At 50.2% G+C, this 141564-nt stretch overlaps 3 protein-coding genes and 2 pseudogenes across 10 annotated transcripts in view; 1 reads left to right on the top strand and 4 right to left on the bottom strand.

The window, feature by feature from the left end:
• BMPR1A (bone morphogenetic protein receptor type 1A) overlaps positions 1 to 8681 on the bottom strand; it is a 140349-nt gene extending 131668 nt beyond the window's left edge. For 2 of the 3 annotated variants that reach the window (XM_059397956.1, XM_059397954.1), the window contains exon 1: positions 8592 to 8646. The gene's annotated coding sequence lies outside the window, so the exon portion shown is untranslated. Of the gene's footprint in view, positions 1 to 8591 lie in introns of all 3 variants that reach the window. The other variant, XM_059397955.1, reaches the window with a different exon arrangement.
• Positions 8682 to 25113: 16432 nt separating this feature from the next.
• On the bottom strand, positions 25114 to 85383 carry LDB3 (LIM domain binding 3). 6 transcript variants are annotated; one of them, XM_059397952.1, is made up of 14 exons: positions 85291 to 85383; positions 76221 to 76372; positions 75620 to 75695; positions 70185 to 70207; positions 68875 to 69078; positions 63988 to 64157; positions 63520 to 63556; positions 50891 to 51073; positions 47614 to 47756; positions 41057 to 41456; positions 39731 to 39911; positions 39014 to 39134; positions 33688 to 33803; positions 25114 to 27882 (listed from the first exon to the last, which is right to left on the bottom strand). In XM_059397952.1, the coding sequence occupies exons 1-14, from the start codon at positions 85381 to 85383 to the stop codon at positions 27793 to 27795; spliced, it is 1989 nt and encodes a 662-aa protein (XP_059253935.1). In that variant the 3' UTR covers positions 25114 to 27792. The 6 variants fall into 6 exon arrangements, with proteins under 6 accessions (XP_059253935.1, XP_059253934.1, XP_059253931.1 ...); XM_059397951.1 differs by lacking the exons at positions 50891 to 51073; positions 70185 to 70207 and adding an exon at positions 73951 to 74315; XM_059397948.1 differs by lacking the exons at positions 68875 to 69078; positions 70185 to 70207 and adding an exon at positions 73951 to 74315.
• A 2566-nt stretch (positions 85384 to 87949) lies between these two features.
• Positions 87950 to 98914, bottom strand: OPN4 (opsin 4). The gene is made up of 10 exons (XM_059395865.1): positions 98786 to 98914; positions 97220 to 97365; positions 95620 to 95753; positions 95089 to 95292; positions 94404 to 94575; positions 93789 to 93953; positions 92726 to 92833; positions 91630 to 91810; positions 90338 to 90482; positions 87950 to 88364 (listed from the first exon to the last, which is right to left on the bottom strand). The coding sequence occupies exons 1-9, from the start codon at positions 98912 to 98914 to the stop codon at positions 90342 to 90344; spliced, it is 1380 nt and encodes a 459-aa protein (XP_059251848.1). The 3' UTR covers positions 87950 to 88364; positions 90338 to 90341.
• Positions 98915 to 119141: 20227 nt separating this feature from the next.
• On the bottom strand, positions 119142 to 120143 carry LOC132016442 (regucalcin-like; annotated as a pseudogene).
• A 5566-nt stretch (positions 120144 to 125709) lies between these two features.
• Positions 125710 to 130690, top strand: LOC132016441 (heat shock protein beta-1-like; annotated as a pseudogene).
• Positions 130691 to 141564: the final 10874 nt, after the last annotated feature.

Here is a 141564-nt window from a genome sequence, read left to right as displayed (position 1 = left end):
CAAGAAACTGCTCTGCATTAAAGCTGGGGAATTCTTTCTTTCTTTCTTTCTTTCTTTTTTTAAAGTAGAAAATGATCTTAAGGTTCACCAAGTACCCTTCACTTTTTAAGATAAAGAAAAGGAGATCCAGATAAGTTTAGCATAGTATCCAAGACTGCACAGCTAACTTAGTGGTAGAACCAGTACTAGATGTTAATTTATAAAAACTCAGAAGCCAAAACTTAAGTGTTCTGCTTCTTCATAATTTTTCATATTTCCCAGATTATCCACATTAGCTGCATTTCTTTTTTTTTTTTTTTTTTTTTAAGATTTTATTTTATTTGGGGCACCTGGGTGGCTCAGTGGGTTAAAGCCTCTGCCTTCAGCTCAGGTCTTGATCCCAGGGTCCTGGGATCAAGCCCCACATCAGGCTCTCTGCTTGGCGGGGAGCCTGCTTCCTCCTCCCTCTCTCTCTCTGCCTGCCTCTCTGCCTACTTGTGATCTCTGCCTATCAAATAAATAAATAAAATATTTAAAAAAAAGATTTTATTTTATTTTATTTCATTATTTGAGAGAGAGAGAGAGAGAGAGCCGGAGCAGGGAGGGGGAGTAGCAAAGGGAGAGAGAGAAAGACACCCTGCTGAGCAGGGAGCTGGATGCAGAGCTTGATCCCCAGGACCCTGAGATCATGACAGGAGCCAAAGGCAGCCACTTAACCGACTGAGCCACCCCTATGCACTCCGATGCATGTCTTTTATAACTTTTAAAAGTCAAAAAAAAGTTTGCTTTAGGGCGCCTGGGTGGCTCAGTGGGTTAAGCCACTGCCTTTGGCTCAGGTCATGATCTCAGGGTCCTGGGATCGAGTCCCGCATTGGGCTCTCTGCTCAGCAGGGAGCCTGCTTCCTCCTCTCTCTCTCTGCCTACTTGTAATCTCTCTCTGTCAAATAAATAAATAAAATCTTAAAAAAAAAAAAAGTTTGCTTTAAAAACTACTGAATATTTTCAGAAACATTCTCTTTTTGCTTCCTGGTTTACAGTCTTACTCTCAAGGCTACTTTCTCAGGAAAGCCTTCCAAAGCACCTATACTCTAAACAGACAAGTTTCTTTATTACACACTCTCATAAGCTCCCTGTACTTCCCCTGTATGGATATATATTTTTTAAAGATTTTATTTATTTATTTGACAGAGAGAGAGCACAAGTAGGCAGAGCGGCAGGCAGAAGGAGGGGGGATGCAGGCTCTCCACTGAGCAGGGAGCCCGGTGCGGCGCTCAATCCCAGGACCCTGAGCCAAAGGCAGGTGCTTAACTGACTGAGCCACCCAGGTGCCCCCTGAGTCTTAATATAACTACAATTAGACAATTATTTGTGAAATGATTTAATAACTATCTTCTCTACCTAGGTCTTACACTGGTATTTCTCAGGGCTGTTCTAGGCTCTTTGCTGTGTACAGCAGAATAATATAACCATGTAATTATACACAGAATTGCTATTATGTGTGTATTTTTCTTCAGATACTCAAAAAATGACTTAACAAACAGTGAAGAGCCAAAAGATAGTGGATTTACACTGTTCACCTGCCTAGAGCCATCCTTTCTTTGGGGGAAACAACCACTTTTCCCTTCTCTCCTGGTTCTAGGAAGGCATTCAGTGCTGGTGTTTAACTGGCTCTCTGACTGCTCCGGGACAGTAAGCTAGCCCTGGCCAATGATGGCACCCCAGACTCCACGTAGTCCCATGAGACAGAATAGATGACAGAATAGATGCACCTGGGAAAGAGATACCCTTCTTACATCTTGACTCCGCAGCAGTAAGAGCCATATAAGCCTGGAGTTGCCAGTGGCTATCCTCTGCCAGTTGAAAGTCCTGCCTGAAAATCAAACCCAGAGAGTGGAGAGTAGATAAAACAGACCCCCTAATTACATCATCTGAACACTGAGATCCGAATTTCTAGTCTTTTTAAAAACTTGAAGTATGGGGGGAGGTGACAAGCCTTTTTCCTCTTTAAGCTAATTTGTGTTGAGTGTGTCATTTGGAAGCAGAAATCACTTGAGAAAGCCACCCAATTCTCATTAACAGAATATACAACCTACATGGCAATTGCTCCCAAATATCTACCCGCAGTTCAAACTTCTCTCAAACTCCAGCCCCATACATGTAACTGCCAAGTGGAAATCTCTACTTGGTTGTTAAAACCCCATATTATCAAAACTAAACTATTTTCCTTCACAAACCAGCTCTCATTTTTTCATCTCTACCCTATCATGTTTCCAAACCAGAAATATGCAAGTCATTCTTGCCAATCCCATTCCTTCTCTCACCCATAGCTAATTACCAAGTTCCGTCCATTCTAGACCCTAATTATCTGCCACCTTCCTAATCTGGGCCAAGATGGAACAGGTTTCAGTGTCCCTCTAAGTTTCAGTGTCCTCAGTCTTCCTCTCTTCAAAATGATTCTCCACTATATACCTAATCTCCTTAAACTGCACATCTGATTATTTTATCCCTACACTTGATATACCCCATCCTCTTTCTTAAATCAGTAGCCAATTGTATACAACTAGAGTAATAGCCAAGCTCCACTGTTCACACCTAATTAGTAGTACAAACAAATATATACACCCTAAAGAAAACAAAATTCATCCGGGCGCCTAGTTGATACAGTCGGTTGAGCAACTCTTTTTTTTTTTTTTTTTTAAGATTTTTATTTATTTATTTGACAGGCAGAGATCACAAGTAGGCAGAGAGGCAGGCAGAGAGAGAGGAAGGGAGCAGTCTCCCTTGCTGAGCAGAGAGCCTGATATGGGGCTCCATCCCAGGACCCGAGCCGAAGGCAGAGGCTTAACCCACTGAGCCACCCAGGCACCCAATGAGCAACTCTTGATTTGGGCTCAGGTCCTGGTCTCAGGGCTATGCTAATGACCGGTGTCAGACTCTGTGCTCGGCAGAAAGTCTGAGTTTCTCTCTCCTTCTGCCCCTTTCTCCACTGTGTTCTCTCATGCTCTCTCTAATAAATAAATCTTTAAAAAAAAAAAAAAAGTTAATCAGGACCATAAAAGTATAAAAATGGAATGACACCAGAGTAGCTCAAATTCACCTGTTTTTAATAAAAGATACCAAAAAATAATTTCCTTACCTAGTTGATGTCTATATGAACTTGGGTTTGGGGACCCACTGGGCCCTCCACACTCTGATCTACTAAAGCCCTGCTCTAACCTAGTGCTGTCTTCCAAAACCACTACTAGGGATCTCTAGGCACATCATTTTATTTCTATTTTTAAAGAACTAATAGCCTTTAAAATATTAGCTACAAAAACTGATATACAACTATGATTTAGAAAAATATCCAAACATTTACAATGATTTTTGTATTTACTTTTTAAAAAACTAAGTATATGATGATTGTTAATGATGACACATAAGTACTGGGTATTCTCTTTAAAACAGTCCATAAAATTGGCTATCACAACTCTCCCACAATTCCGCCTTTATATTATCTGCACGATTTTGTGAAAATTAAGCTCTCAGAAAGCTGAGGGTCAACTGCCTCAACAATCAGACTGGCATAACTAGTTGTAGGAGACCCCATCCAAAAATAAATATTTCTCTATACTGCCTAAAATGCTTTACTTGTTAAAAAAAAGTTTAACAAAACAAAAACAAAAACTTTTCATAGTAACAACAGAACTACAAGTCACTACCACATAAGTGTGGTTTAAATTCTTCCCTACATCTATACTAAAGGAATGGGAGCTCTGCTTAAATGAGGAAAAACCCTTTTTGTCAGTCCTAAGGCACACATATTTTTCATATTTTAGCATCTCTGAAAATAGGGTCCATCTTACAATTGATGGCTTCTTGAAATTAACTAGAAGCAGATTTTCTTTATGAGTGGCCCATAAAAGTATGGTGCATCTTGTAACTTCAATACAACTCAGCATTTAATCTTATAAGTGTTAAAAAGTTAGACTGACCTGGTCGGTTTGGACCTTGAAATATTTAAAAGCATTCTAAAAACATAAACACTAATAAAAAGTGGAAGAGGGAAGGACTTCCTAGTTCAAAATATAGCCTGAGGGGAAACCCATTTTCCTTTCTCTTTATGGCTCTCTGTTCCCCAAATCTGAAAACTGGATCGGTACTACTATAACTGATGTCCAGCCACTACTAGGCTAGACACCAGCCTTTCTCCATTTATTCATTTTAAAATGCAACAAAGTCAGTTACAGACCCAGGTGGCAGGTTAGTAGTAGAACTAATATTTGTATAATAGCTATATAAAACCAAATAACTCACAGAACTGCATTATCAACATGTGCATATCACTATATATAAATGATACTTCAATAAAGTTGATTTTTTTGAAGATTTTATTTCTAAGTAATCACTACAACCAAGATGGGCTCAAACTCACCACCCAGAGATCAAGAGTTCCATGCTCCACCAACTGAGCCAGCCAGGCACCACAATAAAGCTGATTTTTTTCAAAAGACAAATTAGTAAGTGCAGTAAGAAAATACTAGATAAAAATTGTCCTTAACCAAAAAACCCTTCCTTCCAAAGGAATCCCTTCAAAAGGGATTTCATTCAGAAGAAAATGGGAACAACTTCAGAAAGGGGGAAAAGCACATGTGCAGAAAGCAAAAATAGTAGGAGACAAGAATAAAGGAAATCTGAGATAAATTCCCTGGAAAGAACTTCATTTAATAAAAGACACTGGAAACTTCTAAGTAGAGAAGTGACAAACTGGGCTTCAATATTAACTTAAGCAGAATGGCATAAAAGAACCCAGATAAACCTGACAGTGAAGGCGAAAAGATTTTAACACTGGCCCAGGTGCAATGAGAACCTGATTCAGTTAGCAAAAAAAAAAAAATCAATGAATCAGTCAATCAACAAATATACAAATACATATACAATATATACTGTTGCATATAAATTTATATCAAATCAAAGAAATTTAAAGAAAAAGAACTGTGTGGAAACAAAGTAACAGCAAATTTGAAAACTCAATAAATAAATCTCTGGAAAAAATATTAAACACTAAAACTCACACAAGAAATAGAAAACCTACGCAGACCAACAGTTCTTAAGTAACTGAAATAGTATTCAAAGTCCTCTACAGAGAAGGAAGAAACAAACAAACAAAGCCTGAATGTTGTTATAGGTGAGACCTGCCTAACTCTCAAGATAATTCCAGTCTTTATAAAATGCTTCTAAGGGGTGCCTGTCAGTTCAGCACCTGATTCTTGGTTTCAGCTCAGGTCATGATCTCCGGGTTGTGGGATCAAGCCCTATGTCTGTCTGCTCAGCATGGAGTGAGCTTGATATTATCCCCCTCTCCTTGGCCCCCCCCCCACACTTCAGTGCCTGTCTCTCTCTCTGAAATAATTATCTTTAAAAAATACATAAAAATACATAAGATGCTCTTGAAATGAGAAAAAGGAAAGCTGCCCAATTCATTTTATGAGTCTATAACCTTCATACCGACATGTATCAAGACTTGTACCCACATCACCAGGAATAAAGTGGAACAATACGGTGACAGTAGAAGCAATAGATGTAGACTGCAGGTAAGATGTGACGGAATGGAGAAAGGTCTCGGTTTGGTATGACATCAACAGAAATAAGGAACACCAGGGAAACAAGTTTGGTAAGGAAGAGTTCAGTCTGAACCAGAACAACCAGGTAGAGGTATGTATAAAGCAACCGGGAAAAACAAGGATCTGCGCGCAGAGAAATAGAGAATGAGATCTGAGAATGATTTAGACAGAAGGGCCTGAACAATAAAAATGTCAAGGGACTAGTGACATAGAAAAGTGAAACCTGCAGAACACATACTAAGCAGGAAGAATGGAAAGGGGCATAGGGGGGAACAAAGTCAGTATATCACAGAAGCCCTTTGTCCTACTCCTACTCATCCTTCAGAATGGTTCCAAAGTGATGTTTTAAGGCCTTCCCAGATTGTCCCAGCACCACCAGCACCAGGACGGGTCCCCATTTTAAGCTCTTCTAATACTGTGCACTTTAATTATAATCAGTTACATGGGACGCCTGGGTGGCTCAGTTAGTTGAGCGGCTGCCTTCGGCTCAGGTCATGATCCCAGCGTCCTGGGATCCAGTCCCACATCGGGCTCCTTGCTCGGCAGGGAGCCTGCTTCTCCCTCTGCCTCTAGCCTGCCACTCTGTCTGCCTGTGCTTGCGCTCTGTATCTCTCTCTCTCTCTAACAAATAAATAAAAATCTTTAAAATAAAAAAATTAAAAAATAATAATTATAATCAGTTACAGTTAACTACAGAATTCCTTCTTCAATCTCTGTCTCCTCCACTAGACCTTAAGCTCGACAAGAGCAAGTACAATGTCTGCTGTTGCATCCAACTGCCTTGCAGGGTGTGTCAGAATATGACTAAGTATCTGTTGAATAAAATGGATATATGAAAAAAAAAAAAAAAGCCAAGGAAAGGCATTTCAAGAATGAAAAGACGATGTTAAATATCACAAAAAGCTCAAGGAGATTATTTAGAAAAGGGGCTTAAATGTGTTATTTAGGTTATAGGTAGCCCTTGTGAAGGTGAACTGCAGATAACAAGGGGTTAAGAAGTGAAAAATTAAATTAAATTAAAATAAAATAGAAGTGAATGGATGGCCAGGAAGTAAATGCAGAAAAAGTAAACTGCTGTTGGCAATCTTCAGAGATGAGATTATGAAGGACTGATTTTTAATTTTGCTTCAATTTTGCAATATTTTACAATTTTTCTTTAATGAACATCTAGTACGTTTACAATGAGACTTTTTTAAATGTTAATATGATTTTAAAAGGAAGAACAGCAACATGACAGCTTGAGGGAGTAGCATGCTCAAGGAAAGGTTTTTGTAAACTGAAAAAATCTTAAACACATTTATACTCTCAAGAACCCTAAAAGAGAGTAAAGCCCTACTCCATTAAGCAGGAAAGAGCAGAAAAATGAAACAAGGTGTTAACTAAGAGGAAGGACAAAAAACATTCCACGGAGATGGAAAGAAAACAGATGACAGAAGTAACCCAATACATTCTGGAAGGAGCTTCCACTGAATGCCTCAAGCTTTTCAGTAAAGGGGGTGGAGAAGTGACAAAACATTTTAAGTGAGTTCCACGAACACTGTGCAGAGGGGGAACACCCAAAAACACGAGTGGAATACTGGTTCTATGAAAGGGTATTCCAAATTTCCACCACTCTTTTGTAAACTCAACCCCTTTCTAGCTCAGAACTGCCCATATTTTTGCTTTAAGTTCAAATATTTAAATAATACTCGTTCACAGACTTTTTATTTCAACTGAAAACAGTGATAAGCATTAAGTTACTTTCTACTGCAATTCAGAGTTGAACTCTCGTGAGTGACAATAGAAGAGTTGTTTTCAACTCAAGTAACAAAACAGCGATCATTTCAAGTACGAGTAACTGCAAAGTGCTCTAAACATAAAACTGTTTACAAAAAGAGGTTTTGTTGTTGCTTTCAAACTCATCCTAAATCTCGCTCTGACAGTTCCTGAACAGCAGAGAAAACCCTGGGTTCAAATCCCAGCTCACCCAGCCAAGCTACTGAACCTCTTTGTGTCTCGGTTTCCTCGCCTAAAAAATGAACACAATAACTAGGGTTATCACAAGGATTAAATGACGTCACACAGGTGAATGCGCCAAATTCGCACTGTGTACTCAAAAGAGTTTGGTAACCACTTATTTGAAAGAGAAAAACTGCAGCCCCCCGACCAAGTAAAACATCCGAGAGCATGGACGAGTATACAAGTCACAGTCACAAAACGCCAGACCCTTAACACATCGCACATTATTTTTCTTTCCTGACGCAAGCTATTTTTTTTCCTGCCAAAGCTTTCCACTAGGAGTCTGGAAAGACCCGGGGGCGGGGAGGAGGGTGGCGGGGGGTAGGTTACACTCAATCCGGCAGAAAGTTTTCACAAACTGAAGTGCAGAATCACAACAGACATGGCAGCGGAGGCCGCGCAGGCAACAGGTGAACCTCGGAGAAACCGGGCACCTTCCCGCGGGCAAGTGTTGGGGGGGGCCTCGCAGCACCCCTGGCTCTACCACCCCACAGAACATTTTTCCCCCCTCCTTCGCCGAAGCGGAGAGAGACAAATCGCGACTACCAGCCTCGCAGCTCCAGGGCGAGAGAGGTGAGCGCCTTTCCCATTTAAGGATTCAAGAAGCGTCCTCGGAGGCGGCTTTCGCCCACACCGCCTCCCCAAACTCTCCCTGAAACCCGGGGGTGGGGAACAAAAGAGGGGCCGGGCAGTGGGGCCGCCGCGGGGAGCTGCGAGGAGCAGACGTCGGGCGTCCGGGGGGCCGGGGTCTCCGGCGGGGCCGGGCCCGGGCCCGGGCCCGGGATGGGGCTGCCAGGCGGTGGGGCCCAGCGGCCCGCGGCCTGACCCAGCCGGGACGGCACGGACCCCGCGAGGCGGTCGGGCCGGGCTGCACCCCGCTCGGGCCTCCCGCGCGCGCCCGGCTACCCCGAAACTTCGCCCCGCGTCCGCGCCCGCGCCGGCCTCCCCGCCTTCGCCGCCGCCGCCGGCCTCTCCCGGCGCGCACACGCACTCACAGACTAGCCAACTCACCCGGCCCCCGGGGAACTCATCGTCCAGCCCTCGGCGCGGAGCGGGGTGGGCGCGGCGAGCCGCCGGGGCGCGGCGGGGGCCCGGCTCGGCCTCCGCCCTCGGCGTGCAGCGGCCCCGGCCCGGTCGCCCCTCGCGCGGCCGTGCGATCCTCGTCTCGCGCGGACGGACGCGCCGAAGTCCGAGCCTTCCTGCTCGCTCTCCCCGCCCTCCTCCCTCCTCCTCCGTCGAGCGCCAGCAGGCGGATTCCAATCTCCGCAGCCGCAGCCGCCGCCGCCGCCGCCGCCGCCGACACTCGCACGGGGTGGAGGGTGGGGGGGCCGGCGCGGGCGCGGGGGCCGGGGGGAGGGGCGGGCCTCCGCCGGACTCGGAGCCGCGCGCGCGCACTGGGAAGGCACCCGCCCCGCCCCGGACGCGAAAGGAGCCGAGCGCGCGGCGGAAGCGCCCGAAGGGTCCGCGAGGCCCGGCGCCCCCTTGCCGGCTGCGGGCCCTTGTCCCCGGCAGCGGGGCGCCGGGCTGCCGTTGGGGGGGCTTTCTCCTCCGCGCTTCCGCACCGGCCCCTCCCCACCGAGCAGCCCTCCCGCCGCCGCGGCGGGGCCGGCTCGTCTCCGGGAGCCGCGTCCTACAGACGCCGCGCGCGAGACGCACACGACGGAGCGCCGTGGAGGGACGCGGGCACCGCCGGCGCGGGCTGCGCGCGGGCCGGGACCTCTGGGACGGGCCGGCCTCCCGGATCCCTTCGCGTGGACCCCTTCTCTGACACACTCTTGTGCTCCACGTGAGCGCCAGCACTCACACACCATGGCGAGGACTTGCCAGGTCGTGGTAGTGGTCGTGGTGACAAAGAAAGGAGAGTGTGGCCACACTACATCCATTATCCCCACCGCGCCCCGGTTCCTGGGCTGGGCTCTCTGCCAGTGTGCCGAAGCCTAGGTAGGCCGGCGCAGGTGGGCGGGCTCCGAGGCAGCTGCGGGGAGACTAGGCATCTCCGCTCCCCCACCCCATCCCTCCCTCCCCCGCAGCTGGGAGGCCCGGCCGCCCAGGGCCCTGTGACCTGCGAGCCCGTGAACTCCTAAGGCAGAAGAGCGGCGGCGTTAACCCGGGCCAGCTGAAGTCAGCGGACTATAAATATTGCTCCCGCCTCTACCTTGGCTCACTCTTAGGACCTCGTGTGCCCTCCGGAGTCTCATTCCCTCCCTTTGGAAAATGCAATTAATTGTCACTACTTCTCTTCTAGCATTTCTCTCTTTCTTCGGGGAAAATGCTGTTAAACGTATTCAGTATCCTGTATCCGAAGAAAAGAATATAGGCCCCCTTTTAACAACCAAGGGTAACCTTAATCTCTTTGCTCAGTGTTGCAACAGTTATGTATCGTGTTAAATTAAGTCTCTACAAAAGATAACTCTTTTTAAGTCCTTTTATAAAATCACTTTTTCAGCTAGGTAAGAAGAAAAAGGGAAGAAAAAGAATGTGCCAAGCACTGGAATTTGTTTTTATACGCATTCTCCCTAAAGAGATGTTTAGATTCCAGAGAATTCCCTTTTAATCTTGTTTAAATGTCTAAATTCTTTTACAATCTTGTTTAAAGATTTTTTTTTCTTTTTTCCTTTTACAAACCACGTTTGCCCTTTATGCCTCAGATACCTTCTGTAATTCTAAGGTTTTGTTATTGGGTTTTTTTTCAACTCCGGCAATTCTCATTTTTTTTTTAATGAACTCTTGAGCTGTCTCAGGTTTGAGAGTCAAGAGTTGTAGTATCTTGCTGTGCAGGGAAAATGTATGATAATATGAGTTTTCTTGCATCAACCATGAATTTCCTTTCATCAACTAAAACTCGTCACTTTTTCAAGTTTTCTACATTTCTGCTTTATTTTTAGGGGAAAGGGTGAAGCTTTTACTGAAGGAGAGTCAGACACATTGGCCAAAGAACTCAGTGATGTATGCTGAGCAATGTGTCATGGCAGATAAAATCATGACAAGTGTGTTAAAATACCGTCTGAAGCTTGCTTCAATTTTTAGGCATGTGAGTCAGTCCATGAAATAGACAAGAATTTCAGTTTAAAACTTTAGTACATCAAATTTCTGAAACTAGCAAATCAGTGTTGCCTGGGTTTTGTTATATGCCACTGTAGAAATGATAGCAAAATAGAGGCATCCCATTATGGTATCTTTGCATCTCTATGGAAGGATCTTCTTTTCAAGTCTTTGGGTTACTTGACATTCTTTTGTTCTCTTTAGATAAAGCACAGGTACTGACCAAGCTTAAAACCTTCCCATTTTCACCGCAGGCACCCTACCTACCTACCACTGAGTAGGGCATGGTGTTCTCTCTGGTTACTGGCATGTGTATGCATGCCAGCTTGTTTCTCCAGTTTGCCCACTAAATGAACAGAGCAGCCAGGAAGCCCAAGGAGACATCTGGACACGTATTGTCTGGCCCCCAAACTCCAGCAACACCTCAAGGTCCAATTTTTTTTTTTTTTTTTAAGATTTTATTCATTTGACAGAGATCACAAGTAGGCAAAGAGGCAGGCAGAGAGAGAGAGGGGAGGAAACAGGCTCAATCCCAGGACCCTGGGATCATGACCTGAGCTGAAGGCAGAAGCTTTAACCCACTGAGCCACACAGGTGCCCCTCAACATCCAATTTTAACATTCTCTAATGTGATGGCTTTCCTTTAAGAACGTTAATAGAATGGCTGGAAGCGACCTTTTCTTCCTCTGCACAGTTTGAGGTGTAGGCCCCAAGAGTGGCAGTTGCATACTCAAATCACATAGCCTTAGTTTGGAATGTAAAATTACCCTTCTACAGTTCGCAGATCCTCAGACACCTTCCCTGATTGCCTGCCTTACATTAGCACCCACAGCCAATTTTGTTCTCTTTATACCACTTTTTACTAATTGAAATTACCTTGTTTGTTTAGTTATTGGTTTATGGTCTGAGTTTCTCTGCCCTCCACCCCCCGAATGTAAACTCCATGAGAGCAAATACCTTGTCCCTCTTATTCTCCGCTCTCTCCTCAGAGCCTAGCTCCTGGAACACAGCAAGTGTTCATACCTGTTAAACACATGAGTGATATAAGAATAGAATTTCCTCTAAGCATTTCTGAACCTTGTCATCAAGACCTAGCTTTTGAGGGTGGCATGGACTATGTTGGAAACAATAAGGGTGGATGAGGGTAACTGGGTTCTGCCATTTTCAGGGAAGGCAGTAGTTTTGATTGATTCAAGTTAATCCATCCAAAGTCATTTCTTGTAAAGATTTTGTGAAGCAAAGGCAGCCCTCAGGCTCTGGATATGGAGGTAAGTTAGAGCCCAGTAAGGAGGAACTACTGAAGGAATGTCCTTGGCAGGGTGATACTTTAGGTTAGCTTAAAACCCAGTGTTAAATGGACAAAAGCATTGTAAAAGGTAGAGGAAATACTACATTTCTCAGTATGGCCACTAATACATTATTCTACTGGTTAATAATACCCTGTTATGGTTTAGAAGGAACAAACCAAAACAAATTGTGTTTAAGAAAAAATCAGTGCATAAAATAAAGTTCAAAAAATCTGCATTTGTTCTTTTCTTTGTAATGGATTTCTTTCCTTTTTATTTTTCCTTCTGTTTTTACTTCTCAGTTACTTGCTCCTTTTCCCATTTCCATTTCTCTTTGCTTCAGAGCACTTGTTTACTATAATTCAAAGATGGTTTACTGAAGCTCTTGCTGCGAAGTAGCCACTGCGTGGTCCTCCCTAGCCCACAGTCACTGGAGTCCTCTCCCTGCTATCTGTATACCCCTTAAAACTGAACCTAATCCTTTCTTGGCCTTGTGGCAGGAAGAGTCTCAGAGCTCCTGTCCCAAGCCAGAACCCAGCCTCCTGCTACGTTTGCTACTTAACGTGGGGAGCCTCAACCTTGGCTCCTTTCTTTGAACTGACTCACAGCCTCTTTCTTATGCTTGAAGCCCTGGCCTATTAACCTGTGTGGAACCTGATTTTTCCCTGCCTGTTCTCCGGACTCTGCTCTCTAGAGTCAGCCCCAGCCCTGCAGTACACTCTGCTGTGCACTCTTACCCTTGGTAGCAACACTTATCAACCTCCAGCTCTTCGTTTCTAGATTCTCTGCCTGTATTCTATCCATCTGTCAGGCCTCCTTTCCCCATAACCTCAAGTTGGGCATCCTGATGCCTGCTGCTCTCCTGGACTACCACCTGTTGTTTACTCACAGCTCTGTGACTATCAGGTACTGCCTAGAGGGCTAGAATTCCTCCCACCGAACACCTGGAGCTAGGGCCTCCCCACCCCAGCCCACAGTAAACCCTTTCCTTCTCCATTCTTAGCAGTCCCCCACCCTGCCTTTCCCTTTCCTGAGGGCAGTGGGTTTATGGCTTAGAATACTTTATTTGTTAATCAGATAAAAACAAAACAACTAAATATTTTTTATGTGTGCATATATATGTGTGTGTATGTATAGCTTTTATCAAGTTAATGAATAATCAAAGTATAACAGATGTGTGTGTGTGTGTGTGTGTGTGTGTATCTTCGTAAATGTAAAAACCCACACCTGATTCTTCTTACTACTCCTCAACGTTGGTTCTACTCAAGAATTCCTTTGGGACGAGTGGCCCAGAAATGCCCGCATCTGGAGCTGAGTATGATGACCTTGTGAATGACTAGACAAAGGAAGACGAGGTGTTGGGAATGAGGATTCAGACAGATAACTGGGGAAGTACAGTCCTGGATCAGGAATGCTGAGTCATACTGTACCTACTGGTTGTGGTCTACTCAGTAATCCAGATGTCTTCCAAGATGTGGTGTGGTGCCACCAATGTGACCAGGCATACTAGTTTATACACCACACATGTTGGTGCCTATCCACGCCCTGGGGGACAGAAACTATCTTATTTTCACTCCACTATATCCCTAGGATTTAGCATACTGCCTGGCACACCAGTAGGTGGTTAGTTAATACTTATTGAATGAATGAATGAGTGAATGAATGAATGAACGAACCAACTAGGCATTTTATTGGACTCCTATCCCTAAATAAATGAAGGAATGGATGGATGAACTAGGGATTTTCTTGGACTCCTCTCAAACTTAAAATCTAGTAAAAAAATAATTCCTTCATTTGATATTTGCTTCTGAGTCAGGATTTATTGCCCTTTAAAGAGTTGATATTTCAGTTTGTTCTCTATGGATAGTTTGCCCTCAGTCGTTTATTTTGATCAACAAAGACAGGGTTATATCCTTGACTTTAAATTTTAACAACTATTTTTCAATAAATAAAACTTGAGTTCTAGAGTTCTATATGCTCTTTAAAACAACTTCCACACTTCTTTCATGCAGAAGCAGAATCATATAGATAGTCAACCAGGAACCAATACCTGTCAGTGTTTCTATAAAAATGTAGATTATTTTACATTTAGTTTGCTATGCACCTTAACACCTGTCTTCTTCACTGTCTACCAGAATTAGTTACTAAGTATCCTCCTAATGGTCATTCCCTCTTTAACTGATCTTGCTCAGTTTTTCCAGATTTCTCTTTTTTTTACATTTTTTTAAAAGATTTTATTTGTTTATTTGAGAGAGAGAATGTGTGTGTGTGCACAAGCAGGAGGAGAGGAGCAGAGGGAGAGGGAGAAGCAGGCTCCCCATCAAGCAGGGAGGCTGACTCAGGGCCTAATCCCAAAACCCTGAGACCATGACCCAGGCCAAAGGCAGATGCTTAACTGACTGAGCCACACAGGCACCCAGGCACCTTCCACCTGGCCCTATTGAATAACAGAAAAGTACGACTCGAGCTGCAGGCTGGGAGCCTTATCCCTGGCTTGCTTCAAGAATTTGCTTTTTAGGGTGCCTGGGTGGCTTAGTCATTAACCGTCTGCCTTCAGCTCAGGTCATGATCCCAGTGTCTCCCTCTCCAGCAGCCCTCTGCTTGTGTTCCCTCTCTTGTTGTTTCTTTCTGTTGAATAAATAAATAAATAAGAATCCACTGTTTTATTGTTTAACATTATGTATTTTATATAATGTTCATTATAATATTATATATTTCATATCATGTTACTGTAACATATATATGTAACATTTTATTGTATAACATTATGTACTTTATACCTTTCAGGGCATTTGAGGGAAATGAAAGCAGCAGGATGAGTATTTGTCAGAATTAAGTCAGTTAGAATCCCATGTAAGATGTATAATTAATCAAAACTTTTATTTATTTGATCAAGGTAGATGTTCTTTTGAATAACAAAAGTCTTTCATTGTTATACTTTCAAAATTCAAAGACAATAAAACGTCCAATAATGCGCTTTTAAGAACTGATGAAATACAGTGTATTTTAATGCTTCTAAAAGGCAAAACAACACAACCCAGGCCAGTAGTTTGAAATGTTGAGTTTCTAGGTTTTTGACATCTAATCGTATTTTTTGTTATGCACAATCCTCGAATAGCCACACTATGAATGTTAACCACAAAAGCAGAAACAGTACAGTTCAACTTCATATAAACATGGAAAACAAACAAAAGTGAATAACTTAAGATTCAGTCACAAAGTTTAGAAGAAACACTAGCATGAAGTCACATGCGTGGATTATATTACAGATAAAAAATTAACTTTTGACAGTTGCTTATACTGAAAACATGCCATGACCAGAAGAATTGCAACGTGGTTTTTACCCAGGTTTTTGTCTTTGGAAAGTCAAACTAAACAATCAGAAAAACCTCAGCCGTGCAGTAGAATGACTTTACATCTATCCCGGAAGCTGAACAATAGTGCTTGTTGCTTATGGGGCCATCAGGAAAAGCCAGCTGTGGATTTCTTTCTAGTACAATTAATTGCTTCCGCTGTATATAAAATTGAAAGAATTGGGTGCTTTAGTGCGGAAAAAGGATATCCTGCTACACTGCTCCTATTTCCTCACAAAGGCTATTAGCGAGCCTTTTGCCATTAATTCACATGCATTGGATTATCCTGTGATGAAAGACCGAAAGGCTTTTCATTTTTATAGTCTCTTATCTCCTATTTATTTGGCACCTCTCTGGAGATACCTGCTCTTCTCCCAAGACTGGTTAATTGCTAGGATGTCAGAAGGTAGCTAATGACTGACTTCCTTTTCAGAGACTAATTGTGAGCCCGTCTCCATATTTTTTTCTTGGAGTGGCCTTTCTCATTGCTGAGAAGGTATTCGGAGCTACGTCATTGTTTGAAATGGCAGATACAGCACTCTAAAGCCGAGTTTCAATCCCTGCCCACTGTACACTCTGAGACCAGCAAGTAACCCCTTTATAAATCATCTGTGTGGACTTGAACCGCCCCATAAATAGTCACTTGCTGGTGTGACTACGTAAGTTTTAAATTAGTTAAAAGTAAATAAGGGGCGCCTGGGTGGCTCAGTGGGTTAAGCCTCTGCCTTCGGCTCAGGTCATGATCCCAGGGTCCTGGGATCGAGAGCCATTGGGCTCTCTGCTTCCCTTCCTCTCTCTCTGCCTGCCTCTCTGCCTACTTGTGATCTCTCTCTCTGTCAAATAAATAAATAAAATCTTAAAAAAAATAAATAAATAAAACTCAATTTCTCAATCTAGGCACACTAGTGCTCAATAGCCGCATCTCGGAAGAGTGTGGATATAGAACAGTTCCATCATCACAGAAAGTTCTGTTGGACAGTGATGGTAGAGACCATGACCTGCTCAGCTCAGGCCTTGTAACAGTATCTGAGCCCATCTCCTAAATTGATTCTTTCCCCGTTTCTGTTCTCACCATTCAAAACAAATGGTAGAAAGACTACTTTCAGGGATCATTTCTTACTCTGTTTTTGTTCTTTTTTTTTTTTTTTTTTTTACAGATCTTATTTATTTACTTGAGAGAGAGAGCCTGAGAGGGGAGAGAGTCAGAGGGAGTGGCCGACTCCCCGCCAAGCAGGGAGCCCGATGTGGGACTCGATCTGGGGACTCCAGGATCACCAACCGTGCGGAAGGCAGTCTCCCAACCAATTGAGCCACCCACGTGCCCCCCCCCCCCCGGGATCATTTCTATGGTTTGCTACTAGGGAAGTTTTTGTGAATTTGCAAAGCACCAGAAATAGAGAACTGCTGTTCAATAGGAATAAAATTATGGTTATATAAGAGGGACTCTTGCCACATTACAATAAATAAACTTAAAGATTTTTAAATAGTATAAAATAAAATGTAGAAAATAGGCCAAAATACTAATTGTGATTGTCTCCAGATAGTAGGACTAGGATTACTTTTTTCTTCTTCCTATTTATACGTGTTTTTTGGATTTTATTAAATACATATTGCTTTCTTAGTTAAAAAAAAAAAATTTAAGGTACATAAACCCATTCATTTCTTTTATCACCAATTTCAGACTAAGGAAATTTTATCCAGTCTATGTGTCTAAGAGAGAAGTAGTCATTCTGAGCAACTGTTTCTTAAAATATGACCCTCAGCCACCAGCTTTTAGTTCATGGATAGATTGGTATTCTCTTCGATCCTAGCCTGAAAAGCAGAGAACCTGTGTATGGAGAGTCCTAGAGCCCTGTTAAATAGAATCACAGGACATCTCTCTGGAGGAGATGGCTCTGCATCACCAGCACTCTCCTCCCCAATTTGTTGACTGCTTTGCATTTGTAGACGCCGGTGCAGAGACTGGGGATCAAGACCTCACAGGTTCAGGAGGCTCATGAGGCTGGAGAAGGCTCTGGTTTAACCACTGAGAAGAGAAGCATAAAAAGAAGTCCTCATTTCCTAAAAGTTCAGGCATGACCATACAGGTTTAATTAGGAACAGCCAGCTGTTTACAGCAAATTATAAACTGTGTAAAGCAGACCTCAGTGGACACGCCCAAGGATGTTCCATGAACCCTTCCTTCCCCAAGTCCGGATTCAGCAGATCTGGCTTGGCGAGGTAGGGTGCTGCAATGCCAGTCAGAGGAGTAGCCCAGAAGTCCTCTTCCAGAACTTTCTATGACCAAAGGAGATGGCCAAATCGCTTATGGAAAACGTCTTTTTCTTTCCTTTTGTCTTTAAAACTTGAAGTCAATCCACTGTTCTCTTTTTTTTTTTTAGTTTTTTTTTTTTTTAAAGATTTTATTTATTTATTTGACAGAGAGAAATCACAAGTAGATGGAGAGGCAGGCAGAGAGAGAGAGAGGGAAGCAGGCTCCCTGCTGAGCAGAGAGCCCGATGCGGGACTCGATCCCAGGACCCTGAGATCATGACCTGAGCTGAAGGCAGTGGCTTAACCCACTGAGCCACCCAGGCGCCCCAATCCACTGTTCTCTTGACTGCCTCTGCACCCACCCGGTAGACAGACACTTCAGAACAGGCTAAACAATACGATGCGGTGGGAAGAACATCAACTTTGGAGTAAAAATTCTGGCTGAACTTCCTAATTTTTGACCTTGTGTGGACTTTGTCAACCTCTCTAAATCCCAATCTCTTCATCTATAAAATGGGGATAAATAAATAAATAAAATCTAGTGAGACAAATGTGAAAGTTAAATGAGAATATATGGGAAACAGTTGGCATAGAGTCGATGCTCAATTAATTCTCGTTACCTTTCCTTTTCCTTCTAGAAAGTGATTGGTCCATCAGTGTTTATGTTGAGGGGGAAAGAAAACAAACTATAAAACTCCTAATGAGCCTTACTTCAAATACAGCCCAGTGCCATTCAGTAATTAGTATGTAAGTTCTGGTTCAGCTTGGGCTGGGCTCCAGTTCTTCGTTCCAGCCTTAACTCAGGAATTTCCTTCTCTAGAAACCCTTTGCTGCCCATTCCCAGGCTGAGTTAGTGCCTGATTAGTCCCGTGGCACCTCAAGCTTATTTCTGAAAATCTGGATCCCAAACTCAATCAGTTTCTTATGTAATCGATGCCTACTTTTCTTCAGGGCCTCCTGAACCTACCGTCACCGAAAAGTCGCAAGTATGGAAGGAGACTCTGTAGGGGTCTCCGTGGCGATGACCACAGCAGAACAGAATTGTCCTCACTATTGGCCTTCTGTCTTGGACCGCAGGCACACCCTGGATGCCTTGCACCCATTCTGCAAATGCAAGGAGCCTCTGTCATTCAAAGCGCTTCATCAGAAATAAAAGATAAGACCTTTGTCCACGGGTTCTCCCTTGAATCTGAAAATTATTTTGAAATCGTCTATTTATACCTACTTTTATGCATCAATGAGACCTTGAGTCAGGCTTAGATAAGGGGACACCTGATTTGCAAATGGAAATGCAGCCCCAAGAATTTACTTAGCGAAATCTTTTGGTTTTTAAAATAAGATTTGTATGTGAGAAAAGGAACTCAGCTCCCAGCTAAGCTGCATCAACATGGCATCCTTTTGCCGTTTCAGTTCTAAATTTCATCAGTATCCTGCCTCGCTATAGATGGAGGGAAATGATAATCCAAGGCGTGTGCTGCTGTGGAAAAGTATTCAGAGTTTTCACAGTTTGACTAACCCATAAATGCACTCCAAATAGCCATTGTTTATAGCTGTTTCTTGTGTAAACAGGTGAGAAAGAAATAATTGAAATAAGCAGTCAATTATTAAGTAATGGGGAAATGCAAGAGTGTGGTGGAAGGACCAAGGACGGAATGCTGGCTCCCAGGATGGCTGAGAAGAGAAGGTAAGTCCGTGACAGGTTAAGAGGCTATAGAAATCCACATTGCTAGTGCGTGGGGTCCTGTATGCAGTTAGTGTGGGCACTACTGAGTGGTCATGGGAAGCCATTTACAAATGTTAAGCAAGACCATTAACTGATGGCCAGATTTATTTTTGAAGAGATATCACCACCTGCTGTGTGGGCGGTGGGTTAGCGGTAGATGGGCAGCCAAAAGGAGACAAGGTCCGGAAGCTGGGGAGATACCTAGAAAGATGTTTGGAGGCAGGAAGGGTTCTGAGGAGGAGCGAAAGGAACAGTTCCCAGACAGATCAGGAAATAAATATGGCGGCCTGTGTTAACTCTTGTCAGAAGGAGCAGTGGTAGGAGAAGACAGACACATAGGATGACTCCCAGATTTCCAGTTTCAATGACCGGGTGGGACCTGCCATGCCCTGAATGAAACGATACGAGAGGAGAAGCAGGTTGGGGGTAGAGCAGTAAACTCAGTCAGCATCAGGTCCAGAATTCCTACACAGAAGAGGTGCAAAGCAGCAGGACTATGGGACTGGTGACGAAACTATGTTAACAAAAATCGGCACTCTTTCTGTTCGGATGGGGTGGCATGGGTAAGACGAGTGGCAAATGGTGGGGGCTTCAGCTCCTCCCACCATCCTGAATCCAGCATGGGCATTGTATTGGTTGCAAGAGACAGAAACCCAATGGAAGCAAGCTCAAGGATCAAGGGGAAATTTATTACATCAAGAAAGAGATAGGTATGGCGCCTCAGGAATGACTAGATCCAGGAGCCTTCATGTTGGCAGAACACTTCCTCCTCCTCATTTCTAATCTTTGCTTCTCAGTATCTGTTGGCTTCTCTCTCTCCTATAGCAGACAGACTTCTCTGCACAGGAGGGAACACAGGGCTTTTGGACTAGCATTCTTCCAGCTTGGCCACCAGTAAGAGAAAAAACTATCCATTTCCAAGCTCCAGGTTTAACAAAATCTCAGGGAAATGTTCTAACTGTTCTGGTTCGGTTACAAACCCACTTCCTGAACCAACCACTGTACCTCAAGGTACTAAGAGAAAAGATGGGAAGAACCCAGCCATGGCCATTCCTCCAGCCTATGAAATAGGCTGACTTGGAGATGGCTGTAGGATATCCAGGAGAGACAGTAAAGAAAATCTGGATATGTGAGCCTGAGGATCTCAGGAGAGCTGTACATGGAAGACATAGATGTCGAATAATTCAGCAAAGTAGTTGACAGCCTTGACAAAATTCATGGCAGAATTTATGCCACAAGCTCAATAAACACATTAACTTGGGATCATTATTACTTAGATTACCCTTATTATGTATTCTGTAGAGCTTTATTTATTTAAGTTAATCTTTTTTGTTTTTTCGAAATTTTTATTTATTTATTTCACAGATAGAGATCACAAGTAGGCAGACAGGCAGGCAGAGAGGAGGAAGCAGGCTCCCTGCTGCGCAGAGAGCGCAATGTGGGGCTCGATCCCAGGACCCTGAGATCATGACCCGAGCCGAAGGCAGAGGCTTTAACCCACTGAGCCACCCAGGCGCCCCTTAAGTTAATCTATTTTTATTTTATTTTTTTAAAGAGTATTTATTTATTTATTTGTCAGTGATAGAGGGAAAGAGAGCGAGCAAGCACAGGCAGACAGAGAGGCAGGCAGAGGCAGAGGGAGAAGCAGGCTCCCTGCCGAGCAAGGGACTCGATCCCAGGATGCTGGGATCATGACCTGAGCCGAAGGCAGCCGCTTAACCAACTGAGCCACCCAGGCGTCTCAAGTTAATCTATTTTTAAAAAATAATCTCTACACCCATTTTGGGGCTCTAACCCATGACCCCGAGGTCAAGAGTCACATGCTCTTCAAACTGAGCCAGCCAGGTGCCCCTATAGAGGTTTAAGTAGGATCAAACAGTAAAGTTCATAGTTAAAACATAAATTGTTTTTAAAAAAAAGAAAATCTTAGAACAGTATATATAGTATGATTCCAACTAAGTAAAACCTAATGTGTGTGTGCAGTTTGTGTGGGTGCGTATACAAGCATGGGTCTGTTTCCCAGATTTCAGAAAACAATGTGATCTATAGCTACACAGATCTGTTTCCCCAACATTAGACAACTGTATGAAACTAGTTTTGCCATATTCATCCAAAACTGCTTGATGAACAGTTTCAATGTTTTTTTCAGGTGAGAGAGCACACTTGAGCAGGGGGAGGAGGGCAGGGCAGAGAAAGAGGAGACAGAAAATCTTGAGCAGGCTCCACACCCAGCATGGAGCCCCAAACGGGGCTTTATCCCACGACCCTGAGCCGAAATCAAGAGTCTGCCACTTAACAGAGCCACCTAGGCACCCCAGGGAAAGTAAAATTTATTCTTTTATCAAAAATGGAAATTCTTGGGATCCTGCGGTGGCTCAGGCAGCTAAGCATCTGCCTTCGGCTCAGATCATGATTCCAGGGTCCTCAGATTGAGTCCTTGCTCGGCAGGGAGCCTGCTTCTCCCTCTGCCCCTCCCCGCTGCTTGTGCTTGCACGCTCTCTCTCTCTCTCTCTCAAATAAATAAATAAAATATATTTTTTAAAAAAAGTGGAGTTCTTGGATTCAAATATTTATCTCCTTTCAACTGGCAGGAATTTGACAGCATTATGTGGCATGTCTTACTGAGACCTACAATGTCCTCTGTGCTCCTCGCCTCCTCTCTTCCCTGTGCCAAAATCCTTCCCTTAAAGCCTCCACATGTATTTTTCCCTCCTTCTGAAACACTCTATCTCCAACTTTGGTATGGTTGGTTTCTTCTCATCATTCAGACCTCCCTCAGCCCGAATATTATCTCCAAGAAGGTCTTCCCTGACTACCCAGCCAAAAGTAGCTTACTTTGCCCCCAACACCACGCTCTTGTTTTATTTTCCTGTAGCACTCACTGCCTCAAATTATACTGATGATGTATACCAGCTTCTTGCTTGTCTTGTCCCTGAAAGTGAAAGCAGGAAACCTTGTCTGGATTGTACACCCTTCATCCGTACACCAGAGCCCAGCCACTTACTGAATATTTGTTGAATGAAAAGATATATTGCTGGAATATTTTTCAGCACTATAAAGGAATGAGGCGTCAAGCCATAAAAAGACCTAGAGGAAACTTAAATGCATATTATTACTAAGTGAACGAAGCCAACAGCCTACAAAGGCTACATACTGTGTGATTCCAACTCTATGACAGTCCGGAAAAGGCAAAACTATGGAGACAGTAAACAGATCAGTGGTTGTCAGGGGCTAGGGGAGAGGAAGAGGTGAGTAGGTACAGCACAGAAGGCTCTTTTTTTTTTTTTTTTTAAAGATTTTATTTATTTATTTGACAGAGAGAGATCACAAGTAGGCAGAGAGGCAGAGAGAGAGGTGGTGCTGAGCAGAGAGCCTGATGTGGGGCTTGGTCCCAGGACCCTGAGATCATGACCTGAGCCGAAGGCAGAGGCTTAACCCACTGAGTCACCCAGGCACCCCAACACAGAATGCTTTTACTGCAACTCTGTATGACGTTGGGATGTCATCATACATTTGCTCAAACCCAAGGCATATGAGTGTGTCAAACCCACTAAGAGTGAACCCTAATGTAACCTGTGGACTTTGGGTGATAATGACACCTCAGTAGGGGTTCAGCAATTGTAATGAACGTCCCACTCTGGTGGGGGTTGCTGATAATGGGGGAGGCTATGTGTGAGTTGGAGCAAGGAGAATCTGGGCCACCTGTGTACCTTCTGCTCAATTTTGCTGTGAACCTAAAACTGCTCTGAAAATTAAATCTGTTAAAAAACAACAGCAACATACATTGCCCAAGTTGTTGATTTGATTGAAGTGTGTGAGTGGAACATGGAGAAAAATTCTTAACTTGGTCAGGATTGTCCTGGGAAAGCTAGAACCTGGAAAGCCTAAACCCAAACTTTAAGAGGTGTTTCAAAATTGGAATTCCATATTCTGTGCTAAGTTAAATGAAGCAAGTTTCTTTACTGGGGACCGGGCACTAGTGCAACTCACGTATGTATACCGTGACTCTCTCGAATGAACAGTGTATGCAGCCCTTTCCTCTGATTTGATCCAGAACCTGTTCTTTGTGCCACATCTCTGTCATGCAGAAGTCTGAGTCCGGATGAATGCCAGTGGTTAGCCTGGAGAGTGGCTTCCAATAGTCAGCTGTTTCGCCTCAGGACTAGTCCAACATAAGTTAGTTATTATCTTGTTTTGCAGATTCCAAACCCCTAGAATCTAAGTTCCGTGAGAAGAGCGGTTTTTGTTTGTTTTATTTACTATTATTTTCCCAGTGTCCAGACCAGCACCTGAATAGAGCAGGTGCTCAATAAATATCAGTTGAAAGAATGAATGAATGAACAAATGAATAAACAAATTTGCTTCTGTGAAAAGGGCAGAAATTCTAGCACAAGGTAATTCTACCAAATTTTCATCCAGGTGGTTCATATTTCCCAGCTCCTTGTGTAATATTTATTCTTGCTTCAAGTTTTCCCAAAGCATTTTTTTCTGAATGGACACATTGAAGGAGTTAAGAAAATCAAGGAATGTGGTACAAAAACAATGAATACTGTTACGCTGAAAAGAAATTTTAAAAAAAGAAAAGAAAAGAAAATCAAGGAAGAGTGAGGACCTTGGGCTCAGTTCTCACCTACTCCATTGGTGATAATGGTCACTAACATTTGTGTTGTAATTTCTAACAAAAGCTATTGCATTTAGCTCTCAAAACACCTGGGAGGCAGGTGTCAGTACCTTCACTCTCAGAAGGGAGGAGAGTTGGTCTGCCAATATCACCCTATTGATATTAGATCACCTTGATCTAAGCCCTGGTCTTAACATGTCAAAGTCCATGTTCAGTGCATGGTCCCCAGCTGCTTCCCCAGAAGACCGAATGTACTGGGAAGCTAATTCCCCTTTCTCGGTTTCCACATCTGGAAAGTGCCCAGGGGATTTCTTAGATTCCGTCCAACTTTACATTCTATGACTCTATGAGACTCCTTTTTTTTCTTTTTCTCCATCTAAATTGCTACAGCTTTGAAAAGTGCTAAAATAATATCTTATTCCTTCTTGCAATCGTATAGCTCTTTGAAAATCTGATTGAGGTACTAAAAAAATCAAATAAATTATAAACATTTTCTCTTTCTTTTCAAGTAATGCTTGGAAACAGAATACCTTAACAAAGAGGGAATCGAGGCGCCTGGATGGCTCAGTGGGTTAAAGCCTCTGCCTTCGGCTCAGGTCATGATCCCAGGGTCCTGGGATCGAGCCCCACATCGGGCTCTCTGCTTGGTGGGGAGCCTGCTTCCTCCTCTCTCTCTGCCTGCCTCTCTGCCTACTTGTGATCTCTGTCTGTCAAATAAATAAATAAAATCTTTAAAAACAAAACAAAACAAAAAAAACAAAGAAGGAATTGGTTTCGTTAAGCATAGTATCCTCAGAAGGGTCTTCCTTATTAAAAAAGAAAAAAAGTGCCATGAGAGGGTTTTTCTGTGGGCTTATTTCAAAACAAAAGACATGGAAGAAAATATACCAACTTTTCTGGAAATGGAGCCATTTAGAACAGAATAAAAATAAATAAATCCGAAATATTTAATCACCTAGTAGCTAAATAAATAAACTTTTCCAAAAAGAAAAGGCAAAGCCTGGTCTTCACTTTATTATTTACCTGATCAATTCCCTTTGTATGCAAAACATTTGTATTATTCACATATCCTTGTCTGTTTAAACGAAGCAATTAAACTGCTGTTGAACCACACACCCAACAGAGCAAGTGAGTTATTTGTGCTTCTTCTCCGTAGGACATTTTGTTTTGCCTTAAACTTTTTTTTTCATCTGTATGGAAATGATCTAGTTTTGGTGTCATGTGAAAAAACTTTACACAGAAATATCTGTATTTGCTCATCCTTTTTTAGGTTTTATTGTGCTAAAAAGTAGAATTCACACAAGCAAAAACAAAACAAAACAAAACAAAAAAAAAACCCCAAACCAAACAAACATGCAAAATATTTTTGTGCACACCTCTATCACACTACTTTCCACTTTTGAAATCTTGAAGGAAAAAAAAAAAATCCCAAAGCAAAAGTACCTGAGTTGAAAAGCTAACATTATAAAAGCTAGATTCCTAACACAAACACTGCAGACATAAATCACTCCATTGCAAAATTTATAAGTGTTTATAAGTGTTAAATAAGCATCAAAAATGAAGACACCAGAACTGTAGATCCAAAGTGTACTCCCCACCAGGAACTATTAGAAATTGTTTGGTGTCCTAGGACAGCCCTGATGTTAACTTGAAATAGATACAACCTTATCCTCAAAGCTACGCCAAACTTGCAAACACCGAGGGAACCCCATATTCAAAACTATCCTCTTCTCCTACTGCCTTTAAAATGATTTTTGTGTATGTGTTTCGGTAAATTAAAGAGTCTCTCAGAAGCGACACTCGCTCTCTCTGAGATGTAGAAAAACCGATTCAGTAAATGACCATGATGAAGTCCTTCTTTGAGATGTTTCACTTTTCCTTTTAATGATCATGTACTTTTTTAATGATCGCACAGGCATGTGTGCGTCCATTTGCGCCTAACCCCTTTTAAAAGATATTTTTGGAAACTTAACCCTTGGGAACTGTTTTTCCTTTCCTCTAGACCAATCCCTGAAAACGTGTTTTTGTTTTCATTTTTGCTTTAAGAGAAAGCAAGAGCTTTTCTGTACAAGCAACAACCTCCTTATCCCTGTATATTTGAATTTTCCAAAAATAACAGAATGTTCCAAGGTACTTGTTTGCAACTCCTGAAAAATCTCGTTACTCCCAGCAGATTCTACTATCTGGTACTTTAGATTCACTTTCTTACTGCACAACAGGTAAAGAAAGGCCCGGTGGTAGGAGCACAATTATGTACGAGACACAGCTTCACCCTTGGAAAAAAAACAGGGGCCTCCTGCTAGGGACACATCCTGCTGCTTCTTTCTCCTTCAAGGAGAAGGAACACACTCAGGGAGAAAGACAGTCCCCTGGAAGCCTCAGTTCTCAGAAGAAAAAAAAATGTTCTAATGCATTCTCATAAAACATGCAAAGAGAAAAATCCAAAACAGGAGTGAGGAGAGAGTAGCAGTGAGTTGGAAGAGTACCTAACTATTGTGTTCAAGTGAGAAACACCCCCTCAGACTGCCTGCTTCCATGCCTTGTTCCATGAGCGTAATGACAGTGCTTCCTAAAGGGAAAGAGAATGTACCATTTCCAGGCTCAGAAACCAAGCTTCTCTCTTTGTCACCTAACAGCTTTAAAATGCTTTCTTAACTCAAACTATCACTAATGTTTAAAGAAGTTTGAAGACCCAAGACTATTTCAATAAGTACTTAAACAAGTTCTAGATCAACTCAGCTTATCCATTGTCAAACTATAGGCCCGAATGGCAAATGAGTACCGTATCAGTCCCTCTTCTCCTCCCAACAGTCAACACCCCGGCACGTAATCAGTGCACTGCGTTGAAAGGAACCCTTGAGAAGCCTGGTGCAGGTCTGCCAACACTGGTGTTCTTACTGAGGCTGACAGAAAGTAACACTCCTCTCCCCATGCAGAGTTCGGGCATATTCCCAGCCTAGTCTGCCATCCTGTTTCAGACACCACCTCTCTCTTCTTGTCCACAGGTCATCACGCCTGTTGGGGGAAGGGGTGCTGAGGAAGACTTCATAAGTGAGCCGTCTCAGGATTGGGAGAGAAAAACATGCATAAGCCTGGACATTCACGCTCACGAACTTCATAAAGCAAAACAAAGGCTAGACACAACCCAGAGTCGCTTTAAAATCTCCTCTCACACACAGCAAAGCAAAACTGGAAAAACCCAATTCCACTTTCCCATCACAATTCAAAAAGGAGCTCAATCTTCTGGGGACATAGGATGTCTTAGACGTGAGCCAGAGCCCTTCCTAAAGCCCTGTCAACCGCCCCGCGGCTCCCAGAAGGCACCTCCTAGACGCCTGGACTCCCTCAGAACGCTCAACTCTGTTCCAGGTCTGAAGTCTGATGCGCAGAGGTGGCTCCGTGACGCTAGTAACGGAATAACACTTCCTTTTTTGGCGAGGAAAGCCCAATCGGTCTCAGCTAACAAGCCCTCAGCTATGGCTCTAAAAATACCCCACAACGAGTACTGTTTGGCACTTGGGTCTGCTTGCCAGACAAGCTCTAGAGAACTCCACAGCACACTCCAGAGTCTCCAACAGCGCCCTGAGCTCTGTCCCTGCTCTGGTGACCTCAGGGAAGGGTGTCGCTTCGAGAACATGACTTTTTTTTGTTTTTCACTTTGGAGTTCTTGGAATTCTGTTCTGAACATTTGAATTACCACTCCAGCCTTGGATTAATTACTAGCTTGGTGAGGAATCTTCATTTGGTTTCTAGTCTGAACTATGCAAATACACGATCTGTGTGCAGAAGGAAGGACTAAAATTATACTTCAAAAGGGCTCAGTAGCTTCCTGTCTTCCTCCTTTCCCCCAAAAGAAACATCAGCCTCCTTGAATCCTTTGTTGCCAGCGGCAGGAGCGGCTCCCGGCCTGTCCGCATCAGACGCTCCGGGCTCCCTACACGTTGATGGCGTGTGCGTGCTTCTTACACAGGGGTCTGTCCTTCTTGGAGTAGAAAGGCTGCCCCTCCAGATTCACGTGGCAGACCTGAGACAGAGGAAATGGACAGGCATGAGGCGGGGCCTAGCTTTCCCCACCACAAATGCTTAATGATGTAAGCAGAGTGGACAGTCGAACTACATAACATTTAAGACTCCCAAAGAGGAACACAGAACTAAACTCAAATGAAACAAAATGGACCACACAAAAAAATACACAAGATGAAGATGATCGATGGATGCTATCCAAAGTTTACAAGAAAACAGTACAAAACCATGAGTCAATATCCACGGGCGTGATTAACATCCAAGAAAATACCATTAGGAAACTAACAAAACATATCAGAAAAGATTATCCTCACTAATATTTAAAGGAAAAATAAATTAAAGCCTCCATGAGAGACCCCTAGGTATCTATTAGTCTAACAAAATAAATAAAACAAACAAACAAAAAACCCCTTCAATCACATGTTACCTTTAATCTTAGAAGACTAGCTAAAAAACAAAAAGAAAAAAAAAGTACCAATCAACACTCAACAATGCCTACTCATGCACTGCTAAGGACACAGCTTGGTGAATCAGCTCAGCCTTCTGTAGGGGGTTTGACAATACCAGAGAGGAACGGTAAAGATGTGCCTGCCCAGTACCACCCGGGAGGGGTTCATCCTGCAGAAACTATTGCACGGAACAATGTGTGCTCAGGCCAAAACTAAAAATCACCAAAATGCCTCTCAATAGGGAGATGACTAAGTAGATTCCTACAGTACATTCTCCAATGGAATGCCACCATGAAAACGATCAATCCAATATGGAAAAGCATTGCAGGGAGACATTATATGAAAGAAAAAGAGGCAAATTGATATGTCCCCATGATGACAACATGTGAGTGCACTTTGAAGATGGAGACATCACAGAGAGAAGAAAGCTCAGTCATGTATGTTGAGGCTACTGTGGGTGAAAAGGAGGCCAGACACTCTATATACGTGATCTCATTTAATCCCCACAAAAAGTTATAGGAAAGTATGACTTGTCCCCATTTCATAAGGGAAAACTGCAGTTCATAGAGCTAAGTGTGTTGCTTAAGTCAGAGACCCAGCAAGTTGTAGAGCTGGGACTTGGTGTCCAGGTCTGCAAGACTCCAGCTCTAGCTCATCTTCCACTCACCCCACTGCAGAGAGGGGCTATGCTTACTTAAAATTGTTCTGGGCTTACAGGACTTGTATTGAGGTATCCTCTAAGTTTATTGGACTACCAGTATGTAGGCTGGCCCTGGGTGGGCAGTAGGCCAAGGTGTCAGAGTTAGCTGGGAAGTCAGTTTGGCTGGGATGGGCCCCAGGGTCATAGACAGCACTGAACAGAGGAAGTAGGCACCACACCCAGGACATGGACATCAGAAGACGTGCAAGTAGGGGTGCCTGGATGGCTCAGTCGGTGAAGCATCCAACTCTTGATTTCATGTCATGTCATGATATCAGGGCCATGAGATCAAGCCCCATGTTGAACTCCACACTGGGTGTGGAGCCTCCTTAAGATTCTCCCTCCCTCTCTCTTTCTCTTTCTCTCCCTCTGCCTGTCCCCCTACTAAAAGAGAAGAAGGAGGAGGAGAAGGGCAGCAGGTAGAGTTCCCATATACAGAAGGCATGAAGATAGAGAAATCATCCTCTTGAGATGAGCTAGCTCAGTGAGCATGCGACCACTCGAAGACAGTTGGAAAGAAAAGCGGCATCACAGTGGTCCCTCGTGGGCCGGTTCAGAATGTAATACTCGGGATTACACAGGGCTGACAATGGGCCCTGGGAAACAATGGTGTAAAAAAGTGACCAGAAACATCCCAGGTGGAGGCAGTGACATTGAGTGAAACCAGGCTCTTGGGGTGGCCTCAAGCTGCTGGTGAAGATGTGGAGACAAGCCTAAGATCCAACAGTGAGGATGGGTTTCATGGAGATAGAAAGGCAGCTCTGGAGTGAGTTGTCAAGGAGCTGCTTGTCAACGTCTGGGGCTCTGCCTAGTCTGGGACAGTGCTGGTTACTTGTGAGAACTGTGGGATAAGTTGGAGAGTGTATTGGGAGACTAAAGGCCCAGAAGTAAGCAAGGGCCAGATCCGCAGGGGTGGCTAATTGATAAGATGGAGCTGAGGGCAGAAAACATCACAGAAAGGTTGTGTTCAGTGTCCTGGGCTAGGAGACTCTAAGTGGGATACATGGTGGCTTCCTGGTAGAGGTCTCCCGACTACTCAGGCACAACAGGGATGGTTCAAGCTCCAGGCTCCGTGGTCAAGTGTCATCAGGGCCCGGGTGGGTAGGAATCATGGATGGTGCTGGGAGACAAGGACATCCGCCAGCTGAAGGAGCCACTAGGACTGCCACCTTCCCCTCCTGATACCCACACCAGTGGGGAAGGGTTGGAGACCCACCAAGACTTAAAGGAAAAGAGGGGCCACTCTATCCACTACCTACTAAAGATAGGCCCCACATCTTTTCCATTGGAACTCAAGTGCCAAAGCCAGATAGGAGCTTAACCCCTCACCCCAACCCACACAGCCCTTCTCAATCATCATTTTATTATTATTATTTATTTTTATTTTTATTTTTTTTTAGAAAGAGAGAACAAGTAGCGAGGGGCAGAGGGAGAGGAAAAGGTAATCTTAAGCAGACTCCATGCTCAGCACAGACCCCGATGTGGGGCTCCATCTCAAGACCCTGAGATGACCCAAGCTGAAATCAAGAGTCAGACACTTAACTGACTGAGCCACCTAGGGGCCCCATCTCAGCCATCAATTTATGTGCTTGGGACTTTAGAGAGGCTATCTTGTTCTATTCTTTAATCGCTTATAAATTTCAACTTTGTTTCCTTTCAAGATTCCAAACTCCTTGAAGGTAGCGATTTGTTCTGGCACACTTTTTTTTTTTTTTTAAGATTATTTATTTGTTTATCTGACAGAGAGAGATCACAAGAAAGCAGAGAAGCAGGCAGAGAGAGGGGGAAGCAGGGTCCCCACTGAGCAGAGAGCCCGATGTGGGGCTCGATCCCAGGATCCTGAGATCATGACCTGAGCCGAAGGCAGAGGTTTAACTCACTGAGCCACCAGGCACCCCATGGGATACTCTTCTGTCCTCCAAACTCAAGCAATATTTGGTAAGCTGAATTTGCCTAAAGTTATGTGTTCTCCTGAGATCTAACTGACGGGAAAACAGCTAATCAGCTGGGAGAGCTAGTTCTGATTTTCCTTTCTTACTAGATTTTTTTTTATTATAAGAAAATATACGCATCAAAGATGATTTAGAAATATAAAGTGATGATGGGACGCCTGAGTGGCTCAGTCAGTTAAGCATCCCAGGGTCCTAGGATCGAGTCCCGCATCTGACTCCTTGTTCAGCAGGAGTCTGTTTCTCCCTCTACCTGCTGCCCTCCCTACTTACGCTCTTTCTCTGACAAATAAATATAATATTAAAAAAATAAAATAAAAAGTGATGGAAAAGGACTCCCCTCCCCCCCAACCATCAGTTTTCCAATCAGAATATTGCTTTCCAAAAATTAAAACCAAAACCATGTTCCACTTCACCATATATTAACATGGCAGTGAGTGCCACACAGGGCCACTTTGGAGGAAGACATAATGATTCACCATGCCGATTCTCCAAAGGACAGGACTTGACTGGTTTTTCTGCATAGACCCTTTTGCAGTGCTATGGGTCTCTCGCACCTTGCCAGAACTTATTTATAATCTTGGCCTGAACAACCCTACGCTTTATTGCTTCTTCTGCTCTCTCTCTCTGGGATTTGTGCCACTGTGACTTTCAGCCAAACTCAGTGAGCTCAAGGGAGCAGACCCATGCTCACCTTTTCTGTGGTACCCTCTCCATGTGACACACACCTCTCATCAGCCCGCCCTTAGAGCACAGGCCTTCTGTGCCACTGTCTGCCCTGGACCTTCTCCAAGTCTCTTGGATCCTTCTAGAAGTCGGGCAACCAGACTTACAGGCAGTGTCTTAGGATCAGACAAGCCACGGCTTGAATGCAGGGGTCAGAGGGCCCTATGTGCCTTGCTGAGCCATGGCTCTGTGGGAGACAACCGGAAAGCCAGTATATTCACATCGTTGTCCCTTTTCAGAGGGAAGGACCTGGTGTACTCAAAGGACCCTAAAAGGCAATTAGAAAATCTATTCCAAAAGCTAGAAAATTGGAGTGTTTAGATTGAATTGTGTTATTTCCTCCCCCAAATTTATATGCTGGAAGATACTCCCTGTACCTTCAATCTACTTGGCACAGGGACACACCAATGACCTTCTTTGAAAGCAGGATCTTTGTGGATATAATTAAGGTGTAAGTTAAGATGAGGTCATTAATCCAATAGGACCAGTGTTCTTATAAGAAAAGGAGAAGCTGGGTGCCTGGGTGCCTCAGTTGGTTAAGCGAATGCCTTCAGCTCAGGTCATGATCCTGGAGTCTTGGGCTTGAGTCCCGCACCAGGCCTCCCCACTCAGCGGGTAGCCTGTTTCTCCCTCTCTTCCCTGCTCCTGCTTTCTCTCACTATCCCTGTCTCACTCCCTCCAATAAATAAATAAAAACCTTAAAAAAAAAAAAAAAGGAGAAGCACATAGAGACAGACACACACAGAAAAGGGTGCCATGCAAAAACACAGACACACATAGGGCAGGCTGCCAGGGGACCATGGAGTCCGAGACTGAAGTTCTGCAGCTATGATTCAAGAAACACCAAGGATTCCTGGCAATCGCCCAAAGCTCAGGGAGAATGCATGGCCCTGCTGTGGACGTCTAGTCTCCAGAGCTATGAGACAGTCCATTTCAGTTGTTGAAGCCTCTGGGTTTTGGTCCATTGTTACAGCAGACCTGGCAAACTCACACTCAGAGTCAACACAGTGCACTCCACGCACTGTGGAGTGTGGGAGTGGTGTAGACACTGATATGTGTTGCTGTAAACTTTATGATGAGGGTTTCCTCTATTATAAGCCTATCAAAATGGTTCAAGTGGAAACTGCATGGATATTTGACACATGGCCACACTTTACCTTGAGCAGCACTTGTAAAACAAAACAAAACAAAACAAAACAAAACAAAACAAAAGTGGTAGCAGCACATTAATTTTCCCAAATAAAGTTCAGTCAATTGCAGACTCACATCACAGGCCTTTCTCAGGGATGAATATTTCCTAGATGTAAGGCAGAGTCTTAATGTCAGTGAACTCATTGCTGTGTCCCCTCCCCAACCCGAAGCCCTCATAAGGAAAATGCCAATTTCATGGGAAAAACGACTTGGCTGTTTGGAAGAAATAATTGGCACATGGTTAACAGTTATGTAGGGCTTATCTCTGGCAACTATGTATCAAGAACAAGACTATTTAGAAAATAAAATGATAGCCCCCATTCCTAAAGAGTCTATCAAAAGAAGAAGCCCTATCTCAGTCTTTCATAGAATGAGTCAAAAAGCTCCAACCTAGTGTTTTTTGGTGCAAATTTTGGGGAAAATCCTTGGAACACTTCATCACATTTAAAACAACTTATAATCAGAAGAAACCCCCTTGCTTTATTATTCACTGCTCCCAATGATGGAGAGCATTGCTAGTGAGGCAAGCTGCTGGTATGACAGATCCTGGGAGAGTACTCTTTTCCTTAGTGAAATGGAGAGTAACAAAAGCCCACTGGTTTAGAAGTAATTATTAGTAATAAACTTGGCTTGACTGTGACATATCCAGATACCATGGTACTTCTAAAAATGATCAGAATATCAGAGCACCAGAGTGGAAAGGGATGTAGACAGTTGATCACCTGGCCCCGCTGGGTCCCTCTTGCCCCTTCTCAGAAAGTCAGAACCCCCAGCCCCAGCTAATCACATACTGCGCAGATGAAGCAGGTGTCATGCCAGGTGTGTCCCAGGGCTTCAATAAACTTGTCACCGGCTTCCACAGGGAAATCACAGCCATGACACTTGGTGCTGAACAGATTGACGTAGTCTGAAATGAAAGGCAGAGTGAGGACCAGGCATCCAGGCAGGCTGGGAGAAGCATCCTGGACACACCAACCTGATGCCCTAACAATGACATCACACCACAAATCACTGAGCGGGGGCAGTGGGTATGATCTAACTGGTTTACTTGTTGTCTTGCAGACAAAATGCTCAGCTATATGATTGTGGTTTCTTTTCTTTTCAATCATTTGCACAGGTGGTCTATGGATTCAGGCTTAGTTATCACTCTGTGCTGGTTTGATTTGCAAACACTCTCCATACCTGTCGTTAACTTTCTACAGGGTGATTTTCTCCTCTGCCTTTACAGCCCAAACAGACCAATCCCAAAAAGAAGAAAAAAATCATATTTCCAAATAGCTTGAAAGGAGAGCTCTTAACATTTTTAGGAGTTATATAGTATGTTATTTACCTGGCAATTCTTCTCTCATTGGGCATTTGTGTTGATAACAATTTTTACCACTGGAAATAATATCTGAGCTACTATGTTAAGACGTGTCCCCTTCCCTACCTCACCAAAGAGATAATAATACCATGTATTGCTTGTATAATGCTTTACAGTTCACCAAGCATTCTCGTATAGATGGTATTCTTTACTAGAATCTCAATGTCATGGTCTGTGGATTTGTATATACTAGTTTTCTTGCCACCCTCAACACAGTGCCTGGCGCACGAGTTAGTACCCAACACATACATGTGGGATGAATAAGGGAATGGATGAACCAGTGAATCAACAAATCAATGAATGAACTCAATCTTCAAAAAACCCCTCCAAGATTGAACTAATTATTTTTCTGTTTTATGTGTGTTTTATTTTGTGGATAAGGAAACTGAGGCTCGCCAGAGTCATACAGCTGAGACACACAGCTGAGCAGGCTGGGTCCCAGCTCCACCAACTGTCTCATCTGGGCCCCGGGGGCAAGCAGGTCTACTGTCCTCAGTGGAGAATTCTTCCAGATTCTTTGAGGGATGTTTGATGTCTCCTATGAAGCCTTCATTCCCCTACAAGTGTACTTGTCTCTCCACAGCTCTGCCACAGTTGGCTTCTCCTTGCAACTTCCATGTTTCTGCTTGTGGACAGCATGGCTGCTCGCCGTCTTAGACCACATGCTGAGAGGCAGTGTGCCATGGAGGGTTATGTACTTGGGTTCTGAAGAACAAAAGCACTGAGCTCAAGTTCAAGCTCTGTTTGGGAATTGCTCCTCCTTGGGGCAAGTCACCTAACTTCTCAGTGTCTCCATTTTCTCCTCTATAGAAAGGAAGTAACTACAGGACCTAAGTCGTGGGGTTGTTTTACCGATTCAGTAAGATAACGTATGTGAATGTACTTGGCACAAAAACTCAAAAATCTTGGCTCTTACTTGTATGTCTTTATAAATGACGGAAGGAGAGAAGGAAACGTGAGTCCAGTGCCTACTCGGCACCAGTCCAATCCTAGTGCTTTTCTAAGTTTCCTGTGTAATCTTCACAGCAGCTTTGTAAAGAAATATTATTCCCACTTTAAAGATGAGGAAACTGGCTGTCAAGTTTCTGTCACCTGGCAGGAAGGAACCCTCCTCATGGACTCCAAAGTTCATCCTCTTTCCATGACTTCACGTGGTCTCATTATCTCTTTGCCATTGAGCTTTGATAAGTTATATCTCTTGGATATATTTTCCAATATACGGTTTCCCCTTTTGTGTTGAATTATGGTTTGTCATGCAAATGCTGTGTGTCATGGTCTGTGAAGCCCATCTCTGACAGACCCCTTAATTTCTCACCAGAACTAAAAACATCATTCTGGTTCCTCTACAAGGTTAGAGCAGGTTTATGGTTCACTCCATGCTCTGTAGGAACTCGTGTGGGTGAGAAACAGGGCCATAGGCTACCCCATCTCCGTGGGAGGGCAAGCCCTGAACCCCACTTCTGACTTCTCTCTCCTTATACCTTATAGTTTCCGCATGCCCTGTACTCTCTCACCTGCCTCATGCCTGTGTGTGAACCAGGTCCTGGGCTTGGAAAACCCTCCCCACTTTGTCTACCTGTGATCCTATGGGCCAGGACTTCCTTCTGGGAAGTCCTCTTCCTCCACCCTAACCAAGAGAGATGAGATGGCCTTCCTGGGAGCTTCTCTTGGGCTTCCCTGCCTTCTCACTCCATTCATTCATTCATTTAGTCAATATCTCTTCACTGTCCATTTATGTGTTGGCATATCCTAGGATGATGTGTCCCCTTGAGGTTTTTGAGGGCAGAGACCCACTCCTAATGCTCAGTGTCTTTCAGAGGAATTGGCACAGATTTGATGGATAAACGATGAACGGGAAAACAAAGGAATGGTTAAGAAAACCTTACTAAATACTGATTCCTTCTTTCACTGTGCAGCCTAATATTAAACTCTTACAATAGAATGTCTAGTCTTTTTTTTTTTTTTTTTTAAGATTTTATTTATTTTTTTGACAGAGAGAGACACAGTGAAGAGAGGGAAAACAGCAGGGGGAGTGGAAGAGGGAGAACAGGCTTCCCTGCGGAGCAGGGAACCTGATGCAGGGTTCAATCCCGGGACCCTGGGATCATGATTTGAGCTGAAGGCAGACGCTTAACAAGTGAGCCACCCAGGTACCCTTAGAATGTCTAGTCTTGCCTGCTGATTGTTTTTTCTGTTATATACTTGATTCTGTATGATCTGGGGAACTGCCACCTTGTTTTAAAATTTGGTAGCACTGGTCTTGACCCTAATACATTTTTTAAAAAGTTCACATATTTCTGGGACGCCTGAGTGGCTCAGTTGGTTAAGCAGCTGCTTTCGGCTCAGGTCATGATCCCAGGGTCCTGGGATCGAGTCCCACATCGGGCTCCTTGCTTGGCAGGAAGCCTGTTTCTCCCTCTGCCTCTGCCTGCCTCTTTGTCTGCCTGTGCTCGCTTGCTCTCTCTCTGTCTCCTACAAATAAATAAATACAATCTTTAATAAAAAAAAAATTCACATATTTCATCAGTTATCAAAAAAAAATGAGAATATAATTGCAATTAAGTTTGTGCATGGGCCTTTCCCACCATGAATATAATCTAGTTCTTCATGTATTTATTTCTTACTTTATTTCTTCTATTAGGTCTTTATAATTTTCTTTGACTAACTCTCTTAGGCCCCAAGTTGAATTTGTACCCTGTATTTAATGGATTTTATTGCTGTTGTAAAAGGGTTTCTATCCAACAAATCACAGTTGCTTTCTGTTGAAAAAGGGCTTAGTGCTTTCGGAGAGCAGTGGGTCTTCAAACATTAGAATCATCTTGAGGGTTCCCCCAAGATGTGTTCCCTCAAAACACAGACTGCTGGGCCCCATCCCCTCAGAGTTTCTGATTCGGTGCATCTGGGGTGGGGCCCAGAGACCTGTGTTTCTGTGATCCTGATATTGCTGGCCTTAGGATCATGCCTCAATTCTCAAACTTAACTGAATATAGAATCATACGGGTGGGGGTAGGGTGGTGAAATTCTGCATCTGAACATCTGGGAACTGATCTTCTCTATCTTTAAAGTTTCCCAGGTGATCCTCAGATGATCAGCCTGACATGGGGCTCCATCTCATGACCCTGAGATCATGACCTGAGCTGACACCAAGAATCAGATGCCAATTTGACTGAGCCACTCAGTTGCCCCAGTAATAGCAATTTGTATTGGCACGAACACACATCTATCAATTATCCGCTAATTATCTAACAATTATCATTATACACTCACAAGAAAGGAAAAGAGATGCTTATCTTCTCCCTTTTACACATATGGAAACTGAGGCACGGAGTGACCAAGTAACTAAGTCATTCAATTAATAAGAGCTGGGAAGAGATCTCACCCATATATAAGAAATTTTTCTTTCATAATTTATTGTCAGCGAGAATAGTTTTAGTTAGCTTTGCTTTTCCCCTGGAGGAACTGGAATGTTTTCTCCTTTCTGACTTTAAAGTACACTAACTTACTGTGTTTATCTTTTGCCCTCAGACTTGCTGCCCATTCACTGTTGTTCTGTTATTCTTCATAATCAACATGCTTGCTTTTCCTTCTTCTATTTGGTGCTAGTTCTATGACCTTAACCTTCTTATCTATGGTAACTTTGTTGGACCCTGCCTCAAATCCTTTTCTGAAAAAGGCAGTCTATGGGAGCCCTTGGGTGGCTCAGTCAGTTGAGCATCTGACTCTCCATTTTTTTTTTTTTAAGATTTTATTTATTTATTTAACAGAGAGGGGGAGCAGTAGAGAAGCAGGCTCCCTGCTGAGCAGGAAGCCAATATTGGGCTCCATCCCAGGACCCTGGGATCATGACCTGAGCCAAAAGCAGACACTTAATCATCTGAGCCACCCAGGCACCCCTGACTCTTGATTTTGGCTCAGGTCATGATCTCAGAATCATGAGATCAAGCCCCACGTCTGGATCCCCCAAGGAGTCTGCTTGTTCCTCTCTCTCTCCCCCTCCTCCTCTACCCCTCCCCCTACTCATGCATGTATTCTCTCTCTCCAAAATAAATAAATCAATCTTTAAAGAAAAAGAGAGGTAGTCTATGAATAAATGAGTGAGGAAGTGGCTAACTAGCTAGGATACCTGATTCTCTAATAGAGTGCTTTGTCTTCAAAATTTATAATTTACTCCAAGTTCGAAGATAAAATGTAGCATTTTAAGGAACAAAGAAACTCTGAATTCAGACGGGGCGGGTGGGATGCCGGTGGTCACAGGATACTGAAGGAACATCAGAGGAGTAGGGAAAGGGACTTTCACATGTTTGATTCTTTACACACTTTCTCTGGTTAAACACCTGCTCGTGAGGCCGGTGTTCATATGTCCCTTTGTATAGATGAGGGAAGTGAGCTCAGACAAGTTTAAACACTCACTCAGGGTTACAAAGCCAGCCCGAGGTGGAGCCTGAAATAGAACCGAAGACAAAGTCCAAAGCCAAAGCCTTTTCAGACTCCAGATCAAACTCATCTGAAAGGTTTCCCAAGTGGTTACAAGATGCCAACCTGTGATCCACATATTTGGTGCAGGGAAGGGAACAGAGATCGAATGTATAAAAAACTTTTTAAAAGGCTATCGACCCAGCCCCCACCCAGGAAAGTATGACTCTGTCATTTGGAGACTCCTGATGGTTCCATGTGAATGGACACAGGCAGGAGTTTCCTGTACCTGCCCCTTTCTCCCAGACCGTGGGGCCCCCTCCATAGCATAGTGGTCTTACCTTTCTCGCAGTAGGGCTCCCCGTCTTCCATGTGGAAGAGGCTGTTCCCGAAGGGTTTTTTGCAAGCTGCGCAGACGAAACAGGTGGTGTGCCATGTCTGTTTCAGCGCATGCATCACTTCCTAGGAGAAAGAGCCTCCGCTCGGGTCACAAAGGTTCAGGACAAAGAGGAAGTTGGGCCCTCTCTTCCTCACTGGGCCCTGGCTACTGCTGGAGCACCCCAACAGGGAGCAGGGCAGAAGAGCTCAGGGGGTGGGCCTTGGACATACTGAGGAAAGGCCCAGGGAGGGAGGCAGAGGAGTTCGCACTCAGGTAGCACCTGCTGGGTGCCATGTTCTGTGTCAAAATCATCAGAGAGGTGGTTATATTGTCTGTGATTCTGAACCCTCCTATCAAAGCTGCTGATTACGTCACTTTACCAAAGGAACATGGAGGGGTCAAGGCCACATGTGGGTGCATGGCAAGGTCAGTCTATGAAGTGATAACTTGCTTTGCAGAAGCTCCACCAACACTTCAGGCTGTGTGGCCCAGGCAAGTTATCATCTCTCTCTCCAAGTTCATTTGCTCCCTGGTTCACTGGTGGCAAACCAAGTCCCTTATAGGATAGATGGTTGTTCTCTCTCTGTTAGCAGCCACTTCTTGGCTCCATAATGGGACCCCACAATCTTGGAGAGGGAGAGAGATTGGTTGGGGAAGAGACAAAAGTCAGAGGACTTACCCCCATGATTTTGGTGTTGCACTTGGCACAGATTGGCGCAAAGAACTGTTCGTAACAGCGCTCGCAGTACACGTTGTTCTGTTCCTCTACGAAGCACACGTCCGCCAGGGAGGTCTTGCAGTAGGCACAGTTGAACTCTTCTGGATGCCAGGAACGGCCCATGGCTACCAGAAAGGGGCCCCTGGGGAAGCAGAGAATGGCATCTTAAGGCGGGCCCAAAAGCTCAAGGCCCACTGTTTCAGAACCCCCAATACTTGTATAACCCTTCTAAGGAACTCATGTGAAATTCAGCTAAACTCTACACAAAAAGATATTCATTGTTGCATCAATAACACTAAAGAAAAACAGGGAAGCAACTCAAATATCTACCAGCAGGGGACGAGGAAAGCGTATTATAGCTATCGAGTCAGTTGTACAAGAAAAGCCAAGACGACCATGCCAATGGCTGACGTTTACTGAGTGTTTACTCTGTGCCTGGCACTATTTAAGAAGAAATGCATGTGTTCACTTGTTTAGTGCTTATAACAATCCTAAGAAGTAGGATTATGGTGCCCACTTTCAGATTAGGGAACTGAGGCACAGAGAGGTAAGTGGTTCAAGGCCATAGTGCTAGTACAGCTACGGTAGCGCAGATCCAGGTTGGCAGTCAGAGCACTGGGACTATGAGGAAATGTTGTACATCTTAATTTTTACTTTTCTGAACTCTCTAATTATTCTCTAATGAGCATGTGTTGCTTTGTTTTTAAGTAAAAGTATATTTATTGCATGTATACGCCCTCCTCCCCAACACACATATCCTGTAAACATACTATGTCCAAACGAGTGTCACCTAGGTCCATGAAATGACTTGTTTTCCTTTTAGGGTGGCAGATGTCCACCAAAGCCCTGAGCAGCACTGGCCTGACTGTGAAAAGACCCAGAAGGAAGCCTAAACGAAAGCTGGGTCAAAACTAGCCCTGTCAGCCAGCTTGCAACACGCCCAATAAACCCAACAACAAGACCTGTGATTCCCAGAACCCGGCCTTAGCCCAAGGGGGAGGTCCTGGCACCAGGCACTGTGCTGGGAGCTTCATCCACTTACCTCATGGAATTCTCCTGCCTCCTGAGGGAAGTGGCTGTCTCATAGGTATGGAAGCCAAAGCTCAAAGAGGGTCAGACTAGGTGGCAAGCCAGAGGAGCCTGAGGCTGCCTAGTAGAAAGCCTTCTCCCTATCCCTGCCCTCCCTCTCACCCCCTGCCCCACCACAGAGTTCAGATGGTGCACAAGCACCCACCACCCCCGCCCAGGCTCCCAGAGCGCTGACTCCATGGCACAGCGGGACCATACCTGATGACGTTATTACAGTGGCCACAGAGTGGAGTCCGGCTGCTGGCTGGGAAGCGCTCAGCCCGCTGAACGATGCCCCTGGCCAGGGGAGACACTTGGGGCCCCACAGGGGTGTAGGCAGGGGTCCCTCGGGGCAGGGTTTGCTTGCTGATGGAGGTGGTACTCTTGCCAGGGGCAAACTTCTGAGAGAAGCTGTCGTCTGACACCCATGGGGGGCGGCTGGCAGACTCCACAGGGCCCCCGCTGTAGGCCGCTGCTGAGGGGGCAGGGTTATAGCTTGGGGCTGGTGAGGGGGTGTAGCTTGGAGCCGGGGAAGGGGAGTAGGTGGGGGCAGGCGAGGGGGTGTAGGGAGCTGGGCTATAATTGCCCCCCGGGGATGGGCTGTACGTGGACACCGGCACTGCAAAGCCAAAAACAGCCAAAGAAAAATATATCAGGGATTCATTTCCCCAATTTCCCCCATGCCCAGCCAGAAAACTGTAAAAGGTGACTTTAATATTAGAGCAGTACAGTTCCAATTTTGATGGAAGACATGTTCCTGAACTTTTTGATGCCCCAGATTTGAGTTTGCAGCAGGGAGCTAAGGGAGATAGAACAGAGCCCACGGGAGCCTGGACAGGGCTGGGAAAGGGACAGAGCTATAAATATCTGCAGCTGTGTGGGGTGGGGCCTAGCCAGGCCTGGGCTTCCAGAAGCCTGCAAAAGACAGGGAATGGGGGTGGCGGGCGTGCCAGGCAAGCCTCATATCTGGGTCCCCTGGGCCGGGAAGGGGGTGGGAGTGGGTCAAACTTGGCCTTGACTGGAAGATGCTTTCAGCTGCACTCTGACCAGGGATTTGACATCCACAATGCCTCTCTCACATGTGTTTGCTGAACTTGGCCCTAGTCCAGGCTTGGGGACAAAGTAGATGATGGGGCAACTGGGTTCTCAGGTTCAGGTTTCACTTTTAGCTACAATCATTTTCTTGAAAAACACTGTAGCTTCATTTGCATTGGGGGAAATTTCCCCTTGGTTTGATTGGGGTGGGGGTCTTGAGGGAGCCATTCAGAGGGAACCTGGGCAGAGATATTGGGGAGACACAGCCTAGGTCTCGCTGCTCCCTCATTCTGTGGCTGGCTCTGGAAGGCCCATGCTCCTCTACACCACTTTGGGGGAAACACAGTATGTCTGAGAGCATGTGAAATTACCACGAAAGAATGCAGGAGAATATACCGCCTCACTTCCAGAACCCCTTCCTCCAGCTCTCCCAGAGCTAATACCCTTTTCCAGAGACAACACAAAGGAGCACGGCAGCTGCTCACCCAAAGCCTTCTGAGGCCTGGACTCTCAAAACCCAGGTTTCCAAGTTCTGCGGCCCTCCCGCTGGGGATCCTGCACACACATTCCAGTCGGCTTCCTCTTCTAGGCAGGGAGGCTCCAGAAGCCTCACCTCAGCTCACAGTCTGTGCCTCTGGAAAGAGGCCTCATTCCTCCCATCCTCGGAAGCAAGTTGGGGCAGCCTCCCTCCATTCCTGAGCCTGCTTAGGTGGGTGGACTATGTTGAGGGGTGCGGACACAGTCCCCCTCATCTTTCAGCCGAGAAAGGAAGGTCTTCCTCAGGGCTAAAGTTCCCCACCTGGCCTTTGGTCTCTCCCACATGGTTCTCCGGGCCCACCTTGGGTGGCCTGTGGCATGCTGTTCCAATTCTATTGTGCTACTCCCAGATGACTGGCCCCTCAGTGCTGGGTAACACAGGAACCCCAATGCTGGGCGGGAGGGAGCAGGCCTGTGTTATTGAAAGGGGAGGGGGTAAAATCCTCCACAGCCCTACTTTGGAACCATGTTGGGAGGGATGCTGGCTCCTAAAAGTAAAACCCTCTCCAGAAGGAATCAATCTTCTCACTTACTAAGGGAGTAGACTTGGCACATAACAAGTCATCTGGTTTAGTCCTCTTTAGGGTTGAGGTCACTGAGGCTCAGACAGAGCCAGTAAGTGGCAGAGTGAGTGTCCAAAACTGTTCCATTACCCCAAGCTACCTCTGTAAAGAATACAAATCTAATTCCAGAAAATCTTGGTGCACCATGTCATTGAGGAGTAACTATCAACTTGGAGGAGGTCCCATGCTCTGGCATGTAGCACAGCCATCAAGAGCCCTAGATTCAAGTCCCAGCACTACTACATCCTGGCTGTGTGTCCTTGGACAAGTTCCTTACCATCTCTGGGCCTGAATGTCCTTTTTTAAAAACAGCATTAATAATTCTTAGTGCCTCACAGGGTGGTTATGAGGTTTCAAGGGGACAAGAAAAATAAAGTGTTCAGCCTAGTGCCTGGCACAGTGCATACATTATTTCATGTTAGTGAGGGTGGTGACTTCTGGGTCTCAGGGTCTGGGTGAACTGTCAGCTCAGCTTACTGCCTGATGGTCACCTGAGGGAACCCGTCCAGGGAAACTGTGGGATGTTGAGGGTGGGGAAGGGAGATGTGATGCCCTGAAGTCAGATAACCTGGGACTGAGTCTGTCACCAGTGGTAGGAAGTATGATGCCCCTGTCTGCTTCAAAGGGAGTGGTGGGGACCTCCTGGGGAGACATGATGCATGCACTGTGCAAACTTGTGAAGCCCAGATTCTGCGTGTTGCCCCCCTTCCTAACAACCTTGCATAGCAGCCAAGTGCCCAGAGCAGAGTGCCTCAAAGTGCTAGGGCAGGGGTGATGAGGGGAACGCCACCAGGGAGGGGTGTGGGGAGAGGTCATCTAGCAGATCTTCAGAGCAGCTTCATCCCTCTCTATTATATATAATGGGGTTCTAAGCAAGATTTTGTCCCCTGCTTTTTTTTCTTTCTAAAGTGGGGGAATCTCTGCAGAAAGGGATTAAGAATGCAGCCGTAATCCTGTGCCAGTGCACAGCCCTAGGAGGCAGTAAGCACTTGAAATGTGGCTAATCCAAATTGAGAAGTGCTATAAATGTAAAATACACACCCGATTTCAGGGCTTAGCACAAGAAAAGAATATAAATATCTCATTAATCATTATTTTATGTTTGACATATATTGAAATGATGTTTTGAATATACTGATAAATAAAATATGGTAACGTGATTTTCACCTGCTTCCTTTTCCTTTAAAAATGTGGCTAACTAGAAAATTTATTTTTATTGGACGGTGCTGCCCTCACCAGCACAGTGGCTACCTGGTACTGATGGCTTCCCCAGGCCAGCTCTTTATGTGTAGTACTGCATGTAAATCTCACTGCAAGCCAGAGAGGCAGAGAATATTTTCTAGCCCATTTTACAGGTGGAGAACTGAAGCTTGGTGAGTCTAAGTGACTACTGGAAAGTTAGGGAGCTGGGGCAGCAGGACTCAACTCCAGATCCCCTGCTTAACCACTCCCTAGGCAACCAAACGGGCGTTAGCACGCCCCTTCCAACTCAGGCCCTTGCCCACTTTTCGTGCTCCCCTCCAGCAACACAAACCCCATTCCCTCTGCCTGGCAGATGTTCTCTTCCCTCCTCCGGAAGGCCTTCCAGACTCCCTGATCCAGCCCCGTCTTCTAAGCCCTTGGGAAAGGCTCAGCAGGTCAGAGGCCTGCCAGAATCTGGACCCGGGTGGGCTGCCCTAGGGACTTTCGGTTTCCCGAGGCGCAGGCCGGCAGCTCCCCACTTCCACACCGCGTCCCCCAACTCTAGCGGGGTGAGAATGGGAGTGCGAGGAGCGGCGGCCTCCCTGTCCCCTTCCCTCTGCGCCCTTCCTCCTGGCTCTGGCCGCGCCACCCCAGACGTGCCAAAAGGGAGACCTGATATCCCATCTCCGAGCCCGGGGCTGTTGCTATTTCTGCTTGACGGAATTAAGCCCGTCTAAATTAGAAGGTGATATTTCATCTCTAATTGGCAAGTTCAAAAGGCCCCTATCGCACTTGGCGGCCTCGGGAATGTGTAATTAAACAAGGTGATTTCTGACTCATTCCAGGTCGGGCCTGGCTCCCCGCGAGCGCCGGCCCCCGCCCGCCCCGCGGGCCGACGTGGCCTCCCCCGGCCCGCTCCGGGCCCCTCCGCCCACGGCGAGGCCTCCCCGGCCGCCTCCCGGGCCCCAGGTGCCCCGGGGAGCGGCCGCCCAGCCCCGGCGCCACCGATGGCAGCCGGGCTGCGAACGTCACCCTCGGCGCAGAGGAGTCCCGCGGGGGAGCTGCGGCCCGGCCTGGGTCCGCGGAGGACGGGAGCGGCTCGGGCCAGCGTTCCCTGCTTCTCCCCGGGCCGCCTGCCAGCCGCCCGGCCTCCCCGGGAGAGGGGCGGAGGCCGGTCGCCTCCTTCCCCGCGGGCAGGCATGAGTTAACGTCTGCACCGCCTGGGAACGCTGAGCGGGGAGGCCGCCGCCCGGGGCTCCGGCACGTCTCGCCCGCCTGGGCCCCAGCCCGGGACGGAGCGGAGGGGCGCCGGGCTGGGGGCCAGGCGGCGGGCGCCCCCGGAGCCGTGCTGCCCCCTGGCGGACCTGCGGGGGAGAGCCGGCGCCCGGAGCCGGGGCGCCGAAGCCCGGGTCCGCCCCGGAAGGTGCCGGGGAGGACCCGCCTGGGAAGGGAGCCCGGGCCGGGACGGAAATGCGCTCCTGGCGCGGCGACAGAGCCTCGCCTCAGCCGGCTGCGGCTCCCCCAAACTCCTTTCCACCCTGCCCGCCGTGGTCCCGGTCTCCGCAGGGCAGCCGCGTCCTCCAGCTCCCCCGGAGAGCTTCGCCATGGCAGCCAGCTCCGAATTGCTCCCTAATCCTGTGGATTCTAACCTCAGAACTTTGTGTCCCTGCGTCTGAAAGGACAGGGAAGGGCGCTTCCTGTGTGCCAAGTACTCGGCTGGGTGCTTCATTTCGTCCCCAGAATACGAGGTCTACACAGCTGCGTGCCCATGTTTCAGAGCGGGGAACGCAGGCCGCGAAGACGAAGGGCTGTGCCTTGGAGGAGGCAGAGCGGACCCCCGCACCGGGACCCGCCTGATGCTGAAGCGGCTTGCCCACACTCAACCCCGCCGGCGGAGCGAGCTTTACAGGAGGAGGGCTGATGACGGCTCCTGGCTCCTCGGCCCTGCACCTCAAGCCTAGCCAGGCCCTTCCTGCTCAGTCCCTGTCTGACCTCCCCCTAACCGCCCATGCAGGATCCTCTCTGCCGACTCTCCTTTTCCTAACAGGATTTGCTCCCCAGTAGGGACTCGACCTCATGACTTCTTGACCAACTCTGCCTCTCCTGGGTGATATAGAGAAGCCCCCTCCCATCCCCTCAGAGTTAGCTACCCGATTCTTTCCCAAGCATGTCCTTAACTTCCTCACCCCATCACGGTTCCCATGTGTGAAAAAGGTGTGGGTGTAATAACTTGGGAGGGGGAGGGGAACAGTTTGGATATTATTACAAGTGGAAAATGTCATTATTGCTAGAATTTTTATGGCCACCATGGCTGTGAAGAGAAAATGTTGAAAGTATAATGCTTTAAATGAAAAGTGTGTGCCCACCTCAAATCCTATCTCAGCCATCCACGGAACTGGCATGGGCCCCCCATGAGAACCATTGTGACCCATGATCCCTGGGTTCAGTCACCAGAGTGCACAGTTCACTGCCTCTCTCCATGCCATTCCTTACCCCTGGCTTGAGTTCCTTGCCAGCATTTATTCATTCATTTATTCATTCATCTACTACCTTCGCTGAGCTTCTCCTCGGTGCCAGGCCTGAGTCAGGCGCTGGGGAGACAGTGAAGAAAATCTCCACAGCCCTGCCCTCCCGGAGTTCAGAGTCAGAATCCAGAGGGAAGGAGGGGATGGTGATGTCAGCCCTGGACGGCTGTAGATGCCCAAAGCCCTGCTGTGGACATATCCACTAGACCAGGGCACACAAGACCTTCCACAACCCGGGGAGATGGCAGCTAAAGAGCCCTTAGCTTCACTGAGCAGAGGGGCTTCACTGAGGCAGGGGGCAGGTAGGCAGGGGACAGTGAGGTGAAAAACTGAGAATTGCCCCCAGGCTCTGGGGAGCAGGCCAAACTTTACCAAGGGAAGAGGAGACATGGCGCTGAGTCCTCATCACTGTGAAAGGGCAGGGACCAGAGGGATGGAACAGATAGCCGAGAGCTCTGCGGCCTGCTGACCCTGTGCCAGCCATTCTGTTGCTGATCACGGGTGCTCTCTGGGCCTCCACTATCCTGCCTCAGCTGAGGAAACCAAAGACCAGACAGGATGAGCAGCTCGCCCCGGGTCACAGCATGGTTCAGTAGGTCTGTCCAGAGCCCACAGCATTTTCATGACACCTGCCCGTCTTCCAGCTTGAATCAGACCCACACTCCTGGAGAAACAAGCTCTCTTCCTTCACCTTGAGCCTGGAAATCCCCAGCCAGGACCAGGATCTTCCTGAGAGCTGGGTGGCTCCATCCCTGGCTGGCACCGCATACTTGTCTGCCCAGAGCCGGAGGCAGGCTTCTTTGGATGCTGCCCCACATGTGGAAGAAGGAGGGCTGAGCCTCCTTGGCAGGGCCTCACTGGCCACCAACCTTTTGGGGATGTGGCCTAGAAACCACATCCGGCCTGAGAGCCTCCCCTCCATTCTGCCTCTCACCTGGCTGGTAGACAGAAGGCCGGATGCTGGCGGTGGTGACAACCCGGGGCTTGGGCGCAGGGGCAGCTGAGGCCTCATTGTATGTATGAGTGGCAGGTGCTGGAGAGGTCGCCTTGGCGGGACTGTAGGCAGAGGCCTGGGGCCTGGAACCAAGGGAGGGGGGAGGAGTTAGTAGCCAGAAGCACAGCCCTACCCAGGCCCTGGGGCCTGCAGTCCTGGCAGGCTGTCTCCCCCAGCTTCAGGAGCTTCTGTGAGGAGGAAACCTGACAGAAGTCATCCCAGAGTTGCCAGAGGCTGTAAAGGAAAGACCAGAGCAGTCTTCGCAGGGAAGAAGCGGCTCCATGGGGGCTGAGTGTTTGTGAGCCTGGTGAGAGCAATACAGCCCATTGCTAGTGCTATCACCTTAGGAGAGAGGGAGGAAAATCACCGGCTTGCCAGAGAGACACGGAGAAAACCTTCACTCCCTGGGGAGAGACTTCCAGGGTGGGGCCAGGGCTGGAGGGGGCAGTAGCAGGAGAGAGGAGACAGATGAGGTGGTCAGAGCTACCCCTCTCCCTCAACCTTCTGACCTTCTGGGGCACAGCCTCAAACCACTGGCCGCCTCCCCATTCCCCTTCCCGCATTGCTGGAGGGAACTGCCAAGTCTCAGGTTTCTGAGTGCTCCAGGGAGGGCTCAAGGGGAGCCAGGAGACACAACCCCCGAAAAAACCACACACACACAGGCATCTCTTTACAGAATTCCTGTTGCCCTCTTCCCACTGAGTTAGCTGCCAAGGGGCCTAGAGCAGCCTTTTCCCACTTGTGACCCAGGAACCATGGGACCTCAGTGAAGGGGGGAAAGTGCCCCAGTTCGTTGCCCTCAGGAAATGCTGTCCTTGGCCTCTCCCCTTGAAGAGCTAAAAGTTCCAAGAACTGGAGTTAAGCAGCATGTTCAACTTTGTCTCATCCAGTGTTTCCCAGTTTCATTTGTCAGTGAACAACCTGCCCCCCCACTTTTTTTTTTTTTTCCATTTAAAACTCAAGAATACCTTACTGAACACATCCTTTGTTTCTCTCTACATCTTTCAGATACCACTGGGGGCCACGTGTCCCCAGGGCAAATGGGTCATTGATGGGGATGTTAGAGAAGTGAACCCTTGCTAATATGTCCCTGTCCCCCAGCCCCTGGTTTCCTGCCTTCCTTCCAATGCTCCCGATGGGCCCAGGTGCTGGGCAGAGTCAAAGGATAAGAAAGTATATTCTCCAGGGCTCTGAGCTAAGGACCCACCCCTGAGCTCCTGAGTGGATCCAGAAGCATGTATGGTGCTGCCCAGAGGGTATGGAGGTAGAATGAGCCTCAGACAGCCAGTGTCCTGGATGTGGGAGGTGTGCAGACTTACCGTGCCAAGTTACCATGTTGCTGACTGGGTGAGGCCATTGTCTTCCCTCCCGGGGCCTGCCTGCCCTGCTCTGATACACCACAGTGTAGTAGGAGCCTCAAAGGAAGAGGAGGAGGCAGTATCCCAGGGGTGCCCAGCTTCTAGTGCAGTGGAAGGCCTAGGGTCAGTGGGGCTTAACCAGGCTCTCCCAGCAGTGGAGGAAGCTTTCCCAGCATCCCAGAGCTAAAGGTCCTGTGTCAGGGATTGGTACTAGGGGAGGAAGCAGAGGCTTAAACCATCGAGCAAGGATTCTAAGGCCATGCCAAGAAAGGCTGGGGTGTCCATTCGCCTCCCACGGGCTCCCTCTAGCTCCATCTACCCTTGGGCAAGAAGGGGAGGTGTTTGGGCCCAGAGTGTGGTTCCTTAGTCCTTTCTGCTCTGGCCTGATGCTGGGAGCCCTCCAGTTGTCTCTCTGACCTCTACCTAGGCCTCATCTCCCTTTGCAAGGCAAAGGAAGGAAGGGTTTATCCTGTGGAGGGAGCCCTGAGGACCCCAGGACACAGATGACACAGAGGCCTGAAGCACAGTGCTGGAGCTCACCCTTGACCAGGGCCCCAGCGTCTGGAGCTCCTCCATCCAGCCAGGGAGGCATCTCCCCACTTAACAACAGAGACATTTCTTACCCTCTTCAAAGTGTCTTCTGTGTGTCCTTACCTGAAGAGATTTTGTGTGCAGAGGGGAAGCAACTTGCTAAGTGACCCCAGGAAGCTGGAATAAAACAACCCCTGGAGGCCCAGAGTGGGCTCACCCTTGAGACGAGCTGGGCTGAGCAAAGGCTGGGCCTGGCACCACCTAGGTCCTTGTGAAGCCGGGAAGGCGGCAGCACACAGGTCTGCAAGCCACTCTGCCCACCCTTCATCCTGCCTCAAGCCAGGGACCTATGAATCCTGACCCAGAGAGGCATGACCTTTCCAGCAAAACCCTGGGAGGGGAACATGGAAAGCTGGGAAAGCTGGCTCTGACCCCAGACACCAACTTGACAGCTTCCTCTGCCCCAGCAAGAGTTGGGCCTGTCCAGCCGTTACACAGCCTGGCCATGCTAGAATGACTCATCTGGCCTACCCCCTCCACCTTCCTGCAATCCCCTGTACCCTTCACAAACTGCAACCCCCATTGCCCCCATCCCCACCCCAATCTTTGTTGGGTATCCAGGAGGTCAGATTGAAATGATACTTGAGAGCATTTTATGTGCTGGGTGATTTACGCACACTTTTCTCTGTCCCAACCCTCAAAAAAGACATTGTATTAAGTATCTTAGCAGGTGAGGAACTAAGCTGCAGAGAAATGAAGTCACTTTCTGCAGTGGTGGAGCAGAGACTTAAGTCCCATGACATAGGCTGCCTCTGGAGGTAGCATGCTTTCTATCAAGAGATAAAGAAAGAGGGCAAGTTAGTTGCTAAATATCTGCCCAGACCTGGCATGCCCAGGTCAACACTGCCTCTGCTCCAGAGAGCCTTCCTTGACTTCCCCAGACCACAGGGACAATTTCTATTCTCCCCCTTATCCCAGTTCCAGGCCTCTGTTATCTGCGTGTGCGTGTGTGTGTGTGTGTGTGTGGGTGGGTGGGTGTGAGAGAGAGAGACTTTATCACTGTCTCAGAACACGTGCTGGCGGTCAAGGCAGCATGTCCCTGTCTCTGTCCTGACCCGCATAGTGTGCTCTCCTGCAGGGACCCAGGGTCTGCCCTTCACGCTCAGCACCGGGCAGTGCTAGGTTTGGCTTTCCAAGGACCCAGAGTCCTAACCACCTTGGACGAGCTTTTCCAAGGGCTGGACACAGTTGTCAACAGGTAGACCCAGGTTGAGCCTTTCCTGACTCCCTCACCTGAGGTCACGGCTGGCACGTGGGGGGCCAGTTACCTTGGACTGTCCGCAGGGCTTGAGGCAGGGGCTGCAGCAGAGGCGGTGGCAGCATGGGCAGTGGCTGCACTCAGGGGTGGCGAGGCGGCCCCGGGAGGGGCAGCAGCAGGCGGCTGGGCGGAAGCGGGCAGCAGCGGGGTGGCGGCCTGGCTGGTACACACTGGAGCATGCGCAATAGGGGTGCTGACGAGGCGGGACCAAGAAAGACAACAGGTCAAGAGGGTCCCGTATACACTGGAGCATGCGTAATAGGCATGCTGATGAGGCAGGACTGAGAAAGACAACAGGTCACGGGGTCCTGATGTATGGGGATGGTGCTGGCAGCAGAGACAGGCTGGGCGGAAGGCACCATCCATACTGCAAACAGGGTAGAATCACCCAGAAGGCGTGTTTCCAGGCTCAGGGAAGGAGCCTCCCAGGACCCAAGAGGGAAGGGCTCAGAGTACTTGAAGGTCCATAGTCACATCAAAAGTATTCTCAAGCCTGGCTAGTTTCCACACAACCCCCTGCTCCCAATTTCTGTGTACTTCCTATCTTGTCTTTCTCCATATATAAAACAAAAACACAGTGTGGTGGGAAAGTAGATTGAATTACCAACCAAGTTTCCTCACCCATCCTGTTTTCCTTCCCATTTTGCCCTTCCCCATTTAGTCAGAGGCATGCATTGTGTCTGAGAAGAGATGGGACATGGCACAAAGCAGAGGTAAGACATGTGCAGGCCCAGGGCTTCGACTGTGGAGTTGTGAGAGGCTGGGCATCAGGCTGCAGATGACTCAGGCCCCTGAATGCATTTGGAAGATGGACGAAAGCTACCATGTCAGGCAGGTCCAGGGCATCAGAACAAGAAAGGGGACAATGTGGCAAAGGGGATTCAAGGAGAGAGGGAGCCATGTCCCTGTTCTGGATAAACCCTGGGGATGTAGCAGGACCCCATGGTGAAGAGGCAGGCAGACCCAAGACAGCCCAAAGATCCCCAGGCCAGCGGGTGACCTAGCACCCGGAGAGGGTTTCCCCCACACCCCCTGAGAGTCATGGACATGGTCCTGAGTGCCCGTGCAGCTGAGAGGCACTGGGAACTAGAGAGGGGCTGCTCTGCGGTGTCACCAGCACAAGACCACGTGGGCTGGGAATATCCCAGCAGATGTCATCCCAGGCAGACCACCACCAAAGACCAAGGACCCACATGCCCCACCCCACTCTGTAAGCACCTTTTCCCCCAGCCCATTCAGACAAAAGAAAAGCATCAGAGCCTCGGGTGATGGGATTTGATTTCTGCCATCTCTGTGAAGCAGGGCAGAGAATAAAAATTAAATTATAGGAAAGCAAAGACATGCACATTCTTTGCTCCTTGGGGTCTTTGGACGAAGATTTGCACGCAAAACAACGGCAGCAAGATATGCAGCTCCTGCCCATGGAAATGACCTCCCCCATGTTCTGCAATTCATTCGCTGAACTCGTACCACCTGCCAGGCACATGTCTTTAATTTCTCACTCCAGTCCTCTGATGATCGGCTCCGTTCAATAGCTGAGGGAGTGGAGGCCGGGAGAATTCAGTCACCCAGCCTCCCAGCGCCTCCTGGCAGAGACAGCAGGATCTGAGTGACATGCCCTTGGATTTGAAGGAAGTCTTACCCAGGACCTCAAGGAGGAATAGAGAAACTTCTCGTGATTAGCCAAGTAGAATCTTTCCATGACAAAACACACTCTTCTTATTTGAAAACAGAAGACTAATCTTCCCTCTGTGAGTATTTACCATATGCTGGGTCTTGGGCTGAACTACTGTACAAATCTCAGTCCATTTGATCCTTTCAACCTCCTTGAATGATTGGTATCATGATCCTCGTTTTACAGATGAAGCCCCTGAGGTCCAGAGAGATTGAATCTCTGCTGAACGCCGTGCAGCCCCAAGGGGGGCAGTGAAGGGTATGAACCCTAATCACTACAAAGCTTCTCAGTCTTTCATAGGAAGACGAATCGCCTGGGAATCTTGGTAGAGTGCAGCTTCTAGTTCAGTGGGTCTGGGGGGCTGAGAGTCTACTTTTCTAACAGGCTCCCGGGAGGAATGCCGCTGCTGCTGGTCCGCAGACCACACTTTGAGTAGCGCCGTGCTGGAGAGGGCTCTCCCAGGTAGCAACGCAACTGGGCCATGCGCTGTTCACCAAAGCATTGCTGAAGTGATCTCCATCCAGCGAGGTGCATGGTAGCGAAAGGCATGAAATAGCAAGAGAGGGTTGGGGAACAAGAGAACCAGGGACTTGGCAAGGTTGTAGCCTGACTTTCCTGTGGGAGGGGGCACCATTCTTCTCCATGACCATGTGGAAAACATTCAGGGTGGACAAAGGCAGTGGCCATGTCCTGTCCAGCCCTTTCCCAGCTTAGTGGTTCTGACAGAAAGCCTCAGGCAGCCCTGCTCTCAGGCCTGCTGTATTAATGCCTTGAGGCCACTCACCCACCCTCCACAAAAGAACCTGGTTTCTAGAAGCCACGCCTATGAAGCATCTGCCTCAGAAAAGGGCTGAGTCATAGCACGGCGCTGGCCACTCAGACCCTCCTCAAGGTGTGAGCAGGTGCAGGCTGGGATGACTCAGGCTGACAAAGGACACCTGGTCCCCCTGTTGCATGCTTCTGGTGGGCTTCTGAGAACTGAGGACACCACTCAGGACTAGAGTGATGAAGATGTCTGAGTTAGAGACCGTATTCTGTAGGACAAACAGGAAGTTGGCTCTGCCTATCCCTTTTGCTCCAGTTCTCTGTCAGACCAGCTTACCTGGTGGCTCTCCCCAGGCATAGCTCCAAACACACCTGAATTCTGGGGGGCAAAGGTGGAGCTGAATGGGGGCCCTAGGAAAATTCATGACCTCACATCCTGTTTAGGAAAATTCATGACCTCACATCCTGCACTGTTGGCAGACACCAAGCAGCCAGGGCCTAGAAGAAGTAGGGGTGGCACTGAGGGTGTCCTGTAGGATTTTGGGTTCTTGTTTGGGTCAACTCTGGCCTGAAGTTCCACAGGCCCCCAGAAACACCAAGGAGTAGGTACAAGAGAGCAAGCACTGTAGGGGACTTATTAGGCCCTGGCTACAGTCCTGAAGAGAGTACCCATGAGATCACCCCAGCCTGGTCTAGAATTCAAAAGTCACCTCTTGACTTGGTCATAATCCACTTTAAATATCAAAGCAAAAAGCAGACTAGACCACCAAGCCACTTACACTCAAATGATCACAGCTGTGTGGGGGAGGGCATGGCCAGAGGAAACTTACAGCCTGGCTAGCCCCCCTTTCAGCCCATCTCTTCCCTCAGCCTGGTTGGCAGCAAGGGGAGCGTGCCAGCCCTGTGCCCCTGCTCAGTGGTGATGGCCCTTGATGGGGGGAATGGTGGGGCTTGGTTGATGTTCTTATTGATGATGGCAACATGTATGGGAAGGGTGCAGATGGTATTGGTGATGGTGCTAGGTCTTGGGTTTTGTGGTCATTGGGCTCAGGTTGGAACTGTGGGTGACGATGAAGGTGTTATGATTGATCGTGCGGTCGGGGGCGGGGATTGACAGTATTTAGGTGAGGATGCTGTTTGTCTTAGTTAAGAGAATGGGAAATGAACATCTTGGTTGATTGCATGATAGCAGAATACCAGTCAGGGGGTTGGTCTTGAAATTGTTCACACTGCCACCGACCGAGTTGGCATTCCATCTTGCAGCCTGATAGCTATGGCTCAGGGCAGCCCTGCCCACATCCCTTTGCAGCTGCGCTGCTGCAACACACAACTCCAAGGGCCCTGGGGTCATTATAATCTAAGCTAATGACACCCCTCAAGAACAGTGTCTGGCAATCTCCATAGGCTATAGTGTGAATGAAGCCCTGCAAACTTTGCTAGTCCTACATGGCCTTCAGAACACAGAGCACCCTGGCATCCCAGCTCTGGACCACTACCCATAATATCCATTCCAGCCAAACTGATTAACTCGGGATTCTAGGACACCCTTCTTCTCCTAAGCACCTCTGTTCCCTCTGCGAAGAACACCTGTTCAGCCTTCCCTAACTGCACTTGCTCCAGTCCTACCTAGTCATGAAGATCAAACACGAAGACACCTTCTTCCAGAAAGCATTCTCAGACCTCTGCTTGGAGGGTGCTCCCTGTCTCTGGCTCTCACATGACCAACCTTGCATCGTGGTCAGCCACCATCCACAGTGGTCCTTTCTGATTCCTTTGGCACCCACACCTGGCCAACTTGGTGCCTTTACTAAAGCCCACAGACAAAGAATGCTGGATGAGAAAATCTCTTCTCAGCATCCCCCAGAGGGCTTTATACAGTCCCCTGGCCTGGGGCTCCCAGTGCGCTTGGGAGTGCATTCCCAGTGCGCTCCCAGTCCAGGGGTCAGGGGTTATTGGGAGGACACTGGGCAGGCTGGAAAGCAAATGAGGGCCTTCCAGGGCTTCAAGAGGGATCCAGCAGGCAGAGGCTGAATACAGGGGCTGCAAGGTCACCAGCTCTGACTAGTGGTCCTCTGTCAGCCTCAGACACCCACTGCCTGGGACTTCTCTCTGTCTGGCAGCGTATGGCCCCACAACCTACCCTTGGGCCTTGGATGTCCTCAATAAAAGTCAGCTAAATATGGGGCGCACCAGGGTGCCTTGATGCAAGCAGGAGTCCACATCCCCCCTTCCCTGGTGATCCCCCAGCCACCTGCCTTGCCTGGTCCTGGCCTTGGACTCAGACTGCTAGAGGCAGGAAAGGTTTGGGAGTCCAAGGTGGAGTAGGCTGGTAGGGTGCTTCAGGGAGCATCTCAGCGTGGTGGGCAGCATAGACCTCTCCCCCTTGGCCATCCCTTCCAGGTGGGATTGCCAAGTCCCTAGAGGCAGAAAGAAAGCCTTTGCCCAGGCAGTGGGAATGGGAGAGACTTCTCTGGCCAGTCCAGCCATAGGGAGGGACAGTTGGGGAGCGCTGGGAGATGGACCTTCACATCTGCCTTTGTTTTTGGTTCCCTATGGTTCCCTCAATCAAGGGACAGGCTGATGGGTAGGCAGGTGTGTAGGGAAGACATGAGCCAGCCAGCCTGGACCTTCCTAAATGCTCAGGACAAGGACAAAGCTGCAGGTGGCTGGGGCTAGACGCAAGGTCAAGCTGGCGGTCTTCCACACCTGCCTGCCGCCTAAGCAAAGCTTCAGCAAGCCCAAGGATCCCCCCTCCTCTCCTCTCAGTCATGGCGTCAGCCCACTGAGGTCCCCCAGCAGTTCCCGTGTGAGTGGCTCTTCAGTCTGGGCAAGCCCTTTCCTCGCTTCCTGAACCAGGTCTGAGCATGACAGCATCTTCCTGGGCCAGGGGCTTGCAGCGACCCGGGAATGAGGATGATTTCTGATCCGTAGGTCTGCTGGTGTGGCTGGGTATGGGAGGGGAGTAGGAGACATTCCAGAACCTTACCCCGCCCATCCCCACTGCCCTCTGGGAGGCTATAGCTGCCCTGTGGGCCCGCAGCACAGACTCCCAGCCACCATTCACTGTCCCCTGAGCTCCACCAGCCCAGGGGGGCCCCCGAGTCAGGAAGTCAGAGGCAGTCAGGCAGAGCTGCACTGGGTTCCAGCCCCAGCAGGCACCACTGAGCCCCTTTTCAGGGGGTGCCTGTCCTCTCCCCATCTCAGAACGCCCCCTTGAGTGGTACGCACACAGGCACAGCATGACTGGGGCTGGTTTGGTTCATTTTAAATCCTCTTTATTTCAGAACAAGCATGCATATATGTACAGAAGAGAGTACTAGGGAGCCATCGCACACAGCACAGAGAGGAGAGCGCACACCCCAATCTCACCACAGCTGGGAGGGGCCTCTACCTTGTCTACCCTGGGGCTTCCACTTCCTCCACAGAGAGCCTAGTTCTGGGCTGCCTGGGCTCCAAAGGGCAGGGAGAGAGAGAGTGGGGCCGGGCGGCGGGGGTCAGGGCGGGTTGGCCTCTTCCTGGGACCCTGACCTAGAGGCAGCTTATTCCAGGACGGCACTAGGTCAGACTGCCTCTCTTAGGAGCTAAGGGGGGTGGGAAATGGCCCAGGGGCACATTCTGTTTCCCTTGGGTCTGTGGTACTATGCCAGCCAACCCTGCCATGTCCTCTCTGATCTATGGCTGAGGCCCCGGGCAGGGGAGCAGAGGCGTGGGCCCATGGGGGTGGGGGGGGGTGAGGGTGGCACTGGGGGGGCAGGAGTGGGCGTGGAGCTGTGTGGCGCTGGGCCTCGGCTGTCAGCTCTGGGGTGGGCAGAGAACAGAACTGCTGAAGGTTTCTATCAAAGGTGCCCCCCAGCACAGTTGTACATTCTCAAGCATCACCGTGGGGCTCACATGCCAGAACTGTGTGGGGGGTTAGGGGGTGTCCAGCCTGAGAGGGGTGGGGGCATTCCAGATAGCCTTTTAGCTTTTAACATTAAGGATTTGGGCCGAAAGGCCATGATGCCAGTTGCGCAATTTGGCAAAACGAGGGCTGTTACGTTCCGTTTCAAACCTTTCCCTGTGGCACAGAGAGAGAGAGAGAGAGAGACAGAGACAGAGACAGAGAGAAGAGAGAAAGAAAGAAAGGGGTTAGGGGATGTGTCCCATTCCCCTGTGTGATAGCTCGGGCAGGGGGCATGGGAGGGGGGAGTTTGGTTTGGAGAGGCTTGGCCACCCACGGAGTACTTTCCAAGTTTGGGACAAGACTAGAGTCCCAAGGACCAGGATTGGGACTAGAGTCCCTTAGTGGAATAAGAAGGAAGCCACAGAGAAAGGACCTGGCTAGTGGGCCTAAGGGCTGGCTGGGCAAGGGGGTGGGCCTCTGGGTTCTCCCTGGCCCACGTGGTGAGGGCTGGGCAGGGCTGCTTTGGCTCTCGGGACTGAACCACATTGGCAGGTGGGCCTAGCATGGTCTCTGTCCCCAGGCTGGGCATCAAGAAAGAGGAATGCCTGTTCCCATGATGAGATTTGGTGAGCAGACCTGTCACCTTCCTATGCTTCCTTGGCCTCTGCCAAGCCTTCTCTGTTCCCAGACAGAAGCCTTCACGTACCACCAACTGCCCGCACCCGCCCAGGCCTGAACACAGCCAGGTACACACGTGCAGCACGTTCTCACGAGACCAAGGGCACACCTACAGAGAACCAGGACTTCCCACAACTTCCCACCCACAGGGCCTCCGCAGCTCCCCCCACAGCCTGCTCAGCCAAGGCGCAACACAAAACCGGCAAGGCGCAGCCAGAAATGCAAACACAGAGGAGAGTGTGTGCCTGGGGAAATGCAAGTGCCACAGATGCCAGAACCCTAGACCTTCCAGGCTGGAGGGACCACTAACGGCCTCCAGACCAGAGGTGCACATTGGTGGCCCAGAGGCCCACATCTGGCCACAAACATGGTGTGTTTAACCTGGATTGTGTTTAAAACTCCTTTTAAAAATTATTTGCTACATCCAGACCATGGAATACTATTCAGTAATAAAAAGAGATGAACGAACCATGGGTACACTCTCTAACTTGGCTAAATCCCCGGGGAAATCAGGTTGACAGAGAAAAGCCAATCCCACAAGGTCACGGACTGTATGATTCCATATACACAACAGACTTGAAATGATAAAACTAAAGAAGTGGAGAATAGTTAACAGATCGGTGGTTGCCACAGGTCAGGGAGACGGTGTGCGCGGTAGGGAGGTGGGTGTAGTGATACATGGGCAACAGGGGGAGAAGCCTTGAGGTGATGGAAATACTCTGTGTTTGGCTATCCCAGTGCCCACAGGCTTGTTGTGATTTTGTTCTGTAGTTTTGCAAGGTGTTATCATGGGGGATAAAGGGTATAGAGGACCTCTCCATATTATTTCTTGCAACTGCATGCCAAGCTGCAATGATCTCAAAATAAGTAGTTTAATAAATGAATTGCCAGCCAACAAAGGTCAGGAAGATCAGCGTTAGGTCTCAAAATCAGAGATGGGGCAGTGCTGGTTTTACATTTCTCTAGCCATCCTGCATCCCCACATACACATTTTATACCACCCCCGTCTGCATTACAATCTCCCCCTCTACACGTGGAGTGTATGCATGCTGCATGCTGTGTCTCTGCGGAAGATTCTGTTCGACTGCCAACGTACTGGAAAACCACTGTTCCAGACCAAACTTTCCTGATACCAACAGGAAGCGAAGGCCCAGAGACATCACATGAATGGCCTAAAACCACGCGGAAAGTCAGCAGCAGAGCTGTGAGCTAACTAGGACCTCTCCGAGGTTGGGAAGAAAGAAGGAAGACAGCAGAAGCATGGGCCCTGATGGCAGCAGGATGTGTGGCAACAATCGACCATCCCATAGAGGCCACCCAGGACAGAGACATGGCCGGTCTGTCCAGCCAGGTTCACAGCCATTGTCATCAGTGCTCAGTGACAGGCTCGGAGATAGTCCCCGAGAGTCGGAGACTCTAGCAAGCTCTGCTTGCAGTTGTTGGTAAATTTACAGCCTGCCCAAGAGAGGATCCAGGGGAGGAAAGAAGAGAGGGAGCAGAGAGAGGGGAGAGCTGGAAGGAGAGGAAGGAGAAGTCCTAGGACACCCATGGGGGTTTCTCAGGGATACCCAGGGAGGGTGCTGGTTTCTCCAGTGTGGTTTTCAGACTTGCTAGGCGGGCAGACCACCAAGAATAAAAAATCCACAAAGTGCAGGTGACTTTTGCCATCTGTGTGAAGTTTCCCTATGGGGGAGGGCTCTGAGCTTGGCTGGCCCCAGGGGAGTCAGCCACAGGAGCTGGGACAGAGCTGACTGTGCACAGGGAGGGAGGGAAAAGGACCCTGGGTGCTTGCCTAGGGAGGCCACAGTGGGGAGGAGGGAGGAACTGGTAGGTGCCTGAGCTCGGCTGAAAGTATGGGAGGGAGAGGAAAAAGAACCTTGGGTGCGGGGCACCGTGGAGTAGGGACTTAGAAGAGTTTTTATGCTGTTTGTGGAGGAGGGTGCAAGGGCCCCCCTCCCCTCCGACTCCTCTGTGAACTTGTCACTCAAATCAACTTTCTTCCTTAACCCTTGGGGTCTAAGAGAGGGGCTGAGTTCTTCACACAGGTGAGCATTGCGTAAAGGCAGAAATCGCACTTACAAGATGGTTGAGCTACAAGCAGAGGGGCAGGGGATGTCTGGGTTACACACTGGGGTCCTCTGGGATGGTCACGCCCAAGCAGTGGGAACCCGATGCCTCAAAGATTCGGACCCCGCCTCGGACAAACTAGGCTCGCCTTCACGTCCACCCTCATCAGCGCAGCCCCGCGTGGGGCTGACCTTCTGAGGCATCAGACCCCCGGAGCGCTTGCCCCAAGTTCGACAGAAGCTGTGGTGACCTCTCTGAGATTAGAGGCTCAGCTCTTGGAGGGAGGCCTGGTTTGTGGTCTGCTACTTCAGACGGAGGCCAGGAGCCCCAGTACTCCCTGCACCCCCGTAGGAGCTGGCAAGAGCTGCTATTTCAGTCTGCCTGGAGAGTTTGCTAAGGTGCTGGGGTCCTTCCAAGGAGGGGGCCAAGTCCACAAAAGATGTCTGGGCTATTTAGGGGCCCACCCTGCCTCGCCTGGAAGGAGAGGGTCCCTGGAGATTAGACTCTGCCTTGGGCTGGCCAGCAGGTGGGCACGGGAGACTCTGAGGGAAGCCACCTGCTGCTACCAGATGTGGGGGACACCTTCAGTGTCAAGAGCCAGGACCCTGAGGAGAGGAGAGCAGAGCTATGCACTACTATAGGACTATTGCAGGGTTGGCGTGGGGAGCAGGGCAGGCCTGGGAAGTGAAGCAGAGACACTCTGAGGAGAGAGGATGCAGGGTCCTGGGACAGGCAGACGGCCTCCTGCTGTTGAGGCCAGAGCCTCTGCTCTGGTACAGAGCCTCTGCTCACAGCATTCCTGCCTGTCTCCACCCCCCGCTACCCCTGCCCCACCCACAGCAGTAGGAAGAAGAAAGCCCCTCTGCACGTGTACAAGCCTAAACAGGCTGTTGCCCAGGCCCCAGTGTCAGCAAACTCAGTCTCGGCTGGAGTCTGCTATTTGGAAGTGGTGTGCTAGGATACCTCCCTGGGGAGACAGCCTTCTGAGATCCCTTCCTGTCAGTGCTGCTGAACTGGGAGGAAGAGAAGGACGTGGGCCCCTTCGGTGGACAGGACGGGTCAGCAGGGTGTGGGAGTGCAGCTTCTGACATGGGAATGGGGCACAGCCCCCCTGGGGAGCAAGATCCCTGACCAAGCCAGACCCAGGGTGGGGACAAGCGTGCTTCCTGCTGCTCAGATAGCCACTCGGGTGACCCCAGGGTATGATCAGGGACCACAGTCCCTCCTCAAACCTTAATCACAAACAGAACGGGAGCACTGCACCCAGCACAAGCCTTACTCCCGGGGCCTCTGGCTGCTTATGATTCAGTGAGACGAGATCGCACACCCACCTCCACCGACCACAGGGAGAATGCACATTTTGTGGAAGGCTCTGAGGACCACTTCCTGGAGATTAAAGTCAGGAAAAGGGAGTGGAGCAGGAGGCTTCTGCCCCTCCAGTCCTGGGTAGAAGTCTTGTCCCTGAAGCTTCACAGCCCGGCCAGAGACCCCAGTGGGTCTCTGTGGGGGAAGCTATTTTTTCTCCGGGGGTGGGGGGTGGGGTGGTGGTGTGTGTGAGTGTGTCCAGAACTGAGGGGGAAGCAGGATGGAGCCTCTATTTGGGCTCTCTTTCCAAGATTTCCCTACAGAAAACCCTGCAATAGCTGGCAAGAGGCTCTAAGACGTGCAGCAGCCTTCTTCTGGGGGCTGAGCCAGGCTCCTGTGGGATTAGGCCCCAGGGGGAAGGACTGATCTGCCCACATATCTCCAGGCCTAGGCAGAACAGGCCCTGGAAGATGCTTCTGAGAGGAGGGAATGACCAGTGAGGCCTGGACACAACCCTTCTTTCGAGCTTTGGTGTTCTCACTCAAGAACTTTGCAGAGCCTGGGCGCCTGGGTGGCTCAGTGGGTTAGGCCGCTGCCTTCGGCTCAGGTCATGGTCTCAGGGTCCTGGGATCGAGGCCCGCATCGGGCTCTCTGCTCAGCAGGGAGCCTGCTTCTCTCTCTCTCTGCCTGCCTCTCCATCTACTTGTGATTTCTCTCTGTCAAATAAATAAATAAAATCTTTAAAAAAAAAAAAAAAAAAAGAACTTTGCAGAGCCTGCATATTCCCAGGGAAATATGAGAGACGGAGGTTCTGCCTTCTAGACCGTGCCTGGTTAGTGAGGTGTGAGCTCAGAGTGCCCGGCCAGGAGAACAAAATGTCCTCAGAAGTACTCACTGCAGGGGCAGGGCTCTGTCTCACACGAGGGAGAGAAAACACGCTGCAGGCTTCCTGATAGAAGGCTATTTGCTGGGTGTGTGTGTGTGTGTGTGTGTGTGTGTGTGTGTGCTGTTGGTGGGCAGTAAGCCCCTCTGCTGGGGAACTACACTCCTCATCAAAGCATTCATATGGGTAGCTTCAAAGAGGAGGTGGAAAAAAACAACAGAGTGCCATGGAGCCTGGGAGTGGGGACGGCTGACAGCTCCGTCACACTTCAAGTAGCTAGGTACTATCTATTGAGCGAAATCTCGTGTCTTCCCATTGGGGCTTTATGTAGACACCGTGCGGGCACTAAAGGGTTAACTGTGACTGGAACTACAGGCCATTTTAAGCAGGCCTGGGAGGACCACGCTTTCCCTTGGATGCCCCAGCCAAAAAGTGAGAACAGTTTGGACTGGCATAAATAGAGGTCAGAAAATAAAAGCCCCCGTCAACTCTGAGCTGACCCCAGAGCCCCACTGTCCACGCAATCCTGAGATCACTACATGCCGGTTAGCCACGTACAGAAAGCCTGGACCCACGTACCAGAGCCCCTCTGAGCCCCAACGCCTTACGGGGAGGCTGCCACAGAACGCATCCCCAAGGCAGACTCTCCCAGGAAGAGCACGCACATTTGCTGCCACAAGTACAAACACAATCATACGGGGCCCCAGGCCTCACCACGGAAGACCCTAGCAGGTTCCAGTGGGTTTCAGGGCAGTGTGCCCTCCTCATGCCCGGGCCCGTGAGCACCTGGATACAGGTGGTAGGTTAGTGGCTATGGCCTCAGGTCTGCCACCTTCAGGGGAACATACCCCAAGACACTCAGCCTAGCAGCAGCCACCGTGCTTTGAGCAATCAATGGAACTAATACCTCAGTGTAGGTATGGACAGGTGAATCCTAAGGTGAGGTACCCGTGCCCAGCACAGCCCTCCACATGCCTGCTTCCCTGTGCCCAGCCTCCAGACTCACTGGGGACAGGCCCTGAGCTGAGCACGCAGGCAAGGCTGCTGGCCCGGTGCCCTCACAGGGAGAGATGCCCTCATTCTCAACAGCCCAGCAAAGGCCAAAGCAGCCCTGCCCCCTGCCCAGGGACAGAGCCAGGAGAGCCCAGAATCCTTATTCCTGCAGCTTGGGCCCAGGGGATTGAAACTCTACTCCAGGCACCCAGCTCAGTGACCTGGGACGAAGGCCCCAAGCCAGGGTCTGCTGGAGCCCTGCAGGGGCCAGGAGCTTCCAAATACATAAACTTGAGAGTTTCCATCCATGAGTCATGTGACCTGGGAGCTGCCTGGGGAGGGGCTGAGTTAGGAGGGACAAGGCCACAGAACCTGAGTCCGGGCACTTACCTTGACCGTCGTAAAGCTTCTTCATCAGGGTCTTGCACTGTGGGAAGAAAATTGTTGATTAGGAGGAATCGCAGGAAACGTAGGAGTCCCCACCGAAGACTGAACAGTGATTGCCCCCAGCCTGTAAACCGTGGCAGGGGAAGACTGTGTGCTGGGCAGAGGGCAGGGGGAGACCAGAGGAAATGTTGCCATTGGGAGGGAGTAGTCCAAGGTGTGGCTTTTGAGGTCCTCGTATCCCAGCTCTGGGTCATCACATGGCATGTGGCTGCCCCCACTGCAGTTAGAGACCTGGGCAGAGGGCCCATGTCATTCAGCAGCCTGCCCCAAGGGGCCCAGAGCGGTCAGCAGGCCACTAGTTATCTGACAAGACCAGCTCATCTTCAAGGGCAGGGGTTTGACAGCCTGGCTGTTGTGGGCCCCTCTGCATCTCCCCTGCCCGCGCCCTTCCCCCACCCCAGCCCCACTTACTGTATTCTGTCCCCGTCATCTGGGCCAAGATACGGAAAGAGCGAGACTGCAGGTTGGAGGAGCGTCGGGCCCACTCGTCAGCCTCGTCTTCCGGCTTGTTCTGGTTCTTAATCACGGCCTGGTACACGGGGGAGGCACTGTCCACAGCAAGGTCTTTAATAGGAAGGCTCCTGCAGGTCAGAGAGAAGCGTGAGTGAGGGCAAGGCTGGAGGCCTGCTCCTGTCCTCCTGCACTCCCCGCCGCGGCTCATCCACTTGCACCCTTATACCCTACACACCAGTCGGTGGCCCCTGCTTTTCTCAACCCGCTGTGCCCTCCACCCACTGCCATCCGAAAGCCTGTGACAAGGGCTTGGCCTGGGTCCTCAGTGCTCAGAGAGGCCACAGCAATTCCTCACGGATCCCTTCAGCCACGCCCACACCCCACCCTGGGCTGACTCCACACACAGACCTGAAAACCCACTCCCATAGCTACTGCCGCCTACCCCAGTGGGGAGGGCTATATCTCTTTTAAGGGAAGAAGAGGCAGAATAGGTCTCTTGAAATAATTTCAACCTCTCTGAACAATTCCTGAGTTTGGGGCTGGGTGACAACGGGCCTTTTGCGGGGACTCAGAGGCTTCTTCAGGGTCAGTCCTTTGTCCCCTGCACACTGTTGGATCCAAACAGGGAGCCACCAGTGCCAGGCCTGACCCAGAAGAGGAGTGGGGGCCTCCTGTTCAGCAAACACGGGCAGGCATGGTGGGGAGGTGGCGTGAGAAACAAGGCAACAAGTCTGATGGGCTGGTGTTGCCTGCAGATGGGGAGGGGGGTTCTGGCCTGGGGGAGCTGGCGGAAGAGCTGCAGGGAAGGTCATTAGTCTTCTGCTCCAGAGCAACACGGCCTTTGGAGGAGGAACTGGTGACCTTCCCTTAGACTCCTTTAGGCACATGGCAGGTGCTCAAAACTTACTTAAATGAATGAATCCCAGATCAGAGCCAGAAGGAACCCCAGAATCTCTTGGGTCCAGGATCTCCCAACCTGAATCAGACTGCAGGGCATCTTACAGGTGCCCACTTATCCTGGCCAGTGAGAGCTGGAGAATCCTAACTGTCCAACCCACACTCCAAGGAATTAGGGTGGACTTGAGTCAAATTCACAGCAGTGACGGCCTGACTCCCCAGCCTATGGACTAGCGGCCCAGCCCTCTCTTCTTAGAGATGCTGAAACTGAGGTCCAGAGAGGCTAGCTCCAGCTGACAGCATGTAGGGGCCCTGTTGGGTCAGAGCCCAGGCTTCCTGCGTCCCACCCCACAGTCCTTTCCATCAAATTATCTTCAGCAAAAATGGCTGAGAGAGGCAACTTCTGCCCACTGGGGCCTTGCTCACCCCAGATGCTCCACACCTGGAGACATGGCCCAGCCCAGGGACTCACTCTGTGAAGTCTCCACTTGCCTGCTGCTATGGCCACCTCTACCTGCCCTCCAAAGGGCCAGCTGGCTGGGAGAGGGGCCTCCCCAGAGCCCACATCTTCTAGCCTCTCTGCAAGGAGCTGGAAGGAAGCACTGGCCTACTTTCCCAAGACTGGGAGTTCCTTAAGATTGGTCCCCAGTGTCAGGCTCAGAGTGTGTTCTAAGAGCAGAGGTGGAGAAAGGTGACAAAAGGTGACCAAGACTGCATGGAGCTGCCCCTACTTCCCTGAAGGGTCTGCCTGGCCCCCCAGGAGCTCGAGCTACTGTCCACCTCAGATCAGATGGGGAAGACCAGCAGATCCCTCTGGGGTCCAGCAGCAGGGAGGCTGGGGATGCCCAGAAAGCAGAGGAGACAGTGGGGTCTCATGCAAGAGGCCATTTCTGGCATAGGGAGGAGCAGAGGCAGGTCTGCTGCCTTCGAGTGAGAGGTACAGTAGGAAAGAAGAAGCAGGACTCCCCGGTCTGCTAGAAGGGAAGGAGGAAGTGTGGATTGTGGCAAGGTATAGACCCAAGGCCAGGCCCTGCCCTTGAATCTGCCTACACACAGCTGTTCGGTCCAGAAAGTGGATGGAAGGTGTTTGCTACCATTTTCCTGGAATGTGCCCTTGAGACACTCCCCTGTTCCTTCCACAGCTCCAGGGGCTCAGAAAGTTCCCAGGGGTGAGTCCCTTGGGATTCACATTGCTAGCTCCACTTTCCACGGTGCTGTGCAAAGACCAGGGATTTGCGTTGTTGCCACGACAGCCCCTGGGAGTCAGATGAGGGAATTCCTGTTCCTTTTGAGACTCCAGGACTCCAGGAGAATATGTACAGAGAAAGGATGGAACAGGCCCTATAGTCCTGGGACCCTGGGTCTGAGGCGACTCTGGAGCCACTCCCAGTAATGGTCTTCTTGCCACCAAATACATGTCACAGTTACCACAACATCAAGGTCACCTCTAGACACTTACCCACTGTCCACTGCCCTCAAATCTGACTCATCTTTGGCCTCCCATGGATGATACTGGCAGGTGCTGGCTCCTTCAGATCCATGAGGATCCTAGGGAATGGCCTCCAAGAGGCCCCCTCATCACTCCTTCCCTGAATAATGGCCCCACGTGGATTCTGACATTCAGGTCTCTGCTGTCCCAGAGCAGACAGGAGCTGCCGCAAAGCATAGCCCAGAGATCCACTCCCAGCCTTGGGTGCAAGAGAGGCAGTGTGATGTCACTACTCTGATTTCCATGTTCATAGTGACGTTATTGGAGGCAAAGCCCAAAAGCACTTGCCTGTATAGTCTCCTGAGCATGTCGTTTGGCTGTGAGGTGGGTGTGAGGAGGAACATGGACAGAACCGCTGTCCTCAGACATATCCCACCAAACCCACACACCATCCCTCGACCAGACAGACGACCACGACGCGGAACAGACAGTGTGGAGTCTACTTACGCCAGCGGCGACGCCCTGCCAAGCAGAAGAAAGCCCAGCAGTGAGTGCGTGTCCATCAGCGGATGGCAGAGGGGCCGCGCACACACAAGGGAGCGGGGTTAGGGTCAGAAATGAGTTAGGGGAGTGGGGTGGATAAAGGAGGAAGAGAAAGAGACAAAAAGAAAACTGTCAGTGAGGAAGGAATCATGGACATTAACAGCAGAAACGGAGCACCTTATGGCACAGGACGGCTCCTACCCCCTGGTACCACGGACGCATCAGCCCAGCAGGGCGAAGTTAGAAGGAAGGGGAAAGCAGGTTGCTTCCCAGGCACACAGGGAAGGGAGGGTGAGGGAAGGGCGAGGGGAGGGGAGGGGACAGGAGGAAGGTGGGAGAGGCACTCTGAGAAGCCTAGGTTAGGTCAATGTTGCGTCATGTTAAAAAAAAAAAAAAAGAAAGAAAGAAATAGTGGTGAAACCAAATGATAGTAGTCTTTTTGCCAAGACAAAGAATATATAAAGTTAGTGAAGAGCAGTTCTTCCATTATTTTCCACTGAACTTCCCTCTGGCAACCTTACCGCTCTTAAGGGCACACCAAGGACACACAGGCAAACAAATGTTAACAGGAAATCCCTGTTAGCTTTTTGGCTTAGTCAGGCAGCCTTGTTTTCCTGGGTACACATGAGCAAATGGTTGTGTTTTGAGACTTACGTGGTCTTATTTTCTGCTTTGAATGGTGGGATTAAAGAAATAACACTCTCCACAGTTCTGCAAAGAGCTACAGCTCAGAACCTGGTGGGTTTGAGACTCAGGGCTCCAGGGCAAGCAAACTCTGCCCCCTGGTGGCCCAAGGAAGCACTGTGCGTGGAAGAGGAGAGGTGTCCGCACACTGTTCCATCCTTTGTCCCCTGGAGCCTCCCCCTTGTAACTACAGGTACCGTCCTGGCCACCAGGGCTGAGTTCTGCAAAGGCCAAGCACTATCAGAGTTATCTGGGACTTTTGAACCCTTTAATCTCTCTTACAAACATCTGTTTTTCCTAGCTTCGGAAAAAAAAAAAATACAACCATCGTTTTAAGATTTCTTGCTTTGAGTTGCTTAAGGTCCTGACTTGGGGATAAGATGTTGCCCAAAGAGATTACCAGTCAATTCTGAAAGTTAACAATGATATTCTCAAGTAGAAAACAATACGAATGTTTGTGTGAGAGAAAGAAGGACAGAAAGATAGAGACAGAGAGACAGAAAGAGACAGAGATGGAGAGACACATACAGGGAGAGAGAGATACAGAGAGACTATGAGAGACAGAGAAAGTAAGAGGGAGTGAGGTCCCTATTACCATTTGCACTATTAGCGGTTTTTTCCCCCACAAATGATTCCCAGCCAACTCTTTCCCTATTTAACACTCGAGTTCCTCAACCATTGCTAACAGGCAAATTCTAAGAACCAAGGATGCCTTAAATCTCATTGCCTTGAGATCGGGCTTCCCTGAGTCCTGGGTGTTTCCCAGGCTCTGCCGTGGGCTGACTACAACCAGTACCTCAGATGATTTGTCCAGAGGCCCCTTCCCAAACAAGAAACTTGGTCATCCGTTTGAATTGCTCTCATCATTGAAAAAAAAGCAAAAACTTCCCCCAAAGAATGGCTTAGTCTATGAGAAGACTGGTTTATCCAGATGTGACCCAGGATTCCAGATGTTTCTTTCTAAACTGACCCCCTTGCGGAGTCCGGGGGAAAATGCAGAAGCTGTGAGAAGCGCTTGGAGCAAGCACCATATTCATTGATTCTCCACCCTTCTCCTAAACCTGAGACTGATTCTGAAGAGAGAATATGGTGTTCTGGAAGGCATGGCAAAGGTTCCCCTCCAACAGCCATGGCCCTAGAGGCTCAAGGTGAGGGAGGAAAGCTGGTCTCGATACCCAACGTCTCTGATGGCACCAAGCAGCCTGGTGCCGTTGGCCTCCACTGGTGAGGAGGCCCAGCCAGTGGTGGAGGCGATGACCGATGAGCAACAGCGGAGGAGGGGAGGCGCTTACCCACTGAAGTCACTGCCCTGGGCCTGGGCCTGCCCAGCAATGGCGTCCATAATGGCGTCCTGGGAATACATGCTGATGGGTGTGTTGTACTGCGCATGGATGATGGTGGCCTTGCCGCCCAGCCCCTTCACCTCAATGGGCTTGTGGGTGGACAGGGCAGAGTCCTTCAGGGCGTTGGGGTTGAACCGTTCCTGGTAGTCGGCGCTGGGGGAGGGCAGTAGGGAGAGCAGAGGAGGAAGAGGAAGGGAGGCGGAAGGAGAAAAGGCAACAGGTGGTGTTACACAGGGGGTCAAGGAAAGGGCTGGTGATGGAGAGACCTCCCAAGGCCTGATCCCAGATAGGTCCCCCAAGTCCCCTGAACTATGGACAGTGGGATCTGGTAGAGAAAACCCTAGCACCCTCCCCAGAGCCCTTCGTGGCCGGTTTCTCTCGCCCACCCTGGCAATACCAGACCTCTGGTATTCCAGACATCTGGAAGCCTCTGCTCAGCCTGAGCGAGCTACATCTCAGGGTCAGCAGGGGGCGCCAGGCATTGGAAGCTCTCTCACCTCACCAGCAAGGAAGCAGAGACAAAGAGGGTTGGGAGTCGGGGACAGGAGCTGGGCCACACGTGAGAAGCAGCGGCAGCCCAAGCAGAGTCCAGAATGACCGAAAGGCAAAAAGCAGCCCCGCGGGGGCACCCATAGGGGTTCTGAGCAAGGTTCCTCCATGATGGGGCTCATCCTGCTGGCCATGCCCTCCGTGGCCCAGGGCTCTGCTCTTCCAGATGATCCAGGGCACGGGTTTCTTCCTTGGAGCAGGACTCGGGCTGCTCAGTACCCCTCAAGTCCAGCTGGCTGTGCAGCCCGCAGTCTCTGCCCATCGGGGCGCTCCCCTCCAACAGATGAGCGCACTCCCCGGGCCCAGAAGATCAAGCGCAGCCCTTTGGAGTGGTCCCGCCACCCCCAGGACAGAAATGTCTTCAGGCTCACGTGGAACCCAGCAGGAGCACGGCACACACTCCACCACCGTCCTCCCCTCCCCCCAGAGCCAGCCTGCTGGTCCGAAGCAGCCACCACAGGAAAGGACCAAGGGAAAGGGCACATCAGACATCCGACAGAGACCTGGCACCCCTCCCCCGTGCCTTTCCTCCATACTTGCAGATCCACTCACATGCAGGCTCGCTCCGGGACACGAATGCACGCCCACTCACACATGCACACGCATGTACACGTGCTGACGCAGGCGCACGCTGTCCAGACCCACAGACACTCGGACGCATGCTGGGGTATGCACACGAGCGCACACACATGCTTTCCTTTGATACTAACTTGGCTGGAGAGTTGGCTACCACCTGGGGAGGAGAGAAAGAGCAAAGAAGACAGGGCTGTCAGAGTGTGGTCCTGCCAGGGGCTCTGAGTGCTGGGACCATCCTCAGACTGGCCCTCATGGAGGCTGCTCCAGCTCTGACAGGCGCGGGGTGTGGGGGTGCCGAGGAGAGGGGCAAGGCTCCAAGTCAGGGTCACGGCCTCTGAGTTTGGGTCAAAGGTGCTGACAGTGGTGCTACCCTCTCAGTAGGTCCACAGTCCCTGAAGCTTTGCCAGGAGTAAGGGTTTTCTAGTCCATCTTCATGGGTGCCACATACTGCCTGGCTGGAGACCCCAAGACAGGAAGATAGAGAGGGAGACAGGACCAGCTGCGGCTGCTATGGGCCAAGCCCAGGCTGTAGGTGCCTCCTAGCTAGTCAGCCATTCTGGACGTATCCTTGTGTAATTGGCAGTGGTGCTGGGGGTGTGCAGTCGGGTTACCCACAGTCTCCCAGATGTACTCTCCCTCCCAGAGTGGGCACAGGCAGCCCTGGCTGCTACTTCTGGGGCACAGGGGTGCAGTCCCCTGTGACTGTCCCTAAAGGCCCTGTGGATGGTCAGTGAAGCAGGATGGAGGAAGGCAGAGGCTCAGGAGAAGGTCCAAGGGGTATTGCAGGAAAGCCCCTAGCCAAGGCAACCCAACTCAGACCTAAGAGGGACCCTGCCCTCGCTTTTGTCTAGAGCGAGCCTCCTGGAGCATCATCTCTTTGGAAAGGCATTGCCTGCATTAGGTTTCCTTAAATGCAAATCCCTTGCAGGGCAGACCAGGGCAACACCAATGGCCTTGTCAGAAACCTGAGGGAAAAGAGCGCTGGTGGCACCCCTGCCCCTGTCGCAGACTGGACCACTCAGGGCTCTGGCTGGGAGATCCTGGGCCCCAACTAGCCTGACCCTGGTCATCCCTTGGCCAGGCCAAAGCTAGGGGGCCCTCTAGCTGCACGCCTCACAGTCTTGGAGCTGATAAAATTCCCTCTGTCCTCTAGGCTCAAATAGCTCCAAGTGGAGCTATATTAGGAAAGATCTTCCATCCCTTCTCCATTTCTGGCCAGTGCTGACAGCTGCAGGGTCAGCTCTTGCCCTGACCAGCCCAATGTCCCCTACAGAGGGCAGTGGGGTGGGGAGGGGGAATGCCGCCTCTGCCCTTCCCTGTCCCAGCACCCGGCACCGTCTTTGGCATTGACTCCTGCTCCATGCCTAGCTCCCACCTGAAGACTTGGAGGCTGAGTGGCCCATAGCAGACAGCTCAGAGAGGAGCCAGCACCAGGTCTCAGGGAGAATCAGTCAAGATCCACCCAGAGGCCCCTGCACCGAATGCCCTGAGGGGTACTGCCCTGCCCTGCCAGCTCATGGCGGTTGGAGAGGGACTGCTGCCATGCTCTGGCCTGGGGATCTCGCACCCTGTTTGTTCTTGCCAGTCCTCCCAAGAGGATTCAAGCTGTCGAAGACTCACATTGCAAGCTGCCTGGAGAGGAGGACAAGGAACTTCCTTTTGGAGCCAGGTGGGACAGAGTTTAAATCCTTACCCTGAATCTTCCTAGCGCTGTGACTCTGGGCAGTTCCCCACCAGTCTCAGCCTCAGTCCCTCATTCACAAAATCAAGATGATGGTGGCCACTGCGCAGACAGGCTGTGCACGCTAAACAGAATCCGGAGTGTAAAGCCCTTGTCATGACTTACGTGTGCAATGGATGGGATGTGGGGATTAGCATTTACCAGCCCTGTCACTTTCCTGCACACAGGCACTTAGCAAAGCTGGTAGCCTCAGCCCATCAGAAGCTGCCTGGGCTAGCCCAGGTCAGAGGCTCCCTGCTTCCAGCATCGCCCGGGGACCGCAGCATAGCCTTTACTGTGGATGAACAGAGATGTACTCCTTCCACTAGCCTGTCTACCCTTAGAGAAGCTGTTGGACCCTGCTGCTCTGAGTGCCGAGTAATAAATTAACACTTGTCGGCTTCTGAGAAGCCCCTGCACCAGAGGGAAGGCACCCCTGGAGTCATGGGAAGCTGGGATGGGGCTGGCCCTTGATTTTCCTGGCCAGGTTGTGAGGTCCCTATCACCATATAGGGAGGAGTCAGGCTGACCCGGGTACCAGCCCTGTGTGCCTCTGTGCTTATTAGCTGTGTGTGACCTTGACCAAATCACTCACTCTGAGCTTCTACTTCCCAGCTAGGAAATGGGGGAAATGATGCCCACCTCTGAAGTTGCTGAAGAGCTGAAGTTAAATAAAGCACATGGACTGTGAGTTGGTCCCAAGTCTAGACTGAGGGCTCACAAGGGGACATATTATTGTCACTGTAGGTGGGCTTCATGGAGGTCCCTGTCTCTCAGAGACTGATTTCCTTGCCAGGGGCCAGTTCCAGAGAGCACCAGAAAGAGCTACCAGCCCATCCAAGGTGGAAGGAGGCCATTTCTGCTCTGTCATTCCTTGGGTTTTTTGGCAGAAGCTCCTTGCTGGAAAAAGCCCAGGGTTTATGGTTCTGACGCCTTGGTCTGAGGAGGCTGGGGTCCAGGTGCTCAGGCTGTGGAGTGCTCAAGGCCAGCTTCAGACAGGATCCCAGAAAAGGCTGAGGGATATGGGGAAGCTGGGGATCGGCAAGGGAGCAGTGAACCAGTGGGGCACAGGTACCTTCTGTGGCAAGGGCAAAGGAAGGGCATGGGCGGGGCCAGACTGACCCAGATTCTGATTCTAACTCCTGGGTGCCTCTACTGTGTGACTTCAGGTAGCACAAGGCAAGTGTGCTGGCTTGGACTTCAGGGCTGTGCAACGTGTGTCCTCTTTCCATCCTGCCGGCAATCCTGAGATATGGACAGTCTCACACCCAGGTACAGAGGAGGAGCCCTGAACCCCTAACCACTGGGCCATAATGGCCTTGACTCAGCCTGCTCCACCTCTAGAGCACATGAAGATAATTATACTGATTGTAGCCGAGAAGTTAGAATAAGATACAAGCAGGAAGGGCTTAGAAGCTAGCACGTGCTTGGCTTGGAGTCTCCCTCCCCTCAACCCCTCCACAATGCGTACTCTGGTTGCAGGTTCTTTTAGCTCCTGTGCTCACAGAGTCCCACCAGCTGGTGCTCAGCGGGTTGTGGGGGGCAGGCTACCGTTCTCCTACACACCCTCTTTGTCCTCGGTTCTTCCTTGCCTCATTCTATCTTGGCTCAGTTCTACAAGCCCATGACACTCACCCCATTCCTGAATCTTTCTGCACCCAGCTCAGTCGCTCCCACCTACAGGCAGCCTTCCCAGATCACTCCCAGCCCCCAGAGAACTTACCCTCCTACCTTTCTATTTCTTCCCTGCTCCTGCCTCAGGGCTCCTCCAGGGGAGGGACCTTTGTCCCAGGGTTCCTTGAGGCAGCAGGCTTCATCTTGTGGCGGGGGGGCATTGTGTGGCAAGGGGGTGCTGGTATGGATGTTTTGGGAGTCAGTATCTCTTGCATTCAGACCTCACTTAGCCACTTAGCAGCGGGATGGCTGGACCTCGACTAAACCGCTGAGCCTCAGCTTCCCCCTCTACAGGATCCAACACGTCACCCCAGCTTATGGAAAATAAATACGCGTCTGGCTCCTGACAAAAATACCGGCCAGGTTATTACGGCTCTAGGCTTGTGCCACTGCGTGGGCCGACTGAGGCCAGCTCCTTGCTCTGACTGCCTGGCCGAGCCTCCGTGAGCACTGAGGACCCCGGTGGCCCCAGACCACCAGCAGAGAGCGGCGCACCTGTTACCTACCCTCCTGGGAGTCCAGCACCTGAGGCCTTCCCTCGGAGGCTCATCTGATACATCTGAGCCATCTCCCTCAGGGTCTCTGCTGAGTACAGGCCAATGGGGTTGTTATACTGCCTTGGCTGGCTGGAGCCCTGCGGGGCTTTCGGGCTGAATGAGTCCAGGGCTCCCTCCAGGCTGGTCTTGGCCCCTGGGCTGCCCCGCGGAGGGCCGGGCTCAGAGGCCTCGGTGTGTGAGGAGAAGACGGAGGTCTGGGAGAAGGAGCTAAAGGTGTGCCTGAGCTCCGGGGTGCCCGGGGTGCCCAGACTCGCCCTTGCCTCAGGGTTGGGGCTGAGGGCCGCCGGGCTGCCGTTCGTGTCCCGAGCGGGGTCCTGGCCCAGAGCAGCGCCATGCAGGGGAGAGAGAAGAGAGCGGTTAGAGGCCATACGGGTCCCAGCGCTTCCGCAAGGACCTGAAACACAGGTGTTAGTGTGAGCGCCCAGCAGCCTACCCCCTGCTGCGACCACGCAGAGCTCGGGAGGGGACACAACGGACACCTGCAAGAGAAGAGTTTTGTCGAGGAGAGGGAGGGAGGTGCCCATCCCTGGCCCTGAGGCCCACATCCTCCTGACCAAAGTGCCAGCCCCACACAAAAAGCCAAGCCAAGCCAGCCCACCTGCAGGGCTGCGGGAAAGGAGACGTGAGCCTCAGGGAGTTGGGGAGAGCCCCCTCCATCCTCTCTCTGCTTTCCGTTGCCCGGAGTGGAAGCCCCTAGTTGGCACAGCCTGGCCTCCTGCTCTACCAACCCCATACTGAGATGCCTCCACATGGCCAGCCAGAGGCCCCCCACCCTGAGCTGGCAGTGGTCAGACAAAGTAGAAATGCAAGAGGGAAAATGGGGACACTGCGGGGCTGACAACTTGTTCCCACAGTCTGCCTGTGCAGCTTCTCCCAAGCAACCCTCTGCTCCCTTCCCCCATCTGTCACCCACCCCAAGCCCCTGTCAGCCTCTTTGTATCAGAATGAGGTCATGCAGGAGGCAGGGAGTAGGCCCTGCAGGAGGGGTGGGGAGGGCCTTCCATGCTTCAGTTCAAGTCCTTTTGGCACACAGGGTTGAACTGCTTCAAGGGAGCACTGAGGGGGTGGCAGGCAACGTGGTGAGGTATGCCTGCCTTGGGCTTGCTGCCTGACTACCATTAGCACCTCTGAGGGGGCTGTTGGGACATCCAGTCGGGAGGGGCAGTGGAAAATGGTGGGAGAGACCCTATGTCAGAGATAAACTCTGAGGACCAGCAGGCCCCCTCCCTCCATGCCTGGGCTGGCTGCTTGAACCTGGGTCTCTGGCTTTCATGCCCCAGTGACCCCCCCCTTCCCAGTACCCTCAGGATCCTTGTCCCCACCTAGCTGGGAGGAAGATCCCTCTCCTAAAAACACCACGGCCTAGGCTGGTTTCCCAGCAGCCCAGCCATGAGGTCCCAGGACCAGGACCCAGGCAGACACCCCACACTTGGTACTGCATGGGGGCTGGAACACCTCTTCTTGGGGGCCTGCCTCCACTCCTTCACGCTCAGCCATAGCTGGGGCAAGGAGACGGCTAATCCTACTACTCTGTCCGGTTTGGGCCAACCAAGGGCCAGGCAGGCAGACCAGGGGCCACCCCACAGGAACCACCGCTGAGAGTGGAGTCAGCACCTACCTTCTGGTGGGGGATCACTGGCAGAGGGGACTGGACCGGGGGTGCTGTTGTGGAGATGGGGATGGGGCGCTTTGACCTGGAAGAAACCAGAAAGGGGTCCAAGTGAAGACCATTACCACTAAGACCAGGAGCTCCTGCCAGGGCAGGGCTGGAGACAGAGAACATCAGAGACCCGGGTCATTGGGCCATAGCTTCAGGTCCGCTGTTTACTCCCCATGGACTGTGTGACTCCAGGAAGGCACTGGGCCTGACCAGGATGAAGTCATGGCCCTTGGACACTTTGCTCCCATGGGCCTCTGTTAGGTCCTTGGGAGGCTATCTGGGGCAAAGAGGAGGCAGGGTTTTCAGGCCCAGCTCCCCCCGCACTGACTGGCAGCACTGTGACCGCCCCGACCCCCAAGGCTTATCCATAAAGTGAGGCACAGACGTGTCAGGTGTTTGATGGCTTGGCCCTATCCTCCTCCTGGTCCAGAGGCCCTCCTTACTTTCCTGTGTGATCCTGTGGCACAGGTTGGGCCCACATGACTGCTGCCGGACCCCTTCTTTTGGGCCCTTGATGCCCACGTCCCTCTACCCCCTGCTCTGGAGAGCTCCCACCTACTTCTGCAGCGTGAGACTCAGGTTGTAGCTAGCAGACTTGATTTTGTTCTGAGCTTCCAGGTGGGTCATGGTGTCTGTGTTGACTCCGTCGATGGCCACCACGAGGTCACCCTGGCTGAGCTGGGACTGGGCGGCCTTGCTCCCCGGTGTGATCTGAGAGAATGACAGATGGGTGGGGGGCGGAAGTGAGCATACAAAGGGTAGACCCAGGGATGGGCCGTTCTCGAGGAAGAGTCACCAGGGATCATCCAGTAGAGGCCTGCCATTTCCACTTTCATTCACTATGACCAGCACCCGCTGCTCCCCAAGCCCGATGCCTCCTCCTGGCACACCATCACCCCTCTGCCTAGCGTTCTGTATCTGAATGTGACCCAGAGCCCAGCCCTGGCTAGGCCTGCCTCTAGCCACCATCCTTGACATCCTGCACTCTCTCTCCTTCTTAGCTGACTGGATGCAGAGGACCCAGAACAGCTGAGCCACCAACGGAAGGACCCAAATCCTCAACTCACTGGTTGGAGGAGAGAGGATTAAGAAATACTGCATCTGATGTTGCACGAGGGAGAAGTAAGCTTCTGCTATGCTAGGCCATTGAGACTTGGGGGCTGTCTGTTACACCAATTAGCCTACTATAATGGCTGCACCCCCAAAACCCATGGAGCACTTTCTGGGCTCCAGGAGGGAGGGTATATGCACGAGTTAAGACTCAGCACCACCACAGAGACTCTGCCAGGCTAGTACCCAGAACAGATGAGCCCTCAGGGGAGCACCCCAGGGCAAGTGCCTAGGGCTATCATGGCAGGGAAGCAGAGAGCTGTGGAAGCAAGGTCTGCTGGGGCACGGGGCAAGGCTCAGCACTATGTGGCTGGCTTCAGACTTCCAGAAGAGGAGATGCAGGTGTGGGGGCCAGATCCCAAATCCTGCACACTAATGACATCACAGAATGTTAGAGTCTGGGGCCCCCATCCCCAGGGTGATCACACAGAATTCTATAGATACCACACGCCAAGAATATCTCCTGTCATGTCAAGGCCACCCTCCCAGGGACATTACATGCAATGTCAGGATGGCTAAGACCCACTCTTAGTGACATCATGCACAACGCCAAATTCCACAGGCCTGGCCCTCCGTAACAGCATGCCCCCCACCAGCCCAGAGATGTCACTTGAAACGCAAAATTCTGGAGGGCCTAGATGATATCACCTATGATAACTTGATGGCTGGCCCCTCAGGACATCACATGGAATGTGAGGAAGCTCCAGTTCCAAAGATGCCTCATGGAATGTCACCAAGACTGGCTTTACACTCCCATGTCACAACACGAAATACCATACCCTACCCCTTACAGATAACACAAAGAATGACTTGACCCCCATGATATCATGTGGAAGGCCCCCTGTGACATCATGTAGAATGACATACAGAGCTTGCCCCAGTGACATCACAGGAAAGAGGAGGCTCTGGGAGCCAGCCCCCACCAAGCTGTAACTAGAGGATGTCCCTTGGCTTTTGTTCCCCAACATGCCCACCAGCCAGCTTTCCTGGCTTCTATGGGCACATCTCAGTCACCTTCCTGTCTACAGCCCAGGGACAAGGCTGGCTTCTAATGCTGGCAGAAGCCGTTTTCTGGCCCTGGCCTGGGGGACCATCCTAGAAGGAGTCCAAAGAGGACCTAGGGAAAATCCCCTATCCTGGTGGCCAGGCCCTGGGCTCCCAGACATGGACGTAAGCCTCCTGCAACACCCCTCATGAGGAATCTTCCACCAAACCAGGGCCACCTGTGGTCACCAGGCTCTAGTCCCTGGTGGGCTCTAAAGGCCAGGCCGCAAACCGCCTGTGCAAACCCAGGGACAGCAGCAAGAGCAGACGAGTCCTCGAGGAGGAAGTGCCCAGTTAGCCCTGGGGACTGCGCTAGCTTCACCAACGCCGAGTAGCCTCCCCTCACCCATGAATCCACAGAGACCTGGCAGGGACAGTAGAGAAACCACCCCATAGACTGCCAGGAAACCAAAGTCCAGCCCACTTTCCTGGCTCCAACAGAGGTATCTTAGAATTACTTGGGCTGGGGTGCCTGGGTGGCTCAGTCGGTTGAGCATCTGCCTTCGGCTCAGGTCATGATCTTAGGGTTCTGGGATCGAGCCCCAGGTTGGGCTCCGCACTCTCCTTCCGCCCCTCCCCCTGCTCATGAGCATACATACTCTCTCTCTAATAAATAAATAAAATCTTAAAAAAGAAATTACTTGGGCCTTCTCAAAATGCACATCCCTTATCCCCAAATCCATGGCCTCGGGGAGCCTCTACTAATGACAGGAGTGTTGTTTCCGTTTATTTTAAGGGTTGAACAAAGGGTAAAAACAAAAACAACAACAACAATAAAAAACACGACAAAACAAAAAAACCAGAGAAAAACAAAGCACTTTCTGGGCCAAGAGGGTACTCCTGAGGGCAAGCTGAGCTGCGAGCTGGGCCTGTCTGCAGAAAATCGGCTTTCCCTACTCCTCCTGGTTTCGCGTTCAGGCCTATGCTATCCCCAGCATTTTCTGATATGTATCTTCAAACAGAGAAAGCAGACAGAACTCTACAGGGAGCATCCCCACACCCGCCACTGAGCTTCTACCTTCACACGGTTCAGCTTTCTGTATCACATGTCTAGCCTCTCCGTATGGTAATCCGTCTTAGTTTGGAAGGTTTTCAGAGAAAATAGCGGATACCAATATGCTTCCATTCAGGGTGAATTGTGCAATGCCTCTGCGGTCCTCATGAACCTCCCACAGGGCTCCCCCACAGTAGGACACCCCCCACACCAGGGCTTCCCCATACCAGGACTCTCCCAGATGCTTCTCACCATCTACAGACAGCATAATGAACTCCCAGGTATGGCCACCACAGACCCCAGATAGAAGGGCAGGCCTTCTGCCTGTAGAGGTGAGGCCTGCCAGCCAGGACTGGAGCTGTGTCCAGAAGATCATGGATGTCAGTGTGAGCAAGGACACCAGAATGACATCCAAGAGCTGCTGGGGCCAGATCAGCTAGGGCAAGGTGTAGGACTATTGGGAATGCCCTCTCTTTGGAGCTGCCCTGGGGACATCTGTCTTCCTCAAGCGCGGGCTAACACTGTATCTTTCCACGGGGTCTCCTGCCTCCCCCTTGCCTGGCTCCACCTCATTCCCAGTATAGATTGGGTGATCCTGGTTCCCTGGGAAATGCCCAGCCTCCCCAGGGCCTGGTTAGCAACCGAGCTCCCCTAGGAGAGTGCCAAGCTAGCTCCTGCCTTCCTGGCGCCTCTCTCCCCACACCTGTGTCTGCTCATCAGGGCTCAGCTGGCCTGGCTTTCAGCTGCCGTGAGCAGGGCCCATGACCTCTGAGACTGGGGGTGGGTGGAGGTGGGCGGAGGGTACTGTAATTCTCTTCTGGAAGGGTGCTCTTTGGCTAATTCCAAGTCTCCTAAGAGGAGGCAGGAACCCTAAGGAGGTCGCCCCCTGCTTGGTCCAAGGGCCATCAGATCCTCACCCTCTTCTCAGGAACAGCCTGTCCTGCAGGAGTGTGAGGCCACCCGGGGACCCCTGCCCAGAGCCCAGGACTCGGGAAGAGTGCAGTGCAGGTGTGGTATACCCATGTGTCTCTTGCCTGACTCTCTGCCTCTCTCTCTGCGTTCCTTGTCCCACAGAGGACCCAAAGCCACTAAATCCTTGGAGGATTTTTTTCTTTGAAGTCTTTATATCCTCTTTTGAGCATTTGAAAACCTCTTCATAACAACAGTTCATTCCCACTTCACTTTTCATTCTTCTCCAACTACCAGCCGCCTCTCAACTCAGAGCCCAGATGTGGGCAGAGCTCCAGGAGCATGGCCTGTTCTCAAAAGCTCCTGAGGTCCCTGGGGGCCAAAACTGCCACCAGACTCATGGGAGCCCTTCCTTCTTGTTGGGCCGTGGTTTTGGGTCCATGAGAAGGGACACCAGGCTAGCAGGTGCTAGGAGGGAGCAGCCGTGGCCTCTGTGACTGTTGGGTGACTTGTAGGGAGGCAATAAAACAAAAAGCACAGACTTTGGTCCGAGTCAGACCTGAGGGAACAGGGCAGCCTCCACACTCTCTGGGTAAAGACAGCAGCAATGCCTTTCGCACACGATCGCTGGGAGGATTACATGTTTAAATAGGTTATCCCATAAGGAGGTGCAGAGCCGAGAAAGCCTCAGGGAAGTTCCCAGTGGAGGAGAGACAGGGGCTGGCCCCCAGCTCTGCCCCCCCCCCCCCCCAGCATGGAGGGCGCCATAGGGGAGGAGACTGGGCAGCTGTACCCTGGCTCCATTGGGAAACAAATCTGGGGCTGGAAGGAAGCGGGGTGTGAGGGGCCAGCCTCAACTGACCAGTCCTAAGCCAGCCTTCCGTCCCTAGAGGGGCCTGAGCATCAGCTGGAAGAGACAGAAGTCCTGACCAGGGTCCCAGGGAAGCAAGGCACTGGTCAGGGCTCAGGTGCACATAGGCTCCTATTTCCCCAGCTCCCTGGTGGCAGGGGGGAGGCTGGGCTCTGCAAAGGTTCCCAGCCTTCACTCTCAGTGCTCCAAACCAGACAGGTCCCTGCCTTCCTTCCCTTCTAGAGCTGCCAGCGTAGGTGTGGCAGGGGCTTGGGGGGCAAGGGTAGATGGTAGTTGCGGTGAACTATGCATCTTCCAGAATCTCCTCCCAAACTGCCCAGAATGACCACCCCAGCAGACTTCCCATGGAGCCCTAAGTGCATTTAACATGATGTGATTAAATTACCATCAAGCCATGCTCTGCTTCCCTGCCCATCTGGCCTCCCCTGGGCCTTGCTCCATCTCTCATCCTTTCACTGGAACCTTCTGTCTCCCCATGGCCCCACTCCCCAGCTCCACCCTGGCTGATAAACAAGCCAGAGTCTTGGCTATACACAAAGAGCCTCTCCTTGCCCAGAGGATTTTTAGGGCAGTGAAAATATTTTCTATGATGTGATATTGTGGATCTAAGTTATTCTACGTTGGCCCAAACCCACAGACTGAACAACACTGAGAGTCAACCCAGATGTAAACTATGGAGTCAGGGACAGCTCTGAGCACCTGGGAGGGAAGCAGGCAGGGCTAATGCCTGGCCTGGGAACCTCCAAGAACGCATTCCCCACCTGGGGGCCTCTGTCCGGTTATCTTCCCCACTCGCTCATCTGGGAAGGCCCCGGCCAGCCTCACAGCAGTCCTCCGGAGGCTTGCCTGACCTTCAGTGTGGCTATAAACAGCTCAGCCTGTCAGCACTGCTAGGCGCTGCCCAAGAAACAGCACTAAGGCCTCAAAATTCCGGGAATGGCCGGCACAGTTAACCCAGAATAGTCTCGGCCTGTCCCCCTCCCCCTCCCAGGGGACCCTCTGTCCTCTGCGTCCCCACCGTAACTAGGAGATCTGACAAATACTGGAACAAAAAAAAAAAAAAAAAAAAACACAGCAAAGAAGCAAAAGCTTCTGGGTTGGTGCCCCAGAAAAGCCTACAAGGCCAGATGAATAAGGCGTTAAGGGACAGAGGCCTTGGAGCAGAGAGAAGGGCCTCCCGCATGCCTACCCCACCCCACCCCGGGGGCCGGGCTCGGGCCCCACCGCTCCCCCATCCTCACCACCACCTCAGCAGAACAACGGGTGCTTGTTAGAAAGCACTCAGCGGGGCGCCTGGATGGCTCAGTGGGTTAAGCCGCTGCCTTTGGCTCAGGTCATGATCTCAGGGTCCTGGGATTGAGTCCCGCATCGGGCTCTCTGCTCAGCAGGGAGCCTGCTTCCTCCTCTCTCTCTCTGCCTACCTCTCTGCCTACTTGTAATCTCTCTCTGTCAAATAAATAAATAAAATCTAAAAAAAAAAAAAAAGAAAGAAAGCACTCAGCCATGCACACTTCCATTTCACAGATGAGACAACCAGGCTGAGCAGGAGAACCGACAACTTGGCTCCAAAGGCAGCACAACTGTGAGCAACAGAGCCAGACAAAAGCACACGCTTCTTCCCCAAAGTCAAGGGCTGCAGCGTGCCCCAAGGACAAGGCCCCAGACCAGGGCCCCAGGCTCTTGACGTAGCTTGAACAGGGGCAGGCCCGGCCTTTGGAGGGCTCCTCCGTGGCTGCTTCCATCCCTCCCCCACTTCCTGGAGAACTGGCTAGCGCTGGCAGGGGGGCGGTGGGAGGGGAGCTCATGTTGCAGGCCCAGCCGCACCTGTCCCGGATAAATAAAGGCATTTCCCCTCCACCCTCCCACTTTCCCTCCTGGGCCCACTTCTCTGTGGGTCCTCGAGGAGACCCACTGAAAGGAGGCCGTGGGGGGCTGTTATCGCCCCTGGGCTGATTCTTGGCGGGTGGGCGGGGCAGGGGCAGAGTAGGGTGGAGACTGGAGCTACCACTCAGCCTGAGGGGGGCAGCCTTCTTACAGGAGGAGTGGCAGCCTGCCTCTCCAGCTGACAAGGGACAGGCCCCATTCAGTCCTCTTCTGCTAATCCCCAGCCCAAGGGTGGAGGGCAAGCCAGGGAGTTAGGGGTTACTGAGGTCACCAGAGCTCCCGAGCAAATCTGAGCCTCAGCTTGGCTGGCACTGAGGTGAGATGGTAATCCCAGAGCCCCACCCCCACCCTGCCTCAGGTGCCCAGGGGTGTGGGCCCTGCTGAGAGTGAGCAGGCCCTGCCTTCATTATCCCCACCCCCCACCCCACCACCCTTTGCCGCCACTGGCCTGTTCCAAAGGCTCAGGCCAGGATGCCAGAGCATCCCTGGGCCTTGCGTCCTACTCCCACAGAGGGAGAAGTTCCTGCTGCAGAAGGGCCTTGAGAGCCCCAGCAGGAAACACCACAGCCCCCGTGGGAGTACCCTGGGTCTGAGCCGGGGATGCCCCAGCCCAGGGCATCAGTGGCCCCGCAGAGGAGTTTGTGGAGAGGTTCTGAACCCTGGGGAGGACCGAGCGCCCAGCCCAGCTTGTTCCATTGCTTTGATGATTTGGGGCATGCCTCTGAAGGAAGCCGAGAGGCCATTATCCCTGGCCCCCGATGCCCTGCTGGAGTTGGGGGTTCTATTTATAAAGGTCCCCCATAGTCATTGGTTCCATTACCTCCCAATATACCCTTTCCATGCGGTGGGGACATTCTTCCTGCTGTCTAGCTTAAGGCCTCTGTGCTGCAATATAAGCCCTGGGCTGGCCAAGGCCAGGTGGTGCATAGATCTGGGGTGAGGTCATTGGCTATCCTGGGTGCCCCTGAGCCAGGAGGCTAATTTCCACCCGCTGGGGCAAGGAGCACCAGCATGAGGCCTTGAGGACTGTAAGGACGGGGGGAGATGTGGGCTCAGTCCCAGGCATGGGAGGCCTGTGAACCCATGATGGTAAAGGTGGATAGCCCTGCGACCGTGCTGGTGGGGAGCTGTGCAGGGTCCTGGAGGGAGGGGGCCACATCCACGCATTTGAGCCCACATGGCAGCATGTCATCAGGCAGGGCGTACAAGGCTCTGGGTGTCCTCCTAGCATTACACACGGGGGCCTCTGGGACAGCAGGTCTGGAGGGATGAAGACTCAGGTTAGATGAGCCAGACCTCCAGTGGGATCAACGTGGTCCTCTCCCTGGACTCAAGCCAGGCCAGTGCCCGCCCTCCCCCAGGGGGTCATGTCCTCTACAGCTGTTATGAGGCTCCTCTGGCACTCCTGAGGGGGGCTTCTCCTTCTCAGGTTCCCCCCAAAGGCCCACTTCAGGTTCCACAACCGGAACTGCCCCTCCATGGAGGCATTGGCTCCCTGTCCTCTCTGCCAAGCACCTCCAGGCCTTCCCTGGCTACTCACCTGAGGGCCCCCCTTGCCCACCCCCATGTTCCTGCCCCCTACCCCCAGGCCCATGGCAAATCTCTGCGGCCCTGAGGAAGAAAGTGCCTCCCTGTCCCCAGGTGGGCAGGGTCCAGACTCCCTGGGCCATCCATCCCCCCAAATCCCCAACCAGTGACTGCCTGGAACCCCAGGCTGCCCCCTCGAGCCCACACCAGTGGTGTGGGGAGCTCAGTCTCAGCCTGACCCTACCAGGCTCAGCTTATCTTGCTCCTCCCACACCTCACACGGGCGCCCTGAGCCCTGAGGTCTTCACCCTAGCTCTGCCAGACTTGCTGGGGAGTCCCTTGACAAGTGCTATCTGAGTGCCTACCATGTTCTAGACATGGGGAGGGGTGGGGGTTGCCCAGTGGTGGTTAAGACAAAGACAGCTTCCTCTCAAGTGCATCTAGCTTATCGCTTCTCTGGACTTGAGTGTTTCTGGTTAGGCAATAGAGTTACTCAGACAATCTCCAGGGATCTGGGACATCGCCAGCAGGCTGTTCCCTGATCACAGACCCTGCAGAACATATGGGCCATTTCCCCAGGTGAGCATGGGGAAGAAGATGTCAGACAGTCAGAGCAGCTGTGGCCGTGTCCGAATGGGTAGGGCCCTTGCGAGGGGAGGGAGGAAGCTGGCAGGAGATCCCCAGCAGGCCCAGGAAAGGGGAGGTGGGTATGGAGGCGAGGCTGTTACCTTGCTCCTGGGATGGAGTGGATACTGGAGCCTAGTCACCAGCCCAGCCCAGCTTTGAACCCCAACAGCAGGACTGCTGAAGTCCTCAGTCTCTCCATCTATCCAGCTGCCAGCCCGTCACCTGCACTCTCCATGCTAGGAGTGCCCTCTTCCCAAAGCAGCTGCCCACTTCCATGGAGATGCTCCAGGCTTAGGGGCTCCCTGGGTTCCCCCTCCCCAGGGAAGGGCTTAAGAAAGCATTAACTATACTCCATCCACCGGCCTGCCTACCCAGCAAACTTGGCATTTCCTTCTTGGCTCAAGACACCCACTCTTTGCCCATGTTTCACACTCACGACAGGTCGGTGAACTCAGGCGGACAACAGCTATGGCTAAAACCAGGGGTCTGCGGCTGGCAGCATCCAGCTGGAGCCAGTCCCAGCCCCCAGACTGGGGACAGGGCATGCTCTGCTTTTCCAAGAGCCTCAGACAGGACAGCGCAGGGATGGAGGGATGCACACACCCGCCTGTGGGCGCGTCCTGCCCCTGCGGGCACCAGGCTGTGTGGGCAGCGCACACTCACCCGGGAGATAGTGAGAGGCATGTTGAAGTCCTTGCCTCCCTGGAGACGGAAGCCCCAGGGCCCGGGCCCGGTCAGGGTCACGCTGTAAGACATGCTGGTGCTGACAGCGGCAGTCTCTGTGAACAAGAGAAGAGAGGGGTGAGAGGGTCCTCACGCACCCACCTCCCTGGCCTATACCTGGGCCCCTACCCCCGACCCCCAGCCTTGCCTGTTCTGTCCCTTGCTGTCTGGCCAGGCTGGTGGAGCTCCTGAGAGGCTCCTAAGAATAGCTGGGAACGAATGCCATCGACACTGATATCTGCCCTCGGCTGCGCCCATAAATGGACTGTAACCCTACACTCCGCCCGCCCGCAGCCTCCCACCGTGACTCACATGGCTAATATTGCCCCCAGGGAGGGCTGTCCAGCACCCAGCACCCCCCAGGGCACAGGATGGGGGACCGGCCAGATTAGCGATAATGCTCTCTCCTCCTTGCTCTCCTCTCCTTGCTCCCTCTGCCCATTCGGGCCCAGATGTGTGTTCTCTCTGCCCAGCTCAGCTCACACCCCTTCACCCAGAAGACTGTGGCTGAGCTCCTCTGGGCAGGGGCTTTGCAGTTTGCTGTCTTCTTGCTCTGGGCTCCCTGGTGAGGATCTGAGATTGTAGCTTACCCAGAAGGAAGCCTGGGATGGAGCTGAGCCTCCGGCTTCTGCTCAGGAGACTAGCAATTGGCCCAGGGTTGTCCAGCTGTAAAAATAATCCTAATAACAACAGGAGCTCTGGGCATGCCCGAGCTCAGCATTGGGTCCCTCAAGCCATTATCCCATCAGATCCTGAGAGGCTGCCACCTTAGCCGGCAGCAACCAGGGCTCAGAGAGGTTAAGTGACTTCTCCAAGGTCACACAGGAATGAACCCAGGCTTTGCTGGAGCACTGAATGGTGCTCATTCCTATTAGACTCGTGCCAGATAATGGGTTCCCAAGGGCTGCAGACACCTCGCAATGCCCAGACCAGGCATGGGAGTGAAGGGCACAGGGTCCTGGCCTAGGGTCTGAGAGGAGGTCTGAGGCAGGCCCATACCCTCCAGACCCTCTAGGGGCCTGGAGGTTATTCCTGGCTCTCCTGGCTCATTTGTGCCCTGGAAAACTTGACAGCAGCATGGAAAGCTCCAGCTGCCAATGTTGCATGCCAGATCCCCATGCCCTTTGCACTGGAATGGCGGGGGGCAGGGAGGAGGGGAGGAGATGCCATTTGCTCAGCTGCTGGGATATGGGCCAGAAGGCAGAAGAACGGGGCTGTGCGTGCGGTGTGTTCAGCTTGTAACACAGAGACAGGGTGTTCTGGGTGGGGGCCTGGGAACCTAGTCCCCTCAGGACTCCAGCCAGTGTGGTCTTAGGGCCAAGATACCTCCAGAAGTCCTTCCTCAGAAGAGGCCGCAGGCCCTATGTGGCCTGGAGATACACATCAAGGCCATCCTGACTCTGGCTGGGGAAACTGAGGCTCATGGAAGCTGCTCTTTGGCCCTCTGGGAAGGCTCTAGCCTAAGCTGGGCCCTGAGGACTCAGTGCAGGCCCTGGTGTGAGTAATTTCCCAGCTGCCAGGACTCCTACCTAATACCGTGGGCCAGCCCATACGGCATGCACGGTAGGAACCCCCCATCACCGGAGCGTTTGGTAACTTGCCTAAGTTCACACAGAAATCCAGAGAAAGAAGTCAGGGAGGGACCTGTATACTTTCACCCACTCTACTGCCTCTTCTGTGTTTCACACAGCCCAGTCTGTCCCTGCTGCCCGGGCCTGGCCCAGAAAGCCGGCCACTCATGGCCAGCACCCCACCCTCCTCTATACTAGCCCCTGCCCCACCCCGACACCCCCTCCCATCCCTCCCAACCTCCGGTTTTACCCCCTTTCCTGGGAGGGGTCTGTCCTGCCAAGCTGGAGAGGGCCCGACAGCAAATATGGTCAATGTGGGGAGAGAGAGGAGCAGATCCCGCAGAGGGAGGGGAAGCCCCGGGCTAGGCAGTACCTGGAGCTGCCTGCTCTCTCTCTCTGGACTCTGGCACCCGCACTGCCTGATGCTGCCTCTTGGATGGGGGAGGCGGGTATAGGATGCTCTTAAAGGGAAAGGCCAGCCTCCTTCCATCTGCCTCCCCTTGGAGACCAGAAGCCAGCCAGAAAGCAGCTGGCCCCCCAGAGGATGGGCATGAAAACAGCAGCCTACTGGGGAGTGGGGACAGGGGCAAGCCCAATGTCTGTCCCTCCTCCACCCTGCCCCTCGAAGTTTGAGAGGGAGGCTTCAGGAGTGAGAGAGGCCAGCTGGGGGACAGAGGGAGGGGAGAAAGAGAGGCCACTGTGGGCATCAGAGGTCAGGCCCTGGCTCTCTCCTTCACCACCACACTCATAGGTAAAGACCATGCTTATCTGAGGGAACTTCTGTGCTTTTTATTTTCCTATACACTGTCAGAGCCATAGGGCCCCGGGATGGACTCAGACAAACCACAGGTACAGAGTACACACGCCTGTGCATGGTGCATGCAGACATGTCCCTATAGGAGAGTGTGGGCCATGGCGGACAGAGCACTCAGGAAGCAGGTGCGGGGCAGACAGGCAAATGATGGTTTCCTGTGCAGGAAGGTCTGTGCTTGGCTTCCAAGGTGGGCTGCAGGGATGCCAAGCTGGCCTGCCCGTGTCAGTGAAAGGCCCAGCCTGGGTGCAGAGGCAGCTCACAGTTAGCCAGCGTGTCCCACGGAGCTGTCGCCATGGTCATTGCCTGGACAATCACAGCACACAGCATTTGAGGAGAGGCGGACGACTGCAGGAAGCAGGAGGGCCTGGGCTCCCGCACTTCAGGCTGAGCCTGGGGTACCGGCTGTTGAGATGAGAGCACTTGGCAGGGCAGGAGTTTGGTGGTGTTGGGGCCGTGAATCCAGCACGGCACAGGTGACAGGGCCACTTCAAAGCCCGCAGGCTCCTGGGGGTAATCCTGGGTCTGTGTGTATGAGGGGGAGGTGAAGGGGCTGGATGTGTCCCAGAAGAAAAGGGGAGCCAATGGGCACCCTACATCCTGGGGTTCGGGCTGGGGAGCAGCCCCTTGGTCTGAAAGCAAACAGCACACATTTGTTTAGCCCACAGCGTGTCCCCCTGGGAGCAGTTTCCCAATGAGCCACCACGCCTAGGGTCACCGAGTGGTGAAGAGTCGTGAAAGGAGGTTGCCTAGAGGAGCCAGGTGGTGTCCTGACTGGGGGATGGTCCTTCCCCGAGACCACAGGCCATATGGCCTGGAGGATGGAGGGCCATGCCTAAGGCCACTGATAGGACGTCCCCCTGGGATGTCTCCCAAGCTCTCTGACTCCTGCAGTAGGGCAGGACTCAGCTCCCCTTGCCTCCACTTCCTCCACTCCTCCTGGGGCTCCAGCATTCCCTCTCTCTCTCTGCTGCCTTCAATGCCCATTTCTTGCCCATCCTACAGCATCAGCTTCCTCTGGGCTTTTCCCTGCCGCCTCATCCCTTTCAACCTCTGCTTCCCCAGCCACTGCAGAGAAGCCCTACCACCCCGCGAGGCTGACCGAGCCACCGCGGGGGCCCCAGCTCAGTCCTCCCTCCGAGAGCTCCCTGCTCCCCCGGCTCAGGGCTAAACACCTGATTGGGCCTCCCACAGTTCTGACCACCTCCTGCCCTTCTTTTCTTCTCTTCTGTCCCCACCACCAGCTCCTGAGTCCCTTTGGCTGTTCCCTGGTCACAGAGCAACATTGTGTTCCCAGACACCCCAAGCTCCACCCCCCAGACCCCCCGTGCTGCATTCACACAGGGTGTCCCCTCTGCCTGGACGACTCAGCATGACCCCCTCACTGCCTGGCAATCCTTGCTTCACCTCCACCTTCCCTGGGGAGCTCTAGGGGATTTGCCTCTTCTCTCAGCACCCTGTGTGATGGCAGTGCTTATCACACGTGTTAGGTGACTGCTGATGTGCTGTCCCTCTCCACCCTGTGCCATAGTCCAGTCCAGTATTCCCTCCAGGACGGCACACTGTCTTTCACCATGCACTGCCCCCAAATCCCATCTCTGTCCTGGCCTCTGTGGCCGTGCACAGTGCCCAGGCCCAGGACTGGGGAGTGAGTCCTTCCTGAGGTCGGAGCCGGTGTTCCCCGGGAGAGGCAGGGGCTCCACAGTTGGAGGGAGAAGCCCAGGTGTCCCCCTGTCTGGGATGCCGAGGGAATAGCCTTGGGGAAGTAAGGCAGGCCATGGTCTTGGGCTCGTGGGGAAGCCCAAGAGAGCCCAGGAGCTGGGGGGTGCTGTACGGGTGTGAATGGAGGGGCTGGGTGGGGAGCTGTCTGCTGAGGGGGGAGGGGGAAGGGTAGCCTCGAGGCCTGTACACATGGCATTTCCAGCGTTCCAGAATATGGCCTTCTCTAATCACCATCGACATTCCGTTCCATAGGCACTTGGGCTGACAGCTGGCCTTCTTTTAATAGCCACAAGTATTCTGGGTGACATCCTAATCTCAGGGCATTCACTGTGAGCACATACACAGCTCGCAGCAACCCCCCCGCCAGGTAAGTCCAGCCTCCGATCACGCAGAGAGGTACACACCAGCCACCCTTCGTCACAGGCAGCTTAGAGCAGACCTGTTGAGACACTTGGTTCTGTGCCCTGCGGTGTCACAGTGACAGAGAACATGTGCAGGGCACATGGTCACACACAGGCAGAAGTTACACTTCACTGTGCACACACATTCTGTCTGGCTGTATACAGTTACACATGCTGCACATTTCCCACAGCACCACAAGGCCCCTGCTGCTGGCCATGGATGTACAAAATCAGGGTCCCACCATCCCACAGACACTCTCAGGTGCGGTCCAGACTCACTCAGGCCTGCTCAGAACATCGTGGAGTCCCACAGAGCCCCATGCACCCCAAACAGGAAAGGGGACATCTGGGTGGGGAAGGAGTGATTCCTAGAGGGCGCTGGACCTGCCCACAAGAATAGCTCCCCTTTTGGGGCCACTCCCTAGGCTACTTGCCCCTTGTCCCCACCCCTATATGGACTGGCAGGGGCCCAGCCCAATCACCTTCTCAGAAGTCTCCGCTTCCTGCCCCCCCGGGCCTGAGAGGGGCCTTGGTTTCCATGTCCTCCAGGCCCTGACTGCAGGGGAAGCGTATGTTCACTTGCTGGGCAGCCTCCCACATGGCTGCTGCCTCTGTGTCCATCCAGCCCTGGGAAAGGTGGGTCAGTTATAGTGAAGGGAGGGGAACCTTCCCTAAGCCCCGCTCCTGCCCTCATCCCCAGCCAAGACTGTCTCCATCCTCTGCATAGGTATTCACTACAGGGAGGTCCACAGCCCTGGAGGCTTGCTGGTCACAAAATCTGCCATCTGTGAGTGCCTGTGCCAGGTGTGTGAGTGTGGGCCTTCTTAAGCATGTAGGATGGTCCGTCTTTACGAGGGTCCAGACCTTTGTTGACAGATAGCATTCACTCCTTTGATATCATTCACTATGTGGGTCAGGGAAGGGACCTCTGACATCTCCCCCCTTAGCCCCTCAACCGAGGCTCTCCAGGGATGGAAGCAGTGGGAAGAGGTCAGTGGAGATTCTGGGCGAAGCCAACCATGGGCCCTGTAGTACAATGATGGAGGAGCCCAGGTGTGGGTGAGGACAAGAGGTCACAGCACAGAGAGCTCTCCTGGGGACATTAGGGGGCATCCCAGCCCCGGGCCCCAAAGAGGGGCTGGCAGGCTGGTAGTTCCCAGGGCTATCACAGCTGTGGAGTCAGCACCCACCCGTGGGCACCCTAGCCAGTCTTGGATGTAGACACAACTGTTTTCCCTTTTAGAGAAGAACACAGAGGCTCAGAGGGGGTGAATGACCTGCCCGAGGTCACACAGTGAGGCTCTAGTAGAACTGAGGCGTGACTCCAGGTCCTCAGACTCCTGGGCCAGAACTCCTTCTGTTGTATCCTGTGGACTCCTCAAGGCTCCCAGGAGGAGGGGGCTTAAGGCTAAGAACAAAGGACCCTGAGCTAGCTCCTGCCTGGGTCTCAGGAGGCCCATCTACGGCCAGAAATGCCTGTCTTTTCACAGCTCTCAGCTTCTGGAATACTGCCAGCATGGAAGAGAGATGGCCTGGCATTGGAAGATGCGTCAGTCCTGGCCCTGCTACTGGGTGACCTTGGGCCAAACCATTGCCTCTCTGGCCCCAGGGCCCCTGCCTGTCACAGGGGATGGGGCAAGGGAAGGCCCTGGGGCAGTCATGGAGGGCTCTTCCTGCCAGTGTCCCAGGGTCCTTGGTTCTCAGAAGCCTGAGGCTGGCCTGGTAGAGGAGAGGAGGGCAAGGTGCCAGCATCAGGAGACCACCGCATCCTTACCACCTCGCTCTCTGAGCCCAGGGATGCATGGCGCCTCTGTCCGGAGATCCAGCTGAGGTCTGAGGCCTGGCTGCTCAGTGTGGAGCGGTGCGTGGAGCGGTAGCTGGCGAAGGGGCCAGTACGCTGGCCTGACACACCGAGCAGCACTCCCAGGCAGGGCAGGTGCTGGGCAATGGCCATTCTGCAGGAACAGCACATCTGGTTAGGGGGATGAACAGGCAGACACCAGGAGATGGGGGTGGATGGACAGACTGCTATGGGGCTAATGGGAGTGGACAGAATGTGGGAAATGGGTGGTTCAGACACTGGGGTTATGAGGACAAATGCTGGAGTGATGGGAACGGAAAAAAAGACACTGGCAGTCACAAGAGGTGATGAGGAAGGCCAGACAGATGCTGGGTTGAAAGAGACCGACAGGCTCATAGCCTTGAGGATGGACAGACAGACACAGGGGCCTTGGGCAAGGAGGGTAGCAGGTTCGGTAAGGTGCTTGGTCTCAGCTCTCAAGGGTTTGGCCCAGGCTGCATCTCTCCCAGTGAGGACCAGGGACATTCCCCAAGGAGCCTCTGAGCCTGAAGCTGGCCTCAGCATGGTGGCAAGTTACTGACCCCACCAGGCAGAAGGAGGCACTGAAGGGCCCCTCGCAGGCGAGGCCGGCTGTGCTGGGAATCCCATCAGCAGAGAGCACTCTGGGCCAGAACCATGCCTGGGCCTCCACCAGGGCCCTTGAATCTCTCCCTGCTGTGGTCTCTCCAGGACATTGCTGTCTGGGGGCTTCTCTTTGTAGGGATCACTGCTGATTGGCCATCCCGGCTGCCTTTTGGCCTTGGCTCCCCAAATCCCATAGGCAGAACTGGACACTGTCCAAGGAGCTCTGATGTCCCTCCAAGCTGATCCCCCCGGGAAACTGGAGCAGCCGAGGGGGTCATACCAGCTCCAGACCCCATCCATGTCATTGGCTGCTCCCAGCTGCTAGAGGCCCCCACCCAGTGCATATAGGAGAGACAGAAAAGATGGCCAGTCTCTGCTCCCATTCATGGCTTCAGGCCCTCCATGGCCTGGGGACCTGGGGCTGGGTCCTGGAGGAGGGCTGCACCTGTACTTGGGGTGGGTGATGGCATAGATGATGGGGTTGTGGATGGCAGAGGCCTTGGCGATGACAGCAGGCACTGTGTTCATGTAGGGCGTCAGGACATGGGCGTACCTAGGACAGAGAAGCCATGGTTCCCCTGCTAGCTGGCCCTCCCAGAGACTCCACAGCCCACCTGCCCTCTCAGGAACCTGCTTCCCCTGGGCCAGGCCCTGTGGGCTACAGCCCAGCCTGGCCCAAACTAGCACCGCCAAGCCAGCCTCATGAGAGGGACCGAAATGCAGGGAGAATTCTGAAGTGAGTGGAAACCTGGGGAGCCCATGAGGGAGGGTTGCTGGAGGAAGATAAGGCAGGCTGGGGGGGTTCTGCCCAGTCCCATGATAGCCCGGAGCCCGTGCTGCAGGCAGGAAGCCCTCCCCACCCCGAGGACCTCTGGGCCTCTGGCCAGCTCCTCCTCCACCCCCCACAACCCTGAGACCCACTGCTCCCTGGCTGTCTTGGAGGGACTTCACATGACAGTCTTACCAGGGACCAGGCCCTTCCTGCACAAGCAGGTCTCAGACCCAGACACTTCCCAGGATGAACAACTCTCACTGTCTCGAAGTGCTTCTGAAGTCTGGCCTATGTCCTCGCTGCTGCAGACATCAAGTCCCCAGACTAGCCACGAAGAACTGGCAGGCAGGAGGTGAGCGGCACCCCAGGCCGTGTGCCCACAGCCCAGGTGAAGAGGGAACCAGGATCTCAGGGAGAATCTTGTGTTCCCGTGGGATCTGGTAGGAACTGGGAGCCCCTATGGGCCCTCAGATCAAACCCACCATGACTGAGAGCTCCCCCCAGCGTATGTCCCAGTGCCTCCAGGACATGGCGGGGCCATCTCCCTCGGGGAACCTCGCTGCCTCTACCACAACCTCAGAGAGAATGAGTGAATGGCTGTGAGGCAGGACTTTGGGTGTGAAAATGGCTGGCTTGGGCTTGGACTTGGGCTGGGGAGGGACAGGCCACGCCAGGGTCCCCTTATTGTTCTCCCACCCCCTCCAGCCCCTGTCCCAGCCCCTTGGGCACTGCTCACCCAGCAAAGGCCGTCAGGGCCACAGTGGAGTAGGGGGCCCAAGAGAGCACAAAGAGAAGGATGACCAGCAGCTCAATCTTAGCCATTTTCCACTCTCTCTGCAGCCGCTGCCGTTGTCGTGGGGACCTGACACCGCCCTCACAGGCCCTGAAAGTCTGGAGAGCCCTAGCACAGGTGCAAAGTCCAAGTCTGACCCCGCTCTGGTGGCAGCGAAGGCTGCGGTCATGGATGCTGTCGGGGAGGCTCCCTGGACCTGGCCATTCTCTCCAGCGCAGGGAGCCCTGACTCTCAGAAAGTTCTCTATTACATTCAGCCAAAGCACCACCCTGTGGTTCCGCTGTGGGGTCTTCCCTACCCGCAGACCTCCCGATTAAGCCTAAAGGCCCCTCCTCAGAAGCCCCTGTCTCTTGAGACTTCTCTAGGCGCCCAGGTTGTGCTGATCTCTGGGCACCTCACCCTCTAAGCACATGGGCTCAGCTTGTCTTTGCCCATCTGGAGCTGGGAATCTCCTGGGGAGGGGAGGGCGCAGCGTGAGGCTGGGGACAGGGTCGGGTCTTCAGGCTGAGGGGCGTGGCCACCCTCCCATCTAGCCCCTCCTCCAATCCCAGCTCTTACCGGCCTGTCTCCCGGATGGCCCTGAAGATGAAGATGTAGCAGTAGATGATGACCAGCAGGGGGAGGAAGAACACGAAGCAGAAGAGCAGCATGGTGTAGGCTCGGACTGAAGGCGTGAAGCTCATGTAGTCCCAGGAGCAGGAGGTCAGCAGCCCCTCTGGTACGTAAGCGCCTGAGAGTCAGGAGTCGATGCTCAGCCTTCGGGGCAGCCTGCTTCAGGCTCCTCATCCAGCAGGGGCTTTGGATGTGGGGTCCAGGCTCCCAGAACATTTTTACCAGGCTGGAACAGAGACCCGATCGTAGCCCCCCGCTCCCGACCCCGTCTTACTCTTCCAAATTTTGGCCAGGTTTGTGGCCTGCCACAGAAGGTGGGTGCCTGGCTGCTAACCTTCCCATCTGCTCAAGCCCACACTCCAAGGCCTGCCTCAGCATCGGAAGCCCCTGTCACTTCCCACCAGCCAGGAACCAGTGGTCTCCCCTGGTATTTGGGGGTGGGAGCCCAGGTCATGCTCGGATTGCTGATGGAGCTACCTCGGTTTCCCCTGCTGCTAGTCATGCCTCCTGAGGTATCCACCTGCCTCGAGGCCCCTCTTGCTAGCTGACGAATGCAAGTCTATCTACCTGCCCCTTAAACTTGCCTCGCCCAGCTTATCCTCCTCTCTCCCAATTCCCCCAGTCTACTTACTCCAGCCAAAGAAGGGTGGCAGACTCCAGGCCAGGGCATAGAGCCAGACGCCCACCAGGACAAGTGCTGCCCGCCTCTTGGACACCACCCCAATGGCGGCCAGTGGGTGCGTGATCACCAGGTAGCGGTCCAGAGCGATGGCCATCAGGGTAATCATGGAGGTGATGCCGAAGACAGCCCCACAGAAGGCATAGAACTCGCAGCCTGTGGGCACAGCTCCCTGACCTTGGGCCATGGCGGGAGACCATGAGGTACCCCAGCGGAGGGAGGGTCTGGGGATGGCACATACTCAGCTCCTGCCTTCAGCTTTCCAGAAAAGCCGCCTTGAGCCCCTCTCCACCCTGGCTACTTGCCACATCTGGCCCAGAAGCTGAGTCTTCCCTCTTGCTCACTCACAGGGTCAAGGGTGCCCACCCACTCTCTGCCCAGGAAGAGCCAATGACCTCCTCATCCGAGGCCAGCCTCCACTGTGGGCATCGCCTGCCACAACCTGCCTCCTCCCTCCAGCAGAAGGGAACCCTGAAGGTCTACCTGCCTCCCCAAAGAGCCACCGCTTATGGAGGCTGCTGACGAAGAAGACGGGGGCCTGGGTGAAGGACATGAAAAAGTCGCTGACCGCAAGGTTGATAATGAACATGTTGGAGGGTGTCCTGAGGCCTCTGGTCCTGCGAAGGGTTGGAAGCTGTCAGGAGGTGCTTCTGCTGGGGAGCTTCCCCGAACTATGCATGCACGCGTGCATACACACACACACACGCACACAGGCACGAGCCACAGGCCACGACCTGTCCTGCTGCCCAGCAACCACCAGCCAGACAGCTCTAGGGACTGACGGCATGATCTAAGAATCCCCCGCCTAGGTAGCAACTCTTGCCTCATACGGAGAGTGATACTGTCTCTGCAGTTCTGTGCAGCCGAAGCTGGCTTTAGGACTCGTCTGTTCCCTCCTCTCACCCTCTGGATCCACTCTGCATGACCGGCTCTCTCTCCTTGGTCACACCCCTCATTCCACTGAACCTTTCCCAGCCAGTTCTCCCAAGTGCCTCCTCCTCCATGCTCAGACGTGCCTTCCCAAGAGCTCCTTCCACCTCTTTCGTCCCCAGCGACCCCTCCTGGTTCCCCTTCTGCCAGAATCTCTGCAGTCTTCACGTTCAGGGTTGGCGCAGGGTAGAGGGATGGACAGGTGTGCCCCACAGGCCAGGCACTTTCATAAACTCCTCTCCCGTAATCATCCATCTTTGCATCTACCTCTCCCTCTTTTCCAGTTGAGAATACTGAGGTTCCCACCCACAAGGTGGTTTGCTCCAGGTAACAAGACTCAGTACGTGGCATGGCCAGGATTCAAACACTTATTGGATGGGCACTGCACAGTCTGAACTTGCATAATCCTACACTGACTCCCTGAAATAAATCACAAGTCCATTTTGCAGATAAGAAAAATGCATGCACAGGGACACCTAGGTGGCTCAGTTGGTTAAGCATCTACCTTCATTCAGCTCAAGTCACAATCCCAGGGTCCTGGGATCAAGTTCTGCCTTGGGCTCCTTGCTCAACGGAGAGCTTGCTTTTCCCTCAGCCCCTGACCCCCGCTCATGCTCTCTTTCTCTTTCTTAAATAAATAAATTTTTTAAAAGAGAGAGAAAAATGGACCCACAGAGAATGAGTGACTTGCCCAAAGTCAGTTCAGCTAATAGGTAGTAGGGAATTGCCTGTCTCGGCCATTCAGCCCAAGAATGGAGCAGGTGGGGAAAGAAGCTGGGGTGCCCACCAGGGGCTCTTGCTGAAGGTCTTGAGGACTCGGTACCCTGTTTCCAGTTGGGCTGCTTATCGAGGCAGAGAGAGGATGCCCACTGGAGCAGGTGGCATGGAGGTGAGCTGAGAGCATGGCAGAATGGGCAGAGGCATGTGAGTCATAGAGACACTTGTCCTACACAGAAAGTGTGTCCTGGACTATTTTTTTGACCCTTCCCTAAGCTAGAAGATGGAGGCCTGTCCTGAGACCACAGAAGGCTTGGCGGCAGCGTCCCCACCCAGGCTTAACAGAACCCTGCAGAGCTGGCGACAGCATTCCTGCACCGTCTCTGCATGGCTGGCTGCCTTCAGTGCCCTTGCCCTAGTCTCACCAATCAGGCACCTGCAGAAGGTATAGATGACCATCAGATTGCCCAGCATCCCTGTGAGCCCCACCAGCAGGATTACTGTGCCCAGGGTGTAGTGGGCATGGTCTGGAACATCCACTGTTGGGAAGGGGACCCAGGCAGCACCCTGAGCCCCGGCTGCCTATGGAGAGACAGAAAAACAAGAGCATCACATTATCCTATCATCTGAAATAACCCTGAAAAGGAAGGGTTAAGGTTCCCAGGAGGGCCGGTAGAGAAACGGAGGCTCAGAGAGGCACCGCCGTTTGCCCACACTGCTAGGAAGTGGCTGAACCAGAGAGTAATCTCCGTTCTCTCTGAAGTTAAGCCAGAGCTCCTGAACCATGGCCCAGAGGCATGAGGCTCCTAGGATCACCTGTTAGAGGCTGGACAGACAGTGTGACACATGTCTGACAAGGAGGGACATAGCTGGAGTGAGTTTACCTTTCCAGGGAGAAGGCAGAGCCATCCCTCGGTGCTTCCTCTCCCCTGTAGGGGCCCTGGCCGAAGCACTGGAAGTGGTTAGCAAGGGTCTTCCAGGTCCTGTAGACTCTGCAGTGTCGGAGCCCCTTTCCCCTGGAGCCCCACCCCCTCACCAACCTCAATGAAGAGATTGTATTCCCCCACAGTAAAACTGAGGAGTGCTGACCTTATTACCTGGCGTGAGACAGAGGAAAAGAATTCCCCTTTAAAGAAAGTTTGGGGGCACCCGGCTGGCAGGTCGATTAAGCGTCTGACTGTTGATTTTGGCTCAGATCATGATCTCAGGTTCGTGAGGTTGAGCCCCGAGTCAGGCTCACACTCAGTGGGGGGAATCTGCTTGAGATTCTCTTTCCCTCTCTGTCTGCCCCTCCCCCCAATAAATAAATAAATCTTAAATAAATAAATAAATAAATAAATGTAAAAAATAATAAAGAAAGCTTAGGTTCCCCCAGGGTCACTGCTGAGTCCAGCACGGAGGGCTTTAAAGAACCCTCTGCCCCAGCTCCTTTCCTGGAAAGGAGGGCAATTTAGTCTCTGTCTCGTCTCCTATAGCTACAGAGCCTTCCCGTCCAATCCAGGATGTAGGCCCACATCCCAGGGTCCTCAGGGTACCCTCTGTCCTCCCCAGTTACCATTGGTTTCGATGGGGTATGACCCTGGGGCCCTGGCCAGAAGGATGGAGGCACAGGAAGGTACCCACCATGTCACTCTGGGCGGACAATGCAGACGCCTTGGGTATGCCTTCCTCTCTGGAAGGCTCTGTGGGGTGTCCAACCACCCTCAAAAAAGAATGCATGCAACCAAGGGCAGGTCTGGGCCATTCCAGCCCCTTGTCCCTTACGGTTGGTCTTTCCGTTCCTCAGATGCTCTCTCCACAGGGACAGACTTTGCCCATACTCTCCTCTATTGGCCTCTCTGTGGAGGACAGCCCCAGAGGAGTCCAGTAACATGCCCAAGGTCCCAGAGAGGAGCTCAGGTCTTTTCTCTCTCCCTGGCAAAGCCCCTGGGTGTTCCCAGCAGGGAAGCCAGGGTGGGCAGAGGGAAGGCTCTGTGTGCGCACATGCTGGCCCCCGGCTTACCGTGGCACTGATGGCCAGAGGTTGGCCCAGGCTGGAGGTGCTGCTCCGGGAGCCGTCCCACCTGCTGGGTGAGGCTGGGGTGGCCACACAACTGGGCTCCTGGGCTCTGGGCCCTGAAGGAGGGTTCATCCTGAGGCAGGGTAGTCCTTTCTCAAGCCGTCAGGATATTAGCTGTGCCCAGCCTCCCAACCTTCCTCCGTCCTCTGTACCCCTGCCTGGTCTGCGGCCGCCTGTACCCGCGTCCTGCGTGGACCCAGCCCGGAGCTACTCTTGAAGCTGATGACTGCTGTGTCCAGTGAAGCACAAAGGAACGAGTGTCACAGCTATGGCGACTCACAGCCACGGGCTCTGTCCCCACCTTTAAGTAGCAGAGCTGGGAGTGCACATGCCCAGTTGCTCAGTATGCGAGCTCCCCCAGATACAGGTCCCTGGGTGTCTGTCCACAGAAGGTTTGATGATGGCGGTGTCCATGTGTGAAAGTGTGTGTGTGTGTGTGTGTGTGTGTGTGCGCGCGCGCATGAGTGTGAGAGTGTGTGTCAGTGTGAATGTGTGTATTTCAAGGGAGACTGTTGTCCTTGGGCTTCCAGACACTGGGCTGGGCAGAAGCCTTTGTCTTCCCATCTGACAATGCTCTCTTTCTCCCCTGAGCTCATCAGAAACAGCCTCTGCTGCCCTCAGTAAACCCCACGGCTGTCCGGGAGGGCAGCTTCACCCTTTCCATGGAGCGCCTGGCCCTCAGTTCTGCCCACAAGAGTCCACCCTATCGTCACAGCCACCCCCATGAGCCAAGGCTGGTCACCCATTGCACAGATGAAGAAGCTAAGAGGTTGTGTCATGATATCACACAAGCAGGGTGAGATCAGACCATAAGGCATTTTTATTTATTTATTTTTAAATTAACATATAATGTATTGTTAGCCCCAGGGGCATAAGGCATTTTTTGTTTGTTGTTTTATGATAATAAACTTTTTTATTGAAGTATAAAGATTTTATTTCTTTTTAAGATTTTATTTATATAAGACAGAGATAGTAAGAGGGGAGGAGAGAGAGAAGCAGGCCCCTGCTGAGCAGGGAGCCTGACGTTGGACTCGATCCCAGGACCCTGGAATCATGACCTGAGCTGAAGGCAGGCGCTTAACCAACTGAGCCACCCAGGTGGCCTGAAGCATAAAGATGTTTAAAAACCACCAAGTGCAAAGCTGGTAGAGACCTGGGAACTCAGGCCTGGCAGAGATGAGTGAACGTCAGAGGGGGAGGCGTCCCCAGGCCAGCACCTCCATCCAGTCTTGCAAGAGGCAGTGGGAACGAAGTGAAGCGTCCCAGAGCTGGAGGGAATGGCCGCTGAGCAGTCTTCACAGGTGTCCCCTCAGCTTCCAGAACATTCTACCTTGGAGTGTGTCCTGAGACACAGTGCAGAGGTTTGTGGAACTATGGAGTGGAGACACACACCATCTCTTGCTCCAGGACAGCTCCCCTTGAGCCCCAGATTGGGGCCAGCGGGTGGGAGCACCCACACTCCGAGAGAGAAGCTGCACTTCCCAACAGGCGTTAACTCATGGCTCAGACACACTTACTCATGACACCTTCCATTTCAGGTCTTAGCTCACAGAGGCTCATCTAGGGTGCTGGGTGAGGCTGGACCCTGGCTTTGCTTCTTCTTGTAATGCCCAGTGTGGACTTACCAGCTGCTGGCTTTTGAATATAAGGCTTTCCCTACTGATCGCCGCTGGGAGCAGCTCTGAACTGACATGAAGTCCCATTCAATGTCCTCTCTCCCTCTCCAACCTGAAAACTAGGAGAGAACACAGTGCAGGAGCTAGGACCAGGAGCTCTCAGAAAGGTTTGTTGGGTGGACAGAAGAGAAGGGGCCATGCCCAGGGCAACACAGGCCTCGGAGCAACTCCCAGAGGCCCAGGGAATTGAATCCTTTTATATTGCCCTTCTCTGCGGCTGACATACAGCCCCCTTGGAAGTGACACTGAGATGTTCCATCCCCTCATCCTGTGTTGCGGGATCCTTCAGGGGAGGCCCCCCCACGACCGTCATGCTCCACACCTCTGTGCCCAACTTCTGCTCTGCTCAGAGCCTGCAGTCCAGGCTGAGTCAGGAGAGCTACACGGACAGCCCCAGCCTCTGAGGACACAGTGTTTAACTGTCCCCCGTGGGCACACCGCTGCCCAAGCTGGGCTGGTTATAAGTCACGGGTCTGAAGTGGAGGAGCCCTGGACCTTCCATCACTCTCCTCAGACCTCTCAGGTATGCAGCTGCATTCCCACCTCTGAGCCCCACTTCTGCTCCCTGCTCTGCCTTGCCTGTCAGATCTCTCTCCAGGCCTGGCTCAGAGTGGGGCCCAGCCTCTCCAGGCCCATCCTGGCCTTCCTGTCAACAGTCTCAGGTGCCCCGCTCCGCCCAGGAATCAGCACAGGGACAAACAGAGAGGGGGGCCTCCAACCCCTCCTAGGTCCCATCCTGGCTAGTGCCCACTCCCTCGGATGGCATCTCTTCCTCTCCCTGTCCAGCAGCCGAGGGCAGGCGGATATTCAAGGCCAGACTCTGGCTCTGGGGACCTCTGTGTCCCCCGGTCCCCTGAGCTGATGACAAGTTGCCATCCCCGTACATGACTTCTCTCTTCATGGTTTCCCCTTTTCTCTTGCCCCCGCCTTACAGCTCATTCTTTGCACTGCAGCCCTTAAGTCATTTGGAAACATGGAGTCAGATAACCTCATACTTAACCTTTTGGCGGCTTCCATTGCTCTTGAGACATAGACAAAGGCCCAGATTGGAGAGGAGGTAAAGGAAAATAACACAATGTCCATGGATTTTGCTGGGGAAGCTAAACTCTTCAGCATCAGCAAGAAGAGGCCTGCTCTCACCTACCGCCTCATTGTATGTGTATACAGGCCAGGCGGCCATCACTGCCCCTTTTGGATGCATGTTCCAGAATAGCCCTGTTTTCAGGAAGGAGCGGCTGAGCTCGGGTGCCAGGCAGTCTTGGGTGTGGCTGCCTGCTAAGCCAGGAAGCTTCTGAGAAGGCCAGCTGCCGGCACCCTAAGACCCTCCTGGGAGCTGGATTCAGGCCATCGGGGAAAGGGGAGCAGATCACACGGGGAATTGAGTTCAGGTGCAGACCCTCTTGCTGGGGAGGAGGAGCTAGCTTGGTCCCTGAGCTTCTGGACTCACTCTCCAAGGTGTCCTCATGGTGCTCCAGCCAAGCTGCCCTCCCCCCGGCACGCCCAGTCCCTGTGTCGCCCAGCTTCCGCTCATGCATTGCTCTTGAAACTGTCCTCCACCCCTTCTCAACGTCTCAGCTCAAACACCGCCTCATCAAGGTGTCAATGAAGCCGTCCTGAGAACCCAGCTGTTCGCAGCCTCCTGTCCGTCCTGTGGAGGACTCACTAATAGTGTCATTTATAGTGATCGTCGTCTGATTGTGTCCTCTCCCCTCCCTGGGTCACAAATAGATCTATGTGCTTCATCTCTGTGACCCACTGCCCAGCGGAGTGCCTGCACGTCCTTTCAGGAAAATAAAAATCTTGGTCCTTGCTTCTTGAAGTGCTGGCCAAGCAACCGGTGGGAGAAGTGGCCCTGAGGGGGACCCTGAAGCAACCCAGGGATTAGCAAGAGCAGGACACTCTGCCAAGTCTGAGGCTGGAAGGACAGAGAAGGAAGGGGGGTCCTGGGATACCAGGGGCTAGAGATGTCCAGCAGGCTGCTGCAGAGAGAGGCTGCTCACAGGTGGGACTGGAAGCCTCGGTGGGGACATGGCGGCCGATAGGGACTCCATGGTGGGCAGAGAGTGAGCCTGCGCTCCCACCCTCTCCTCTCTGGCCTCCTGTCTTCTGCTCTTCCCTCCCATTGGCCAAAAGTCCCTGGAAGCCAGAGGTAAGAGGGGCTGAGCAACGTGGTTCCCTGGCACAGAGACCAGAGTAGGGAAGGGCGATGGTGCACACAGGTTATCATCCTCCACCCCGCCCCCAACCTGCCACCGTGGCCAGTAGATGGTTTGGGTGCTGCCCCAACCTCCCGGCCAGCAGATCAGCCCTCCCAGTTCACCCACAGGTGCTCTAGCTCCTTGATTTCTTGTGACCCCCTTCCCAGAGGCTGCTTGTGGAGGGATGGCCTGAACCTTGGGTGGGTAGTGGTAGCAGCTGTCTGCCTGGCCAGCCTCTGGGTTCCCCTGGACCAGCCTGGGCCAGCCTGGGGTCCAACCTGGCCTAGGAGTCTACGGCCATCATGCTCACGCCCCCTCCGCATGCACAGGCACCGTGCCGGGAGATCTGAGTGTGCACTCTGCACCCAGAACCCTCGCCTAATCTCTGTGTTGCTTGCTCCTCGAACCTCACTGGCATGACTGCAGGTAGGGAAAGCTCTCTAGGCCCCTCATTCTTAGGGGAGTTCTGGGGACATAGGAAACAGGAAGCCTGCGAGACGCCCTGGGTGTCTGCACAGCTGAGGGGCTGGGGAGGCAGGGGTATGGTGTGTTCTGTTAGAGCAGGCAGCGGTTATGCACATCTCATGGGTGGGTCATCAGCCAACACAACCCACACTGGTTGCAGGGCTAGAATCAGCTAAGGGCATGGATACTCTCCACAGGGCCCTGATTCCAACTTTACTTACTTCTGAGTCCCAGAATTCCTGTCCAGCATAAGGAAGTCCTGAAAGCTCTTATAAGAAAAGCTGATAGAGGGGCGCCTGAGTGGCTCAGTCGGTTGGGAGTCTGCCTTCAGCTTGGGTCATGATCCCAGGGTCCTGGGATCGAGTCCTGTGGCAGGCTCCTTGCTCATCAGGGAACCTGCTTCTCCCTCTGCCTGCTGTTCCCTCTGCTTGTGCTTGCTCTCTGAAAAATTAAAAAAAAAAAAAAAAAAAAAAGCTGCTAGAAAAGCCAGGAGGGCAGGCCCGTGGCCCCTGCGTTTCTGTCTTTCTGGCCACAGCACCAGTGTCCAGGGAGCCAGGTCCCTGTGACCTAGCCTAGCAGGCAGCACTGTACTGACACTCCCACGCCCTTCCCAGCCTCTCCACGGCTTCGGATCACTTTCCACGTCCTGAGGCTGGTCAGGGCTATCTGGTTACCCAGAGACTCCTGGGAAACTCCCAGAAGCTGTTGCCAGGGGAATATTAAATGTCTTAGTGAGCATATTCCCGCAGGCACCCAGCCAGCCACTCACCTAGGCACCTCCTCTCCTGGAACGTGTTAGGATCCAGGCAAACCCTGTCAGGATAGGGCCCACCGTCCTACAGCATGGGGTGGGGGTGGGGGACATAAACTCGGAAATTTGGAAAATCTTGCTCTTTTGCTATCTTCTGCTGCAGAGCAGCAGATATAGCTCTGTCTATCTACCTGCTCGAATGCCATCCAGATGCGCCCCTCCCCCACTGCTGCCCCACCACCAAAGTAGACCTGACTCTTGTGAGCCAGCCGAGTAGCCCAGTGGCCCTGCTAATGTCCCCAGAGGCATGCAAGGGTCTTTAGGTCCCTCTGGCCCACATTTTTGTCACTCCTCACACACTTACTCCCCCAGAATGGAGGAGGTGCCTTCTGTGCACCCTATGATAGCCAAGAGGGGGACTTGCCGGGGTACAGCCGTGGGACAGAGTTTCCACAGCACTATGGGGCCCTTTCCTGTCCTCACAGGAGCACCTATGGTGGCTCCTGGGTTAGCTGCCTATTGACGCCTACATTCCTGGCTTGGGGTCCAGACCCAGGGCCTTCAGTGTTTCCTAGCCCCATCTTCCTGATCCATGTGTGTCATGTCAGTCTGGGGGCTCCAACTTCATACCATCCAAGGACCATGCATTTATTAAGTGACTACAGTGTGCCCTGCCCTGGGTTAGCATCAGCTAGAGTGGCTGCCCTGGGCACACTTGTTGTGTTATCAGGAGGGGAATGACACAGTCTCTCTCTCTCTCACACACACACACACACACACACACACACACACACACAGTGCCTGCCGACCCCAGAAACTAGCTTTTTCCTCCCCTTAGCTGGAAGCATCTGTCTAGGGGAGTCAGGACCAGTTAACAGGTGCAAGAGAGGAACAGGGAAACAGAAAGTCAAGAGAAATATGAGTAAGGCCAAAAAAAACGAATCCTTTAAAAAAAGATTTTATTTATTTGTGTATTTATTTAGAGAGCACTCGCACAAGCAGTGGGAGACGCAGAAGGAAAGAGAGAGAGAGAAAATCCCAAGCAGACTCCGTTTCGCGCTCAGAGCCCGATACAGGCCTGGCTTGATCCCATGACCCCGAGAACATGACCCGGGCTGAAATCAAGAGTTGGGCACTCAGCCGACTCAACCACACAGGTGCCCCAAGAACTTTTAACTCAAAAACTGACTGCACACCCCAGAGAGTCATGTCCCTTGGGCAGGCCCAGCCCATAGAAAGCAAGAACTTGCTACTGGATTTCAACCACAAGAATGATTCCTTAGAGCCTTTGACATTTCCTGGGGACACATGCAGCACTCCAGCTGATGCCCGCAGAGAGCCGTGTGAACCACCTGGGGACTATATACTGTTTTTTGACCTTCGGGTAACATGCTGGAGTAGCCGGAACAACAGTTTTCTTCCTCACTGTGTTTTCACTTCCTGAGCTCTTCCTTACCAAGTGGAGCATGTGTCTGAGGGGGAGAGGAAGGGAGGAAAGCATCCGCTTGGATTTCTAACAGCCCAGAGCGATGTTTGACAGCTCACAGAGGACACGTTGGGGCAGGATGGAAAACCTACATGAACCACAGAGATGCACTACATAAAGAGGGCAGTTCTAGCATGGGACCTGTGTCTGGGTTCATTCTCAGTGAATAAAGTACCCTATAAACCATCAGATTTCTGAGCACTGCATGAGTAGACCTGGAAGACTTCTGAATGCAAACCCTGAACTTGAATTGGCTTTGTCTTTTGATGTTGACTGTGGACCTGGTAGCTTTGCAGGGCCGCTGAAGCAGGAGAGGGCAAGTCCTGGCTTCACCCTGGGGCTGTGAGGTTTGCACAGCACAAATGCCCACCCAACCCCACAAGGACACTGGGGTCAGCCAGGACTGTGCCCCCCTATGGAGCTGGGTGATCTTGGGTGATTCCGTCTTGCCCTCTGAGTCTCCTTCCTTGTTTGTGGAATGGAGACCAGGATACTTCATTAGAGGCAATGGTTTAATTTGACAAGAGAAATGACTCATGCACCTGGAACACAGCAGGCTTCAGCAATGTGAGCCCCTAATCCTTTTAGCTGATTGCAGAGGGATTGAGATGGCTATGGCAGGTCTTGCCAGGATCGCAGCCCGCTTTGTGGCAGAAAGGGCCCCTCCTGAAGCCCTCAAGGTCAGGGGGCAGATGCGCAGAAGGTGGCAAGGCAGGTGTGGGGACCACATCCCTTTTCACAGAGAGGGGAAGTGAGCCCCTGGTATGAGTGTGAGCTCCCTGCCCACCAACAGCCAGCCCCACTGTCCAAGGCCCTAGCTTTTCCACCCACAGGGAATATGGGGTTGGCTCTTTGCAGGGCAGTGGTTTGGGACAGAAGGTGCTCATTTTCTCTCCTTAGAAGATTGGCTAACTCCATGAGCTGCTGGCAGTTTCAGCCAGCCAAAGTCAGGGACTAGCAGTGGCTGGCACCCTCCTCTGTTGGGGCTCTTCAGTCTTCTCCCCCTTCTTTCCTTCCCCACTTGGGCCAGCTGGGGCTCTGGACAGAGCTCCTAGTCAGCTCACAGATGGACCTCTGTGAGCCTCTGGGGCCTCTTTCCTCTCTCTTCCTGTACACCACTCTGTCCCTTGCCTTTACATCCAGCTCCCAGGGCACTCTGGAATCATCAGGGAGCTTAAAAAACTATGTCACCTGGAGCCCACCTCCCAGAGACTGATTCAGTTGGCCTCAGGTATGAGCTAGGCGCTAGGACTTTTTTTTTTTTTTTTATTGGACAGTGAGAGATCACAAGTAGGCAGAGAGGCGGGCAGAGAGAGAGGAAGGGAAGCAGGCTCCCTGCTGAGCAGAAAGCCCGATGTGGGGCTTGATCCCAGGACCCTGAGATCATGACCCAAACCGAAGGCAGCGGCTTAACCCACCGAGCCACCCAGGCGCCCCGGTGCTAGGACTTTTATTTCATTTTATCTTTTTAGAGATTTTATTTATTTATATGAGAGAGAGGGAGCGGGACAGAGTAGGAGTGGGAGCGGGGGGACAAAGAAAGAGGGAGAAGCAGACTCCCCGCTGAGCCCAAAACAGGGCTCAGTCCCAGGACCCTGGGAGCGTGAACTGAGCTGAAGGCTGACGCTTAATCGACTGAGCCACCCAGGGGCCCCGGCACTGGGATTTTTAAAAAACACTGCCTAACACAGTCTTAGGTGCCCGACCTCCATCTTTAGGCTAATGCCTTCCAGACACAGACCTGGACTCAGGGGCGGACCCTGTGCCCCCACCCACCTTGAGCTCCAGTCCCCTCAGCTCCAGCTCTGTCTGCTCTGTACGGGGCTATGGTTTTGCAGCCTGTTTGCAGCCTGTGCCAGGAGTGGACTCCTCCACCTTCTCCGCCCTGCCAAGGCCCAAATTCAGGCTCGAACCAGATCTGCCTGAGCCCCTGTAAAGTAGGGCAAAGAGCTGGTGATGAGGGGTCTGGTGCTTGGTGCCCAGGGGCAGAGGGACACACGAGAGGAACCAGTGATGAGGGCTGTGATGGGAAGAGCCGTGAACTCCAGAAGCCAGGCGGAGAGGCAGGGTTTTTAGCTGGGGCTCTGCAGGGAGACTTCAGGGCATCCTTGAACTTGGGTGAGAAAAAAATGATACTGTTTGCACGAATCTCTGGCCGAAATCTAACATTTTCCTTTTATTATGAACATGGACAAAACCCCACAGTAATATGGCCTGTGATTCTGTCACTAGTGGAAATCACTGCTGCTGCTTTTCTATGGTGGTAGGACTGCTGTGCAATGGCACAATATTGGTTTTCGTCTTCATCGTTTCAGAATTACAGACCCTGCTTACACCTGCCACCAGATCTTGTTTACTTATTAATGAAGAACCATGCATGTAACCCCATCACAAATTTATTTATTTACTATATTAGTGGTCATATTTCACTGGGATCGGTTTCCTTTGTAATCCTGCGTATTTTATTTCATGCATTCACTTCATGCAACGCTCCTGGAAAGGACCCTAGAGGCGGCGCAAGATTCTTGGAGTAGAAGTTGAGGCAGGTGTTCCGAGATCAAGCTGTGGCCACGATTGTAGGGGCATGTCGGTGGCCTCCCTTGGGTACCTCACAAAGGTGGCCTGGAGGTCTTTAGGAACCGGGAGACACCGGGAGACACCAACAAGCCCCTGGTTCCTTCAGGTCTGGTTGTTTAGCTTTGCCTAGGTCCCCGGAGGCAGCCAGCATCTGGCAAGAGCTGCCTGGTCTCGAGGCCCCACCATCCATCCCAATCCCTGAACCCTGATGCCCGGTCATAAGTCCTGCCTGCCTCTTTCTGCAGATAAACTTTGATTCCTTGGAGCCGGCAGAGCTGACCAACACCCCATGGGGATGGAGTGTGCAGGAGGCCTCGGCCACCCAGAGGAGAGGGGACCCAGTGTGTGGCAGTTGCCCCCGAGACAGACTTCACTCAGTGTGCTGTGCTCAGGGCAGTGCCTCACCAGAGAGCCAGAAGCAGCCTTCACCGCAGGTCCAGGAAGCTACTAGGCCTTAGGGAGAGGGCCAGACAGAACAGGAAGATGATGTGGAGAGTTAAGAAGTAAGACCCTGGTGCAGGACTGACTGGCAGAGCCTGGAGCTGCTCCCTTCACTGCCTGTGGACACAGAGGGGCTGGAGGCCCACACTCACACCCCAGAGCATGGACCCTCCAGCCTGGTCCACTCCTCTGCTCTTCTCACTCGGAGAGGCAGTGGTTGCCACCAGGGACTCTACCTTTCCCTCATCATCTAAAAGCTTCTCAGAATCCTGGTTCTGAAAGTAAAAACTTCACAGCTTCCCCCCCAAGGACTGGGAAGCCTATGACTTCACAGCAGCTCCTCCAGCCACCTCTCCCCACTTGTCCCCACTTGGGGCTCTGTGTCTACAATAGTAACTGTGTGAGTAACCATGTGACAGATTTGAAGAGTGAGGGCTCTCCCTGCCCCACAAATCCCAGAGGACAGGCCAGGGCAAGGGAATTTCTGGGATTGTTTTGTAGTTTTTATTTGTACAATCTAATTGATACCAGCACATCCTTTAAAAATGAAATCATGGGGCGCCTGGGTGGCTCCGTTAGTTAAGCATCAGACTCTTGATCTCAGCTCAGGTCTTGATCTCAGGGTCATGAGTTTGGGCCCCGTGTTGGGCTCTGTACTGGGCATGGAGCCTACTAAAAAAATAAATGAAATGAAATAAAATCATACCAAGAGGTTTATGTGAAAAATAGTCCCTTGTCCCAACCCTTCTACTCCCAGTTTCACCTCCTGGAAGCAACCATTTTCAATCCCTTAATATTTCTTCTGCTAGCTATCTCCATATTTGTAAACAAAAGGCTTATGCTGCTGAATCTTGTTTAGAAGGATGTAGAAAGAGACTTTTCCTGTTGTTGGTTAAGGCCCCAAAGCAGAAGTCAAGAGGCTTAAGGGCCCCCACAATCTAGAAAAAAAAATGTCACAGAGCTGCTTGACAGCCCTCCAAGCCACCTCAGAGGAACCCGAGCTGTCCCCTGCTCCCCTTCCCCAGTTGAGCCACCATGTTTTGCAGGAAGGTATGCTGGTGTTTTTCCTTCCAAGAAGCTGGAGGCTGGGTGAGTCTCCTCACCCCTACTTCTTAGAGGTAGATCTGGCTAGTTTTCCCAGAGAGGACTTGAGTAGAGAAGAGGGTTGGTTGGGGAGAGAGGTATCTCAGTATTCACTTAGCTGCCTGTTTTGGTTCAGTACCTCCAACCCCATTACTTTTGCCCGGTGCCCATCCCCCAGTGCAGAGATTCCCCCCGACTCACCCACTCCAGCGGAGACCCTGCAGTCTTCGACGGTGATGGGGAGACAGCTGTGCAGAGTGGGGAGGTTGCCAAGGGCTCCTAACACCATCTAGGGCTTCCTAACACTCCTCCTGCAGGCCTCTTTCCTCCCCCCACCTCTTCCCAGGTACCTGGTTCTGCCCACTGCAAAGCCTTTGGTGGCTCTTACCATGTAATCAATTGATTATGGGTGGTTCATGGTGGTTCCTATTGCCGGTTTAAGACCTGGCTTTCTCGGGGCTACTGAGTCAGTTTCCACTCATCTTCCTGTGTCTAGGTTGCAGATAGTTGTGGCTTTCTCTGCTGTTCTCCCCATCTTTGGGGGTTTCTGTCTTTCAAATGTCCACTTACTGTGACTTTCATGGAAGTTTTGGACAGACAGCCAACCCAGATACAGTGTTCCATCCGCTATCTTGATCGGAAGTCCCAGTTTGCTTTCTTCTCTGAGGTGCCCTCTGAGGCTGGGTGTTTTATGTTCTTCCCCTTCTCTGTAGGTTGTGAGGGCACAAGTGGAAGCAGGAATTGGCAAGAGGAACAGGAGCCCCGGACTGAGGCACTGTCCATCTGTGCTAGGACATCTGTACTCTGCCCTGTCTTCTAAAGATGGTTGATGAATTGTTCAAAAGGCTGGGGTTTTATTATATATTTTCTAGCTCACTTCATTAGTTACTGGGGAAGAGAATATCTATGAAGATATTTTAATTGACTATTGCCACCCATGACTTGGAAGTCTCTCCAGAAGCATCTTTGTACATTAGGTTGGTCCTTCTGGAAGCTTATTTCCCCAAAGTTCTTATAGCAGGATTCTGAGGTACAGGCCTGGTCAAGGATCTGGACCTCTGTTCTGAGGGTTGGTTTCCCCCACCGTCCCCAGCTTCCCCTCCCCAGTGCAATGCCCAGCATGGCCACCACTGTGTGCAGCTCCAACCTGGACTGCATTGAACAGAAAAGCACAAATGAGAACAAATCGACTTAAAGTGGGGACTTGAAGGAAAAACAGTATTCGATTTTACAGAACCCTGAGCCTAAAAACCTAAAAGTTTTAAGATATGCCCCTCCCCCATGCCAACCCCAGGTCTAATTGACAGGCATAATAGGACTTTAAATCCCTCTCCCCAGCAGCCCAGCCCTAGCCTGGACTTAGGTTCAGGTTTCTGATCTTTAGACTTGTCACATAAAACAGATGTGTCCCCATGAGAAAGAATCGAGGCCTGGAGACCCCTAACTATGTCGTTTTCAATCTCATCGTAGATAGCCAGTCTGAACTTCTCTCCATTACAGATTTTGCTGTTCCTGCCTCTGGTTAGTGCTCCTGGAAGAGACTAGGATCTGGGCGGCCTGGGTTCTCAGGCACTTCTGAGCCCCACAATTGGGACGAGTTTCTCCCCTGGGCCTCCTGGGTCCAGTATCTACAGAGGACACAAAGACAGAGTCTGCAGGAGCTGGGGCAGGGCTAGGCTTTGAAGAGGAAACTACTTTCAGAAGTGAAGAAGCCTATCCTCAGAGCGGGGCCTCAGGCACCCCAAAAAGGATGGAGGTACTTACCTGAGCACTTGCTTGCCTCAGTGAGGGCCACAGCAGCAAGAGCTCTCTGGGAGGTCCATTAAGGAAACACCTACCCCCACATTCCTATTCCTCCTCCTCTGCCCTGGTCTCAGGCCTGGCCTCAGCCACCCTGTGCTCTGAATGAAACCACACAACAGTGCTCTGTTTGGGTAGGGCTTACCCAGGTGAGGCCCAGGGAAGGATACCCTGCACTCTCCTTCCTATACCCTTGCTAATACACAAGAGGAAGGACTGTGGCTGCTGTACCCTAGACCCTCACATCATCATGCCAGCCACTAGATCCTGCCCCCATCTGCCTACAGAGAGTCCCAGGAGCAGGGGCACTCTTGACCAGCTCTTGAGGGCCCATGAACATGGAATTCCTGGAACTTCAAACTCAAGAACAGTGAAATGTCAGGGTGGGAAGGGCTCAGCCAGACCTGAAAGTAATGTGAGCAGAGTAGGGAATGGGAGAGGCAGCCAAAGGTGCCATGTCAGGCAAAGTCCTAGTCTCTACCTGATGCTGCTAGGAACTCTGGGGTGTAAGCTACCCTTGGGATTTAATTCAACCTCAAGACAGAGGGCCTGAGCTAGCAATTCTTTGCTATGGGCTACCCCACAGGTACCTAAACACCCTAGCATTTCCAGTTCCCTCCAGGGTGAAGAACTCTCAGATGCCAGCACTTAGAAGGGGGTGGGTCCACAGGACTGGGGAATGGTGGCCATAGGTCCTGGGAAGAGCACCAAAAATGCCTGCTGCATTGAAGAAGTAACTAGAATGAAATTCTCCTAAAGACTAGAGATTGGTGAGTCACCAAATCCCAGAGTGGGAAGGAAAGTCAGAGGTCATTACACATGGATTCCCAACTTCCTGTCCACCCTCTGAGGGGATAGGGAGGGTCTCCTCCCCTTGAAGTTTAAACCTTCCAAATTTGTCATTCTCTGACCAGTCATCCAGAACATCCTGTCCTCCAGCCTGTGTGGTCAAGCTGGCCACAAGGTGACACAAGAGCCTTGTGTCTTGTGTCAGCATCTTCTAAGATGACTGCTGGGACCTTGGTACTCACCTGGGCAGCCCTGCAGCCCACCCACTCTTGCAGGCTTTCAGGAAGGAGACAGAATATTTAATGACTCTAGCCACACCTCCCTTTCCCCTGCTTACAGGTTTTAGAATTGAACACCAATAGACATTAAGGCCTAAGTCCTAGAACTGGCTCTTCCTACTCTCTCTTTTTCTACTATACAGTGAGATATTTATCCCCCTCATCTCCCTTGGCACCCCCCCACCTCAGGGGCTCTAGATGTCAGGACTACGCCTGCTGTGTTGGCCACCATGTCCCCAAGGTCTCTCCTGGTGCCCAGCAGACAGGAGGAGGTGCTAAGTGACTTTGGTTGATCAGAATTGATGTCACAGGATGTTTGTGACACCAAGCGTGAAGAATGAGCCTTGTTTTAGCCTACATTCCCTGGGAAGCAGAATCTGAGGCAAAAGCTAAGATGCTAACACTTTTTGAGGAGTGAATCCCAGAGAAGCAGGAGTGAGGCAAGCAAAGGAGAGGGAACCTAAGGGAGGACTGACTGAACCGAGCACAGCACTGTAACAGGCACAGTGATTGTTCAGCTCGAAAGACGTCTAAAGAAAGCTGCATGAACCACCATGACGTCAAGGAGTTGGCCTCAGAGAAAAAAAGGGGGAAACACACTCCCATCTCCTAGTTTCTGAGTTTACTGGGTGCCTGTACCTGGGGCCTCTCTAGCCCTGCTCTTAGGTCTGGTGCTCCTCGAAGCCCCAGTAGGAACCAGAAGAACTGAATCCCAGGGCCATGGTGGCATGCTTTGGCACAAGCCACCGCCTGTGGGCAGGCCAGCCAGGGGACTGAAGCCAGTGGCCCACGCCATTGCTGTCTTGCGGCCCACAGCTCCGTAGGCCAAAATGCACACACAGGTGCCCAGTGGGTCTGCAGTTGCTTGCGTCCCAGTAGGGACAAGCTCCAGGACAGGAGGAAGAGACAAGCAGCAAGAATGTGGGGGCAGGGATGCCACAGGGCCAGGAGATCAGGGAGGGCACTAGGAAGACACGGGCTGCTTTACAAGGCTGCACCCAGCTCAGCACACTCCCTCTGATGAAGATCCAGACCTTCCCTGTGCCTCAAGGATGTGCTGGTACCAGGTGGTCCTCCAGAAGGCTCACCTGCAATATCAGGCAGAAAAAGATCAAGTAAATCCAGGGAGATGCACAGACTGTGTCTAACATAAGACTTTGTCAGCCACTGTGGGAGAAAAAGATAACCCTCCATCAGAGCTGGGTGTCTGGCCCCATCCCCACTCAGGTTCTGTAATCCCTGGTTCACATGGGGAGGTTCTGGGAAGTGCCCGGGGAGGGTCTGAAACCACAGTGTGGGGGGATGGGGAGGCCAGAAAGGGAGTGGTGAGTAGCTGAGGTGAGCAGCCTTAAGGAGTTGGAGCCCACTACCCAGATCCTTCCAATGGCCCAGAGGGCAAGATGGACATTTTGGAGAAGAGACATATTCAGGTTGTGAATGTGACTCACATGGTTCCAGCTGCCCTGATTCAACCAGAGCTCCCCAGGGAAGGGACTCCCCCCACCCCCGGGTGCCTGGGTGGCTCAGTGGGTTAAAGGGGTGTCCACAGTTAGGCATTGCTGGTGTGGTGGATTCAAAGTGGCCTCCAATTCTTTGACACTCCTCCCCTTGAGAGATGAGATGTGTCCCTGCCCCTTGAATCTGGGCAGGTTCTGTGACTGCTTTAACCAGTAGAATACGGAGGGAGTCCTGCTCTACCAGACTGCCCAGGCCTTAAGAGGCTGGAAGCTTCCACTGCCTGTGTCTTAGAACACTTTGTGTGGGGAGCTCCGGTTGCCTTACAGGAAGCCTGATGCCTGGGGCTGCCTCACAGGAAAAGCCGCATCAGTCAGTTTTGGTTCATAGTCCAGCAGCGCCCGGACTTCCGACCATCCTGGCTAGGTGCTAGGCACATGAGGGACACAATCTTGGACCTTGTCATCTGCCTGAGTGACCTCGGTTCGTGTCTGGTGCAAACATCTTGCAGCAGAGCCCTGCCCCGATTCCTGACCTACAGAACTGTGAGACAGAAGAAAGTGGTTGTTGGTTGAAACCTCTAGGCTCTGCGGTAGCTTGTTACACAGGAAAGGACAAACAGAACCAGAGGCTACAGGCCCTGCCCACCAGGACCCTAGCTCCACTTTTGTGTGGTTTTCCTCGCTGTGCCTTCTGCGTTGGGCATCATTTTCAGCTTAGACTAAAATGGCCTCATTTACTGGTGTGTGATCCAAGCCTACGGGATGCAAGGGTCGTTTTTAGAAATGACACCCCTGAGGAATTTTCTCATATTAGGGTGGTCCTACTGAGTCTTCCCTTAAGATAGGATAAACTGCCTATTCCTAAGCCAACTGCTAGTGAGGAAAATGGCATGAGGTCCATAATCGGCTTAGATCTGCACTGTCTACTATGGTAGCCTCGAGACCACATAGAGCTACTGAAATTAAAATAGAAATTAAATGAAAAGTTCATTCCTTCAGTTGCACCAGTCACATTTTGTTCAGTAGACACATGTGGCTCGTGCTTAATGTAAGGGAAAACACATAGGATAGAACATTTGCATCATTGAAGAAAGTTCTGCAGGACAGCACTGACTTAGACGAATCCTTGGGAGTTGGGAGGGTAAATCTGGGGAAGTCAAGCACAGTGGTTACCACACTGGAAGGGGGTTAAGAGAGGTAAAGAGGTAGGTAAAGAGGACTCCCCCCGGGTGCCTGGGTGGCTCAGTGGGTTAAAGCCTCTGCCTTCGGCTCAGGTCATGATCCCAGTGTCCTGGGATGGAGTCCCGCATCGGGCTCTCTGCTCAGCAGGGAGCCTGCTTCCCCCTCTCTCTGCCTGACTCTCTGCCTATTTGTGATCTCTCTGTGTCAAATAAATAAATAAAATCTTAAAAAAAAAAAAAAAAAGGAACCCCCCCCCCCAAACTTTCAGTTACCATTGACCCTCCCTCTAAGAAGAAACTCATTCCTTGATACTCAGGCCACTAACTTGGCCACCAATCAGGGCCTAACCAGCATCAGAGTCTTCAACAGGCCCTGTAAGCAGCCGTCATCAGGATTATGTCCCCAGTTTCTGAATGTGTGGTTGGAACGGATGGCCTGCTGCCACAGAGCTGCTGTGGGCTTAAAGAGTAAGTCCATCTTCATAGGAACTGCCAGGTAGAAGCCACTGGATTACCTCTCCCGGCCAAGGGAAATTAACTCCCAATGTTGGAGGTCCTTGGGGCTGTGTTTGCCTCATCTTCTGCACTCAAGCAATCGCTCCCATGGGTCATGGAGTGTGTATAAAACTCATGCAGGGGAAGCATATCACAAGAAGCCAGCAGAACCTCAGGTAAAAGGGGACACAGCTGGAGGCACCTGGCGAGGATCAATAACCAGGGATGAAATCCAGAGCTTATTCAGAAAGTTCTCTGTGTGGTCGAAGTGGGAAACCTAATCAAGAAACATGGAAAGAGGACTGACTTCACAACGTAAAAAAAAAATAAAATGTGGAAGGACAAGGGGAGCCAGGGTCTTCTCAGGAAATTACTCTCCTTTTGTAACTTAAAAAGCACCATATACAACCCAAAATGTGGCAACTCCTTATCAAAATATCAATTTTTCCAACCTTTGTTCATGAAAATGTATTTTTTATAAAGACAAGAGTTTTACACACGAAACAGGCAAAAATATCAAAAAATGGGCAGAAGATATGAACAGACACTTCTCCAATCAAGACATACAGATGGCTATCAGACACATGAAAAAATGTTCATCATCATTAGCCCTCAGGGAGATTCAAATTAAAACCACATTGAGATATCACCTTACACCAGTTAGAATGGCCAAAATTAACAAGACAGGAAACAACCTGTGTTGGAGAGGATGTGGAGAAAGGGGAACCCTCTTCCACTGTTGGTGGGAATGCAAGTTGGTGCAGCCTCTTTGGAGAACAATGTGGAGATTCCTCAAGAAATTAAAAATAGAACTTCCCTATGACCCTGCAATTGCACTATTGGGTATTTACCCCAAAGATACAGATGTCGTGAAAAGAAGGGCCATCTATACCCCAATGTTTATAGCAACAATGGCCACGGTCACCAAACTATGGAAAGAACCAAGATGCCCTTCAATGAACGAATGGATAAGGAAGATGTGGTCCATATACACTATGGAGTATTATGCCTCCATCAGAAAGGATGAATACCCAACTTTTGTAGCAACATGGATGGGACTGGAGGAGATTATGCTGAGTGAAATAAGTCAAGCAGAGAGAGTCAATTATCATATGGTTTCACTTATTTGTGGAGCATAACAAATATCATGGAGGACAAGGGGTGTTAGAGAGGAGAATGGAGTTGGGGTAAATTGGAAGGGGAGGTGAATCATGAAAGACTATGGACTCTGAAAAACAATCTGAGGGGTTTGAAGTGGCGGGGATGTGGGAGGTTGGGGTACCAGGTGGTGGGTATTATAGAGGGCACGGATTGCATGGAGCACTGGGTGTGGTGAAAAAATAATGAATACTGTTTTTCTGAAAATAAATAAATTGAAAAAATTAAAAAAAAAAAGAAAGATGATGAGGGCTAAAAAAAAAAGATAAGAGTTTTGTTTTGTTTTAATTTTAAAGATCCTATTTATTTATTTGACAGAAACTGCAAGAGAAGGAATACAAGCAGGGAGAACAGCAGGCAGAGGCAGCAGACACAGGCTCCCTGCTGAGTGAGGGGCCCAATGTGGGACTCGATCCCAGGACCCTGGGATCATGACCTGAGCCAAAAGCAGACACCCAAAGATTGAGACATCCAGGTGCCCCCCAAAAATGTAAAATTTTTGAGATGTAGAAGAAATAGTGTGTCTATTTATCTCATTTATTAATTTAGCTATTCATATTTTAAGTGCATATTTTATAAAGTAGTATCTCAATCTGTAAATGTTTCTTTTGTTCATTCCATGTGTTGTGAAACAACCCCAGTTTTTATGTCCCCTAGAGCCTCTTGGTGAGTCATCCAACAGGTTTCTTAAAAAACTCATTTCTTGAGAACAAAACCAAGAAGCCTCGAGAATTTCAATTCCCTACTTACCATCAAGAAGATCTCAAGGAAATAGGTTTGCATGTGGTGCACTTATTGTAGGTGGAAATGGGGACCCGCTTGACCATTTTGCGGAGGTGTGACGCTGCCATAATGCCAAGGGAACACCCAAGGCCCTGTCTGCTAAAGGGTGGGAAAAGCAGATGGCCCTGGGACTTGGGACATGCTCACAACTGATTCGGTAGTGGACAAAGGATCCATAAAAAAATAGGGGTGCTTGGGTGGCTCAGCCATTAAGCATCTGCCTTCAGCTAAGGTAATGATCTCAGGGTCCCAAGATCAAGGCCCGCATCAGGCTCTCTACTAAAAGCCTGGTTCTCTGTCTCCCACTCCCCCTGCTTGTGATCCCTCTCTCACTGGCTCTCTGTCAAATAAATAAAATATTTTTTTAAAAATAGAGGAACTTCTGGGGCGCTTGGGTGGCTCAGTGGGTTAAGGCCTCTGCCTTCGGCTCAGGTCATGATCCCAGGGTCCTGGGATCGAGCCCCGCATCGGGCTCTCTGCTCAGTGGAGCCTGCTTCTCTCTCTCTCTCTCTCTCTGCCTACTTGTGATCTCTCTCTGTGTCAAATAAATAAATAAAATTTTAAAAAAATAGAGGAACTTCAAGAGATTAAGAGAAATGTAAGAGTCCTGTTAATGGAATGTAATATGTTACTGAAACAAACATTTGGGGACAGTTAGGGAAATCTGATCCTCAACTGGATATTAGATTCTTTTTTCAAAGATGAGATGATAGTACGGTGTTTGTGCTAAAAGCGTCATTTTCTGGGATGCCTGGCTGGCTCAGTCAGAAGAACACGTGACTCTTGGTCTCTGGGTGGTGAGTTCGAGCCCATGCGGGTGTAGAGATTACTAAATAAGAAAAAAAAATTTTTTAAAGGAAAAAAAAGATTATGTATCTTCTAGATACATGTCTAGAACTTAATTTAAGATCATCTAGTAAGAGAGGTTGGGGAGAAAACAGAGAGGAAGTGTGTGTGTGTGTGTGTGTGTGTGTGTGTGTGTGTGTGTGTGTGTTGGGGGTTGGAGAGTAAAGAGGGAAAAAGATTGGCCACAATTAATAATTGGTCAAGCTGTGTGATGAGTACTTGAGGGATGATTATACTAATCTCTCCATTTTTAAGCATGAAGGCTTTCATTTTAAAAAATAAAATGTCTTCAGAAGTTTGTTTTTCAAACTGAGGTAATTTAGAGAACATCCTTTAATATGAGAGGATTTTAAGGGCTAGACTATTTTTTTTTTTTTTAACTAGGCCATTAGTTACTAGTTTTTTGAAGCTTTAGGCATGTATAGTAGGTATGGAATACAGAACAGATAGGGTTCCTTGCCTTCCCCTTGCAAAGTATCAAGAGGCTGGTTGACAGTCGACCAATTGTTTACATTTCTGTAATACCTTGGCAGAAGGTGTTGTGTGTTATCAAAACCACCTGTCACCCCTTACTAAAATGCTCTACCATTTAAAAATTGTAAATAGGGACACCAGGGTGGCTCAGTTGGTTAAGCTTCCGCCTTCAGCTCAGGTCATGGTCCTGGGGTCCTGGGGTCCTGGGATGGAGCCCCACATTGGGCTCCCTGCTCAGAGGGAAGTCTGCTTCTCCCTCTCCCTCAGCCACTCCCCCTGCTGTGCTCTCTCTCTCTGTCAATTATATAAATAAGACCTTTTTTTAAAAAAAGTTCCTCCAGTAGGAAAGAAGGCCTGCCACTCAGCCTGCATAGGGGTAGGGAGGAATTCCTTTGACCCCCACACCAGGCATCTTGAAAATTCCACTAGCTTCAGCCTGCGGCAGAAGACCCTTGGGGTCCCTTCCATCCTGGGCACTGGTCACAGACATTTCCGAGTAGTCCTTCCCTCTGAAGCAAAATGAAGTTGTTTTAGCAACAGGTAACTTCACTCTTCCTCCATTGTAACAGGCCCCCCAGAGCTCCCCCTCAGCATTAAGGCACATACTGTCTGGGGTTTTTCTCCCTCTCCAGCTTGTGGACACTTCAGTAGATCTTTCCCGTCTGCATGTCCTAGTCAAAGGCGCCCATGGAGCAAGACAAACTGTCAATGTCATAGAGGATGTTGTGGTCCAGGGGCCAATCCAAACCACGGGAGATGTCCGCCTGGTCAAAGTACTTTTCCACTCAGTGGTCAGGAAAGAGGGAGTACAGGGACCCCTTGTGCTGCTCTAGAACAGCCAGGGTGGTCTCCTCAGCTGTGGTGCTAGCCAAGTACCTCTCAGTGGGCTCCACCTGCCCGTCATTGAACAGATTGTTTTTCTTGTCTTATCTGCTTCAGCCAGCATGACCACTGACTGATCTTCCCAGTTCGAAGCCTAGACTTGTTCCAATGGTAGCAGCGTAGCCTCCTGACTGGCGAGGAGCCACAGAGCTGGCAGGGGCATTGACGGTCACTTGTTGCACTCACATGCTGAGCAGACACCACTGGCAAACCTTTTCTGCAGAAATATCTATGGAGAGCGGAGAGTTGGACGCTCCTCCCCCACCTGGAGTCTCATCACCCTGGTAGCTCTTTAATGGAATGCGCTCAGGCTAAATGGGAGACCTTGTCCTGGGGGCCATCTTGGTGCTAATGACTGTGGGAGAACTGACTCAGGACTAGATTTCCTTTTAGTCTTCTCTGAAAGAGTCTTTGAAAATGAGTACCTCTCGATGTTGGTGTCTGTGGTAGGTATGAGACCTTGGTCTCATACCTACCACATGGTAAAGCTAGAGTGTGGTCTTTGGCGCTCTCTCCTGACAGCTATGTGACCCTGAGTCACAGCCACCCATTTCAGAACCTCACACTAGTTTCTATGACAGCCTTCTCCTCTATCTTGATTTGGATCACTTGGTTGGTTCATGAGGCAAAGTTGAGCTCAGGCTGGAAAGTGGCCCACCAGCCTGGGATATTTGGTGTGTGCTGTGGGCATTGTCAGTGTGTGTGTGTGTGTGTGTGTGTGTGTGTGTGTGTGTGTATTTTAAAGAAGGAAAAGAGAACACATATCAATCTAGAAAGTCAGTTCGATTCAGTTCAGTTAAGGGGCACCTGGCTGGCTCAGTCAGTAGAGCCTGTGACTTAGTCCCGAGGTTGTAAGTTCAGACCTCACAGTGGGTGTAGAGATTACTTAAAAATAAGAAATTTGGGGATGCCTGGGTGGCTCAGTTGGTTAAGTGGCTGCCTTGGGCTCAGGTCATGATCCCAGCATCCTGGGATCAAGTCCCACATTGGGTTCCTTGCTCAGCAGGAAGCCTCTGCCTCTGTCTTCTCCCTCTGCCTCTGCCTGCCACTCTATCTGCCTGTGCTCACTCTCTCTCTGACAAAAAAAAAAAAAAAAAAGAAAGAAATATGGGGTGCTTGGGTGGCTCAGTAGATTAAGTGTCTGCCTTTGGCTCAAGTCATGATCCCAGAGCCCTGGATCGAGCCCTGTACTGGGCTCCCTGTTCAGGGGGGAACCTGCTTCTCCCTCTCCCTCTGCTGCTCCCCCTGCTCTCCCTTTGCCCTTCCCTCCTGTACTTGCTCTCTCTCTCTTTCAAATAAAATAAATTAAAAATCTTTTTAAAAATACAGTTCAGAGAGTTGCTATTGTATTTTTGAGGAAATGATGTATTAGTTAGCTTTGGTGTGGTAACAAACATGCCCCCTCCCCTAATCTCAGTGACTTACAACAATATGCATTTCTCCCTCACATTGCATGTTTCTATCTAGGATGGCTCTGCTTCTTGTATCTTCTCATTCTAGAACCAACCTGAAGGATCAATCCCCTATGGAGGATATGCCATTTTTATTGCCAAGGGAAACAAGCAAGAGACAGAATTGAATCATCTACTGGCTCTTAAAGTTTCTGCTTGACTGTGGTAACTATAAGTCCTGCTCATGTTCCACTGCCCAAAGCAGTCATATTGACAATGGGTTAGGAAGTACACTCTAACTTCGGGAAGACACTGCAAATGACACATATAATCCTCTTACAGGGAAGAGAGCAGGTAGTTGGAATCAATAATCCAAGTGCCTGAATATTCTAATATGTTCACTGTTGCTGCAGGAGAGTATAGGAATATTGCTGTTATTTTTCTATTCTCATGTCTTCCATTTTTACAGTATTTATATAATTTTCATAACTCAACATCTGTTCTACTAGGGTAAACTACAGTGTCCATTACCTGGCTGTTAGTACATTGGAGATATTGGCTAACTATGAAAATTGTACCATTTATTTTGCACCTGTCAATCTCTCCACTTGGTTTCTTTTTGAACAGAGCTCAGACTGCTTCCCACCTACTTTTCTTTACTGTGTTTGTGATTGACTCCTGGACCCTTAAAAGCATTAGTGAAAATATATGTATAAAAGAGGCTGACATGTACTAGATATTCACAAAGACTGCTCAAATCTGAATTGTGCATTATTTGGGTAGACAAAAATTTCAGTGCAACATAATAAAACATTTGATTTTATTTATGGTATTCTATTTTATAATTCAACTTTTGTTACAAAAATAATAAATGTTCATTTTAGGAAATTACAAAAATATTAAAAAAGCCAAAACCAGTGGGTAAATTTACTAGTCATCCCACCACCCTAACATAACCACTGTTACCATTTTAGTGAATATATTTTCAGTAATGGGGCATCTGGGTGGCTCAGCCAGTTAAACGACTGCCTTCAGCTCAGGTCATGATCCCAGGGTCCTGGGATTGAGTCCCACATCCGACTCCTCGCTTGGCAGGAGCCTACTTCTCCCTCTCCCTCTGCCTGCTGCTCCCCATGTTTGTGCTCCCTCTCCATGTAAGATAAATATAAACAAAATCTTTAAAAATATTTTTTTTTCAGGGTGCCTGGGTGGCTCAGTCATTAAGTGTCTGTGTTCGCCTCAGGTCATGATCCCAGGGTCCTGAGATTGAGCTCCCTGCTCAGCGGAAAGCCTGCTTCTCCCTCTCTCACTCCCCCTGCTTGTGTTCCCTTTCTGACTGTGTCTCTCTCTGTCAAATAAAAAAATTAAGGTCCTTAAAAAAAAAGAATATATTTTTCAATGATATTTCTAATATATGTAAATGTGTAAAAATGTATAAAATATTTTAAAAAGTATAAAAATGTATAAAAAAATCATGTTGTGATTGACTAGTTTCACTTCTCATATGATGTGACTAGTTGTTGATACCATTAGGTATTACACCACATTATTAGTGGTTGCACAATATCCTATCCTAAAGAAGCAACATAATTTGTTTAACTAGTTCTCTATTAATTATAAATGATTCTATTATAAATTTCCTCATATATGAATAATTTCAAACAGCCACGATTAAAATTTCCATAGACCAGCTTTCTAGGATGAGAAATGCTGGAGCAAATGCTTACATGTAATTTTCAGTGCCAGCCACAGTATTGACTTACAAGAAAAGTACTCAAACAAAGAAAAAAGAGACAAACCAAAAAAAAAAAAAAAAATAGTCTCTTAACTATAGAGAACAAACTGATGGTTACCAGAGGGGAGATGGGTGGGGGAGAGGGGAAATAGGCAAAGGGAATTAAGAAGACACTCATGATGATGAGTGCTAAGTGATGTATAGAATTGTTTTTTTATATAAGTTTCTTTTTAAGATTTTATTTATTTCAGACGAGAGAGAGAGAGAAAGAGAGAGAGAGAGATATAGCATGAGCAAGGGGAGGAGCAGAAGGAGAAGCAGGCTCCCTACTGAGCAAGGAGCCCAAACATGACCTGAGCTGAAGGCAGACGCTTAGCTGACTGAATTGCTAAATCACTATATAGTCCAACTAAAACTAATATAACACTATACGTTAATTACACTGGTATTAAAATAAACATTTTTAAAAACCATTGTGGGTTGCCTGGGTGGCTCAGTGGGTTAAACCTCTGCCTTCAACCCAGGTCATGATCTTGGGGTCCACATTGGCTCCCTGCTCAGTGGGGAGCCTGCTTCCCCCTCTCTCTCTGCCTGCCTCTCTGCCTACTTGTGATCTCTGTCAAATAAATAAATAAAATCTTTTTAAAAAATCATTGTATTTTGGTGTCTAATATATGATTGCCGATCATCTGTGCTATTAGGCTTCTTGCATTCCTCAATCCTCTAAAGAAGTACCAAACTATTACATGATTTTAAACCAAGTAAAGAACTCTCACTTTCAGAAATAGTGCACTAAATAATTCAGAACTAACCTCCTATTGAAGACAACTAAAATAATTCATATGAACTATAAAAAGCTTTCCCCTGAAAACAGAAAAATGCTAACAAGTAACAAGGAATCACCTTGCCAATCATTGGCAAGAGACAATTGCTCAGAAAAAGTGAACAGCCAGAGAGGAGAACTCAGTTTGGGGGCCACTTTTGCAACCAGCAGAGTAGCTAAAAAGCTGAGGGAGCTAAGGTCATGTATGTTAGAATCTCAGGCTTTTCAAGGCAGAGTCAGTCCTGGAAAACCATTCCAAGCTCAGGACTGTAACCCTGAGTGGATGCACCCTGGAAGTAAGAGTAAACTGAAAATAAACTAGCTTTCTCCTGTGCTTCAGCTCAATTTCAAGTACTCTGGGTGATTCAGAAAAATCTCAAGCACTGAAAATGCTTTTGGTGCTTCTGGATTGCTAGAAGGGCCCCTCACATTTGCCAAAGTCAATGGAAACCCTTTCTATAAGAAGATATTATCCTAGTCTTAACATCACTCCAACAAATTTTTCAGCACAGTTTTCAGCACACAATCAAAGATAATCAGACATAGAAGGAGACAAAATAAGAACAAGAACCAGCATAAACACTAGACAATAGATTTCAACAGTCCAGACAGTGGGGTCATTAGACATAAATCAGAAAAAAAAAATCTTAGTATGGTCAGTAGGATACAAATTGAACTTTTGACACAAAATTGGAAACTAAACAAAACATAAATTGGGGTGCCTGGCTGGCTGAGTTAGTATAGCATGAGATTCTTGATCTCAAGATTGTGAGTACAAACCCAATGTTGGGTGGAGAGGTTACTTTAAAATAAAGTCTTGGGGTGCCTGGATAGCTCAGTTGTTGGTGTGTGCCTTTGGCTCGGGTCATGATCCTTTGGTTGTGGGATCGAGCCCCACACTGAGCTCCCTGCTTGGTGGGAAGCCTGCTTCTCTCTCTCCCACTCGCCATGCTTATGTTCCCTCTCTTGCTGAGTCTTTCTCTGTCAAAAAGATAAATAAATAAATAAATAAATAAATAAATGACGTCTTGGCTATTGTGAGTGCTGTGAATTGTGGAAGACTTGATGATTCACAGACCTGTTCCCCTGAAGCAAATAATACATTATATGTTAGTAAAATTAAAAAATAAATAAATAAAAATTAAAATAAAAAAATAAAGTCTTGGGGCACTTGGTAGCTCAATTGGTTAAGCATCTGCCATTGGTTCAGGTCATGATCTCAGGGTCCTGGGATCAAGCCCCATATCCCCTGCTCAGCAGGGAGTCCTCCTCTCCCTCCTCTTGCTCATGCTCTCTCTCTGTCTCTCAAATAAATAAATAAAATCTTTTAAAAATAAAATATAAAATAGAATAAAATAAAATCTTAAAAAACAACCACCATAAATTGAAGATTCAAAAGCCAATAAATATAATGGCACAAATTAAGAACCCAATATATGGGTCTAAAAACAGATTAGATGAAGAAGATAGCTTTGAAGAATCATTCAGAATTAGAAAATTCACATGTATTTAGACTTTTAGTTTCTGTAGGTTATATTATGAATCATAGGTTTGTTTAACATTTTTCAGCAGCTCAGGGCCCCTATTTCCCCCAAGATCTTGGCACCTTTCATCAGAGATGACTTTCCTCCTGTCTGCAGGGTCATCTGTAGTATTTGCTGCAGTGTTTCTTATCAGTTCTTCCCAGTCTGAGAAGCCATAACCAGGCTCAGAAGCTATGGACACCAGGTAGTCTCATTCTCTTCTAGACTCAGCTGTGCTGGTATCCCTTTTTCCCTCCATCTGAACCCAGACTCAAGGCATCTCTGCTCCTGGCTTCACCCTATAACTGATACATCCTTCCTAGGGGAGTGGAATGTCCCTTCCCATTGTCTCAGAGTTACTCCTCCCTCTCTCAAGGGCAAATCACTCCTTCTTCTCTGGAATACAGCTCTTACCTATTTTCCTGATCAGAGAAGCCTTATCATGTAACTAAAAGTCTTGTCAATCAGGAAAAAAGCGGGGGGGGGGGGGGCATCCTTGAGAATGGGGACTGTTCAGCGAGGGAAAACATCATCCTCTTCTGAGATCAGAAGGTCTGGGCCCCCAGAGGGTCAAAATGGACTTGTACCTGGCCCACTGTCCCACCCCCATTTTGACCTTGACTGTGGAGTACAGGAAGGCCCTGCACCCAAGGGGATCCACCCTGTCGCCTCTGGTCACCTTCAAAGCCTGCTGTAAGGACCCTCACCAGCATGGGGTGGGGCGAAGGGCCCTCAGCAAGCAGCCTCAGTACATCCATCCTGCCACTGGGTGGCACTGTGACTCCTCAGAGAGGGAACAGCGCCCACGGGAAGACTGACCACAAAAAGGACTGGGAATACCATGCCTGTCCTAATGCGCTGGGCATTGTGGTTACAAAAGAGAACAAGAAATGGTTCCTGCCACCCATGAGCCCATGGTAGGACAGATAAACACATGGAAAATGGATTAATTGCTCCAACAATCCATTCCAGTTGTGGGGCTCAGGGAAGGAGGAGGCACTTGAGGCTTGATGCACAATTGGCCATTCCAGGACAGGCTGGCTGTGATGGTGCTGACTCCCAGGGCACACCGCACAGATGGGGATGGGGAAGGTTCACGGACTCCCAGCAAGGAATGGCAGGTAGGGAGCTGAGGTTTGGGGGTGCCTGGCACAGGTGAGGAAGGATGGGCACTTGTGCACAAGGTTTCAGCACCAAAAAGCTCAGGTGCTCTTTGTGTCCATGGAGCACTTAGCTCAAAGATGTGGTGAGGCCCCTGGTGCTCCCACGACTAGAAAATGCTGGAAGATCCTGGCAGGAGCAGAAGACTACTGGCGTCCTGTCCTCTTGCTGTGCTTTTCTGAGCTCAGCCTCCAGTTCCAGCACTGGTCCCATCTTGCCGCAGGATCCTGGGTCAGCTCTCTGGCCTCCGTGACTGTTTGTGTACAAGGGATCTTTCATATGCACAAATATGTTGAAAGATGAAAAAGTTTAGTCAGAAGCCACAGCACGGGGAAAAAATAAGTCAAAGAGCATCGAGAGCTACTCACGCTGTTTCCTGCTGCCCTGGTCTCTTTGGAGGTGGGGCCACTGGGGAGGAGGACTCCCTTGGCTCCCTTCAGGCCTGGGCAGGACCCAATAGAAAACCAGATAGTATCTATTTGTCCTTGGAGAACAGTCCATCTCCACAAAGTCTGTAAAACTTTTTTTTTAATTTTTTAAGATTTATTTATTTTACAGAGAGAGTTCACCAGGAGGCAGAGAGGGAGGCAGAGAGAGAGGGAGAAAGCAGGCTCCCTGCTGAGCAGAGAGACCAATGTGGGGCTCCATCTCAGGACCCTGAGATCATGACCTGAGCCGAAGGCAGAGGCTTTAACCCACTGAGCCACCCAGGCGCCCCAAGTCTGTAAAATTTAATAAGCAGAACTTTGCAGCAAGGAAACAATTTAATATCTGGTATATACGTTTTCATTAAAATCTTAAAGATGGAACAAAGACTCTGTTTTCAAATTTCCTACTCAGGAGTTAACGTATTATGGTGTTGAAATCCACATGGAAACAGTTGAACTGAAATGAGCCTCCTAAAACAAAACACAAGTAGTAATGGACTGGCAAGTTTGAGACTAATGACCTCAAACCCTGGATGGTGGGTAAGGCCTCAGCCTGACTCTGGTCCACACGCACAACCATCAGAAGGGGGTGCCCGTTGTGTCCCTTATCCCCCCCCCCCCCCCACCACCACCACCATAGGAATCTGGGGACCAGCAAGGGTACTCAGGGGTCCAGGCCAGCGCAGACAGTACTATTTCAACCAGATACTCCCCACCTCCTTTTGTAATTTACAAATGAAGCTGATAAGAGGTGATAAGGCCCTTGGAGATACCCAGTGTTTGTCAGGGAAGAGGGTCCTCCCTACACTCCCCTCTACTAGCATCCAGCCCCAGAGCCAAACCTGCCCAGCTCAAACTGGGGAACCCAGGTCACCTTTTAGAGAGATTATTCCCCTCCACCTAGTGAGGATTCCAGAAGAGGCACAAGGGGCTTTGCATAGCATATTGCATAGCATGCACATCCTTTTCATTACAAGGTGTATTTCAGTTCTGTTAAATTACAGTTTTCAAAGATGCTTTTATACGCACATTTCACTGCAAACAACATAAATTTTATGTAATTATTTGAATAATGATGAAAGGGAAGAGAGGAAGCCTGGGGAGAGGTAATGGGGATTAAGGGAGATAAAGTCCTTCCAGTCCCTCTCCTCTGCCTTTGTCCATTTGCTCCTAATCGGTTACTTTTTTAAAGTATAATCATGCAGGGACGCCTGAGTGGCTCAGGTGGTTGGACAACTGCCTTCGGCTCAGGTCATGATCCCTGAGTCCCGGGATCAAGTCCTGCATTGGGCTCCCAGCTCCACAGGGAGTCTGCTTCTCTCTCTGACCTTCTCCTCGCTCATGTTCTCTCTCACTGACTCTCTCTCAAATAAATAAATAAAATCTTAAAAAAAAAAAAGTATAATCATGCAGCAATAAGTCAAGAAAAGCCTTGGCCCAGGCTTTGGAGTTCAACACCACAGTCAGAAGGTATGTAATTACATCCCCAAACTAACAAGAAGTCAGCACACACTAGACTAGGTACAGAAAGCTCCAGCTTTATGCACAGAAAACTGGTCTTGGAGGAGGGGTGATTGAGTTTTCAGAAGGTATGATGTGACGCCCACACACACAGATTTATTATCTGCAACTATATGTCCCAGAAGAGTCTTTTGAGGGACATGAGAAGTTCTCTATTCCTCATCTGTCTTGCAGAATACTTCTAACCTCTTTGCAGAGTATCCTAGCACCCCTGATTTCCTTTTATACATTTTAGGTATGTAATTTAGAGCAAGTGATACTGTATCTGGTCTTCCCATCAATCAGAGCTTACGGTTGACTTTGACATTGTCAGTACCTTGGTCATGTATTATCCTCAACACTAAAAGAACATATATAAACTAAATTTTTAAAAATAAGTGGTAAAAGACACGAAAAATACAATTCATAAAAGGTTAAGAAATGCCCAGTGTTAGGTGAAACTGTCCCTCACCTTTTATGACTATGCGTATAATCTGATACAACTGAGAATAGTTTCAAAATGTTTCAGTGTGTATGCCCTGATAAGCAATTCCACTTCTCCAAATGTATCCTTTTTTTTTTTTTTTAAAGATTTTATTTATTTACTTGAGAGAGAGACAGTGAGATAGAGCATTAACGAGGAGAAGGTCAGAGAGAGAAGCAGACTCCCCATGGAGCTGGGAGCCTGATGCGGGACTTGATCCCAGGACTCCAGGATCATGACCTGAGCTGAAGGCAGTCGTCCAACCAACTGAGCCACCCAGGTGTCCCTCCAAATGTATCCTATGGAAACATCCACTCAACTAAACAGAGACAGATGTACAAGGATTTTCATTGTAGCTTTATATAGTATAGGAAATTTATTATAGAAAAACTGGAAAAAAGCATAAAAGTCCCTCAAGAGCAGATTCGGACTTCTCCAAGCTTCAGCCAGACGCAGGGAGCCGAGCCAACAGAACTGAGCGCCGAGTGCCCCTCTCACTCCTGCGGAGCCCCTGCTGGGACCCTCTGTGCGACTGGTACCCGGCGCACAGCCCCTTCTTGGACCGGGCCTTCAGGCTGGCCCGGCTGCTCCAGGAGCACGCGCAGTGTGTGGTTGGGCCACAGCAGCTGGCAGGGCTATGTGCGCCCGCTGCCTGAGGCAGCGCTGGAGGGCCCTGACCCGCGGGCGGTGGCGGTCCCCGCCTGTAGCCCTGGGCTCTGCCCGCAGCTCCGAAGCGCGCCGCTCGGCGATTCCGCAGACGGTCAACGGCTGGCTTGTCCCTGGACGTCCACCGCTTCGCGCCCAGGAGTTGACAGTCAAGACCAAGGACTGCGTGGTGGCGATCACCCGCAAGCACGGAGAGAGGCAGAAGGAGCATGGCTACATCTCGCGGTGCCTCACTAGAAAATACACATTGCTCCACATCCCATCCCCCACCCCTCCTCCCGGAGCTCTGAAACCCTCAGTTCCTTTCCTGGGGCCCATAGTCTCTCGTTGTTTGTCTCCTTCTCTGATCCCTGCCCCCTTCAGTTTTTCCTTCATTCTCCTTTTGTCCTCTGTTCTATTCCTTCTGTCCCACATATGAGTGAAACCAGATAATTGTCTTTCTCTCCTTGACTGATTTCACTTAGCATAATCTTCTGGGTTCACCCATGAGCATGCAAATGGTGGGTAATGGCTGAGTAATATTCCATCGTATGTATGAACTGCATCTTTATCCATCCATCTGTTGAAGGGCACTGAGGCTCTTTCCACAGCTTGGCTATTGTGGTCATTGCTGCTATGAACATTGGGATGCATATGGCCCTTCTTTTCACCAAATCTGTATCTTTGGGGTGAATACGTAGCTAGTAGTGCAGTTGCTGGGCCATAGGGTAGCTCTATTTTTAACTTTTTGAGGAAGCTCCATATTGTTTTCCAAAGTGGCTGTACCAGCTCTCATTCCCACCAGCAGTGTTTCAGAGGGGAGAGGGTGAGGGGTTGGGGTAGCTGGGTGATGGTTAGAAGGAGGACACACATTGTGATGAGCCCTGGGTGTTCTACGCAACTAATGAATCATGGAACACTACATCAAAAACTAATGATGGGGCGCCTGGGTGGCTCAGTTGGTTGGACGACTGCCTTCGGCTCAGGTCATGATCCTGGAGTCCCGGGATCGAGTCCCGCATCAGGCTCCCAGCTCCATGGGGAGTCTGCTTCTCCCTCTGACCTTCTCCTCGCTCATGTTCTCTCTCACTGTCTCTCTCTCAAATAAATAAATAAAATCTTTAAAAAAAAAAAACTAATGATGTACTACTGTATAGTGACTAACTTAAAAAAAAAGAAAAGAAAAAATACATGCACCTCCCTACTGTGGACCCTACCCTGGTCTCCCCCTCTCCATTCCCTGAGGGCAGGTTGACGCTAGAGGTGCCAATTCCAAGGCCAGCCACCCAGTCATCAGAAGTCACTATCCCTGGGTACCTGGATACCTCAATGGGTTAAAGCCTCTGCCTTCCGCTGAGGTCATGGTCATAGGGTCCTGGGATAGAGACCCACATCGGGCTTTCTGCTCAGCAGGGAGCCTGCTTCCCACTGCCCCACCCCTGCCTGCTTCTATGCCTACTTGTGATCTCTCTCTCTGTCAAATAAATAAATAAAATCTTAAAAAAAAAAAAATTCAGTATCCCTGTCATCTTTAAGGCACCTTAGAGCATGCAGGCCCAGAAGCTGGGACATCAGAGCAGCCTGGAGCCAAGGAATGGGCTTAGCCCTGCTGTCCACCTGTCACCTCTGTAGCCATTACTACCACCCACCAGTAGAGTTCAAAGCAACAACGCCCTCCTCCCAAAAAAATGTAGCTTGGTTAAACTATTGGTTAACCATACAATAGTCCATGAGACAATTAAAAAGTATAAGGTAAATCTGTACCTCTTGATATATGCCAGGATGTCCTCAAAATACTGTCAAGTAAAAAAGGAAAGCAGATTAAAAACTAGTATGGTCCCTATGAGTTCTATGGAAATGTATGAATCTATATATACATTGAAAACCTGGAAAGTTACACAGGTTAAATTTGTTAAATTTCTGTGATTGACTAGCTTTGGGATGGATTTAAATTTTCCTGTTTTCAGGGTGTCTGGGTGGCTCAGTCAGTTAAGTGTTTGCCTTTGGCTCAGGTTCTGATCCTGGGGTCCTGGGATTGAGCCCTGTATTGGGTTCCCTGCTCAGCCGTGAGCCTGCTTCTTCCTATTCCTCTCCCCCTCCCCTGACTTGTGTTCTCTCTTCCCTCTCTCTCTCAAATAAATAAAATCTCTTTTAAAAACAAAATAAATGTAATAAATTGTCCTGTTCACATCTGGATTTTTAAAAAAAACTTCTATAATATTTCTTAGTATTATGATCAGCTAAAAAAATAAAATAGGATTCCCAATTGGGGAGAAAACAAATATTCCAACTCCTGAATCTTTGAACATTTTATGAGTTATCTACCTTCCTACAGGTCAGGGAGGAAGCCAATTATATCATCTCAGTCGTATACATGGGTACCTTGAACCCCCAAAAGTATAGGGATCCTTGCCAGGATCACACAGACAGAAGCACATGTTCCCACCTCTTCAACTAGATGTTTCACAATGAGCTTTGTTTTGTTTCGTTCTTTCTGGCAGCCATACTTTCTGCCCCGAGGATCTTCAGGCAGAGCTATGTTGGTATCCTGTATTTTCCTGTAACAAACACTGTCAATATCCTGCCTGTCCCTTCTTAACCTTTATCATTTCATTGCACACGAGCCTGACTTCTGAATGCCAGCCACTGTAGATAATTGCCTGACAGCACTTTCTGGCTGCTGGAAACCACTCTGCCTTCAAAACAGTCCAGAAGTGACAGAGAGCTAATCCCTCCAGGTAGCAGCACTCTACTTAATCACAGGCAGCAGCTGCTCTGTAAATACACCCGTGCCCCCACACCTCAGGGGGGTAACACTGCAGCAGGCATTCTACAGGTTTCCCAAGTACTGTAGTGGGACTGACCTCCAGATGCCTGCAATGGTAACCTGCTTGGTAACATACCCTGTATTGACTTCCTTCCCACTTTCCCACCCCCTTACTAGCATTTCTGGGAATCCCTTCCCAAATGGAATGCTTTCACTGAAATCCTTATCTCAATGAACAGTCTTGGGAAAACTGGACAGCCACATGCCAAAGAAGGAAACTGGCCCAGAATCTTATACCATACACAAAAATTAACTCAAAATGGATTGAAGATTTGAATGCAAGTCATGAAACTGCAGAACTCCTAGGAAAAAAATACAGGGGGTAAGCAACTTGACATTGGTCCCGGCGATTATTTTCTGGATTTGACTCCAAGAGCAACAAAACCAAAAATAAACATGTGAGACTACATCAAACTAAAATCTGCTGCACAGCAAAGGAAATCATCGACAGAACAAAAAGACAGGGGCACTTGGGTGGCTCAGTCAGTTAAGCATCTGCCTTTGGTTCAGGCCACGGTCTCAGGGTCCTGGGATAGAGCCCTGCATTGGGCTCCTGGCTCAGTGGAGAACTTGCTTTTCCCTCTCCCCCTGTTTTTGTCCTTTCTTTCTCTCTGTCAAATAAACAAACAAATTTTTAAAAAATGAAAAGACAACTTACTAAATAAGGGTAAAAACTTTCAAATCATTTATATATATGATTTTATCCTAATATATATAAATAACCTCTGATAAGGGGTAAATATCCAAAATATACAAAGAACTCTACAACTAAATATCAAAAAAACAATCTAGTTAGGAAATGGGCAGAGGAATTGAATAGGCATTTTTCCAAAGAAGACATACAGATGACAAACAGGTACATGAAAAGATCCCCCAAATTGGGCACCTGGGTGGCTTAGTTGGCTGAGTGTCTAACTTTAGCTCAGGTCATGATCTTGGGGTCCTGAGATCAAGCCTGGCACCAGGCTTTGGGACCAGCAGGGAGTCTGCTTCTCCCACTCTCTCTGTCCCTCTGCCCCATCCTCTGCTTGTTCTTTCTCTTTCTCTCAAATAAATAACATCTTTAAAAAAAAAAAAAGAAAAGATGCTCAAAATTACTTATCAATAGGGAAAGGCAAATCAAAACGATAATGAGATATCCCCCTTATACCTGGTTATTATCAAAAAGACAAGAAATAACAAGTGTTGGCAAGCATGTAGAGAAAAGGGAACATATATGCACCGTTGCTGGGAATATACATTCATATGGTCACTAGGGAAAACAGTACGGAAGTTCCTCAAAAAGTTAAAAATAGAACTACCATATGGTCCAACAATTTCACTTTGGTAAATTTATCTGAAGGTAACACAAACACTAACTTGAAAGACACATGCACTCTCATGTTCACTGCAGCATTACTTATAATAGCCAAGGCATGGAAGCAAGCTAAGTGTTCATCAATAGATGAATGGATAAACAAAATGTGATATAAATAATGGAATATTATTTAGCCATAAGAAAGAAAAAGTCTTGCCATTTGCCATCAACAACATGGATGGAGCTTGAAGACATCATACTAAATGAAATGTCAGATAAAGAAAGACAAATACTATATGATTTCATTTATAAGTGGAAGCTAAACAACAAAACAAAACAAACTCAAACTCACAGATAGAGAGAACAGATTAGTGGTTGCCAGAGGGGTTGGGGAGGGAGGTGAGATAAGTGAAGGGGTCGAAAGGTACAAATTCCCAGTCATAAGACAAGTCCTGGGGAGAAGATGTGCAGCATGATGGCTAGAATTAATAATACTGTATTGTATTAGAAGTTGCTAAGAAAGTTGATCTTAAAATTGTCATCACACACAAAAATCTGCCACTATGTGTGGTGACGGATGCTAACCGGACTTACTGTGATCATTTCACAATACGTACAATATTGACTCCCTACCCTGTACACCTGAAACTAATTATATGTCAACTATCTCAATTTTTAAAAATAAAATGAAAAAGAAAAGACAGAAACAGAATCGTGTAAATAACATCCTACCTGTTTTTGTAAGAAAAAGGGGGAGGATGGGCGCCTGGGTGGCTCAGTCATTAAATGTCTGCCTTCAACTCAGGTTATGATGCCACAGTCCTGGGATGGAGCCCTGCATCAGGCTCCCTACTCAGCGGGAAGCCTGCTTCCCTATCTCCCATTCCCCCTGCTTGTGTTCCCTCTCTTGCTGTGTCTCTATCAAGTAAATAAATAAAATCTTTGAGGAGCGGCGCCTGGGTGGCTCAGTGGGTTGAGCCTCTGTCTTCAGCTCAGGTCATGATCTCAGGGTCCTGGGATCAAGCCCCGAGTCGGGCTCTCTGCTCAGCAGGGAGCCTGCTTCCTCCTCTCTCTGCCTTCCTCTCTGCCTACTTGTGATCTCTCTGTGTCAAATAAATGAATAAAATATTTTTTTAAAAAATCTTTGAGGAAAAAAAAAGGGAGAAAAGAACTTGGTTGGCTCAGTTGGTTGAGCATCTGCCTTTAATGAGCCCGAATGGGGCTCCATGCTCAGCAGGGAGTCTGCCTGTCCTTCTCCCTCTATATACTATATTAGTTTCAGGTGTACAAAATAATGATTTAATATTTTACATATTGCAAAGTGATCATCACAGTAAGTCTAGTTAACATCCATCAGCACATATAGTTACAAAACTATTTGTATTGTGATAGGAACTTCTTTTTTTTTAAGATTTATTTACTTATTTTTAAAAGATTTTATTTATTTATTTGACAGAGAGAGAGATCACAAGCAGGCAAAGAGGCAGGCAGAGACAGAGAGGGGGAAGCAGGCTCCCTGCCGAGCAGAGAGCCCAATGTGGGGCTTGATCCCAAGACTGTGAGATCATGACCTCAGCCAAAGGCAGAGGCTTTAACCCACTGAACCACCCAGGTGCCCCAAGATTTATTTACTAATTTGAGAGAGAGAGAGCGCTTGTGTGGAGGGATAACAGGGGAAGGGGCAGAGGGAGAGGGAGAGAGAAACTCAAGCAGATTGTACATTGAGCACAGAGCCAGAAGCTGGGCTTGATTCTAGCACCCTGGGATGACCACCCAAGCAGAAACCAAGAGTTGGATACTCAACAGACTGTAGCACCCAGGTGACCCATGATGGGAACTTCTATGATCTACTCTCTTAATAACTTCCCAATATGCAATACAGTATTATTAGCTGTAGCCACCATTTTGTATACTACATTCTATATTTACTTTCACTTGCATAAATAACCACTGGAAGGATTCGCAACAAAGAAATAAAAGAAAGTGGTTCTCTATAGAAGGCAGATAGGGAGGAGCACCTGGGTGGCTCAGTCAGTTAAGTGTCTGCCTTTATCTCAGGTCATGATCCAGGATCCTTGGATCAAGCCTCTTATCAGGCTCCATGCTCAGCGGGGAGTCTGCTTCTCCCTCTTCACCTGCCCCTCCCCCTACTCATACTCTCTCTCTCTCTCTCTCTAATAAATAAATTAAAAATCTTAAAAAAAAAAAAAAGGAGAAAGCTGGTGGGGAGGTAATGGGCTGGATGGGGGCTTAAGTGCAACCAAGACTTTTAAGCACAAACTTTTTTTTTTAATTTTTTAAATTTATATTCAGCATAACAGTACTCACTGTTTTTGCACCACACCCAGCGCTCCATGCGATCTGTGCCCTCTCCAATACCCACCACCTGGTTCCCCCAACCTCCTACCCCCTGCCCCTTCAAAACCCTCAGATTGTTCTTCAGAGTCCATAGTCTCTCATGGTTCACCTCCCCTTCCAATTTCCCTCAACTCCCTTCTCCTCTCCATCTCCTCATGTCCTCCATGCTATTTGTTATGCTCCACAAATAAGTGAAACCATATGATAATTGACTCTCTCTGCTTGACTTATTTCACTCAGCATAATCTCTTCCAGTCCCGTCCATGTTGCTATAAAAGTTGGGTATTCATCCTTTCTGATGGAGGCATAATACTCCATAGTGTATATGGACCACATCTTCCTTATCCATTCGTCCGTTGAAGGGCATCTTGATTCTTTCCACAGTTTGGCGACCGTGGCCATTACAAGCATGAACTTTTAAACACTGTTTTGATATTTGAGAGAAGTGTTACCTTTATGAAAAAGTAAATTACAAAAACCGAACAACAATGGTATCATCAAATCTGGTAAGGATGCAATAAAATTATTTTACACACCCACACAGCCATCTCCATCCAAGAAAGCATCACTCATTGCCAACATCAGAGGTCATTTTTTGGTTGCTTTTTAAATTTTTTTTTCTTTAAATCTTCTGGAACTCTGTGATGCATTGCAAGGAATGTAATGTCTGGATAGTGACTAGTCCAGTAACACAGGCTGGGAGAAATCTAGGTGAAGATGGGTCAAAGGGAGCTTTGACTTTCTTTTAAGGCTGCCAAGTATATGAACTTGTCTATGACTCTTGGTGGAAGGCAGAGATGATCATTTTCCACTAGGGAAGCCATAAAGGCCAGATACTCTCTTTTCCAGCTTTCTTTGCCCATAGGACATAGACTCATCTGTTACACTATCAGTAGCTAATCAACTGCATCCTCCCCAAAACCTGAAGTGGGAGCTAATGGTATCCAGAATCCTCTCTATGTCATCAGCAGTCACGAGGGCACCATCCACGTCCTGGAACAGCAAAGGTGTCCAGGGCTAATAGGAGGTCCAGGGATAATATCCTGCACCCCATGCTGACTGACCACATAGATGCAGCAGTGGTCTCCTTCCCCAGCTCTGGTTTTATTTTACAGCATCAACTGTTGCTGCCTTTCTGGCTGTACAGCTTCCCTCCGCTATGCCTATTTCCCAGGCCTGTGTCTCCAAGTCTCCTTCAATTCATTCTATGCATTCTGTTTTCCTTACATCTGTCAGAATTGGCTTCTGTTGCTTGCAGAACCTGACTGTGCATTAGGGGGTTCTCTAGGTGGAAGTCAGAGAAAATATGGAAACCAACAACCCAGCCAGCATCTCCAGATCTTCACCTTTGGCAAAAAAAAACAAATGGGGAAGAGGGTAAAGCACTCCCATAACTGCGTGCATGCGTACGTGCGTGTGCGTGCGTACATATTACAGGGCATCAGTGGGGGTGGCAGTCAGACAGGAGAACACAAGAGGCTCTCCTGAGAAGAGGCTGCTGGTCCCAGGTCCTGGGTTGAGCTGGGTCTAAAGCTGGCTGGGAGAGGTTGACAGCTACACACAGGTAATGGTTTTAACTAATTAGCGATAGGAGGTAAAAACTTGATTTAGGACAGAGAATCTGTGAGAGGGAACTTTCTGCCACATAGTTACAGTCTGAAATCGGATGATTTGTTAAAAATTTTATTTATATATTTATTTGAGAGAGAGAGCACAAATAGTGGGAGCAGCAGGCAGAAGGAGAGGAAGAAGCAGACTCCCCACTGAGCAGGGAACCCAATGCAGAGCTTGATCCCAGGACCCCAAGATCATGACCTGAGTCGAAGGCAGATGTTTCACTGACAGAGACACCCAGGTGCCCTGAACTGTATGATTTTTTTTTAAATAAAGATTTTATTTATTTATTTGACAGACAGAGATCACAAGCAGGTAGAGAGACAGGCAGAGAGAGAGGAGGAAGCAGGCTCCCTGCTGAGCAGAGAGCCCGATGTGGGACTCGATCCCAGGACCCTGAGATCATGACCTGAGCAAATAATGATCATTTGGACACCTGGATGGCTCATTTGTTAAGCATCTGCCTTCTGCTCCCATCGTGATCCTAGGGTCCAAGGATAGAGCCCTGCTTCAGGCTCCTTGCTCGGTAGGGAGCCTACTTCTCCCTCTCTTTCTCCCCCTGCTTGTGTTCCCTCTCTTGCTGTTTCTTATTGTCAAATAAATAAATAAAATCTTTAATTAAAAAAATAATGATCATCAGTTCATATGGCACTTCTGAACTTAAAAGACAGATGGAACAAAGGACTGCAGAGGTAAAGGTATGTGTGATTGCTCCTCTGTATATATCCAGAAAGACTTCTCTTAGATCTGATTCATTTATTCATTTTACATGTGTTCACCGAGCAGATACAGAAGTGAATTAAAAATGTACATCTCAATTCACTCCTCTGAAAACCCCAATAATACTTCAATAAAGGGATTTATAACTATTTTTTTTCTTTCATTTGGGTCTAGATATCTTTTGTATTGCGGTAAAATATATGTTGTTTATTTATCATTTTATTTTTTATCTTTTTAAAATGTTTATCATTTTATTTTTATCATTTTATTCGTGTTGGGTCCATGGTCAAAGGAGCAAGACTGATACAAAGCGAAGGTCAAGCAAAGCTTTATTATTTCGTGCCAAGCATCAAGAATCAAACTGACCGGCTAGAGCCGTCTCTTGCAAAGAGGTGACATTTCCCAGCCTCTTTTTTTTTTTTCTTAAGATTTTATTTATTTATTTGACAGACAGAGATCACAAGTAGGCAGAGAGGCAGGCAGAGAGAGAGAGAGGAGGAAGCAGGTTCCCTGCTGAGCAGAGAGCCCGATGTGGGGCTCGATCCCAGGACCCTGGGATCATGACCTGAGCCGAAAGCGGAGGCTTTAACCCACTGAGCCACCCAGGCGCCCCATTTCCCAGCCTCTTAAAAGACTAACTTTTATAGAGCAAAGTCCATGTGATTGAGCCTGGCCACACACAGGTGGCCAATTGAATTATAATAGCTATTTGAACTAGCCTATCACTCTGGTCAGAATTGGCACCCAAAAGGCAGGGCCCACATTCTTGGGTTGTTAGGGAGGTGCTTTCCTGATTGGATGTCTCTATCTGGCTTGACTCATCCTTGTATTCTGGGCTCTGTTACCTCCCCTGACCTAACACATCCTGGTATATGGGCTCTGTTTTCAGGGGCTGGTCAGTCATATTTTACTGGTTTCCCAGACTTGTCTCTAAGTAAGTTCCTCTGGGGGGGCAGGGTCAATCTAAGTTTACTGCATAAACAACAAAATGGCTCACTCTGGCTAAGTAGGCCCTTACATTTGTTTATCATTTTTATTATTTTTATCATATTTTTTATTTTTTTTTAAGATTTTATTTATTTATTTGACAGAGAGACAGAGATCACAAGTAGGCAGAGAGGCAGGTAGAGAGAGAGGGTGAAGAAGCCTCCTGGCCGAGCAGAGAGCCTGACTCAGGGCTCAATCCCAGGACCCTGGGATCATGACCCGAGCCTAAGGCAGAGGCTTAACCCACTGAGCCATCCAGGTGCCCCTCATTTTTGTTTTTTAATTATCATTATATTATCAAACATTTATCATTTTAACCATTGTTAAGTATACATTTCAGTGGCATTAAGCACATTCACAATGTTGTTCAGCCACTGCCACTATCCTTATTGAGAACTTCTTTGTCATTCCAAACAGAAACCCCATGCCCATTGCACAATACCTTCACGTTCTTCCCTCCCTCCAACCCTAGCACCTCCATTCTATTTTCTGTCTCTGTAACTTTGCCTGTTCTACATACCTCACATAAGCAGAATCCTACGATATCTTTGGGGTTTTTTTAAATTTGGCTTATTTCACTTAGTGTAATGTTTTCAAGGCTCAACCATGTATCAGAATCTCCTTTTTAAGGCTGAATAATATTTTGTAGCATAAATATAACACAACTTGCTTATCCATTCGTCTCCTGATGGACACTTGGGTGGGGTCTACCTTCTGGCTTTGTGAAAAATGCCGCTATGGATTTTGGTGTAGAGATATCTGTTCGAGTTCCTGCTTTCTGTTCTTTTGGGGTACGTGTCTGGAAGTGGGACAGCTGGGTCATATGGTAATTCTATACTTAACAGTTTTGAGGAACAGTCCTACTGTTTTCCACAGCAAATGTGTCTTTTGTTTCTCCACCAGCAATATGCAAGGGTTCCAAGTTCTCCACATCCCCACCAACATTTTCATTTTTTATTTATTTATTTGTATTTTTAAAAAGATCTTATTTATTTGACAGAGACAGACACAGCGAGAGAGGAAACACAAGCAGAGGAGTGGGAGAGGGAGAAGCAGGCCTCCCACTGAGCAGGCAGCCCAATGTGGGGCTTGATCCCAGGACCCCGGGATCATGACCCCAGCTGAAGGCAGAAACCCAACAACTGAGCCACCCAGGTACTCCACATTTTCATTTTTTAAATAATAGTCATCTAAAAGAGTATGAATTGGTATCTCATTGTGGTATAGTTACTTTTTTATGCATAACTTCAATAAGCAAAGGACTCATATCCAAGCCTGTGTGATCTGACCCTTTTACTCCACATCTTGGTCCTTCTGAGGCCCAAGCATATTTGTTCTAACAAAGCAGAACGTTTCCCCAACATTAGCTTAGCTTAGATATGCAGCCTTTGGTGTTGAATGCCATGTATCTCACCTTCAGGCCCATACCCTGGAATCTTGCTTCAGGAAATATGGGAAACTAAGTTCAAATAGGACCAACTCTGAGGTATAAAAATGTCCATGACAACATTTTCCTATAAAAACAAAACAATCTAGAATAACATAAATGTATAATAGAGAAATACTAAGTAAATTTCATATTCTTTTTAAAAATTTTTTAATATTTTTTATAAACATATAATGTATTATTAGCCTCAGGGGTACAGGTCTGTGAATCGCCAGGTTTACACACTTCACAGCACTCACCATAGCACATACCCTCCCCAATGTCCATAACCCCATCACCCTCTCCTGGCCCCCCTCCCCCCAGCAACCCTCAGTTTGTTTTGTGAGATTAAGAGTCTCTTATGGTTTGTCTCCCTCCTGATCCCATCTTGTTTCATTTTTTCTTTTCCTACCCCCCAAACTCCCCACATTGCATCTCTACTTCCTCATATCAGGGAGAGCATATGATAGTTGTCTTTCTCCAATTGACTTATTTCACTAAGCATAATACCCTCCAGTTCCATCCATGTCAGTGCAAATGGCAAGATTTCATTTCTTTTGATGGCTGCATAGTGTTCCATTATATATATATACCACATCTTCTTTACCCATTCATCTGTTGATGGACATCTAGGTTCTTTCCATAGTTTGGCTTTTGTAGACACTGCTGCTATAAACATTCGGGTGCACATACCCCTTTGGATCACTACACTTGTATCTTTAGGGTAAATACCCAGTAGTGCAATTGCGGGGTCATAGGGTAGCTCTATTTTCAATTTTTTGAGGATCCTCCATGCTGTTTTCCAGAGTGGCTGCACCAGCTCGCATTCCCACCAACAGTGTAGGAGGGTTCCCCTTTCTCCACATCCTTGCCAGCATCTGTCATTTCCTGACTTGTTAATTTTACCCATTCTGACTGGTGTGAGGTGGTATCTCATTGTGGTTTTGATTTGTATTTCCCTGATGCTGAGTGATGTGGAGCAA

The sequence above is a fragment of the Mustela nigripes genome, chromosome 4, assembly GCF_022355385.1.
Source record: "Mustela nigripes isolate SB6536 chromosome 4, MUSNIG.SB6536, whole genome shotgun sequence".
Classification (NCBI taxonomy): domain Eukaryota; kingdom Metazoa; phylum Chordata; class Mammalia; order Carnivora; family Mustelidae; genus Mustela; species Mustela nigripes.
Note: the sequence above shows the minus strand (reverse complement) of the source record. Positions and strands in the feature narration are given on the sequence as shown.

Excerpts from the sequence above, each read along its gene's own strand:
- LDB3 (XM_059397951.1), bottom strand. The coding sequence starts at position 85,383 with ATGTCTTACAGCGTGACCCTGACCGGGCCCGGGCCCTGGGGCTTCCGT. Across the intron at positions 75,696-76,220 it reads CTGAGTCTCACGCTGCAGAA|GTCAAAGCGCCCCATCCCCA; the intron begins GTAGGTGGGAGC and ends GGTTTCTTCCAG. Across the intron at positions 39,912-41,056 it reads CACTGTAATAACGTCATCAG|GGGCCCCTTTCTGGTAGCCA; the intron begins GTATGGTCCCGC and ends CTGCTTCCCCAG.
- OPN4 (XM_059395865.1), bottom strand. The coding sequence starts at position 98,914 with ATGAACCCTCCTTCAGGGCCCAGAGCCCAGGAGCCCAGTTGTGTGGCC. Across the intron at positions 97,366-98,785 it reads CTCTGGCCATCAGTGCCACG|GCAGCCGGGGCTCAGGGTGC; the intron begins GTAAGCCGGGGG and ends GTCTCTCCATAG. Across the intron at positions 90,483-91,629 it reads TGGGCTCAGAGAGCGAGGTG|GGCTGGATGGACACAGAGGC; the intron begins GTAAGGATGCGG and ends CACCTTTCCCAG.